Below are 116419 nucleotides of genomic sequence, written 5' to 3'. Positions count from 1 at the left end.
ACAGCATCCACACTGAATAAAGGTGCTGGGACATACATCTGGAAGTGAAATAGAATTGGAGCAGCCAGTAAATTTTTTAAAATTAATTTTATTGGAGTACAGTTGATTTTCAATGTTGTGTCAGTTTCTGGTGTACAGCAAAGTGGATCAGTCATACATATACATATATCCACTCTTTTTTAGATTCTTTTCCCATATAGGTCATTACAGAGTATTGAGTAGAGTTCCCTGGGCTACACAGTAGGTTTTTATTAGTTACCTATTTTATATACAGTAGTGTATATATGTCAATCCCAATCTCCCAATTTATCCCTCCCCCCTCGCCCCGTTGATAACCATAAGTTTGTTGTCTACATCTGTGACTCTATTTCTGTTTTGTAAATAAGTTCTCTTGTACCATTTTTTAGATTCCACATATAAACGATATCATATGATATTTGTCTTTGTCTGACTTACTTCACTCAGTATGACAATCTCCAGGTCAATCCATGTTGCTGCAAATGGCATTATTTCATTCTTTTTTATGGTCAAGTAATATTCCATTGTGTATATGTACCACATCTTCCTTATCCATTCCTCTGTTGATGGACATTTAGGTTGTTTCCATGACCTGGCTATTGTAAATAGTGATGTAATGAACATTGGGGTGCATATATCTTTTTGAATTATGGTTTTCTTCCAGATACATGCCCAGGAGTGGGATTGCTGAGTTATGTGGTAGTTCTTTTTTTATTTTTTTAAGGAACCTCCATACTGTTCTCCATAGTGGCTGTATCAATTTACATTCCCACCAACAGTGTAAGAGGGTTCCCTTTTCTCCACAGGAGCGGCCAATAAATATTAAACCACACAGTGATGGAAGAAATGTTCACATATTGAGATATGGAGAAGTCGTTCTGGCTTACACAGGATTTGACTTGAATTTTATGCAAATTAGAACAGCCTGTCTTATGGCCTGTTAAACCATATGCATTGCACATCTGCTTTCACCATTCAAGAAGAGAATACATTGAAATATCAAAATGGACTAACTATGGTTCAGGCATTCAAAATGGAGCCGGATGGCCTTTGTGGATGTGATTTCAGACACATTCTTGCATCACTGAGAACCTGAATTTTCTGAACTGTTTCAGAATCAAGGACACCACCAGCCATTCTGGAAACAATGTCTGCTAGCAGCTGCCAGCTACAACCTTATGGTCTCAAGGTCTCCCCTTGTAACTACGCAACCATTTTGGACCCCAACCAATCCTTACTTAACGAACATCTTGCCGGTTCCAGTCCTAATTCTTGACAAACAATTTATGTAACTTCGTGGTTTTTGCTTATATACGCCTCCCCTGTTTTGTAGTTCAGCGGAACACAATTCAAGTGCTTCTTGAATCTGTGTCTACTGGGCTATAGTCCTCAGTTTGGCTTGAATAAAATTCTTTTCTATTCCTATTAGAGATTGTTTATTGATTATTTCCCGTCAACCACAGGAACTGAGCTGAAAGGACTAGTCCTTTAAAAAAGAAAGCAGGAAGTGGCTTGAGGTAAATTGATGAATACAATGAAAAGGAAATACTTTGCTCCTGGGAGTAATTCACCATCACAGTCTGTTCCAGCAATCAGACTCTTAGAGTTAGCCAGCTGGCTTATTCTGGGATGGAGAATAACACTGGAAGAGAAAGATAACAAGATCGCCTGCAGATCAAATTTGAGCCTAAAAGCCTATTTAGTGATTAAGATGGGAAACGAAGTTGTTGACTACTTAAATGATGGAATTGAGCAAAGGTGAGGGGTGGGCAAAGAAGAGGGGATGTAAGTGAAAACTGGGAGGGTGAGTTTTAGAACTTTACAAGTAAGATTTTTGTTGTTGTTTTTGGTTTTGGCCACACTGTGCGGCTTGTGGGACTTTAGTTCCCCGACCGGGGATTGAACCTGGTCCACTGCAATGAAAACGTGGAATCCTAACCACTGGACCACCAGGGAATTCCCAGAGGGCTGAGAATTCAAAGCAAGGTACTTTCCCATGTTAAACAATACTGGAACTGAGCATTCTTTCCTGTCCTGATGTGAAATAACTCAGAAAATACACAAAAATAGATTAAGACCTTGCTCTCCAGGAAATATTTATTCCTGGAAGATAAGCCCTGAACCATGTAAAACTGCTTATTATCAAGAGTAACCTCTTGCTCTTCAAGACTTGCTGAAGACTTTGGTCTTGTCCACCTAGCCAAGCCATTAGACTACAAACTCTGCCCACTCTCAACCAGTTCCTAAATTTTTTAAAGACCTAACAACCCTATAAATGTCCTCCCCTGACTTCCTTCTTTTGACACCTATGAAGGCCATCATCAAAGTGGTGTTCTCTTACTATGTATAATGGGTGTAATTGTCTTAGCGCTGCTTGATCAATGGAGTTTTCTGGTGGTCTTCTGAGCAGTTGTCAAAAGTGAAATGTTGCTCTAAGCTATGAAACAAAAGTTTTATTGTAACTTGTCAGAAAGGAGGCCACTATATCATACCAAATTGCCTATGCATTTTGAATCTTGTGTTAATTGTCAAGATTTCTTTGGATCCTTCCAAGAATTTTGGATCTAGTAATACTTGAATTCTATTCACCCTTGAAAATTCAAAAAGCTCAGAAACTTTATTTCCCATATCAGTCCTGTGGCAACTCTTACCCTCCTTCCTTCTTCCCTCTCCTCCCACCCCCAGAAGGTGGAAGAAGGTGACCAGGGACTGATCTGAATTTGAGGCCATGCACCTTCAAGGATGGTTGAAGTACCTATGGCTATTAAATGCATTCAAAACCAAACATTTACTGCGTATTGTTGTTGAAAACAAGCACAGCGCTTGTTTTCCTGGAGAAGGAGGAACAGACAACCTCCAAATCAATGAATATGTAGGTAATTATAAATTGGAAAAAATGAACTGAGAGATACAAACAAGGGGCAATAATTTAAGATGATGGGGTTGGTAGGTAGAAGGATGAAGGGACTTATTTAGAGAGGATGGTCAAAGAAGCCCTCCCTGAAAGGTTTACTGGAGCTAAGACCTCAGAGAGGGCAAGGCTGGACAAAGGTGAAGCAGAAGAGTGGTCTAGGACACAAAATTTAAGGAGACCCTCCCTCTCAGGTTTATGTAAGTGTAGGTTCGACACTTTCATGGCCCTGAGATCCAGGGCCTCCTTAAGATTTGCTCCCAGGTGCCTCTCTTTCCTCACCTTACAGGAGGAGAAATAGCCAGTCTCACAGGGACCGGTGTGTGTGTGTGTGTGTGTGTGTGTGTGTGTGTTGAAGAAGTCAGTGGGGTGAGGGGCTGGGGAGAAAGAGTCACAGAAGAGTGAGCCTAGGCAGAAGAAACAGGATACACAGTGGCCCAGAGGTGGAAAAGAGGTTGGTCTGATTCTGGAGCTGAAAGGATGCCCTTACATCTGGATCAGAGTGGACAGAGGGAGGAGAGACCCACGGTGAGGCTAGAGAGGCAGGCAGGCCCCAGCTGAGCTGGGCCTTGTAGGCCCCTTGAGGTACATAGCCCTCATTCTCAATGCAATGAAACTAGGTTTGAATCTGGGAAATGATACGAATGAACATACGTTTGAGCAGATTTCTGCAAAACTGATTGGAAGGGAGCGAGGGTGAAATCAGGGAGACATTAAGAAAGTGTTTGTATTCCTGCAGGCAAGAGAAGATGACCTGGACCAGATGGAGGTAGAAAGAAATGGACAGAGTTGGGATCTCTTTTGAGGAAGAAGTCATAGGACTTGCTGACATGTGAATGTGGAGCTTAGAAAAGAAACGTGGCTGGAGATCTAAGCTGTGGAACTGGATGAGTTCCTCTTGGGAAAGAGAAAGAGGAAGGGAGGGAGGAGAGGAAGTGAAGCAGAGAGACGAGGAGCTGGCTTGGGAAACTCCACACTCAGAAGTTGCTAGAGAAGAGACCAGAGAGGAAATCAGAAGGTGAGGACACACAGCCCACTGTCCGTTGACAGATGAATGGACAGACATGTGGTAATATAGACACAGTGGAATATTATTCAGCGACAACATGGATGAACCGTGAGGACATTATGCTAAGTGAAATAAGCCAGTCACAAAAAGACAGATATTGTATGATTCCACATATACGAGATATCTAAAGAAGTCAAACTCATAGAAGCAGAAAGTAGAAGGTTGGTTACCAGGGGAGGGGGTGCAAATAATGGGGTGTAATTGTTCAATGGGTATAGAGTTTTGGTTTTGCAAGGTGAAAAAGTTCTAGAGATCTATTGCATAAAAATGTGAATATATTTAACACTACCAATTTTTTTAAATGGTTACAATGGTAAATTTTATGTTATATATTTCTTTATTGCAATTAAAGAAAAGCAATTTTAAAAAAGAATGGTGTTTCTATAAACAGCCTCACAGACATAGAGAACAGACTTGTGGTTACCAAGAGGGAGGGGAGAGGGGGAGGGATGGAGTGGGAGTTTGGGATTAGCAGATGCAAACTATATATAGAATGGATAAACAAAAAGGTCCTACTGTATAGCACAGGGAACTATATTCAATATCCTGTAGTAAACCATAATGGAAAAGAATATGAAAAAGAGTATATATGTGTCTAACTGAATTACTTTTCTGTACAGCAGAAATTAACACAACATTGCAAATCAACTACACTTTAATTTAAAAAATTTGTTTTAAAAAGGGTCAGCTACAAAACAAAACAAAAAGAATGGTGTTTCTATAAAGGGAGAAGTGGTCAACTGAGTTGAGGGCTGCCAAGAGAGCAAGCAAGAAGAGAACACAGAGTTAATACATAGGTTCACGAAGATGGAGAACAAACGCCGGTGACATTTGTACAGATGGCTGCAGTGGCGTGAAAGAGGAAGCAAAATTGAGAGAGAACTGAAGGTTAGGAAGTGGACACAGCCCGTGTGGACAGTTCTCAGGAGAAGGTTAGCTAAGAAGAAAGTCTTGGGGCAGAGTGAGTAGGAGGAGGGGGAGCTAGTCTTTTGGTTTTTTAGGAAAGAAGAGACCTGAGTATATGTGAAGGTTAATGGGATGATCCATTGTAGAGGGAGAGACTGATGAGGCAGGAAATAGGAAATCTAATGGAATGTCACCCTAGAGAAGATCTGAGGAGATGGGGACAGAGCTCCCAGGAAGAGACAAGTGTTGACAGGAAGACAGATGCTTCTTCTAACATGACAGGAGGGAAGGAGGAGAAGGTGGGGCTGCGTGAAGGTGGGTTTGCGGGTTCGGAGGTGAGAAGTGGATAAGAGTTCTCACCTCGTTTCTATTTTCTTTGTAAAACGTGAGATGAGATTGATAATGTGAGGACTGGGGGGAAGTTAACATCAGCGGTTTGAAGAGAGCGAATGTATCTCATCAGTCATCCAGGATCATGGCAGAATGAGCCTGCCAGAGAATCACAGCAAGACTGACCAGCCCCTGAAGGGGCTGTGGAATTCTGCATTCATTATTTTAAAGTGATAAATATAAATATATTTTCTATTTTATCAATTGTAAATCACACCTCTGAAATTGAGATACACTCTGGTATTGTTCCATGGTTTCCTAGCATTGATTCAGAGTTTAATTACCTGCATTGTTGTTTCTGAGAGGTCCACAAAGCATTGGGCATCTTTTAATCAATGGCATCTTAGAGGCAGTGAAATACGGTAATTTTATTCCTGCCAGGTTCAGCTGCTAGTGTGCAGATGTGGAGAAGGCCTTTCTTTCAGGGTTTCAAAGACAAGACAATAGCTGTCAGTCACAAAGAGACCTATTTAAGTCCACTCGAGGAGTAATATAATTGCAATGTGATTGTAAGCACTGACTTCTGAGGAGATCAACTCTTCATTACTGGAAGTGTTTCATCGGAAGTTTGGTCTATGAGGCCAATCTCTAAAATCTTTTGCCAGGTTAAGACTCTCATCAAATTCTCTTGTAAGCTTAACTGCCATGAGATGACAGCTCAAAATCCCTTCACCAAGGTGTCCTATATTGGATGATCAGGAGCTGTGTCCTACATGGAGGTGTGGTTATTGAAGAAAAGGTCCAAAATCACGTCTCCATTCTCAAATATTTATTAATTACCTACTGTATGCCAAGCAGTCTGTTACTTTGGGAGGAAATAAAAATAAATAAAAATCTAGGTCTCCGATCTAAAGGAATTTATAATCTGCTATAAGAGACAGTTAACAAACAAAGAATTGTCACCAGAGGTGTTCATTCATCCAATCACTTGTGTAACACGTATTTACTGAGCTCCTACAAAGCACCAGGCACAGTTCTAGGTGTGGAAATACAGCAGTGATAAAATTCACCAGGTTCCTTCACCCCATGGTCTTTACCTTCTAGTGGAGGAAGACAACTAACCAAAATATTCCAATAAGCATGATCATTTGCACTAGTGATATGTATGAAGAAAATATTGGAATATGATAGAGAATGACTGGGGTGCTACAATCAGAGTATCAGTTTGGCTACAAGTAATAGAAAACCTAATGGTCACAGCAGTCCTAGAAGCATTAATTATTTATCTAAAAAGTCCAGAGGTTATTGATCCCAGAGTGGGTTCAGTAATTTAGTGGTGTCATTAAGGACCAAGGCTTTTTCCATCCTTCTATTCTCCCATCCTCAACATATTGACATTTTCCTCAGGCTTGTTGCCTCATGGCTGCAAGATAGCTGCCATAGCTGCAGTAGCTGCCATAGCCTACATCCTCCTACAGTTTCCAAAGCCAGAAGGGAGAAAGGGGTAGGTGAAGAGGGGCAAGGTAACTATTTTTTTCCTAGTGTAGCTCCCTTATTTTATCAGGAAAAATCCTTCCTAGAAGCTCTCTTTTCTCCCAACAGACTTCCCCTAAGGCTCATTGAACACAAATTGTCATCTGCCTACAGTAACCAGCAAAGAGGACCTGTATTGCCACAGTTGGTTCAAAATAATGATGAGTTATCAAATCTAGATTTTTGGCAAGAAAGAAGACAGAATGACTCTGGGTAAGTAAATAATGACTACCAAATCATGGGATGCTTCTCTGAGGAGATGACATTTGAACCGAAACCTCAATGATGAGGTGGTGTCAGTCTTGTGTACCACGTACTATGGTGGTGTGGAGGCAGGACCTGGGCCAGGCTAGTTGGTCATGGAAGTTTCAACAGCAGAGGAGACACCTGAGGACAAGAATGAGTCACCAGGTGAAGCTCTGGGTGGAGATGAGCGGAGGCCTTTCAGGCTGCTGGAGAGGCTAATGGAAAGGAGAAGGAATGTGACCCAATTTGTAAGCGAGAGAAAGACGAACAAGACGGGTTAGGTCACAACCCTGGTGAAGATGACTTCAGATGGGAACATTCTGATCCCAACATTACAAAAGTAGTGATAAGGTAATGGTATGCAAAAGGAGGATACTCAGCTTCACTTCAGGCTGTGGAGGAGACTTCCTCAAGAAAGAGACAGTTGATTTGGAGTTTCAGAGACTTGAAACAACGCGATGAAAAAGCTTCAACAAGGCATTACCAGCGTGTAATGTGTGAGTCAGGGAGCAACTGGTGATGAGATTGGAGCCACGCTGGGGAGCTCTGCTTTATTTAATTTGGGCCAGTACTTGTCTTTTCAAAAGTTGAGAGTCCCTGGTAAAAATAAATGAGCTGGTTTTCTCCTTTGTGCAGTGTGAAGTTGGGTTTGGATGATCTCCAAGAACACCTCCATCATTTATATTCCGGGTCTCTAGTAGATGCTCAAGAAAAGTTTACCGAGCAAATGAACTATGAACAAACCTCAGTCTTTCCTGTTGGCAAAACTTTGCCCATCAGTGTAAATTGGACGTGTCCTTCCAGGCCTGACCTGGCCCTGCAGTCTCCATGAAATGGCCCTGGGCCAGCCTCCATCAACCCTTCCCTGCTTTGGACTTACTGCTTCCACTCTTAGCTGAGAAGGCCTTGTACATTCCCCACATTTATGTTTCTTTTCTTCCCAACTAGACTGTGAGCTCTGAGAAGTCAGGAGTGATATTTACATAAATCAATATATCCACAAACATATGGGACACTGGGTATATGGTATATACACAACGAAAATATTGAATTTTCCCATCTGATGAATGGACTTGAGTGGATTTCAACCCCAAAGGGGATTCTCAAATCTCTGGTTGTTCCCTAGACGATCCAGAGCAATCCAGGAAGCAAAATGAGGATGAGGGAGCTCAGTGATTGAAAATGAGGAGCGCCTCTCACTGTGTTACAAGAACTCCTTAGTGTGGGTTTTGAAAATTACCACACCTTAGTTAAATGTGAGTGTGGTTTTTGAAACATGGCCTTCAGAGAGCTAGAAAGTCCATGAATGCTAAAAACATTTGGAAAGGATCTGTGAGTGTTTCAAAGTTAGAAAGACACATCACTCTGCATGTTGTCTTCCAAGAACCTCGGTCCTTGCATCTGTCAGTAGAGGCTAGGTTATGCTGAAGTAACAAATAGCCCCCAAATTTCAACAACTAGAAACAATCAAGGGTCACATTTTGCTCATGCCCATCACAGGTCAGCAGGGCCCATGCTTATTCCTCAGGAACCCAGGATGGAGTGGCTACCATTTTGAATTGCTGGTCACCACAGCAGAACAACTTGCCTGACCCCTCCAACCACAAGGAGGTTAGGAATGGCAATACCACCTGGTACCTGAACTAGGGACATCCAGAAACAATTAGAGAACCATGCTACCATAATCCTAGTTACCAGAAAGCCAGCCAAAGACAGAGCTCCAAGCACAGACACTTGAGTTTTCTATATCCCATTTTCAGGCTTAGGCAGATGCATGAGGACGTTAGTAGTTATGGCCAAGTACCACAGATCTTGTGCCACCTCTATAGTCCTGGATCCCTTGCCAGAAAGGGAAGCCTTGGCTATTTGTGAGAGTCTGCGTGTGTCACCCAGTGTGTGACTCATCCATTCTCCAGTACTCTGCCCCTCCCACCTCAGGAGCTACACCCAAGCAGGATTTGCCTGTCAGGCTGCAGGTCCCCTGCATATGGGGCTGGCTGCCTGTGCCAGAGCAGGGCCAGCCTGAATGCCTCAGCCTGGGGAGCCACCATTCAGGGCTAAACTGACAGCTCAGAGACACAGGAGTTCAGCCTGCTAATTTGCTGCAAGGTATGGCAAAGGAAAGCCACTGACACCTGCGTCTCCAGCTGCCAGGGAGTGGGGCAAATTTGCCCGTGACTTTGTCGTTGGCTAGCCACAGTGAGTAGTCTCATGCTCCTCTCCCTCCAAGGACTTCCTTGGGACAATTTCAGAGTTGAGCAGCCAACTATGATTCTACACTTTCGAGGCTTTGTAATTTGGGCTTTCGTTAATAACATAGACAGGGAATAAGTATTCAAAAGGAATTTGGTAACCTGGGGGCACTTGACATAATTCAATAAGAGCACTAGTCTGGTATGAAAATATTTTTGCTTTTACTGATTACTCTCTGCTTCTCTGATCCCATGCAAATATCAGAGTCCAGGAAACTGGAATCTTTAAAGGAATTATTTTCTTCTTCTCATGACCTGAAAGTGATTAAGTACAACTACAGAAGCTAATTCACTTTTCTAACCATTATTTTCCCTCATCACACTTTGTAATGTTTTATCTGTAATTTTGACTTATTATCAAGTCATCACCAGCTTTAAAGTCTCCTTGAATACAGAGGAATATTTTTACACCTTCACATGCACAGATACACACACACACACACACACAAATCCTGCACTTCCAATACTAACCTATGGCATTAAGAATTCCTGATCTTGGACATTACTTTCCTCAGATCAGACTTTCTCAGGAGGAATATAAACTTTGGAGAGATTTTTCTTGGCTCGTAAGCTTGTCTGCCTTGCGTTGTTCTTTGCACGGGGAGGGTGGGGGAGGACACATAGACGTCTCCCTGTCCATTTCCTTTCATGTCCTTCCTTAAAATATTGTTGGAATTGATGCTTATCTCGATTCCTTCCTTTTTCTGAAGGATTCTTTGTCCGTATTTGTTGAGTGTGAATTTTGAAAGTTTAGTTCTGCTTAGAAACTTTTATCCTTTGAATTTTTCCCCTCTAAAGTAAACTTGCAGATTAAAGAGTGAGGCTTGAATGGACCTCACCTTATTTGGGTTTATTAAATTTTCCCTACAAAGTTCATGCATATTCTTACAGTTTGGAAAAATCAGCTTATTTGTAGCTCACAGAAATGATTTCAGGTACGTTTCTGGGCAAATGTTTAGCCTTAAAAATTGCAAAACTTAAAAGACAGCAAAAACTATTTTCTGTCTTTAGGGATTGTACCCTAAGATCATACAGACCCAAATCCCTTTCCAAAAGTATTTGCATGATATAGAGTTACGGCATCATTGTCTTTTTACCCAATAAATGAAATTTTGTAAACAGAAACCAAGACTCTTTTTCAAATATGATGAGATCAGGGGACAGCTCTAAGCCTGCTGACTGCCTGGTGTTTCTAGAATTGGACATGGAACAGAGGCACAGGGGTTGGGAGTGGAAGTGTTTTGCCTGGGTCCAGGCAATAACCAATAACGGGGAGTAGTGTCTATAGACAATCATATTTCCAAATATGTCTAAAAAAATAGAAATAACTTATAGTCAGTCTACCTTTTTTTTAAAGAATTCTATTTCTTTTTTTTTTAATTAATTAATTAATTTATTTATTTTTGGCTGTGTTGGGTCTTCATTTCTGTGCGAGGGCTTTCTCTAGTTGCGGCGAGCGGGGGCCACTCTTCATCGTGGTGCACGGGCCTCTCACTGTCGTGGCCTCTCTTGTTGCGGAGCACAAGCTCCAGACGCGCAGGCTCAGTAGTTGTGGCTCACGGGCCCAGTTGCTCCGCGGCATGTGGGATCCTCCCAGACCAGGGCTCGAACCCGTGTCCCCTGCATTGGCAGGCAGATTCTCAACCACTGCGCCACCAGGGAAGCCCAGTCAGTCTACTTCTATTGTCAGCAGGTTCTGGTGATTCTAAACCACATGAGTAATAAAATACTTCTCCCCACTGGGGCAAACCACTCCCATCCCTCCCCACCCCAATCCCTTGGTATGGCGCCTGCTTTGTGCAAGATTTGACTTAATTCACCAGTGGCAAAACAATCTATGTTAGAACACAGTGGCTACTTCCACAAAGCCACAGTTTAACATACGGTCTAATTTCTTGAATCCCACTCTCTTGGGAATGCACGGCTTCTATTTTTTAAAAAATATATTCCTCTTAATGTAATCTTCATCTCTCAAGTCAATAAACACTTTATTGTTGTTTTTAATTTAGGGATGAGGTTATAGAATTTTATCACCTCTGCATATTATTCCTGAATCTTTTGACTGTAGTAAACAAACTCCTAAGTCACACTACTTTAAGCCCCGAAGGTGATTTTATGATGATGATACTGGGGTATCTCATAGAACCCAGGGCATGAAATACAGGATCTTATAAACACAGGATTATAAAGAGTGTCACCAGGATGGTCTTTATAATCTTTGTTTTTCTTGGTGTATCTACTTCATTTTGCACTATTTTTCCTTCTGTAATTGGGTTGTTCTCAATTCCATTATAGTAATATCACTTGGGAGTTTAAAAAAAAAAACCCACTCATCCCCAAATGTTAACAAATAGTGCAATCTAGGTGAAGGGTATGTAGGGTTCACTGTACTATTCTTTCAACTTTTCAGTAGTAATGAAATTATTCAAAATTAAAAGTTTGGGAAAAATATTAGTGTCTGAGCCTTACTGCCAGAAATTCTGATTCAGTGGCTCTGGACATTGGCAACCAGACATTGGTAATTAAAAAAAAAAAAAGCTCCTCTGGGAATCCTAATGTGTAAAGTTGGAAATTACTGCTGTGGGCTGCTGTCTTTTTCAGCTTCTCTAGAAGAGAGTGAGTCCCATTTCTTTCCTGAAAATTCCTGGGGTGAGGACTGGTCAACCCAGCTTGGGTCAGCTACCTTCCCCTAACCCAGTCAGCTCTGGCCAGGCCCATCGTTCAACATCGCTGCATGCATGGTAAACCCAGAAGATGTAGGCAGTTTCCAGAGAAGCGTGGGCGGGTTAAGGGGTCAGCTAGGCAAAATGATTAATGATAGTAATAGTAATAGTAGTAGTAGTAATAGGTGTCCAGTGTATTCCTCCAATAGAAATGCAGATTGAGTCCTTAACCGCTACATTTGAGAATATCTGACTGTTGATAAGCCAAAGCCATTATTTCCTGTTTTAGCTATTTTTCAAATTATGTCATTGTTTTCAAAGAATGGAATGATGGAGTATTATTCTTTGTTAGTGTGAAGGTTTTGTATAGCAAAATGCAAATTAAATATATTTGATAACAAAACCCAAGACTGTCCATATTGAAGTAGCCCTTACAAGTTGCTATGCATTAAATCATGTATAGGAATAAATACCATTCATGACGGTCACGTCTAGGCATAATGTTCCGGTTGTAGCAGGTATACATTTTCCACCATCATACACATCTGGTCTTTAAAATTTCACATTTCCATAAAGAAATTCTCTAAATCAGCGAGTAGGCTCTGAGTCATACCTCTGCCCACAATTGTCTTGTAGGAAATTCTATCTCAGTCTTCTGTTTGAAGGGACTGCTTCTTGCCAAGGATCTGGCAAGAATTCTGAGAGTCTTACGCAGTCACAAATTGTCTTATAGCTGGAAGAGAGTGGCACCGTCACTGCTGTGCCAGCTCGGGCATGGTCACTTTTTGTGATGGTCCCTCATGCTGTGGACCTCCTATTTCAGCCTTCCTTGCACCCTGAGTCACCCACAGGAGGTCCTGTCCCCTCTACGGGCATTGGGTCACCAATGACCAGACAGTCTGTGCTCCGGGGGGGACGGTATTGGTGAGGGGAAGCAGGGATGCGTGATGCTGATGTAAAACAGCTGAATGATGACATGTTCCCACTGGTTCCAAGAAGAGAGCTGGGCTTCCCCGAGCAAGAACGGGACCTTAAGACAGAGGAAGACTCTGTGATTCCTGAAGGAATCAGAGCAGGAAGAGAGAGGAGGAAGAACACGTGGAGAAGGAGGGGCAGTTTGCCATGCCCCTGGGAAGTTGCAAGCATGGGGCATGATCTGGACAGTCTTTGGTCCTTGAGAAAAGAGTCAGTGTGATCTCTGTGGACCTGGCTACTGGAGACGAGAGTGGGACACAGATGTTTCAGTGTGGGCCAAGCGGGGCTGAGCACAGACGTCCAAAGACGTGGTTGTGCATCTCTGGCGTGGCTGGTGTCACATCCTTGCATGCCTCTCTCCTGATGCCAGGATATCGTCCCTGAGGCGGAAGGAAGAGGAGAAGAAGGAGCAAGTGACGAATTGATTGAAAGAGACCTAGCTTAGACTGAAAGTCAATGAGTTTACCTCGTGGGGGCAAATTTTCCATCACTGGTGTTAATTAAATTCAGCTAGAGTGCAAAAAACAGTTCCATCTTTTCCTGCCTAGTTTGATGACTGCTAGCTGTGTACCTCTACATAGAGGATCATGGTCTCTGTGGACTCGTCCTAAAGGTAGACTTTAAGTACCGATTCTTCCTCCATTGATTCATCCAGAGGGCCTTGCTTCCCTCCAAAATGCTGGTTGTGCCTCTGAGATGCTCCAACTCATTCACCTGAGCCCTCTGTGCCTTAGTTCTCCTTGGTTGCTTCCTCTGTCTAGGATCTCATCCCACAAAAGCCATCTTGAAACTTATTTGGTAGCAAAGTCTCTTCCTGCCCAAGGACCAATTTGTAAACAAATTACCCTTTGAATAGAAACATCGATGCTTTGACTATTTACTCCCTCATTTCATCACCCAGAATGAGAGGAAAATAACAGTATTTTCAGACATTCAAAGATTAAGAGAGTTTACCACTCTGAGATCTTCATTAAAGAAGTTTGAGAAGATACATTCCAGCAAGAAGTAAAGTGAATATAGAGAAAAGGCATGTAGTACAAGAAAGAATGTGAAACAATAGGGACCACAGGAGGAAAGGTGTCTTTTTTCCAGAACTCAGAACTGAAGGGGATGGACATATTCTTTCAGGTTTAAGAGTTAGATGGCTCCCTGTTTCCATATTGATTTTTTTAGTTCCTGAAGGTCAATTTGGAGACATTTTCCTCTTTCTATTTATATTAGAAAATAATTATTCATGACTCTTCCATATGTATGAGTTATGAACAGTTATCTTCATATATATATGATATAAATGGGAGAATACCAAATGTCGAATAAGATGGTGCTAAAGTTCACCAAAATATCATGAAACTATTGCATCTTATTGAATGATGTTCCCATGACTATAATAAAATTGTAATATTATATATATATATATAATATTGCTCCCTCATACTATTATATTATCAAAGCTCTCGAGAAACGTTTTTAATGTTTGTGTAATATTCCTTTATATAGATTTATCAGATCTACTGTGCACTTTATTATTATTTGACATTTATACTGTTTTCATAGTCTTGTTTTTGCTAATATATATCCAAGTGCCCTCAGCAAAATTGCATATCATGCTTTTTTCTGTACTTGAAGTTATTTCTATAGGATAGAGTCCGAGAAGTGCTGCAATGCCACAATAATTTGGGTTTACCTAGTTACTTAACCTTCCTTTCCAAATTTTGTATGTTTGTAATCCCTTGAATTTTTCTTGGCTGCCCCTGTCAGATTAAATTCCCTCTTTGGTTTTGTGGTGACTCACGGGGTAGGCGGTTCTCAGGGTACACCTTTACCAAGTGCTTGACATAGATGCCACCTGCCTATGTTCCTCCCAGTTTACTATTTACCTTTCAGGTGTGAGTAATCATTCATTACTCAGCACTGCTTGAAATCTGCATGCATGAAGAGGAAAACATCCAATTCAAAAGAGGTCGGCTAGCGAAGCTGGCCAAGGCTCAGGGGAACCAATGAGAATGATTTAAAGTTTAAAAAGCTGAGCATCTTATACTCCAATAAAGATGTAAAAATAAATAAATAAATAAATAAATAAATAAATATACAACTGAAAAAATAAAAAGGATAAATGGAAAATTAGATTCCATAAATAAAGCATGAAGACTGGATACCAGAATAACAAAAACAAAACAAAACAAAAAAACTGAGCATCTGGAGAAAACAGAGGGCTTACCTAAACATATGGGTGGGTAGCTCTGTGGGTGGGGCTGGGATCGTGGTGAGCCATTCTTGCTCCCAAGAATTTGGCCCACTGACCTGGGTCAGTGCCTTTACTTCCTACTGTTGGAGAGGTTACCTCTTGGATGTTAGAATGTACACTTACCTGGGGTGGTTAAATCACAAACCATTAGTATCCATTTTCACATGACTGGTAGTCAGCTTATCTGATTAGTTAACTGTTCCTTCTTGGCAGTCAGAGGAATTCCAAAAGGCTAAGACCCAAGAAAGGAGGTCCTTGATGTGGGAAAAGTTGCCTCAGAGTAAAAGGAGCTCTGCCCAAGGAGGGACATTCTAGACTGGAGCCAAAAGTGAGACCCTGAGCATCAGGGTGCAGCATGGAGTTGAGTCAGGGTGAAGACTGGAGGAGTTCTGAAGGCAATTCTACTCAGTTTGTACATTTTTAAAGGTTATTTAAACCTAGATCTACCTCTCTCTCTCTATCATCTATCTACCTCTATCTATCTATATATCTATCTATCTACCTATTTATATCTCTGTCATCACTATATCCATCTGTCTCTGTCTCTATCTCTGTCTATCTCTATTTCTATCTCTATCTCTAAATTTAGTGGGGGATGGAGATGGTGATCAGCCTTTTTACATCTGCAATGAGGACAGGGAGGAAGACAGGGACAGAGTGATGTAATTAAAAGTGCCCTGGATCAGGAGTCAAAAGAGTCTGGTTCTTCCAATGACTTGGGTTGTGACCTTTGAAAAGCCGCTTCCTATCTGGACAATTTCCTCTTTGATAAAAAAAAGGGAAAATGATAACTTCTCTGCCTACCACATAAAATTTTATGATGTCAAGGTGAAAGTTATATGTGAAATGTTCTGAAAGAATTAACCCCGTACAAAGATAAGCTCTTTCTTATAGTAAGAAAGCTACATGACATACTGAAAAAAATCACAGACCTGGGTTCAAATCCCAACTATGCCACTTAGTACCTGTGAGGTTAGCCAGGGTCAGCTTTTAGCCCCTTAATTTTGGAAAATTGTGGAGGTCACTTCACTCACTCAGAACTACCCGATGGTATTAAAAGAGCCAATGTAGATATAGTGCTGGACACAGAGTAAATAGACAGTATCTATTTGTTTTACCCTCCCCTTGCCTTCCATAATGTCTGCATTCAGGCAGGAGGATGGGATTGGTCATTGACTAGAGGTGAGACAGCGGGATGTCTACATGACAGATGCAATGGAATCTTCTGGGATCATCTGAAGTGTATTCCCACAGTCTGGGAACTTCCATAGTGTTTTGTGGATCTCACTGGAAGCCTCAGCAATTCACCACAAAACCTAATTATGCAAGCAGGAGCCGCAGACTGTCAGCTGATGAAGCTGGTGATTGAAATACTCCTGGGTGTCTGGTCAAGTTCTGTCTGGAGTTTTGTTGACTCTTGTTTGTGATTGCCGTGATTGCTATTCCAATACTTTCTTTTTTCCTAATCAAGATTTAAGGGTTTAAGTTGTAGAGTTTTGTTCTTCCCAAAATCACCCTATACAATTGCTCTGGTCTCTATCACTTGTGTGTGCAAGTGTGTTTAAATTAAGCAAATGTTTGTTTCCAATGAGGCCATACTCAGAACACATCTCAGCATGCAGCTCACGTGTTTTCTTTCTGCCTGTTTTGTCTTTGCCAGGCAACCACTTGGCTTTGGGGTGGAGGAATTCGACATAGAGGTAGGAAGAGATATTTCAAAGTTAAATTGCTAACAAAGATGGGAATCATTTTGTGGAATCTGGAACTTGGGGACACTTCCTGTCATGTCTGTTTGTCTAGCTTTGACTCCGAGGGTCCGGACGTCTCTAGGGAGCAAACCCCAGCCAAGTTCCCACCCCCTGGGTTGGTACTTCAGAAGGCCATTAGACCATGACTTCCCTAGATGCCGAGGGCACACGGAAAGAAGTCATCCTTGCTGGCATTGTTTAATTTCTATTTAGGACATCGTTGTTTAATTTTTGTTAGGACATTGCTTAGAAATGAGAAGCTTATTTTACGTCTGTTGAAAAAGACATAAATTAACATTTTAAGCACCTTTTTCAGATTTGGAAAGCAGTCAACAGAGAATGAGAAAATATTTTAGGTTAGAAGTTTGGAAATGTTATCTCTGCAGATCTAGCTTTGTAATCATACACTGTGCTGAGTTTTGTTTTCCTTTCTGTTTTGTTGATTTTTTTTTTAATAGGGTAGAGGGAAACAGTTTCTTAATAAAAACATGCCAACACTTTGTATTTGGCACGTTTTATTGTGTGAAATTTCAGTGCTGAGGTGATTGCTTCATGAGTTTTTTGGTTGTTTGTTTTTGGTGAGAATCACATGAAGTGACTGTATCTTTTCAGGTTGTACGTTCTTGAGAGATAAGCCTTTTCTGAAATAAATGTCTGTAGTGATTTTTTTTTGGCTTGGGCTACACGGAAACAACATTTTCAAGCATCTGTCTGCGAGGGAAGAGTTCCACTCCAGCTTCCCCTGCGTTTCAGAACGAGGTGGGGCTGACCTGGGGAAGGAGGTCTGGACCATTAGAGACCTTCTCAAAAGAAAATCAGGAAGGAGGCCAGGTGGGGGGAGTGGGTGGTCAAAGATTGGATTCCTGGGGCTTCCCTGGTGGCGCAGTGGTTGAGAATCTGCCTGCCAATGCAGGGGACACGGGTTCGAGCCCTGGTCTGGGAAGATCCCACATGCCACGGAGCAACTGGGCCCGTGAGCCACAACTACTGAGCCTGTGCGTCTGGAGCCTGTGCTCCGCAACAAGAGAGGCCGCGACAGTGAGAGGCCCGCGCACCGCGATGAAGAGTGGCCCCCGCTTGCCGCAGCTAGAGGAAGCCCTCGCACAGAAATGAAGACCCAACACAGCCCAAAAAATAAATAAATAAATAAATAAATAATAATTAAAGGTGCTAAAAAATAAAAATTAAAAAAAAAAAAAGATTGGATTCATGTTACTGTGCTGCCGCTGACTCTTTTGCTTCTTCTAAACTTTCTGCTTTCACTAAACTAGAGAAAGAGCTCATGACTATCGCTAAATGTCAACAAATCTGGAAGAAAAATGATTTTCCTGAAGTCCAGATTAAAACACATCACTTTTAGTAAGTCAGACAGGAAAAGACAAATATCGTATGATATCGCTTATATGCGGAATCTTAAACAAATGATGCAAGTGAACTTATTTACAAAACAGAATAGACTCACAGACTTAGAGAACAAACTTATGGCTACCAGCGGGGAAGGGTGGGGGGAAGGGATAGTCAGGGAATTTGGGATTGACATGTACACACTGCTATACTTAAAATGGATAACCAACAAGGACCTACTGGACAGTACAGGGAACTCTGCTCAATATTATGTAACAACCTAAATGGGACAAGCATTTGTAAAAGAATAAATACATGTATATGTATAACTGAGTCACTTTGCTGTACACCTGAAACTAACACAACATTGTTAATCAACTATACTCCAATATAAAATTAAAAAGTTGAAATAAATTAGATAAATATGTCACTTTATTCAGAGAGCAATCTGTCTTATAAGTGAAATACACAAAAACGTCAACTTTAGAAAATGTTCAGTTTGGTGAAAAGAATTGAGAAAAGGCTAAAAATGCACTAAAAATTAATCACTCTGTTGCTGAAACTTGGGGAAAGATAGCATTCCAGAGTTGTGGTCCCCAGTGCTATGATAAGGTAGCGCTGGATAGTAAGGAAGATGTCAGAAAATTCTGGGCCCCAGGTAGCAGCATAACTATCAAAACAGGCCACACTGCAAAGTATAGTAAAGGTCATTACCACATAAAACACAAAGTACTCATTTTGCTGCACAGAGAAACATAATTTTAGTAATAAACAGAAATAAATGTTATTAATTTTGATAAAAATGAAAACAACTATATTTAAAATTTAAAACAAAATGACAGTAAAGAATTTTTTCAATATGGATTAAAAATGTAAAACAAACAGAATACTTTTCATCTTGATTTGTTGACCTTAACTAACCATTCAACTCCTCCCCCTATTCCATTTTTGAGAATCCATTGGAATGCCTGGGCTGGGTCGTGCTAACTCTATGAAAATTTGTTGTATCATCCCTTAAATGTTTTATTTGATTAATTTTAGGTACGAGGAAGAACATGATGAGACTCTTAATAAACATTAATGTGATTCAGAAAAACATGGACTCATGCTCAGATTTTGAGAATTTTGTCAACAAATTTATCAGTAGTTGTAATTTTTTCCAATTTTGATGAATTTACCCAAAGCAGTAACTGCATTGGTGATGATTCTGATAAGTCCCTTTGATGATTTTCATCCTGAAATTTTCATCCATTTGAATGACTTAGGTTGGAATAAAGGGTGCACACATGACTTCAATTTACTTGAAAAAAATAAATAAATTTAAAAAAAAAAGGGCTTCCCTGGTGGCGCAGTGGTTGAGAATCTGCCTGCCAATGCAGGGGACACGGGTTCGAGCCCTTGTCTGGGAGGATCCCACATGCCGCGGAGCAACTAGGCCCGTGAGCCACAACTACTGAGCCTGTGCGTCTGGAGCCTGTGCTCTGCAACAAGAGAGGCTGTGATAGTGAGAGCCCCGCGCACCGCGATGAAGAGTGGCCCCCGCTTGCCGCAACTAGAGAAAGCCCTCGCACAGAAACGAAGACCCAACAGAGACAAAAATAAATTAAATAAATAAATAAAAATTAAAAAATAAAGGAATTCCTAAAAAAAAAAAAAAAAAAAAAAAGGAGCTTAGCATTTGCTCCTTTACATGTTTTTGGTATTTATCCATTCAGCCACCACAGGGAAATTCTGCTCTTCAGGGTTATAGAAAATAGTTATTTTGTCCCCTTCTCTTCGTGTTTTTACAGGCAAGGTAAGTTAGGATTATACCCAGAAGTTCATTATCAGCTGGTTGATTGTCTGCGTCAGTGGTTTTCCACACTGGCTGCACCTCAGAAACACCTAGAGAGCTTGTAAAAAATACCACTGTCCAGGTTCCACCCAAGAAAATTTAAACCAAAAACTCTTGGTGTAGGACAGAGTCTTTTTTTTTTTTTTTTTTTTAAAGCTCCCCAGTGATTCTAATGTGGTGCCAGGGTTAAGAACCACTGTCTGGGTTTTAGGCAAATTTGTCCTAACTTCTTGCAATCCTTCCTTCACTCTGTCCACTAGCTGTAGCCATTGCAAGTCAGTGTTTTTAGCCCTACTCAGAGGAAGTAGGCTATCATCTCTCTTCTCCTCTCCTACTTTGTAGGTCTCTGACTTCTAGGTCACCATCTCCTACAGTCCAGATTTAACTCTTTCTCCTTGGGGTGCCTGCCTGGGAAGTGTCAGTCCCAGCTCCCCAAAACTAGGATAATAAACATACTTGTCTGTGTTCATTTTCTATCCGATACGATGAATGAATCTATGCTCACGTGGTAATAATTCCATCATGAGTTACTATATTTCCAATCCACAACATAGACCTGAAACACAAGGATACTTTAGACCCAGGTGCATCACAAGGGCATGATGGTACTGTTGAGAATTTCGAGGACTAGGGGTCATTTTCCTGTTTCTCTCTCTCTCCACGGTACTCAACTGCCTTCTCCCCACCTCCCTCCCAAACTAGAGGCTCCTTCAGGAGAGGGATCCAGGCTCTTCCAGGGAAGAGGAGGATCTCTCACACCAGCCTGTTCCCATGTGGTCAGTGGTTCTAAAACAAAAAAGGAGAAGGATGGAGTAAAAGCGTGAAATAAACTGCTGTAGGTCACAATTCTCCATATGCTTTTTTTAAAAAATTGAGATATAGTTGATTTACAATATTATGTTAGTTTCAGGTGTATAGCAGAGTGATTCAGTATTTTTATAGATTATACCCCATTTAGAGTTATTACAAAATAATTGCTATATTCCTCTTGCTGTACAATATATTCTTATAGCTTATTTTATACCCAGTAGTTTGTACCTCTTAATCCCCTACCCCTATCTTGCCCCTCTGCCCAACTGGTAACTACTAGTTTCTTCTCTATATCTGTGAGTCTGTTTCATTTTTGTTATATTCACTGACTTGTTTTTTTTTTAGATTCCACATATAAGTGATAACATACAGCATTTGTCTTTCTCTGTCTGACTTTTTTCACTAAGCATATATACTATGCTTAGCGAAATAATTCTCCATGTACTTTCAGTAATTGTGATAATTGAAAACAGACTACTAATGACAAATCCAACTATCCTTTTGTCTTCCACAGACCATTTCTTCTGATTTTTCTCGTCACCCCACCAAAGGGCCAATCTAGCAAACCAGGCTATACTCCTAACTTGGGAGGTGAGTACAAAGCAAAGGGGACCCCATATACATGGCCTGTATGTGATATTTCTTTTAAAAAATCACAATTTGATTAATTCTAATCAGAAATGATTTTTTCTTGGTTGAAAGGATTCTTCTCATACAACCTACTCTCACCTAGCTCTGGTTAGAGATATATTCACACTTCTAATTCTTGGACTTCTGAAATTTTTATTGTCCCTGCAAAATAGTCAGGCCTGTCCGAGGATGCGTGTAACTCAGCCTGAGTGTATTTGCGAGGGGAGTGAGCAGATGCGCTAGTGCTACCCAGCTGCTCCCTCTTTTCCTCCCCTTTAGCTCTCCATCCCCAGGACATCCTCCATGATATCAACAACATCCCCCAATTTCCCACTGTTGCCCCCTCTCTTCCCCAGTGTTAAAAGATCAAGGAATTATGACACACACTATCCATGTGAGACCTCGGAGATAGTGTAGAAGTTAATTTACATTTGCAGGAGGGTCTGAGACAGAGAGAAACAGAGGGAAGGGAACCACAGGGTGAAAGAGACAGGGACACTTAGCGACATGGCATGGCAACTCAGAGTTGGAAGAGAGCCGCCAGATACCCTGACATGTGCAGCCAAGTCTTCCGATCCTCTATCTCCATTTCCCTCTAGATCTAGAGAGAGAAGACCAGACAGGGAGATGGAGACACCCACGCCGGGACCTCCACCTTCACAGTGAGACAGAGAGATGCAGAGAGAGGCTGAGGGTTACAGAGAGAGACCCAGAGAAATACAGAAAGAAACAGAGAGAGCAACACACACAGAGACACATGGAGTGACAGAGGCAGAGAGCTGTAGAGAAAGCCTCCCTCCCCCACCCCAGTATATCCAGCTCCAGCAGCCTCTGTGGCTGAGACCTTCTGCAGCAACCCAGGGCCTTGTACAAAAAAGAGGTCTTTTTCCAAGAGGAAAGGACGTGGTCCAGCTTGCAGAGAGACAAGGTCTGTAACGCAGCATTTGCGGATGAGAGAACAAAGCTGTTCCCTGGATTCCAGAGTGACTTAAAGGGAAGAGACTCACCATTTGCCAAGGGGGTTCTACCCAAAGGGGCTTATTGTTCAAGAAAGAGTGAATCCATGATGCAGTTGTCATGAGGCTTTTGGATCTTGCTGCTTGTACATTAAAGCCGTGATTATCTGTTCTTGACCAGGTCATACATTTCAGGAGCACAGGGCCCCCAGGAGGACTGTGCAGATTCCTGTCTTCTTGCCTCTGGGGAGTATGAAGGAAGCCTCCCTCTCAGTGGTGCTGATGGAGGAGGGCATGAAGTGTGGAGAGGATGGAAGCCCCCTGTCTGAGCTGTTCTGTGCCGCTAATGTTTCCCCCCACCCACTGTCAACATATATATATGCCATGCTGGGTTTCCACAGGGGGACAGCGGAACCTTGGTCTTGTCAGGGTGTCTAGCTCCATGCTGTTGGAATCACGTTTATCCCCAGGAAGAGAGCTCTGGCTCAGTTTGGCAATGGTGGCCTGGGATGTCAGCTGGCTGGATTCTGTGGGTTGCTGAGGGAAGGCCCTCATGAATAGTCACCAACAGTTGGGCCGACTCTAAGTAGGTCATTGCTGGTTCTTCGGACAAAAGGAATCCAAGAGCCAGTATGTTAAACTCCTCCAAATTTAAATTGATTGTATGGTCAGCCTGGCTTGGGCTTAGATGCAACTTCTTTGGCTGTGAGTCAAGCAAAAAGCACAGAGCTTTTGAGCCAGAAATGTGTTTATTTTAAGTTAAGGAGACTGAAGTCTGGAGTGATGGGTAACAGCTCATCAAGGCTTGAGCCAGAGGTAGAAACCCAAGTCTGCTGGCTTCCAGGCCTGGACTTTCACCTCAAGACCAAGGAGCCACCAAGGGCCTCTCTGCCTTACTCTGACTATGTAAGATTAACCCCTACCAACAATATGGTGTTTTGAAACCTGTGATGAGGAAGGAGAAATATTGTATTTCCAGTAGAGAGCTACTCATTTCCTTAACATTGTATGTGAACAAATTCAACATTCAAATCAGGAGCCACCTAATAGGAAAGCAGTATTACAGGTAAAAACCCTTCTAGAAAAAAAAGAGAAGAAGAAGCTCCTTTATAAAGCCAGCACACAGGCAGATGTAGCAGAAGAAAATTAGTGGATAAAGGAAAAGGGGCAATGGGTAGCCCCTAATTATCCTACCAAGAACCCAGTATTAATGATGTAACATTACAAATGGGAAAGGGAGACTCACTTTGTGAATGAGTAGGGTCTCTCTCTCACTTTTTTAACTACAAAAAACTTCCTCTAAGTAAGAAAGTTTGAGAAAGCAAAAGTATAATAATCAGCAGGTAGAAAAATATACAAACCGGGAGAATGAGTCACCTTAAGTGGCATTGCTCATCTTGGGACAACAATTGCACCCTTTTCAAATGAAGTCAGAAAGAAGTTTTAATTTGACATTTCCCAGTATCTCCGTAGGGTCTCTTCAAGGGAAGAGAATGGGATGGGCACAGTCCTGGTTTTCTCAATGCAGAGACTTCAGTATGAAGAAATGTCATTTATCCTGAGTCAACATATTGAAGTGAAGATGGAATCCCATGGAGCTAAATGGTTACAGGATTTTAACTCTGAAAAAACTTTAGAAAAGACTGAGTCCAATTGCCTTGTTTTACAGATGGGACCACTGAACACGAGATAGACAGAGACAGAGAGAGAGAGAGAGAGGTTGGCCTTCCATCTGTATTGTGCACTGAGCAATCACATCTAGTATGAAAGCACACTCTGCCCAGATGTACTCACTCCTTAAGAGAAGATGGCGGGAAAGACACTCTATCTTGGGATTATTATTAATTAAGAAAGGCTCATGGATGCTCACAGAGAAACTCCGGAATCATCTGGGAATCCCTTGAAGAAGCTGAGCCTTCTCTCCTGCTACCCACAGCCCAGTCTGCCCCATCCTGAAAGGTGTCAAGGAATTGCACGGATCAGGCTGACCATGGAAGACCCAGGGTGGAGACAGATGCAATGTCCCATTCACACCTCACCAAGGAAGTGACTTGGTCAGGTGGCTCAAGGAGAAACTGGTGGTAACAGTGTCTAAGGCAGATTCTTGGGTAGAGCACCTAGTACGTGATAATCCTTGGGAGAGTTATTTAAATTCCTGCGACTTTGGTTTTCCCAACTAGAAACTGAGGATAATGGAGCCTACCTCATAGGGTTGTTGTAAAGATTAAATGAATAAATGTAGGTAAAATACTTAGACTAGTACTTGGCAAATAATAATTGGCCATTAAAATGTTAGCTGTTTTTATTAGAGTACCTGTGAATTCATGCACACACCCACAAACACACACACACACACAAGCAAACACACAGCCATGACCTTTGGCCTGTGTTTGGATGAGACACTCTCATGGAGTTGGTTCATTGACAGCTAAATGAAAGTGTCAAGTGTTGGATTCAGTCTCTTTCATCAGGGCCACCAGCCAGCAAAATATGCGGCAGGATCTTTTCATTCACTGTTTCCAGAATTGTGATATATGGTTCCCTGCCCTGGAAACAGTGTACGTCAGAGAGTGTACATATATTCAGGGCACTCTGAGCTCTGCATCACTTTTTGCCTTCTCTGTGAAGTCTTCCCTGACCTGTCCAACCAGAAGTGCTGATTCTCCCCACTGATTTCCTACAATATTTATCATCTGTGCCATTCACTCTATAGTCAGTATTCACTGTGTGATATTGTTTATTTACTTTTAGTTTTTTTGTGTGCATGTATTTTCTTTCCCAGATAAGACTGTAAACCTTTGGGGACAGAATGACTCTTGTTCTTCACTATGTCACTCACGTTTGTATGTCCAAAGAGCAGAGCAAGGTGCTTTGCACATAGAATATGTTTAATCAAGTCCTTTGATGACACAACCAAAGGCTTGATGATACTGGCTTTTTTAAATTCCAAATGACACAGTACTTAACTAGTGACCAAAATGGAATGACCTATTTCCACAGCGTCGCCTCCTTGAGCCTCATGACTACAAAAGACGTAACAAAACTCCTTTCACTTATTTCTCCTTCATGCCAACATCTCCTCTGGTAATATTCAAATGGAGGTTTGCCTTGGATTTGGGGGGCCAGGAAGGTAGGTAGTAAATGGGAGACACTAGAATTGGGATGTGTGGGACTATCTGGGGGTGAGAAGGACAATCCAACTGGCTACCCTGTCCCAAGTCAGATCAAGGGAAGTTTCCCTCAAGTGGAATTCTATATCTGAATTCCCCACGGCTGTGCACCAAGGTAGAGGCTCAGTAAGAACTCCTTGGGCCAGTCATTAAAAAATAAAACAAAAATATCTTTGGTGTTAAGGTAGAGATTGGATCACGATGTACTAAGCAGTGTCCTAGTCAGTGTTTTCCACGTTCAATGTCAGCACAGGCAAAAATGTGGTCGCCTTTTAAAATCAACAACAGTGACACAACCTGGCATTTTACCCCCTGCGTTCTAATTACCCCAGTGCAGTAGGGACAGCAGAGTTTCATGTGATCATCTGAGATAGAGAGGAGGAATGAAAAGACAAACAAGTGACTCATTTTAATGGATTTGCTTCAGACGAGAGAAACCTGTAATTTCTCTTAGACGTGTTTGATGGACCCACTGGGCAGTGAATCACAGACTTACACAAGCCTTGAAACTCAGGGCAGATTTACAGTTCTCCCATCGGCTTCTCACCACGGCGGCTGGTTTACACCGGGGCCTCCTGGACTTCCTTTCAAATATGGAGAAGACAGATCCCAGCCACTGACGGGGACCTTGGGAGGTTCCGGAGCCAGCACAGTGATGGTGGGGCATAGTGGTGGGGAGCCCAGCGTCGACCCTCCTGCTGGGCTGCTGGGTCTCCTGGATGCTGTGAGTACACATGCCATGACAACACCTTTTCCTACTGAAGGCAGGATTGTTGTTAGACATATTCCAGAATGGGGAAAATGTGTGATTTATGATGCTATTTTCTGGAATGCTTGCTTCTGCAGGGACCTTCCCTACCATTATTTAGAGATTGGCTAACTCCAGTTTGGAGTATTTCCTCAGTCTCTTTTACATTTGTTTTTCTTTAAAAAGTCGTTTGTCAGGCTCTAAATTGCTCACTTCTAGGGGTGAAAATGCAAAGCCCTTTGTTAGGCAATTAGATTCTCTGTTCTCCAGTAGTCCCCCTTACTTGATAAACTGCATGAGCAAACTAGTTTTCAATCCCTTCCTTCAGGCTGAGTGTAAAGCTATATTTTGTTTTATGAAGCATGCTTTAATAGTTTCTTCTTTTAGTGGGGTTGACAAAGCTGTCCTTATATCAACTTAAAGGGAAACATTTCCTCCACTTACTGCTGAAACCTATCTCCCCTCATTTTGAGTGGCCAATATTATGCCATTTGATGGTCTATATTCCTTAAACTCTGAGGACAATTGTGGGAGCTCTAAAGTGTGCATCTTAAGATGGTATTTTTTTTTTTTAGTGTTAGCCCTCCAGAGAGCTTTCTTCATGGAGCAGGGCAATTGCCTGTCATATCAATTTCTTTAACATCATATAAGTATCAAGATAGTTGGTGAGATGCTGGAAGCTTTCCAACTCTGAGATGATGTGATTATTCAAACTTATCAGAATTTGAATACAGACTGCAATTCTCAGAGTAGATATTGAGCTACAAAGACACTGGCTGGATGCCATCTAAAATAACCGAGGACGAGATGTTTCTGATTACAGAAGATCTTTCGTATCTTTCTTTTCCCCCAAGGCTCTTTATGAAACAGCTCATGCATGGCAAGGGAGAACCCGTAAGAGAGACTGAATACATTCTATTATCGAGGCCAGAAACACACAAGCAACTTGTTGGGCCATCTGGCTGTATAATCTGTCCTAATTACACTAGTGGGGTAGACAGGAAATTAGGCTGAGGGGAGCAAAAGACACACACACCCCCCTCCTCTAAAATGTGGGTCACCTAACTCTTAAGTTCCTCACCCTCCAGTTAACCTTTCTGGATTGGTCCTTCCCAGCAGTGGGATTGGCCAAGGAGAATGCCATGAGGTGCTGTCTAACAGATTAGCAAATGAGTGAGAATACGTCCTCCCTCTCACCTTGGGGTGAAGTTCAATGGAGCGGAACACTTTGGGAAAGTATCCACTTTGTTTACAAGCATTCCCATCCAGCTCACCTCAGAGGGTTTTGCATGAAGAGGTTTGAGATGTCATACTTTTCCATGCATTCCTTTCTGCTTGACTGTGGTTACGGTTCCCAGGCTGTATTTCCTATTATTTTCTTTGAGAGTCCTGATACGAGCCCTTACCCAGCGTGCTCAGACAGGTGGGGAGGGCCTCAGTCTGCGTGAGTCATCTGCCCCAACTCCACCTAGCATCTAGTATCAGAAATATGTTCCAGGACCCAGGAAGCCTAACTGTATTTTTGAATTCCAACTCAGAAACTCAGCTCCAGGTACAAAGATGGGACAAATAGAAGACGGTGTTTAAGAACAGCCAGCATCTTCTGGCTCTGTCCAGGGAAGCAATGTTTTGTGATTTCCGACTTTGTGGAGACAGCATGGAAAGACACTTGCACCGTCATGCCTGTGGCAGACATCACTAATCTGGCAGGACGCTGTTTCCTGCTGAATCTAGATGAGACCTCACAATCCTTTTTTACATAAGGATGTAGTATAACAAAGAGGAGGTCCATTAGGCTGGGTGCATTTCTACTTAATTTACCAGGTTCCAAAATGATCTAGCGTTACAAATATGCTCATCTGCTCTCCTAAAATAGGAAAGTTGCCTTGTGATTTTAAAACAAAAACTTCAGAAGCTGGCATCATTCACACCTTTATTCATGTATCCAACAAATGTTTACTGAGTGTCTATTATACGTCTTATGCTCTGCTGGATGCTGGGGACAGAGAAATGTCCTTCCGTGTCCACCTCCTAGTTAATGATAAAATGATTTTTCCACTAAGTGCAGCCTACTTTCTCTGGGGCTCTGGGACTAAAAGCCCTAAGCCCAGTGCTCTGCTGACCCCTTGTCATTAGGTCTCAGAGCACAGGCAGTGGTATGGAAGGTACTCATTGCTGTGAATTCTCCACAGAGCTAAATCCTGAGACGCAGCCCCTCTGGGACTTTTGGGTGTAGCTATATTTTCCTTTAAGCCTCTGAAGCCAGCAAACACTATTTTCTCTCTCTCTCTTTGACATAATCACCATGTTAGAGCAGGGAGACTGGCTTCCATTCAGCTACCTAGAATGGCTGCTTATTATTAAATGAAAAACAGAAGTGTACGGTAGGAGGTAATTCACACCTTTGTGAGGATGCACAGAGGCGGGTCGTGGAAATAAGGAGGAGTGATTGGAACTTCTTTAGTTCCTGAGAAGCTGCCATTCCAGATTGCTTGTTGCTTTTTTCTCTGAAATAAGTCTTCTTTCAGATACTTTGGGCATAAGATGCGGCGTGCCTTTATTGGATGACTAGTGTACAAGTTGGAGGGAGTTTCTTTGTAAATGTCAGATAGCTATTTATTTACCTAATTACCATAGAGAGCCTCAGGTGAGAGTTCTTTTGCATCTTGTTTCTTTTCCTCTTTTTTATTCTCCATTTCTGAGTCTGTCTTGCCCTCCCTTGTGGTCATCCTATACTTCTGACTGCCATGCATAGGTGCCTGTCCTCCCTCCAGCTCTACTCTGAGCGTCATGTCAAGTTTCAGGATAATTCTTACGTATTTCACGGATTAAAGACTGCCTGCCCACTGCCCCCTTCTTTCAGGATGCACTAAGGCCAGGACTATTACTCTCTGCTGGGCTACTTTGGATCACGATGTGAGTGAATGAAAGGAGCTCCCAGGAAGGTGTTAGCACAAGACTGGCATGGGGTAGGGTCCAACAAAGGCATGTGAAGCCTGAATCTGGAGAGATTAATATGTTCCAAAATAGCATACTGTCTTTGGATAGCAGCCTTCAACTCTCCCAAAGCACTTTTGATGATCAAGTAAATTTGGTAAAACCTGTGTGACAGTCTTGTCACTTCAAGAACCCTCAGAACTTTGCTATGCAAATGAATGTGTGTGTGTATGGGGGGGGGCAGTTGGTGGTACTGGTACACAATGTTTCCCAAACTGATCTGACCATGGAACCCCTTAGTCTTTTATGAGACCAGTGATCCACAGAAAACCACGTCAGGACACGATGCCTTGGCCAAATCCAATAGACACCAAATTGTTTGCCCACTAAGAGTAAAGCAGGCAGATTTCCTGAATTCATAGAACATTTTATACAAATGTCTTCAGTGTTGTTTTTCTTCCATCCTTTTTTTCTTTACCTTTTGGTGCCTGGGACAAATTGTTGCCAAACAGGTGGTGGATAATGTGGGTATCCCAGGATAAATATGCATTTTTGCAGCGTTATTCTGTCAGGATTACTGCTTACTCTTTTCATTTCCCCCCAGCTGGGTATTAGGATCTTGATTTAAATAGCCAGTGACAGTTCTTCCCAACAAAGTGTTTTTCTGCCACCATCTCCAGGGGGTTTGTAGAATTAGGGATTTTATAAAGACACACGATTTCATTGATAAGCTGAACACTCTGTAGAACCAGAAGTCAGTACATGGTATAAAGGTAATTTAAGCGTCCTGGACAGAGAATAACTCTGGATTCTCCATGTAGGATAGGACCTGGCATGGACTCCGGCCACTCTTCGCGAGGAACTAGTAAACCCCTCGTCCAGGTGAGTGTCCAGGTGAGCTGGCTTTGGTTACGTTCACATCTGAAAGCTTTTCCTTTCAGCACTGCCTGTGTGTTGTTGATGCTCTTCTAGACAATTTAGTTTATGTTTAGATTTTGTGTCTTTGTTCTTCTCTTTTCCTCATTCAAAACCTAGGTTTCTTTTCCTTGTTCATCGGTACTGCCATCTAAATGCCAGTGCCGATGGGACAGTGAGAAGCTGAGAGCAGGGTCTGGGTGAAGGCGAGACCCTGGGGCAGGCATGAGGCCGTGCTGTGCTGGAACTGGCTTGTACTGGCTCAAGAGAGCTGACTGCTATATTTTCAGGGATTAAATTATATAAATATAACGCTTGAAAGAATTTTCCATATTGGTTGTATTTCAACTTGACATTTGGACCATTGAGATGAAACAGTATGAACCCAGAACCATAGATTCATAAAATGCCAGAACTGGGAAATAAGACATGCATTAGAAATGAGATTTTAGTCCAACCTAGTCATTTTCATAAGTAAGGAGACCCAGAGTACATGTGAGATTTGCCCAAAGCCACCCAACTAATCATGAGAATTAGCATTCTCCTTGCTTTGGACTTTTTCAGTGAACCACACTCCCTTGAATTCAAGTATCTGTGTATTTATAGATCTTGAAGATGAATTTTGGCCTAGCTATCTGTCTTTTCAAGCACCAACTGAAATTGCCATCATTGTTATATTAATTAGAAAGAAGTCATTTATTCAACCAACAGTTTCTCAATAAGAGCTACTTTTAAAATAAACAAAAAGCTTTCTGGACACATTGAGAGTCAGAATTTATGGTCAGCTAGTACTGAGTGTGACTTTTAGTGCCACAGTTCATTAGCTCTATGATAGGCATTTTTTATTCACCTCTGAACATTTTTGAAATTGGAATGTATTGTACAGTTAGTGGCATGTCATGGTTTCATTGGCAAGTTCTTTTCTTTTTCTTTCTTAGTGGACATAAAAATAATAATGTTGCTTACAATGTTGGGTTCAGTGAAATACGGCAATTTAATTCTGTGTAATGGTGTCAATTTGGGTACTTTCCTTCATGTTTTCATTTTTACACATTTATCTCTAGTCAGGCATAGACATGAATATAAATCTATGTGCATTTTGGTCGATGTCATTCCTCATTGACTTCACTGTTATTTTTTCCCCATTTAGAATGCATCGTTAAGCCCAGCCAATGGATCTAAATTGATGAATCGTTGAGGATAAGATGTGAGTATTAAAAACTCAAGGAGAATCTTACTGTATGTAGACATTGTGCTACGTCTTGAAGAGGCATTTTGTCTGTACTTGCAGAAATTCTTCTGTTTGGAATTATGCAAAACTCAAAGTTCACTCTATTGTCTTTATCAGTCGTTAATCTAAGAAAGTGTGCTTCCTCCATTCTGTTCTACATAATATCAACTTCTGATTAAGGATTATGCTGGCAATGCTTCTTTTTATTTTTTAAATTCCTCATTCTCCATGCTCTTAAGCTTTCCTCATTCTCTGCTCTGCAGAGCACTCTGGCTTTTGGCCTCAGCCAACATCTGAACTCTGGGATGGGAGGGATCCCATTCAACTCTTTCTGGTGAGAAGAAAAACAACCCAACTGAGGCTAACTTGAAAACATCTATCCATCTGACTAACCCCCGCCAGTCAAACTGGGCAAAAATAAGAATGCTATGACTCCTCTTGGGTTATATCATTAAATAGTCTCTCCCCAGCATTTGTAGTAACTGAAGGAAATTTACCATAAAATTATCATGCCAAGTGGTATGTGGGTTACATACACCAGACTATAATAACATGAATGATCAAGTAGCAAATTAACCCCAAACTAGCCAGTTGTGTTCAGTTCAACGTTTGTGATTCTTATGCTCATGCTTATGATTTCATATTGCATATATATATATTTCTGCTAGTAAAATTTTTCTTAGTTTATATGAATACATGAAATGTGTCATTATTTCTTAATGTTCCACAAAGAACATAATGATCTACAGAAAATGCCATGGCTATTGGATTAAATACGCTCTGAACATTTTTAGGGACTGTGGACTTAGAGGCCCTAGCATTGGTTGCAGAACATTTTTGGACTCCATAAATCACATCACATCACATCACTATGCCAAACGCTTGACTTTCTTCCAGCAAGATTAGCTTTAAGCAAAGTTCCTATAATGAAAACAATGGAGAATAAGAGTGGCCCTTCTCCTGAAGCCTTAGATAGCAGGCGTTATTATTTATAAATGTGATGTTCTCCAGGTGGAGGAGAATTGCACTTACCCATCAGTCCTATTATTTGGTCCTGAATGTAGGCATCTTTTCTCCCTGATACATGTACCTGGGGAAGGGGACTGCAATAGAATTGTGAAGAATAGCAGAGAGAAAGGATCAATATGACCAATTTAGCAGAAGAAGTGAATAATTTTCAACTTGACAATGATAATGAATCATACTCTATATTTCTGTTTTTCAAATTGCAGGTTACCATCCATTAGAGGGTTGCAAATTCAGTTTAGTGGGTGGCAACCAATTTTTGAGAGAATGTCAGATAGAATAAAGTGGAATACAAGATAAAAATCATGGATTTATCAGAGTGTCTTGCTTGCAGGTAGGAAGAATAGTATTTTAACATATAAGTTTTTAAAATATAAAAATTATATGTTTTTTTAGTTTTATACATGGATCGCTATATACATACATATTTTTGTCTGTACACACTGAGTCACAATGTAAGATCTGTTCCTTACTGTGTTAGGGTCAAAAATTATTGAAAGCTACATGTATATGTGAAACATAACAATACTTTTAAGACAGCTCACACTGGTTCTTCTGTTATTTCCCTTTATAAGGATCAGTTAAAAATATATCCTAGGGAACTTCCTTGGTGGTCCAGTGGTTAAGACTCCGAGCTCCCAATGCAGGGGGCCCAGGTTCGATCCCTGGCCAGGAAACTAGATCCCGCGTGCTGCAACTTAGACCTGGCGCAGCCAAATAAATACATAAATAAATATATGTAAATATATATCCTAAACAATAGTAATATTGCAAATTTCCTAGTGTGCCCATCCACCATGTGGTTGCATATGTGAGAACTTCTTTCTACCCACACTGTCAGATCGTGAATTCCGCACGTATATCTCAACACCTATGCAAATCCATTACCACACTTTGCCTGTCATTCTGCCATGTTCCCTTTCCCCTGATCAGATTTGGTTTACAAGATGATGGTGTAAGTCAAAATACTTTCCTCCTGTTTATTGGTTAGGAACTCAAAGAGAATTTTTTTTTTTTAACTTTTTCTTCATGGGTGCTTTGTTTATTTATTAATTTATTTTTTTCTTAACATTTTTATTGGAGTATAATTGCTTTACAATGGTGTGTTAGTTTCTGCTTTATAACAAAGTGAATCAGTTATACATGTACATATATCCCCATATCTCTTCCCTCTTGCGTCTCCCTCCCTCCCACCCTTTTTAGCTGGTCACAAAGCACTGAGCTGATCTCCCTGTGCTATGCGATTGCTTCCCACTAGCTATCTATTTTACGTTTGGTAGTGTATATATGTCCATGCCACTCTCTCACTTTGTCCCAGCTTACCCTTCCCCCTCCCCAATGTCCTCAAGTCCATTCTCTCGTAGGTCTGCGTCTTTATTTCCATCTTGCCCCTAGGTTCTTCATGACCTTTTTTTTTTTTTTTTTTTTTAGATTCCATATATATGTGTTAACATACGGTATTTTTCTCTTTCTGACTTACTGCACTATGACAGACTCTAGGTCCATCCACCTCACTACAAATAACTCAATTTCCTTTCTTTTTATGGCTGAGTAATATTCCATTGTATATATGTCCCACATCTTCTTTATCCATCCATCTGTCAATGGACACTTAGGTTGCTTCCATGTCCTGGCTATTGTAAATAGAGCTGCAATGAACATTGTGGTACATGACTCTTTTTGAATTATGGTTTTCTCAGGGTATATGCCCAGTAGTGGGATTGCTGGGTCATATGGTAGTTCTATTTTTAGTTTTTTAAGGAACCTCCATACTTAGGAACTCAAAGACAATTTTAAACTCAGAGACAATTTGGAAGCCTTCTTGTAAGTGCCCGTGGATTGTCATCTCAGCAGAAGACTCAGTGGAGCTGTGAAAGTCCCTCTTAGTCTTGACTCCAACCAGGAAGGCTTTGAGCCAAGATCAGTGAGTTTTGTCTGCTTCCTGGTCACAGTTTGCCCCGTGAGCCTAAGGGGATCAGAGTGAGTTCGTCTCCATTAGAGCATAAGGAAATTTATGTTTGCTGAGGACTAAGTGGTTGGTTGGTTGGCTAAGTATTGTAGGGTTATGTGCTGTCGTCACCTTCAGCTGGATCCAACTTTGTTGTATGTTGCAGGTGAAGAGCCTCATGTGTGAAAATGAAGTCCCAGGCAATCACGATTTACTGTTTAATGTTATATCTGGCCACAGAATGTTCTCATCCTAGATCCAAGACCCACATAAAAGTAAGTTTGATCCATTCTTAGGTGGTCCCATTAGAAATCAGTCAGTTCTTTGAGATGACTAGAGTTATGATAAATAACGTGTCATTTAAAAGAAATTTTCAGATGACTACGATTTTCCCCTTACTGATGGCAGCTTTCTAAAGAGAGGAATAAAGAAAAGAGAGTACAGTATTGTTGTGACAGGGTGCAACAGTATTACAGAAAAACCTCCTTGCAAGCCACGGGGTATGTAGACAGGCAGCTGATGAGAGGAGGAACCACTAGCCTGGCAGCTGAGCAATTTAGGTTCAAACCTTAACTTTGCTTGTTAGTTGCACAAGTTGCTTCACTTCTCTGAGCCCTTAATTTCCTTACCTATAACATGAAGAGTAGTTTTTTTTTTTCTTTTAAATCTTTGTAGTCCTTCATAGCTACAGAGAGTTTGTGATTCTATTATTGCAACCTAGCACTCATTCCTAGTACCTGCTGACTTCTTCCTCTCTGAGGATACACAGGATCGGGTGGACCATATTAGTTTCATTTCACAGTTTCAGTTAATACAGGCAGAGAACAGCTTAGTGCTATAATTGTCATTACTGTGTTCTCCAAGGATACTTAAACTTTCCAAAAGTTGTATCCAATCCACTGACCTTCAGAGCTCAAGTGACCACTGTCAAGTATCTAACCTTCATCAGGGGGCAGCATGTTCCCAGTCGGTGCTCACATGCCTGTTTCCTTCAGCAAGTTCCTGCCATATCAGCTGCAGTCTTCTTCCTAGTCCTGAACACATTTTCTTTTCATGTCCACATAGAGCCTCTAAGTTGAGATGAGAGAGGAGAGGCTCACAGTAAAGAAGATGTTTGGGGATTTACGTTTTACAGGACGGAGATAAACTTCAAGGTCCTGAAGGAAAACCCAAGACTGAAAGGATGCAAGGTGTGTGGCTATAGAATAGTTTTCTTCCGTTTGAAGACAGGGCAGAATAAAGGAAGGGCATGGATATTGCAAGCCTGTCCCCAGACCACAACCTTTCACATAGAATAACAATCTTTAATAAATTCTTAATGTTTACCGGCATTGATAGATTTTTTAAAAATAATTATACTATTATCCATGGCATAGTCAATGAAGCAAGTTGGCAAATATTCACAGTTGTTCTAGAATAGTAGACAAGGGTCCCTTTTAGAACTCAGAAGGGAAATCTGTGTGAACTAACGAGCTAACAAGAGGCATAAGAGGGAAGAGGACAGGAGTCTTTCATTCCTTCATTCAAAGATATTTTCAGGATGCTTAAATGTATGTAACACTCTGAGGCCGAGAGGTCCATTGAAGTGATATAAGAGGTATTGTGTTGGCAAGACTGGTCACTCTCGAGAAGCGAAAAATAAACTATAGAGGCATCATGAGTAGTAAGATAGTGAAATCATGTGGTTCTCACCCACATAGTAGTGATAACAGGGCTCTGCACAGTCAAGGCCAAGTACATTTCTGGTGGCAAACACATCTCTATACAGATGTGGAGTTAAGAAAGGAAAGAGGAGAGAAAGGTAGCTGATATTCATTGAGCATTTATGACAACACTGATCTAAGTGCTGTACAAGATGCCGCCTCATTCAATGTTTGTAACAAGACTATGGCATTACCTCCAAACTATATTTATGAATGAAGAAATTGAGAAGCACTCAGCTTAAATAAATTGCAAAATTGATACACTTGGGTAGATGTCAAAGAAGGATGCAAAACCACTTGTTTCCTTTCTCCATAAATGGAGTCATCCACAGAGCTGTCCAAACCATAAATATCAGTGCAGCCTCTGACTCACAGCCGATAGGGCACTTCATCGTATTTATTTCAATACCTTAATAGCTCTCAGCATCATCTGCTTCTTTCCATTGCACTGTCACCATCCGAAGGCAATTCTTCCTTGGGAATACTTCAACAGCTTCATCACGTCAATGCACTCTATTCATGGCCCAAACTAGCCACCACCAGTTTTTATAAATAAAGTTTTATTGAAACACAGCCATGCCCAATTATTTACGTATTGTCTTTGAGTGCTTTCATGCTACAAAAGCAGAGCTGAGTAGTTATGACAGACCATATGGCCCACAAAGCTGAAAATATTTACTCTCTGGCTAGCCTTGACATATTTAGCAAATAAAAACATAGGAAGTGCAGTGAAATTTAAATTTCAGGTAAACCACGAATAATCTTTCATGGATCATACGTATACGAAAAAATTATCCATTGTTTTACTGAACATTTTTAGTCAGTCTTCTTTATTTATGGATTCTGTATCTACAACTTCTCCTACTCATAGAAATTTATTTGCAACCCCCAAATCAATACTCACACTGCTTTCTGAATCATTCACAGACATGCACAGAATAGCAGAAAAACTGAGTTGGCCGAGGTGCTTGTTCACAGCTGAACGAGGTGGCCCTTGGCCTTCTTGTTTCAGCTCTCCTACTATAAACAAGTGTTCTTTTTGTGGCCTATGTAGTGCCACATGTTTTGCTTTTTGTGTTTTTTGTTGGTGATTTCACTGCTTAAAATGGTCCCCAGATATAGTTCTGAAGTGCTGTTTAACGTTCCTAAGAAGGTTATGATGTGCCTTGTGGAGAGAATACATATGTTAGATAAGCTTTGCTCATATGCTGTCATGGGCTACGGTGCTATTGGTAGTGAATTCAGTGTCAGTGAATCAACAACATATGTTAAATGGAAACACAAAACAAGCTTATATATTGATATATTGATTGGTTGATGAAAATGTTGTGAGCAGAAGCTTGCAAGAACCTAACCTTGTATTTCTCCTAGGAGCGATGGTTATGTTTTTGCTAATTCAGTGTTTGTGGCAGTGACTATAGAATTTAACTGCTGCAAATCATGGGAATTGGCTGTATCTGAAAATAAAATTAATATTTAACTGGCACTTAACCTGTATTTTATCTGGCAACTCTATTTACCTGGTCCTTTACAGAAAAGTTTACTGACTCCTGCTCCATGCTATGGTTAATTATCTTTCAAACACAAATCCAATCATGTTTTCTGGTAGCCCCCATATTAGCACAGGATCCAAGATCCTTCACTACTTGACATGTTTTCCTCCCCACCCTCATCTCTTGCCACTCTCCCTTCAGACACTCTGAATCAGCCTTTATGAATGACCTGCGATCCCTCCTTTCCACATGCTCTTCACTCTGCCTAGACGTCAGCTTCACAACCTGACTGTCACGTCTTGTTGCTAAGAACCCAGGTCAATGTCACCTCCTCTGGGAAGCAATCCCCAAGGCCCCAGAATGAGTTAGATGCCCCAGTCAGAGTGCGGAAATGCTAATTAGGATTCTCTCTCTCTCTTCTCCTTTTAAGAAAAATGCCATGGACCTTGCACCACTTCTTCCAACTGCAGCCAGCCTTGTGTTCAGCACTTTCGTGGAGAAATAGGATTTATCTGTAATGGAAACAAGTGGCAAAAATCAACTGAAACATGTACAAGCCTTTCTGTGGAAACACTCTTTATGGTGATGCATTTGCATATTTGCATCTTATTTGCATATTCTACAGGAGCCAATCCCCCAGGAGGGGGTAGAGGCGTTTTTAATGTTTTCTGTTCAGCATGACAATAAGTCTCAGATCTGGACTTGAGAAATTCTACAGAGCAGATTCAAGTTTGTCTATTCCTTCCTCACCCAAACTCTCAGCTACTCTCTCCTCTCCCTCCCTACTCTATTTCTCCCTCTCAAAATCTTTTCTCAAAAAAAGATCTGAAATTTATCTATACAATGATAAACACTTAGAGATTAAAATTTTAGCTATAAAGATGGATTTGCATACCTCTTATGCTAATCAATTAAGCAACTAAATGTGTCTAGAATCAAAATAAGTTTGATATCTTTTTCAAATACTTTCAATCACTTGACCAAAAGAAGAGAGAGATGTGTGTCCCAGAAGGAATGGAAATCCAATGAATACAACAATTCTCAATTAAAATATTTTATCTTATATCCTTTCACTTAGTGACTGTTTCCTTCTGCCCCCCCCCCACTCCAACCCTGTAGAAGCACATTGATCTCTGCATCTCCTAAAATGTCAACAGTGTTTCTATAAAGGGAGTATCAATGCAGTGTCACTTAGCATAGGTAATCACATAGATGTCCCTGCAACGACAGTGGCATTCAAAAGTGAGTTAAATGAAGTAAGCTATTGCTTTGGCCTATCCTAAGTCATATTCTGGGAAATTCTAGGTAAAAAGTATGAGGAAATGAGCAAATAACCTCTTCTATTTAGTGAACTCTAAACTTTAAAAAATTACAATGCCTTAGCATTCTGTGTTTAACTGCCAATCTCCAAAAACCACTCCCCTCTGAAGTTCCATGTGGCTCCTCTTGAAAAAAAAAATTAAAATAATTAGACAAATTTTGTTTCTAGAATTTCTCCATATCTCTGGAGAAAACTGTCTTGTTATAATATTTGAGTTAAAATCACTGTCCTGAAAGCAGATTCCAATAAGAAAGGTCGGCATCCTGATCCCTGTGGGAATTCTGATGGAATCTCATGTCCATTTGTGAGTCCACTTACCTTCCCCATACTTTTCAGCATCTAAACCACTTTTCAGGACCACTTACTTCTCTGTTTTTCCCATGTGGATTATTTGTGCCTTTAACTCCTTTAGTCTGACACGTTAGGTACTTAATCATTTTTGAATGAAACTTTTTTTTTTTTTTAAACAGGACTTAAATAACACATCACGCTTTTCTGTGGCAGCACCATTTATACCTCTGCACATTGTTGACTACCAAGCCCCAGAGCCAATTGAGAGTGTAGCTCAAGTCATCCAAATGAACTGCCCACTTGATTATGCCTGCATAATTGATGTTGTGAAATCATCAGAAGCCACATCTGGAAATATTGCATTTATAGTGAAGTTACTAAAAAATATTTCTACACACTTGTCTGATAATGTTACCCAAGAGAAAATGAAGGTATTCTTTGTTAATTTCATTTTAAAAACTGACAATATTTTTTTTTCCAAAATCTTGCATTTTAATAGTTTCAAATGTATTTTCAGGGTAAAAACTACGATAACCACAGCAATCAGTTCAGTTCAGTTTTGCATATTGATTTATCCCAGTTAATGGAAATTTTCAAGAAGTTAGAACATTTTTTATACATGTTTTTGTACAGACTGACTATTTTCAAGAAACTATCACATAGTGATGGCTGTGGGGAAGACTGCTCCTACTCTAGTGTTTCCCAAATTTTATTCTTGTAGAATGTAATTGTCCTGAGAAATCTTAGCAGAGCTTCCATTTTTAAAAGAGAGATCTGTAGCACAGCAGATATAGGAACTCTGGGTTAAACAAAGCCAAGTAGGTCTCCTTATGGCAGGACTTTTTAGAGCTTTTCATGTGTTAATGAACCTTGGCACTCTTTATAAGAGTGAGGGGTATAAGGATATGGTATGCTGTACTTCTCAAACTTGGATTGCCATAGAATCTACTTCCAATCTCCTTCTCAAACAGTCATTAATATCTCATGGGAAACTTGGGTTATACAAGCTGCAGTGTGGAAATGCTGCCCTGGGCATATCATAAAGCAGGTAACTCTGATCTGTGATTCGTTTTATTTTATTTTATTTAATCTTATTTTATTTCATTTCATTTTATTTCATTTCATCTTATTTTATTTCATTTCATTTTATCTTATTTCATTTTATGTTATTTTATTTCATTTCATTTTACCTTATTTTATTTTGTTTTATTTTTAACATTCTTTTACATTGCTCCCCTCTCTGCAGGCCTACTAGTATGAGATTCTAATAAACAGTGCATTTGAAGAGAAATATGTCAAATAATTTCAAATCATTTGATCTTTAGATATTTCAGGTTTTAGAAATCAACTTTGTACAACACTGTGTGAATCCCCAGTATAATACCCACTTTTCTCCACTGCAGAGCTACTTCAAAGTGGCCAACCACATCCTCGACAAAGCAGTCATTCCAAATTGGGCTTTCATTCCTGACAAAAATGCTGGCTCGGATTTGTTGCAGTCAGTGAATTGGTTTGCGAGGCGATTCCGCATCCAGAACGAACTGGAGCACATTACGGATGAACTCTTCATTCAGACGAAAGGGCTTCACATCAACCACAATACCTCAGAGAGAAGTTTCAGCTTCTCCATGAACGTGAGCAATACAACGGAGGGTATCCTAGGAATGATAGAAGTTCCCAGGCAAGAGCTGTGGAAGCTGCCACCAAATGCATCCGAAGCCATCGGCATAGCTTTTCCCACCTTGGGGGCTGTTCTGAAAGAAGCCCACTTGCAAAATGCCAGTCTTCCCAGGCAGGTAAATGGGCTGGTCGTTTCGGTGATTTTACCAGAAAGATTGAAGCAAATCTTATTCACCTTTGAGAAGATCAATAAATCCCGGAATACCAGGGCCCAGTGTGTTGGCTGGCACTCCAGGAAAAGGAGGTGGGATGAGAATGTCTGTGAAACAACATTGGATACCGCCAGCAAAGTGAAATGCTGGTGTAACTACACCAATGTGTTGATGTCTTTTTCCATTCTCATGTCCCCCATGTCTGTAGACAACAAGGTCCTGGACTATATCACCTGCATTGGGCTCAGCGTCTCCATCCTTAGCTTGATTGTTTGCCTGATCATTGAAGCCACAGTTTGGTCCCGAGTGGTTGTGACGGAGATATCATACATGCGACATGTATGCATTGTGAACATAGCTGTGTCGCTCCTGACCGCCAATGTGTGGTTCATCCTAGGCTCTAACTTTAACAAAAAGGCCCAGAACTACAACTGGTGTGTTGTGGTGACATTTTTTAGCCACTTTTTCTACCTCTCTCTGTTTTTCTGGATGCTCTTCCAAGCACTGCTCATCGTCTATGGACTATTGGTCGTTTTCCGGAGGATGATGAAGTCCTGCATGATGGCCATTGGCTTTGCCATTGGCTATGGGTGCCCGTTGGTCATTGCTGTCACCACAGTTGCTATCACAGTGCCAGGGAAAGGCTACATGAGACATGGTGCCTGTTGGCTTAACTGGGACAATACCAAAGCCCTTTTAGCATTTGCCATCCCAGCCTTGCTTATTGTGGCTGTGAATCTTGTTGTGGTTTTGGTTGTTGCTGTCAACACTCAGAGGCCCTCTATTGGCAGTTCCAGGTCTCAGGATGTGGCCATTATTATAAGGATCAGCAAAAATGTCGCCACCCTCACCCCATTGCTGGGACTGACCTGGGGTTTTGGAATAGCTACCCTCATAGAAGGCACCTCCTTGATATTTCATATAATCTTTGCCCTGCTCAATGCTTTCCAGGTAAGTTCCAGAAGGGAGACTTATTTTATTAATTAATATTATTAATTAATATTTTATTTATAAAACATTATTATTATCTTACAATTTGTTATTCTGGCTTTACAATAAAACATGGCTATGGTTTAAAAATATAGAACACCACATATTCCTTCCATTTCCTTCTATATCTTAGAGACATTTATCTGTGGCATCTCTCACTCTATTGATTGTCCAGTTGGATTTAGATGATCAGGCTGGTTGGGTAGGAATCTCCTTTCTTCTCTCCTCACTGGTTTACCTGTATCCCTCCTGAAGTTTCAACGTCAAAAGAAGTTGACCTTCACTTATGGAGGACCAGTCTTTGGTCAGGGATGTGTGAGGCTATACTTAATATGTTATGCCTCAAAACAAGCACAATTTTTATCTTTTCTCAAGTAGTTTGGGTGCTCCATAAAATAACAGTCATTTTTCACAGTCTGAAGGGATGCCCCTTGCCACTCACTTTGGGTGTTAACCAGTCAGGGGTTCTCATACCTCTTCCTTGCTGTTCTCTGTGAAATAAATGTAGGTTGTTATTCACAGAAATGGATCTTGACACATGTTAGTTGATCCCAGGAATGTCACTTTCTCTGGTCCTCAGACTCTCCTCTATAAGATAAGGATGGACCTAAAATGATCTCTATTTTCTTTTCTTGCTTAACATGCTTGGTTTGACAAGATTATCCATCTAAAAGTTGTTTCACTTCATCTTGGCTACTAAGCCATTTTCAGGAAGCTGTCATTAGGCTGCTTTCCATATCCATGAGTAATAGAAAATTTGACAAATTCATATTTTTAAAATGTTTTAAATCAGGGGCTGGCAAACTATGGCCTGCTGCCTGTTTTTGTAAATAGTTTTACTGAAATACAGCCTTACTCATTGGTTTACATTTTGCCTACGGCTGCTTTTGTGTCACAATGGCAAAGATGAGTTAGTTGCTACAGAGGCTGTAGAGCTTGTAAAGCCTAAAATATTTATTATCTGCTTCTTTGCAGAAAAATATTTTCAAAAAAAAATTTTGACCAGTGCTTTAAATAAAATAAATATAACTGTTTAAATAAAGCCACAAAGTATTCCATGTCCCTGTTACTCTATTTCAAAACCTGATACAAAATAACAAAGCCAACTTTAAAGAAATGCCAACTCAGTTCAATTATATATCTTACTCATAATTCTTTAGTAACTATGGAGAATATTTATTTCACTTTTTCCTTTGCATTGCTTTAAAGAGAAACCTTTTACTTAAGGATTTCTTGGGGCGGGGGGCAGGAAATCAAAAGCTCTTGGACTCACATATATCTCCCCAACTCTTGAAGTTACTCTGGTTACTAATGATCCCATCCTATTTTTACTTTGCAACTTAATTAAACCCCAGGAAATTTTGTTCTGCATTTCTTTTTCAGATCATTTCTCTATTTTCTTGATGGAAAGAAAAATTCTAAACCCCCTTTAGTTACACACACTCCATTTTTCTAAGCAAGCTTTTCCTGTGACTCACATTTAAAAATTTCAGTCTTCTGATCAGTGTTTCTTCTTCATGAAACCATCCTTAGAAACCAAGCTTCCCTTCACTCTCATGGCAGGATCCAGATTTTTCTTGGACCTCAACTCCCACCACATAAAAGGGTTGACTGTCAATTATTGTGACTTTATAGGTGACCAGATAATTTAAACTTGAAGAGACCCTGGCCTCACAGGTCTCTGTACCCTTCTTTTTCTTTCATGCAGAAACTTCTTCCACCACCTCAGAGGCTCTAGCTGCCTATTTCTTCCACTGAAAGTAGACTAGAATACGTTTCTTTTTCTCAAGACACCTTCCCTGATTGTGACTTTGAATGACAAGATTTTATGTCACATGTTACTGTCATCATGAGTAAGAACAGCTATCTTAATATTTGGGAAGAAAGTAAAGAGATTTAATAAGGTTGCAAACTCTATCCTACATCTGAAGCCATTCAGTAAATATCAATAACTCTCATGCACAAACATGAAGGTGGTCCTCTCTCTTTGAGATACACTCAAAGAAAATTCTCATCAATGCATTTTTATGGGAATCAGTGGAAATTAAAGTTTCTAATGTCTGATAAGTATCTTCGAAGGAATCTAGAAGAGTGGTATTAAAATAACAGCTGGGATACAGTCTGCAAAACTGTCCCTCATACTTTGTTGAATTTTGCCACAGGGGTTCTTCATCTTGCTGTTTGGAACCATTATTGATCACAAGGTAATTTGAATTTGTTTCACTCATTGTAAATGATCTCCATGTAGTTGACGGGAGCAGGAGGTTGAAGCAGCCTTGATCAGAGAGCACAGTCCGGAAGAGTTGAGTTTGTGGGGTGGTTCAAGGCATCAGCTTTGAGGGGGAAAGGAACGAACTATACTCTTTCATGTCCTGTTCTTTATCAAGTCAACTGGAGGCTATGTTTGAACATAGCTGGTGAAAAAGAATAGAAACCATGACCAGAATTTTAATCTTAATCCTAAATTTTTTTTTTTAATTATTTATTTATTTATTTATTTATGGCTGTGTTGGGTCTTCGTTTCTGTGCGAGGGCTTTCTCCAGTTGCGGCAAGCGGGGTCCACTCTTCATCGCGGTGCGCGGGCCTCTCACTATCGCGGCCTCTCTTGTTGCGGAGCACAGGCTCCAGATGCGCAGGCTCAGTAGTTGTGGCTCACGGGCTTAGTCGCTCCGTGGCATGTGGGATCTTCCCAGACCAGGGCTCGAACCCGTGTCCCCTGCATTGGCAGGCAGATTCTCAACCACTGCGCCACCAGGGAAGCCCTTAATCCTAAATTTAGTTGTAACTAAACCTCAACTTTTATCCAAGTCTCATTATTTTCCAAGCACCGTGCTAAACCAGTTGATGCCGCTTCTACCAGGGTTGCTGGCCTCAGAGTTTCATGACACAGGTCTGGGCCCTGGGGATGTTGTCATTTCTTCACTGTCATTGCTTCCTTAGATTAGAGATGCTTTGAGGATGAGGATGTCTTCACCGAAGGGGCGGTCAAAGGCAGCAGAGGTAAGCCTCTCCTTTTCAGTCTCAATATTGGAGGATCAACGTCCTCAGCAGAGTCATGATGAGACAAATATTATAGCTTAGTGTTCAGGATTTGTTAGCAAACAGAATCATGAGGACACACTTTCCTTCATTCATTTCTTCATTCGACAAATTTGGACTATCCTGCTAGAGCTTAAGGTCAATGGAATACAGACCTCAAGAAAAGTTTCCAGGGAATTCCCTGGCAGTCCAGTGGTTAGGATTCGGTGCTTTCAGTCCCGGGTCCTGGGTTCGATCCCTGGTCAGGGAACTAAGATCCTGCAAGCCCCTCAGAGCAGCCAAAAAAAAAAAAAAGAGAGAAAGAAAGAAAAGTTTCCATACCGGTTGTATTTCAACTAAATACATTTAGACCATTGAGATGAGACAACATGAACCCAGAACCTTAAATTCTAAAAAATGCTAAAGCCGGGAAATACGACAAGAGTTAGAAATGAGATTTTAGTCCAACCTAGTCATTCCATAGGTAAGGAAAGTAAGGCCCAGAGTACTTGTGAGATTTGCCCAAAGCCACCCAACTAATGGTGAGAATTAGCATTCTCCTTGCTTTGGGCTTTTTCAGTGAGCCACACTGCCTTGAATGGAAGTGTTTGTGTATTTATAGATCTTGAAGATGACTTTTGACCTAGCTATCTGTCTTTTCGTGCACCAACTGAAATTGCCATCATTGTTATATTAATTAGAAAGAAGTCATTTATTCAACCAACAGTTTCTCAATAAGAGCTACTTTTAAAGTAAACAAATAAAAAGCTTTCTGGACACATTGAGAGTCAGAATTTATGGTCAGCTAGTACTGAGTGTGACTTTTAGCGCCACAGTTCATCCGTTCTAAGATAGACATTTTTTATTCACCTCTAAACATTTCTGAAATTGAAATGTTTTGTACAGTCAGTGACAAGTCATGATTTAATTGGCAAGTTATTTTTTCCTTTTCTTCCTTAGTGGATGTAAAAATAAGATGTTGCTTACAATGTTAGATTCAGTGAAATATGATAATTTAATTCTGTGTAGCTGTGTCAACTTGGGTACTTCATGTTTTCATTTTTACATGTTTATCTCTAGTCAGGCACAGACATAAATATAAATCTATGTGCATTTTGGTCAATGCCATTCCTCATCGACGTCACTGTTATTTTTTCCCCATTTAGAATGCATCGTTAAGCCCAACGTATGGATCTAAATTAATGAATTGTTGAGGATAAGATGTGAGTATTAAAAACTCAAGGAGAAGCTTGACTTGTAAGCTGTGACAAACCCCTCAATGCCCCCTGGTAGCACGCTATTGCCTACTATGTGATGCTGGAGGGAGGTGGGAAGGAAACGGGGATATCTTTCAGAGAATGGAAACGTCTTTATTGCCCAGCACATAGACGAAAATACGCACATCTTTAAAACCTACGTCATCTCAGTTTACATGACCAAATCTTAAGAATACTTCTTTTTCTGTCCTCAGTGAGAGGATGTTGTCATCATACCTGCTCTGATACAGGATACATCTTGCTGTTTACACACACCTTAATTCCATCTTGCCAGTGAGTGTTGACACTTAGGAGAACCCCATTGTTGAGAAGGAAGACAATTGATTGGAATCACAAAGCAACAAGTCCATCTCTCCCTAATGAAGTTGGGGTTCAGAATCATTCTTAAGGGGGTATGGGTGGAGTTGTGGTAAATTAGCTGTCTACTCACAGCCAACCTCTGAGACATACTTCTACACAGGTGAAATCAGGGGAAAACAAATATTAGGCAGCCATGAAGGGGAGAATAAGTCACAAAGTGGCAGCCAGAAGCCTGAGAGGTAGCAGAGGCATGTGGGCAGGGCAATCAATCTTGGTATGCTTTTGTCTTGGAGAGCTTTTGTGGCCTTTCTGCATGGATATAGATGAGTCTCAGATTTTATGTTTAAACACCACCTGGCAACAGGCATATCCTCTTTTACATTCCTTTCGTTTCTGAGTCATGGCCCATATACTGAGCAATGGGGCAAAGCAAAGGGTTGAAACAATCTCATGGAATCAAAGACGCTTTGAGTTTGAAGAACCTTTAAGGGACCTCCTGGGTTACAGATTATACAAACCTGATGTTGTAGTGCTGTGGACATTGGCTCATGGTCCCAGGAAGAGGGAGGGGAGGGGGGGGGGCTCTGTCCTATACATTGACCAGCATGTATAGGGTGCTGTGAAAACAGAGAAGAAAACACTGGCATATTATTCTTAATTAATCACCTTCACATTTGGATTTTTATATTAGAACATTAAAGCGGAGGAAATAGTAGAACTTTAAAAAATTAACCCTCCCAACTTCTGCCCATTTCCTCCTCCACAGGGATCTTCCATGGTGGAGAATCACTATAGCATTTCTTGAATAGTCACTAAGGAGAGGTAGTTCAGATGATTTAGTAAAGCTGATCTTTCCATTAAGGTTCTCATTTGACCTGTTTTGGGAAGCTTACTAGACTAAGCCGGGTGGAGGAGGCCCTGCATCCTGGGGATACTGTCTAACCATTCTAGAGAAGAGAGGCGTGGCTGAAGTCTTCTTTCTAGCTAGCTGGGCATACCTGGTTGGCTGTACGAAAAGTTGGCGACAACCAGTAGAAGCCAAGATCAGGGACTACACCACTTACTAGAATCAGGGGGGTGCTCAAAGTTCGACCAGTATCAGGAGGAAGTAGAGGAAGGAGGTGGAAACCCACTAACAACTCTCTCCAAAGAAATCCTCACCACCTATTTCTTCAACTTTCAACTTCTACTTTTGAACCTGTGAGGTGGGGGACGGATGAGGATTGCATTCTTTCAGCCTATCCTCCGCGGGTGGCCCTGGCCCTGTTGAATTTTCTCAGTAATTGGGGTCCTCCGCTTTTTACATCTGTACCCAGGAGGAATCAGAAGGTCTCAGAAGCAGCGGCTGGCACCATGCTGGGGGTGCAACAAGCTCAGAGGACAGGACTGGAAATTCATGATCAGTGATCCTCCCAAGTCCAGAATGGAGAGCTGGCGGCACCGGGAAGGTCTTTCAGCAGAAAGCAGGGCTCCAACCACACGGTTGAGAGCAGAATTACAGCTCAAGGACACAGTGTCTGGGAAGCACAAGGCCGGGTCACGGCCCAGGCTGGGGGTCAACCACAGAGCACAGGCAGTATTTCAGACCTTCAACCAGAACACAGAATCTTAGACTGATGGGGTCTGGGGAGGCAGGCCGAATTCCAAGAGCCAGAAAGGGGGCAGGAGGCCAGAATCGGACTTGCCCAGATTTGGGGCCCTTGTGGTTGGAAACTCCACATGTTCCAGTGACCTCAGGTCAGATTCTTCTTAGGAACAAGGTCGGGACAGGTGTACAGGGAGGTCCCGGAACTATGGAAGGACAGCAGAGGTGTGAAAACTGGGCAGTTTTCTCCATGTGTAGATCCTAACTGGGGGTTCCCATCCTGGGAAGCAGGAGAGGGAGGGGAACAGCATTCTTAATACGAGGTCACGGCTGCACAGCGCCCTCTGCTGTTCATATGAAGGGCGGGCCTTTAATATGACCCAGCAGAGCTTGTGTTACCCAGTGTGATTTCAGGGTCACCAGCACAGCTCCTCCATTCCTCTGAAATCTCTTCCACTTATTTGTTCATGCCTAAAATTCACTTAAAAGAACTCCTCATTCCACAATGAGAAATGGGACAGATAGAATAGATACCCGGAGAGAAGCAACACGGTTTTCCCAGTAAAGTTGCAAATTCAGAGCGGCTGAGTCATTCTAGAGACCAAGCTTAGAGGAGGGGGAGAGAGGGCATTGCAAGTTTAGGCTTGAGGGAGCAGCATGGAGAAGGCAAAGTGCACAGAAAAATAAAGCTGGGGGAATAGCCTTCATGCTGTGTGACCTTGAAGAAATTGCTCAATGCCTCTGTGCCTCCATTTCCTCATCTGTAAAATGGGGCTAATAATGGTACATACCTCCCAGGGTGGTCTCAGGATTCAATGAGCCAACACATTCAAAACTCATAGACTAGTGCCTGGTTCAAATTAAGTTATCGGTACATGCCAGCTATTATTCTGACTGTTAACCAGCGCTTCATCCATTTTGCCTATGCTGCCCCATTCCTCGTGGACATCCTGTGTCCTGGCTGGAGAGCTGAGCTCCTGGAGAAGGAGGCTGGAAGGCAGGCTGGAATGTGGAGGGAGAGTCATGCTTCTTTGGAAGACTTTCTCTTCTTGCCAGGAGTGACACCTAAACTCTCAGTGTGAGAAGGTTTGCTGAGGAAAAATTGAGGAGAACATTTGGTGACTGGGCTTGAAGGAGGTAGATCTATGGACTCTTTGATCTACTCATGACCTGCAAAAGCCTGGCTTCTTGGTCAAAGTTGGCAAGAGTAAGACTCAGTCCCCTTTCACCCCCAAGGGCCTGCTCTGTGGCTCCTTGGCTTAGCCACCCATCTCTCTGCATGGGTCCCAGGCCCTTTGGGGGCAAGGGGATGGATCTAGGTTCAGGGGTAGGTTGGGGGGAGGCATGGGAGGTGGGGTGGCAGGGGACATACTGAATCTACTTTGGAGACAGTTAAGTCATGGTAGGTTTCCTAGGGAACAGAAGAAAACTAAGAGGAGTTTTTTGGGCCACGCTGCATGACCTGTGGGATCTTACTTTCCCAACCGGAGATCGAACCCGGGCCCTCAGCAGCGAAAGTGTGGAGTCCTAACAACTGGGTGGCCAGGGAAGTCCCAAGAAGACTTTTCAATGTGCTTGTTATTTTACTCTATTTTAGACCTTGAGTAAAATAATTTATCTCCTAGGACCTTACTTTCCTCGCTTGTGAAACAGAAAAAAAAAATATTCTTGTAGCTATTATTATTTGTGTATGCATGTATATGTGTGTGTCTGTTTAAACCACTATATATGTAAAACAATTCTGGTTGTTATTTTAGAAATAAAAATGAAAATATTTTATTTTCTGACACCAGCATCCAGGCATGAACCTTAAGCAGAAATATCTTAGACCTGAGCAACTCAGCTTGAAGACAAATTTTCTCCTAGGAATTTTTTTCCCTCCTGGTAATTCTCATCTTTGGACACAACTCAGTGACTCCGTTGAGAAATCCATTTTTCACCTGCATTAGGTGGTCAGGTGATACTTTATCATTTTTTTCCACCTTCCCTCATCCCATTCATTCCTTGAAGAGGTGTGGCTAAAAGTTTGCATTGCAAACAGAGGGGGTGGCTTTTACTTGGTATTTGGTTTCCCAACCCAACTCTTCAAGAGGTAACATCTGCTCGGGAGTGGGGAATTGGTTTCCAAAGAGTTAACAGGATCTTCGGGAAACAGTCAGTCAAGAAGTGGCATCACTAAAAGAGGCAACAGATAATGGAACTCATATCCTGCCCCGTTCCCACAACTTCCTCTTAAATCTTCTGCTAAGATTTAGGAGTCCTCAATACAGGATACGATGAGCCAGCAAAGAAAAGCTCTTAGCTGATAAAAACAAATGAAGAATGTTGAAACTCATTTAACAGGGAACGATCAAGTGTATACAGAGGACATTTTAGGACAGTAGATAGAACCTTTGTTTAGACACATGAATGGATGGTGAAACTCAGGGAGAGAAGACATGAACATCTCAGGCTCTGGGCCTGGGGAATTTGGAGTAGGGGAAGCGTGGATTGAGGCTCTGATACCCTTTATACATAAGCCATGTGGGCCAGTGGAAAGAAGACAGGATTTGGAGACGTGTGTGTTTCCGTTCTACCTTTCCACATCCTAATGGGTGACGAGGGGAAGCCATTTGGTCTCTAGGAGTCTCTTACTTTTCTCATCCACAAAATGGTTCTATGAAACATGTCTTATGGTATTGTGGAGAGCAAAGAAGAGGATGTCTATGAAAGGCCCTGCCCCCGTGTCTAACACATGGTAGACATCTGAGAAATGTTCGTTCCCTTCCCCATCCCTCCATCTGTCTGGTGATGGGATGTGAGTGCATTGCTTTTCCTGTGGAGGTGCTTTTGACTCTGCAGCAAGTGGGGCGGTGGTGTGGACTGGAAAAGTGGAATCAAGGACCTAGGGCTTTCACTAGACTGAAGAGGAAGAGTTAGAGGAGGACTTCCAATGTCCTTCTAGGGGTTTGACCTTGTCCCAAGATAGGAAAATGGACAGGGTTTCAGAGCAAGGGATCTGCTGCAGGAATGAAAGTTAAAACTGGATCTGGAAACTGGTGCAAGAGAGCAAAGAACTCTATCTGGATAACAAGAATTTTCACAGTAATGAATTACGGAGAAGATAAATTCTGTTCTTGAACTACTTTAGTCACTTAATTCCATGATCCAACCTAAGGTTCATGGAGGATTAGTGGTTAGGGCCATCTGTATGTTGAATGTAATAAGATTGTACAAAGGGTTCTATGGGGAGAGACATTCCTATACTGATATTACTATTAAAAAGATACAGGCAGGACTTCCCTGGTGGCATAGTGGTTAAGAATCCGCCTGCCAATGCAGGGGACACGGGTTCGAGCCCTGGTCCGGGAAGATCCCACATGCCGCGGAGCAGCTAAGCCCGTGAGCCACAACTACTGAAGCCCGCATGCCTAGAGCCCATGCTCTGCAACAAGAGAAGCCACCGCAATGAGAAGCCCGTGCACCGCAACAAAGAGTAGCCCACGCTCGCTGTAACTAGAGAAAGCCTACGCGCAGCAACAAAGACCCAATGCAGCCAAAAATAAACAAATAAATAAATAAATAAATTTAAAAAGATACAGGCAGGCTCTATAAAGCTGGAAAAGACAAGGAAACGAATTCTCCCTTAGAGCTTCCAGAAGGAATGTAGCCCTGCTGATGCTTTGATTTGAATGTAGTGAGACCCACTTTGGACCTCTGACAGGCAGAACTGTAAGATAATACATTGTATTGTTTTAAGCCAATGAATTTATAGTAATTTGTTACAGCAGTGATAGGAAGCTAATAGAGTAGCTGTAGCTACATAATCATAAATAATTCACAGGCAAATTAGTTTAAAACTTGGCAAACCAACAGTGAAAATGATTGATTTGTATAAATTAAACACTTCAGTGCCACCTGGTGGCTGAAATCTTACAGCGAATGACTTGAAATGACATAAACCTCTAGCTAGTCCCTAAAAAGAGAAGTACTATCCTCCAAGCATGGCATGAGGCTAATTGTGATCAAACGATTAAACAAAGGTTGAAATTGTTCATAGAGATTACCAAATAATACAGTGGAAAAAGAACTCCACGAATAAACATTCAGGAATACAGCATTTTATCACAAGGACCTATGATAGAAAACAGGTAACCAGTAAGACCTGCCTAGGAATCATTAGCCAGGGGTGGTGCAACAGGTAGCTGGGGGAACCTTCACTCCGTTCAAGCCTTACCCCGTCAAATTTATCAGACCTCTACTCTCCTGATGTTAGCTATGGACAATTAACCTTTCCCAACCTCATATTAAGTATAGTAGCATTGCTTTAACCAGATAGCACTGCTAGACCTCTTCTACAGAGAAAATCTGAACCTGTCTGGACAGACATGATCTAGTCAAAAGTGCAAGGTACCTCACACCCATTAGGATGGCCGCTATCAAGAAAAACAGAATGTAACAAATGTTGCTGGGCATGTGGAGAAGCTGGAACCCTGTGCACTGTTGCTGGAATTGTAAAATGGTGCAATGGCTATGGAAAATAGTATGGAGGTTCATCAAAAATTAAAAATAAAAGTTCCATATGAACAGCAATCCCTCTTCTGGGCATATATCCTAAAGAATTGAAAACAGGATCTCAAAGAGATATTCGTACACCCATGTTTATAACAGCATTATTCACAGTAGCCAAGAGATGGAAGCAACCCAGATATCCATTGATGGATAAATGGGTAAGCAAAATGTGATACATACACACAAAGGAATACTATACAGCCTTGAAATGGAAGGAAATCCTGTCACATGTGAAAACATGGATGAATCTTGAGGACATTATGCTAAATGAAGTAAACCAGTTGCAAAAATCGAACACTGTATGATTCCACTTATATGAGGTATTTAAAGTAGTAAAATTCATAGAAATAGAAAGCAGAGAGATGGCTCTCAGGGGCTGGGGGAGGGGAAAAGGGAGTTGTTATTTAATGGGCATAGAGGTTCAGTTGCAAGATGAAAACATTGTCGTTTCACAACACTGTACATATACTTAACCTTACTGAACTTTATACTTTGAAATGTTAAGATGATACATTTTATGCTATGTGGGTTTTACTACAATAAAAAAAATTGGCAAGGTAATGAAGCATGCACAGTATAGAAAAAAGGATGGCAAGTCTACCCTCCACAGTTCATGTAGTTCTCTGGCTGAGGCTCCACAGAAGTCCCTGGACACTGGAGGGGCAGGCTGGTTGCTATGGCATTTGAACAGGGGCCGCATCTCAGATAGTGGGCCCCGTTCAGATGGTCCCAAGAGCTGCCTCCCTCTTGCTGTTGTTATATGACTCATCTACAAAAGCACAGCTTCAACCTTCTCATCCTCTAACCTGATTCTCTGCTGGTCATTGAGGAAGTCCAATTCTCTCATCAGCCACGGGTCTCTTCCTCTTGGCATAAAAATGTGACCACATTGTGCTCAGATTTTTCCATCCATATTTCCATCCATATTATTTGTAACTTTAAAATACCTGAGTCTAGAGGCTCAACTTAATCTCATTACCTATTTCAAGGGAACTTGACAGGGGCCTGAGCTAACTTAATTCTCTTAGGCCTTTCACCAGCCTACAACCTTTCTTATGTTAACTCTCCAGAAACATAGCAAGTAGAGGTAAAGAACACGTGTATAAGATAAGACAACACAGATCTGAATTCTGGTCCCCTGCTGTGTGACCTTGGGCACTAGTTAAAGGACTACCTAATCGGTTCTTCTGATTTGGTTCTTGTCCCATTTCAGTCCAATTGTCAACAAAGTAACCTGAGTAACGAATGTAATGAAATTCATCAATGTTTTGCTTTATGTTTTTGTGTTTGAAGTTTTGTTTAAAGAAATTCTTTTGTACCCCTGGTCACAAAGATATTCCCTTACATTCAGGTATTTATTCAATTTGTAGAAATGATTCTCAACTGGGGAGTAACTTTGCCTCTGAGGGACATTTGCAATGACTTAGAGACAATTTGATTGTCACGACTTGCAGGAATGGGTTTCTTATGGCATCTAGTGAGTAGAGGTACAGGACAGCCCCCAGAACAAAGAATAATCTGGCCCCAAATGTCAAGAGTACTAAGGTTGAGAAACCCTGATCTATAACCCATTCTTGGACACTGTGATATTAGGCAGGCATCCAGTTTTATGAGTTTTTGCCCATAGCAATCTAATTTTTCCAATACTTATTCTTCAATGTCCATGTACCCTCTAGTTAATAAAATTAATGATAACTGCTAACATTTACTTAGAGCTTAATACATACCAGAATCTTGTAAATGCTGATGTAAATATGAATGTCTTCATACATTCTCTCCCAAATCATACAGATCAACAAGGAGACCAAATGCAATCACCCCTAGCTCACAATCATATTTAGAGACAGTACTGCAAACCTCAGTTTACCTATCAGTAAGGAAACATTCATTCAAGACTATCAAAGTGTCCTCCAGAGCCGGCCTTAGGGTGAACAGTGAGGAGGGATTTGCACAGAAGACAGAGGAGGGCAGTGGGATCCCAGTAGCCGAAGGGCACAGATCACGTCAACTAGGACTTAACCCCAAAAGGAAGGGGATCAGCCTGAAGCCCAGTGAAACAGAGAACTGGTCCTTTGGGTATCAGTCAAGGGAAGGGCCTATGAGGTGTGCTGGAGCAGAGGCGACGGTCTTGGGAAAGCCCTGGTTCTGGGGAGAGAGAGATCTGTAGAGGGGGAAGAGTCTCTTGGGGCCTGAAAGTAAAGGAAAATAGGAATCAGTTGAACAAAAGTCCCTACTGAAACAAGCAAGCATAACAGAATCAGAAGAAGATAAAAAGGGCGTGGTTTATTTTTAAAATGGCACTTAACTGAAGCAGTAGAAGATAGCTCTGTTCAAGGCTCCCTTACATGCAAAGAATTTTTAAAAATTAAGAAAAAAAATTTTAAACTATATAAAAATATGGGCGAAAGATATAAAAACGCTCACAGATAAAAACACTTACAGTCCTTAAACATATGAAAAATAGGCTTACTGTCACTCATAGTAAGGGAAATGAAAATTAAAAACCACACTAAGAAACCATTTCCCAACTATTAGATTGGCAAAAATACAAATGTTTGACAACACACGTTTTTGGAGAGGCTGTGAAGAAATAGGTACTAGTGTATATTGCTGGTTGCAGTGAAAAGTAGTGTGACCTCTATGGAGGGGATTTGGCACTATTTAACAAAAGGGCACATGCTTTTACTATTTTCCCTGTAGGGAAATATTTCTAGGAATCTAGTGTGATAAAGCACCTCCCTAAATATTAGACGCCATATTCATAAAGTTACTCATTGAAGCTCTATTCTTATTAGCAAAGTTTGGAATCCACATAAACGTTGACCATTTAAGAACTGGTTGAATGAGTTCTGGAACATCCTCACTGTGGAGTCCTGTGCAGGGGTAACAAGGAACAAGAATGTAAGCTGTTAAGTAAAAAAAAAAAGCCAAGGGTAGAGATTGTATATAGTAAGGAATCTCTTGCATAAACAAGAAAGAAAAATTAGACATATATGTATTTGCTAAAAACATATATACACAAGAAGCAGAAAGTAGGAAATATGCTCACTGATAGCAGCAGGGCAGGGTAGGGATGAAAGATGGGCTGGACTTGATAGGCATGGATGTCAGTTATCTGTGGCTACTATAACAAGTTGCCACAAATTTAGTGGCTTAAAACAACAGAATTTTGGGCTTCCCTGGTGGCACAGTGGTTGAGAATCTGCCTGCCAATGCAGGAGACACAGGTTCGAGCCCTGGTCTGGGAAGATCCCACATGCCGCGGAGCAACTAGGCCCGTGAGCCACAATTACTGAGCCTGCGCGTCTGGAGCCTGTGCTCCGCAACAAGAGAGGCCGCGACAGCGAGAGGCCCGCACACCGCGATGAAGAGTGGCCCCCGCTTGCCGCAACTAGAGAAAGCCCTCGCACAGAAACGAAGACCCAACACAGCCATAAATAAATAAATAAATAAATAAAATTTAAAAACAGCAGAATTTTATATATTGCAGTTCTGGAGGTCAGAGGTCTCGAATGCCATGGAGCTAAAGTCAAATGTCAGCAAGACGGGGTCCCTTTTTGGAAGCCTAGGGAAGAATACATTTCCTTACCTTTTCTAGCTTCCTCAAGATGCCCGCATTCTTAAGCACTCTTCTCTTTGCCTCCGAAGATGGGAATAGGTAGGTAGAAGGCTAAGGGAGGTATGTTCTTAAACCAAGTATGTCAGTTCTTCCTTACTCCACTGGGGGCTAGGCATTACCCCAAGGGTGTGGGTTCCATCTGGACACCTTCCTGATGTCCTGGAAGATTTCTGGAGAAGCAGGTGTGATGTCAATTGCACCTCTCTTCACCCATAATGATGAGGGCTGAAGACATCCCCTTGTTTCTACAACAGTAAAGCATGAAGTTCAAAAAGCAGAGGGCAAACCTAACTGATTGTATTTGCCAAAGTACTAAAGTTTACATTACTGTCATAGGGAAGCATTCAGTGGCACTGAGAAAAATAGAATCCCAAGTTCTTCCTTCTCAGTTGATATTGGGTGTTTACTACGGCCTAGCTCTGTTCAGGAGCTACAGTACATGCAACAAAGGAATGAAACACAGTCTACCCTTGAAGCTGACTCAATGAGAAAACCGTGGAAAATATCATTATACATAAAGCCAGCGCTGTCCTGAGGGATATAGGCTTTGATGGAGATTATTGAAATTTATCTTCTGTTATTCTTCTTGAGTTTGACTTTCATAAAGTATCAGCAAATCAAAAGCCAAAAACAGAGATTGATTTCTGTTGCCTTGTATTGTTTTCCTATAGGCATTTTGGATTTTAAAATTTATTATTACTGTTTTTATGCAGATTATATATACATGGCAGTCAGAAATGCCAATGGCCAATAATGGAAGTTCTTTCCTGCATTCTTAAGGTTAAGATATTGAGAATTTAGTGTCTGTATTTTATATTTCCATTTTTATAGATAATCACAAATAGCTAAAAAGTGATAGATTAGGGATTTATATTAATTGATTTCAAAACCCATATGGCCTATTTGGTTTCTTCTATGATTTTTTTCTTTTTTCGTCTAGGTCTTGCCCTGTACCACCATCTCTCTGGATTCCAATTATACTGCTGAATCACTCTCAAAAATAGGGACTCATATGAGTGGGTCATCTGGAAACGTTTGTCCTATTTTAAGAACAAATTAAAAGTTGCCTCAGTTGGTGGTGTCTTGACTCTTTAACTTCGATGAGAGAAAATATTAATAGGAATCAACTCTGCTTATTTTACAGGTCGGGTTGGTCGTGGTGTCCATGGGGATACTTGAGGAGAAGCCAATTAAGATTGAGATGTGTGGAAACAGGATCAATAGTTTTCAGTAACTGAGGAAGATTACCAGAAGTCAAGGAAGTCTTTATCAGGGGCTGTGCAGCCCTGTGCCCAGGCCTGTCAAGCACTTGGCAGGCGATTGAGAAAGTCTAATTGTGGCTGATGATCGGTCATTTTACACTATTGTCACACCTCCATTCTCCATGTTTCATTTTAGAAACAGCATAACTTGTCCAGCCAGAAATTGCCTAATTTAAACCCTGACTCTTACCTGTATGAATCAAAATGACTCAGAAAGTGCAAATAAAATATTCATTTTATTTCTCTCATACCTTCTCTTCTCAGAACTGAGTCCATGTGTACAGAAGAAACACAAGTACTAGAGAACTGAATTTGGGTGGCCAGGGGAAGAAGAAAAGTCTCACAGGACAATAAATTGGAACCTACATTTTTTCCCTGACAAGAGGATACAGGGTAGGCAGTTTTACAATTTATGATCAAAGTTTTAAGTATACAAAAAATAGGCGCTTCCCTGGTGGCACAGTGGTTGAGAGTCTGCCTGCCAATGCAGGGGACACGGGTTCGAGCCCTGGTCTGGGAGGATCCCACATGCCGCGGAGCAACTGGGCCCGTGAGCCACAGTTGCTGAGCCTGTGCATCTGGAGCCTGTGCTCCGCAACAAGAGAGGCCGCGATAGCGAAGAGGCCTGCGCACCGTGATGAAGAGTGGCCCCCACTTGCCGCAACTAGAGAAAGCCCTCGCACAGAAACGAAGACCCAACACAGCCAATAAATAAATTAATTAATTAAAAAAAAAATAGAGTACTGATTCTTTAAAAGGAGAATTGCTGCCTTTTTAATATAATTAAAACGTTGATAATAACCAAAAAAGAGGGTGTATGTGTGTGTATATATACATATATCTATGTGTGTGCATATATTTTGCTCCTTTTATATTTATTTAATAATCACAGCCTAGATTCTAAAAAGAAGACTCCAGAACTCACAAAAGCCATGGCATAATTGCCCTACAAAGTGAGGAATAAGTAGCACTGAGAAGTCAGACGATTCACAAGATATCACTTATTCCAGCATCCAACAAATATTGATGTTTACAACAATAGCCCTGAATCACCTAGAATATAGTAGCTAACATTTCTTATTTTTGTACAGTACTTTTCAGTTTTGAAGATGCTTTAACGTATATTATCTCATTTGACCCTCACAAATACCTTGTGTGCAGACAGAGTATAAATCTTTATTTCCAGTTTACAGGTAAGGGTCAGAAATACAAAAAGCTCCAGTGATGTGCCTAATGTCAAATTATCCTACAAATCATGCATATTGACTTCTAATCGAATGATGGGTAGAACTATATAATACATGATCCACAAATTTCCACCATAAAAAATGAAGATCTCTGAAATAGCGAGGATATAAAATGAATGGCTTCAATTACTCAGAAACATTACATATGTGAAACATATTATTTCCCCTGACTGATTAGGTATCACTATATTTTGAAAATATGTTGTAATTCCTAATGTGCAGATGATTATTCCTTGATTCCTTTTATTTCATTTTATTTTATTAGTAAAGTTAGGTTGTTTATTTGAGATCTTCCTTTTTTTTTGAGATCTTTTTTCTTAATGTAGGCATTTGTCACTTTAAACTTTTCTCTTAGAACTACTTTTGCTGTATTGCATAAGTTTTGGTATGTTCTGTTTCCATTTTCATTTGTCTCAAGATATTTTTTGATTTTTCTTTTGATTTATTCTTTGGCCCATTGGTTGTTCAGGAGCATGTTATTTAATCTCCACATATTTGGGAATTTTCCAGTTTTCTTCTTGTGATTGACTTCTTTAGCTTTGTACCATTGTGATCAGAAAAGATGCTTCATATGATTCCAACCTTCTTAAACTTACTAATACTTGTTTTGTAGACTAATATTTGACCTATCCTGGAGAATGCTCCACATGTGCTTGAGAAGAATGTATATTCTGCTGCAGCTGATGGAATGTTCTGTGTATATCTATTAAAGCAATCTGATCTAACATGCAGTGTAAGTCCAATTTTTTTTTTAACTAATTTTTCTGTCTGGATGGTCTAACCATTGTTGTAAGTGGGTGCTAAAGTCCTCTACTATTATTGTATTGCTGTCTATTTCTCCCTTCAGATCTGTTAATGTTTGCTTTATATATTGAGGTGCTCCAATGTTGGGTGCATAAAGTTTTACAATTGTTATATCCTGTGGATGAATTGACCCCTTATCATTATATAATGACCTCCTTTGTCTCCTGTTACAGTTTTTGGCGTAAAGTCTATTTTGTCTGATATAAATATAGCTACCTCTGCTTTGTTTTGGTTTCCATTTGCATCCCTTCACTTTGAGCCTACATGTGTCCTTAAAACTGAAGCAAGTCTTTTGTAGCATGTAATTGGGTCTTGTATATTATCCTGGTAGTCATTCTATCTTTTGATTGGGAAATTTTGTCCATTTACCTTTTTCTTTTTTTAATTTATTTATATTTATTTTTGGCTGTGTTGGGTCTTCGTTTCTGTGCGAGGGCTTTCTCCAGCTGTGGCGAGCGGGGGCTACTCCTCATCGCGGTGTGCGGGCCTCTCACTGTCGCGGCCTCTCCCGTTGCGGAGCACAGGCTCCAGACGCACAGGCTCAGTAGTTGTGGCTCACGGGCTTAGTTGCTCCGCGGCATGTGGGATCCTCCCAGACCAGGGCTCGAACCCGTGTCCCCTGCATTGGCAGGCAGATTCTTAACCACTGCACCACCAGGGAAGCCCCTGTCCATTTACCTTTAAAGTAATTATTGATAGATATGAATTCACTATTGCCATTTTGTCAATTGTTTTCTGGCTGTTTTATATTGAATAATTCCTTTGTTCCTTTGCTCCTCTCTTGCTCTCTTCCTTTGTGATTTGATGATTTTCTGTAGTTATGTGCTTAGATTCCTTTCTCTTTCTCTTTTATGTACTTACTACAGGTTTTGCTTTGTGGTCACCATGAGACTTACATAAAACACCTTATAATTATAATAGTTTATTTTAAGCTGATAACAACTTAACACTGAATGCACACAAATGATCTATGCTCTTATACCCTCCCTCCCACATTTTGTTTTTGATGTCACAATTTAAATCTTTTAATATTGCATTGCCATTAACAAATTAGTGCAGTTATAGTTAATTTTAGTACTTCTCTCTTTTAACTTTTATACTAGAGTTATAAGTATAATGTACCACCATTGCAATATTAGATGTTCTAAATTTAACTATATATTTGCCTCTACTAGTGAGTTTTATACTTTCATAGGTTTTCATGTTATTAATAAGCATCCTCTTGTTTCAGTTTGAAGAAGTCCCTTTAACATTTCTTGTATGGCATGTCTAATGGTAATAAACTCATTCAGCTTTTGTTTTTCTGGAAAATTCTTTTTCTCTCCTTCAATTCTGAAGGACATCTTTGGCCAGGTAGATTATTCTTGGTTGGCAGTTTTTTCCTTTTTAGCACTTGTAATATATCATCCCACTCTCTTCTGGTCTGCAAAATTTCTGCTGAAAAATCTGATGATAGTCTCATAGAGGTTCTCTTGTAACAAATTGTTTTTCTCTTGCTGCTTTTAAGATCTCTCTTTGTCTTTAACTTTTGACAAATTAATTATAATGTGTCTTGGTCTTCATATTAATTTTATTTGGTATTCCTTGTGCTTCTGGGAGTTCCTTCCAGGGAGTAACTGGGAGATGGGCATTTCTGCTTGCTCCTTGCTTGCTGGACCCAGGTGTATAGCCACAGGGGGTGCTTCTGCCCCTGTTTAAAAACTGCTTCTTTGTTTGTTATAGTCTTGTGGGACTCATGAATGGAAGCCTTATTGGCTGTTAGAGCTGGGTGATTTGATGATCTGTCCTGGGGCAGCAGCATAAAAGTTGGGGTGCTAGATGTGTAGACAAGCTCCTTCTAGGGAGGTACTGGCAACTTGGGTTTATTGTTGGAGCGAGCAGGAGGGAGATGGTGATGGAAGTGCCCATTGGCTCCCCTGGGCTCCAGGGAGGATCACAGCCAGCCCTTCGATGTATGCTAATTAGAAGTCAGACTCTCAGTCAGCAGCATATAAAGTGTGCAATCAAGCCCCTTTCAGGGAAAAACTGAGAGATCTGTGTTTTTGCCTGTTCCCATTATGCTGAGCCCCAGGGGCATAGCCTCTGCAAGCGCTTGTACCTGCACCAATTAAGAACTGCTTCTATGTTTACTTACTATGTTTGCTTACTATGTTTCAGTCCTGTGGGACTTGTGAATACCAGCCCCATTGGCTATCAGAGCCAGGCAGTCGGAGGCGAGACCCATCCATCAGGCAGCAGCTGCAGAAGCTGGGGTATCAAGCATGTGTACCCTCCTTCCAGAGAGGTGTTGGGGACCTGGTTTTATTGTTGGAGTGAACCCCTTTGATTCCTTTTAGAGTGACTGTTTCCTCTTATATGTTAGAGGGTCCCTTTCTCATTAGTAATCTGTTTCCATATTGAATTGTGGTGTGGGTTAACAACATAGTGTAATTTATTTATTTATTTTTCTTTTACTAATTGTAAAGGTAATACACGCTCATTATGGAAAATTTGGGAAACATACAAAGACATGAGTTTGAAAAGTTAAATTACTCATCTAGAGAGTAATCATTCTCTAAGTTTTATTTTATTTTCTGTTGATTGTCATTTTACTCCAATAGAGACATTTTTAAAACAATGCAGTGAGGATGTACTGCACATGTAAGTTGTGTATTATTATTATTATTATTATTATTATTCCATAATGATTTTCCTATGTCATTAACATTTCTTCGAATATATTTTAAATTGCTGTGTAATGTTTCATAGATAATTCACATGCTACATAATTTATGTAACCACACCCTTATCATTGGACATTTATGCTATTTCAAATTTTGTTTTTGTAATTATGAATAGTACCAGGATGAACATTGTCTAAATTTGTGGTTATTTCTTTGGAATAGAGTCTTAGAAGGGGTACCACTGGATCAAATTATGTGACCATTTTCAGTCTGTTGACATATATTGCCAATTGCTTTCCAAAGAATTTAACTACCAGCTGTGTAGAATGCTGCATCACCCAATGTGAGATTATTTGAGTGGAATTAGTGTTGAAAGATATATTGCTGCTGTAACAATGCCACAAACTTAGTGGTTTAGAAGAACACAAATGTATTATCTTATAGTTTGGATGGCAGAAGTCCTAAAATCAAGATGTTAGCAGGGATGCATTCCTTCTGGATGCTCTACAGGAGGATTGTTTCCTTGCCTTTTCCAGCATCTAGAGGCTGCCTGCATTCCTTAGCTGGTGGTCCTTTCCTCCATCTTCAAAGCCAGGAGTGAAGAATCTTCACATTTTCTTCTCTTTGATCTCTGCTTCTATCAGCATATCTTCTCTGTCTATGATCCTCCTGCCTCCCTCTATGAGAAGCCTTGTGATTACGTTGGTTCTTCCTGGATAATCCAGGATACTCTTTCCAGATCAAGATCCTTAACTTAATGACATCTACAAAATGTCTTTTGCCATGTACGGTAATATATTCACAGGTTCCTGGCATTAGGACATGGGCATCTTTGGGAAGCCATTATTCAGTCTAACACAAAAGATAAAACATAATTTGACTTACTATTCCAACATGCAGTTTGCAGAACTGCTAATTAGTGTACTGGACTTCATGTCCTGATAGTTCAGAAAACTTTTCATCAGGATTTTTGCATGGTTGAAGAAATAAAACATAAAGGAATGTATTTAAGTCCCTAATGAGGAAACTGAGATTCAGTGAGGTCATGAAACATCTCCAGTCTGTTTTTGGTTGTTTATTTCTTTTTGGTTATATTATCTTCAGTTAAAGAAACTGAAGATGTGTGTATCAAATCATCATGTTGTACATCTTAAACTTATACAATGTTATATATAGTTGTATCTCAATAAGGTGAAAAAAAACCTAACAGTATCCATACCAAAGTGTATAGCAAGTTTCTGGCTTTAAAAAGTTAGTTGCCAATTCTATAATATCATTACTGTTATAAAAGTGGCCTATTTTCATGTCAGCAATATTGGCACAGTACAGAAACAATTGTGGGAGGGTGTCCAGGCATGCTGCTTCTCTGTAGAAGGGTGTCAGTGGCACCATCGGTGGCTGCCAGAGTTGATATATATTTTGGCCCATTTATCTTTAGAAATCATATATCTTTCAGGATTTTTATACATTTAAACTTCAAGAAGAAATATGTGTCAGTCAGGGGAAAGCAGATTTTAGTGGACTTCATGTGTCAGCAGCAAGAGAGTGTTTTATAAATCCTTTCCATGGCTTTAGCTACTTCTGGGAAGGTGTAAGTCCATCTAAGAATATCAACCATGGAGCATGCTTTGGAAAACCTTATAGAGGCCTTATAAGGACAATCAATCCACTCCTATTCCTTCAAAGTAGTTTTTTCCTTCAAAGTATTAAAGACAAAAATTAATAGTTGGCCATGACTTTAGTAAGCATGTTTCAGAGAAAAAAAAAACATGAATAATTATCTTTAGCATTTTGGACCAGATGAAATTATTGTTTTATGTCTTCTGGGTCTGTGATTTGGTATAATTATGCATCTTTGCTTTAAGCTGTTCTTGCTAATATTAATTCATACTATTTATATTAATTTTGGTATTTTACTTTGTGTAAGGATTTATATTACACTTTAGAAAAAAATCCAGCTAGTGTTCAGTATATATGTCTGGAGCACCAAAAGGCAACTTCTGATCTCCTCCCAAGTATGACAGTTTTTAGCCAGGTTACTAACTATGAAGATGATAACCAAAGATTTAAGAGAAATGTTGGTGCCTTTTAATGAATGAGCGTATGTTGGAGCATCTTGTCAATTTACTTGACACTGTTATCAATACTTTTATGTGCTTGGCCTTCTTTAGGGAGCAGTCCACTTTGATTTGTTTGCCTTCATAGCAAGTTTTATGGAAATCCAAGAAGGCAAGGATGAGAGTATTGACACTATGATAAAGTGGATCTGGTATCTGCTGATTCAGGAACGCAAGATTACTGTTCTAACTGTAGACTCACAAATGCCTTTGAAGAGAGGTTAAAAGTTGGCTTTTGAATCTTAGTCAATTTTGAGGCCATAAAGAAAGGCACAGCACACTGCAAAAAGATGTCCTTGCTTCTGTACTCTGCCTGGAATCACGAGAAGAGAAGTCTACAAACGTCTTGGCTGCAGAATCGACAGTAATTAGTGAAACTGTGTACGTGTCACTAGCAGAGAGATGTTCAGAATTGCCCTTTAGACCTTTTTATCATGCCAGGCAGCACTAATCTTGCCATCTTATAAATAGAAACACTATTATTATTTATCACTTTCTTGATGGTGTTGTGCAAGTCAGGGATATCTAAAAGTTATTCAGGCACTCATATGACATTCCCCTATTCTTTATTAGAATACTAATTTCCAGGCATTATCTTCTGATTCAAAGTCAACAACGAGTCTTGTCTCCACTTTGATTTTTTTTTCTGTTGTTTCACTGGAAATCTGGTTCAGTTGATCCTGTGATGTGCTGTAAGCATACCTTCGTTCTACTCTTTGTTAACTCTGCTGTATAAGGTGTCCAGTCCCACCAGTCTACATGTGATGACTGCTTATTCAGTGAGCTCCAGCCTGACTCTCCCCTCCTCACCTAATGCTCAGACCCCAAGAGCAGTGAAGAATGAATAAGGGATACATAGAGCCCAGAGGTCATAGCGTTGGTACCCTCCCAGTACAGGAGGCCAGTGGCCAGGACGGTACTCTTTATGGCTTTCAACTAAGCCTCCTACATTTGTGAATAAAAATGAATGAATGAATTCAAGAGGAGGCGTCAACCATTATGGTGAAGATCACCATATTCATTAACTTGTACTGTAAATTACAAGTTAAGAAGAGAGAAAATGAAGAATAGTTTAGTGAGAAGCAGCATTAATAAGTTATGTTACAGGATCTTGACAATCAAGTAGGCAAATTTAATAATTTGACCTATTTATTTTGAATTTTTCCTTCACTACTGATCATGCTATTTCACAAAGGTTTTGAGGTAGCTTAAAGGAAGAAGACAACAAAATAAAAATATAAATTAAAAAATAAGGCTAGGAAAAATATTGATAAAAAAGCAAGGTCAGACAGAGGGGAATTTAGAAAATAGAGCAATCTGTGATTTTCATCATTCTGAAGTTAGAGGGAGAAAAGAAAAGTGTTCTTTGGTTGTTGCTTCAAAGTCTCTTCCAATGCGTCAATGGGAGCCGGGTGATCTGCGGAAGTTTACTGTAATTCACTTTACTCTCCGTAGTAAGCCAATTTAATCTTTGCTCTTTAAATAAATATAGCTTTTTGATGGCTCCTTGCTTATTATCCTTTTTACTTATAATATTGAACTTCCTGATTACTGCAAGGGTTATTTTTTTAGCGTCCAATTAAAAGTCTAGGCTACTAGGGACTTTGTAGAGTACAGCTCTTCTAAATCAGCCAACTGGTGGACAATATTCACACATTCTTGGTCTTTGTGAAACAAGTACTGAACGTGCAAATATAAAGGAAAGTGTCAGTTTCTAAAATGGCTTGTTTCCTATCCTATTTCTGCATGTAATGAACCCAAATGAACCGGAATGGTTCATTTTCTTTTTTTCTAAAAGTAGCTCCTATTTTATTTTCTAAAAAAGAAATAAAGAAATAAAAAAAGAAGAAAAAGAGAAAATTCCTTTCAACTCTCCACCAATTGGCCCAGAAATTAAAGAAAATATATTTTATCAATTTATGAATCATAACAGTTACTTTATTAATGGATTTCTTATAAAGCAAATCCCATTATTAGATTCCAGTGTTAAAAATTCTGGTTTTTTGTGAGTAAATACTGAATGATTATTTCAGAAATCTCACCTGTGTAAATTAGCAATTATGTTGAGCCTTAAAATAATCTAATTGTAAAGTTCAAATTATAGTGCTATTCATCATGGTATAGTGTCTTTCAATTCTTTACTTTTTTTTTTTTTTTTTTACTTCAGAAATACCATTAGGTAAGATCTCACTCTTCCAAGATAATAAAAAACATGTTTAAAAAATGTTAAAATATAGTCTTTAACAATTTTACTGAAAATAGTGTCTAAAATACCCTCTAAGTTCCTTTTGTATACGTTTATTTTTAAAATACATACCTTTTACATGTGTGTGGGTATGTATATTGTTTTGAGTTCTACGTTTTTATGCAACATTTATTTCTCACATGTAGCTTTTGTTCTTCATACTTTCCATTTTAATGACTGCATAATATGTACATCTGGGATATTTTGTTTCTTTGAGTATTATATTAACATTGGATATTTGTATTTCTCCTGTCTGTTTTCATTATTATAAATGTATGGCAAATGTACTCATAAGCTTTAGAACATACTTTTGATAATTTAAATTCTTTGAAAATTATTGATACTAGCTTTAGGGCCCAGCATGTGATCAATTTTGGTAAATATTCCATGTGCACATGAAAATATGTGTGTTCCACAGTTGTTAAATGCAGCATTCTATACATGTTAATTAGAATGTTGATCATTCTTGCTGTTCAAATTATCTTCAATATCAGCATAGCCCAACAGAAATATAATGCTATCCACATATGTAATTCTCATTTTAAGTTTTCTAGCAGCCTCATTACAAAGTAAAAGAGCAGGTGATATTTATTTTAGTCATGTATTATTTCAACGTGTAATTAGCATAAAATTATTAATGAGTTTTTTTTTTTATTAATGAGTTTTTTAAATTTAGCCTTTAACATATGATGTATGTTTTATACTTACAGCACATCTCAACGCAAGTGCTCTATTTGATCCCTACTTAAATTTCATAAAATTTACTACTGAAAAAGTAAACACAGACTCACATATCCAGATTGTTCCAACTAAATTTGAAAGTTTTCAATACTTAGATCAAGTGCCAAAAAATCATTTTCCTTTAATATTTATATTCACATTGACAAAATTGTTTTATCTGTTTTAGAATACTTGATCTAACTTCTGAAGCAAAAGCATATAATTTTCAAAAATATGTCTTTCAAGTTTAATAAATTGACTAACTTTTGTGCCAACTCAGTATTATTAACATCAATTTCAAAGGCATACTGTTGAAGTTGAAAAGCAATTTTAAATTTATCGACGTTAAGAAAGCATCGTTCAAATTTTCCTGTAGTGTTTGCAGCCAATTTATATAATATTGTCAGTTACAATTAAAATCTTTTTTATGTTGATTCATGTTAGAAAAATGTGTAAAAATAAGTATTATAAAACTTGTAAGTTTTGATGTTAACATAAGTTATCTTACCTGTCTAGCTAGGTTACAATAAGCTTTTTCTTTCCTTGGAATTTGAAAATTTAGCTGGTTCATATGCAGTGTGATACCAGTGAGGAAACATAAATCAAACTCCTCAGTTTTTTCTTTGATTATTGGATATTTGAAAGGCATTTCTTTTGTTTCAATAAAGTCTTGAATTGGAGTTAACAATACAATAAATACTTGTAAGAATCGTCCACAATTCAGCCAATGAACATTGGCAAAGAACACAAGATAATTAAACTCACTGTTTATTATTTCTTTCAGGAAGTCCATGAATTGGTCATGAATTCTAGCATTTGCACATATATATATGCAATATATATATTTTATACATATAACAATTTTAATAACTGTATGCATGACACTTTTCATAGAGACTCTTTCTGAAAGGTGAGCAAAAATATTTTCAATATGTATCACACACTGGAATGAAGTAATGAGGAAAGCATGAGTATCTTGTTTAAATTCCAATAAATATAGATTTTGATCTAAAGCAACCAGAGCACCATTTGCTGTGGCAAAAAACTAATTTTTTCATATCTGGTAGAAATTTTTCTTTGACAGATATAAAAGATTTGAGAATATCTATGCCATCAGTTCAAATTTTTAGGCTGTGAATTTCCAATATTTTTTTGGTAATTGGTAACTCTTTTGAGACAATACATACCCAAAATATTAATTGGGCAGAGTCTGTTATACCGTACAACTCATCTAAAGCTAACGAGAAGTATTGCATTTCCATGATGTTGGTGTACCATTGTTTAACAAATAATTCACCTCCTGTTGGATTTATGTTACCCCTTTTTTTGGTAGGGTACTGAGCTTGCAAAACAATGATTTAAAAAAGATCTTTATAGTTTAGAATAACAACTAGAAACAAAGAAAATTTAGTAAGGATATATTATAGTCTTTTAAATAAGTTATATTTTAGTTTCAAAAGAATAAAAAATGCCAGTAAGATACCAGGAGAGCTGACGTTAAAAAAGACTTAGGCACTTAATTTAACTGGACTCTCATTAAAATGATAGTTGTGACCTGTGATATTGTCATTTATACTAAGAAATATGTATTTGGTCTTTTTCCCCATTTCTGGTACAGTACTCCTAAAACCCTTGGAATTTCCTAAGTGGTAAGAGCAATAAAGGTGCCTTTTGTTACGTTGATGAGTGACTTTGGGAAAACACCTAAGGATGGGGGCTGGTTGCCAGTGGAGCCAAGCTGTGATTAGATGGTTGGTCCTTTCAGTCCCACCCCTCAACCTCTGGGTAGGGGAGATGGGCTAGAGGTTGAATCCCTTGCCAGTTGCCAATCATTCAATCAATCATGACTGTGTAATGAAGTCTCCATAAAAATCCCCCAAAAGGACAGGGTTTGGAGAACTTCGGTTTGGTGACCACGTGGAGATTTGGGGAGAGTGGCAAGCTTGCCCTATGCACCTCTTCCATTTGGCTGTTCCTGAGCTACATCCTTTTATAATAAACCCGTGATTTAGTAAGTAAAATGTTCCTCTGAGCTCTGAGTGCTGCCCTAGCAACTTAATCCAACCTGAAAAGGGGGTCATTGGAACCTCAATTTATAGGCAGTTGGTCAGAAGTACAGGTAACAACCTGGGCTTGCAGTTGGCATTCTGAACTGGAGGGCGTCCAGAGCCTGCAGTTTGTAGCTTATTGATCAGAAACAGATAACAACCTGGGCTTGCAGCTGGCTGGTGTTTGAAGTGGTGGGTGGAGGATAAACAGTCTTGTCCTTGACCTGTGCAATCTGATGCTGTCTCCAGATAGATAGTGTCAGAATTGAGTTGAATTGCAGGACACCCTGTTGGTGTCTGGAGAATTGTTGCTGGTGTTGAGGGGAAAGTCCTCCCCCTACACACACACACACCCCACAGGCATGTGCATGCACACTGGAATTTGTCACTAATGTGATCTTAGGTTTTTAATGTAAAGGTCCCTCTAAACCCTGATAAATTTCTTTAGGAAAAAAGAATTATTTGAGAATGAATGAGGACAGTGCAAAGTCAATACTTCCCAAGGTGATTGCCCACATACATAATAACGAGCTTCAGATTTCAACCCTTAAATGCAGATCGGTGATGAGAATGAGTAATATTACTTTCCAGAAATGTTTCCTCCATGACATCATGCTAATAGTTAACTCAGGGGTCTAAGCATTCTAAATTAAAGACGCTGTTGGACAACAAATGCTAACTTCCAGTTTTGCACATTTGATGAATCAGAAAAATGAATCAGAGTAAAACCCTTTAAATGAAATTTAACCAATCCAGGCCTTGAAGTTTTTATTCTGACCATGTATTTCTAATATACATACAATATGTAGATGTCAGTGATGAAGGTTCACAGATTGGGTGAAGTAGAAATAAAGACCCTGGCATTAAACGTTCAGTTCCAATTACTGTTACTATGGTTTTTTTTAAAATTGGGGTATAGTTGCTTTACAATGTTGTGTTAGTTTCTGCTGTACAGCAAAGTGAATCAGCTATATGTATACATATATCCCCCTTTTTTTGGATTTCCTTCCCATTTAGGTCACCACAGAGCACTGAGTAGAGTTCCCTGTGCTGTACAGGAGGTTCTCATTAGTTATCTATTTTATACATAGTAATGTATATATGTCAATCCCAATCTCCCAATTCATCCCACCCTTCCTTTCCCCCGTTGGTGTCTATACATTTGTTCTCTACGTTCTATGTCTCTATTTCTGCTTTGCAAATAGGTTCATCTGTACCATTTTTCTAGATTCCACATATATGCGTTAATATATGATATTTGTTTTTCTCTTTTTGACTTACTTCACTCTGTATGACAGTCTCTAGGTCCATCCATGTCTCTACAAATGACCCAGTTTTGTTCCTTTTTATGGCTGAGTAATATTCCACTGTATGTCTGTACCACATCTTCTTTATCCATTCATCTGTCAATGGACATTCAGGTTGCTTCCATGTCCTGGCTATTATAAATAGTGCTGCAGTGAATATTGGGGTGCATGTGTCTTTTTGAATTATCGTTTTCTCAGGGTACATGCCCAGTAGTGGGATTGCTGGGTCATATGGTAGTTCTATTTTTAGTTTTTTAAGGAACCTCCATACTGTTCTCCACAGTGGCTGTATCAATTTACATTCCCTCCAACAGTGCGAGAGGGTTCCCTTTTCTCCACACCCTCGCCAGCATTTATTGTTTGTAGGTTTTTTCATGATGGCCATTCTGACTGGTGTGAGCTGATACCTCACTGTAGTTTTGATTTGTATTTCTCTAATAATTAGTGATGTTGAGCATATTTTCATGTGCCTCTTGACCATCTGTATGCCTTCTTTGGAGAAATGTCTATTTTGTCGATCCCCTCTGTTTAAACATTCCAAAACAACATGTTGAGGGTGTAGTAAACACTTTGGAATGTTTACAGTGAGGCAGGCTAGGTGAAGGTGTGAGGTGTACAAAGATGATGAGCAAAGCACAGTCTCTGTATTTAAGAATTACACAGAGGGGATCGGCAAGGGCACAAGGGATTAACTAAGGTACGATGAGATGTGTGCTATGATAGTCAGTATAATAGTGGTCAGTATAAGGAACTATGGGAACTGAAGTGACTCAGGAATTAGTGGTTCTCTGTATTGGAGTGTGATGGTGAGAATGGAATGATACGTACAGGTGATATTTAGCTGATCTTGGAGGACAGAGGATAAGTGTTCCAGAAAGCAGGGCAGCATATGAAGAGGCAGAGAAAGACCATCTCTTTGACAAAAGTCATCTTCTAGCTAGACAACAAGCCATGAGGGTTACAAGTCTATGAAGACTTGAAAGCAGATAAATATAGTTCAAAAGTCTTTTTGATAAAGTGGTTGCAATCAAAGAAGTTTTCTTCCTTTAGTTAGCCAGAAAATTCTTAATAATTTTGTCAAGCAGTGTGTGTTACAGGCCATATCTCATTTATTTTTCACAACAATTCTTTAACATAGGCATTATATTTGTATCTCCATTTTGCTTCTGGGAAAATGAGATTTAGAGAGTTTCAGCGTCTTAAGATGGCTCGGCCACACCTGGTGTTTGAACCCATGTGTTTGTCTGTAAGAACGTTCTCTCAACTGCTATTTGGTTTCTAACCATTCAGTTTGTGAGCTTTCCCCTGTACTGTTAGACTTATTTTTAGCTTACTGACATGCACACATACACTGCAGTTGTTTATTATTGCCTGACCACGTGGATCACATTGCTCATTTTGTACACATCTTTTGGACTCATTCCCCTCCTATTTAAGTTCTGACAGCAAACCTTTCTTGCACTGTTCTCAACACTTTGCCTGTTTTCACTCATTTAATCTTTAATAACTTGCCCAAAGGCATACAACTAGTAAGTAGTGGAGCTGGGATTTGAACCCAGGAAGTAGAACTCCAGAAGCTATGCTCATAATTACTATAGTACACTTAATTTCAATCTTAATTACCTTTCAACTTCCCACACTTGAGACAGACTGTCTCTGTCTCAGGCTGAGCTCCCAAGCTCCATATACACCTAACTTATGGCACTGAAATTTTCTACCTTTTTGTGCATGACTGCACCGCACATCTTAATTTTTCTACTCCTACCAGAAGAAAAGCCCAGAGTTACGTAAGCATCTATGACCAACATCATCATAAACCACGTCTCCTCTCCCTTCAATATTTGTCACCTGGAAAAAGCTTAATAAATATTTGTGTATTGACTAAGATCATAATTATGAATATTGATTATTCATTATTACATTGTGATAGAAAACACTGATGCCCCCCAGTGCTGTCACCATATGCAGAGCTGGTTATCTTGACCCTCTAGATTTTAATTTTTTAATGAATTCTTTATTTTCATATATACATATTTATATTTACATATATTTACATATATTTGACTTTCCCTTTCCCTTGCTGGCTGGTGGCCTGCAATCACCTCTTTTTTTAATTCATAAACTTTATTTTTTAGAGAAGTTTTAGGTTCACAGCAAAATTGAGCAGAAATCACAGAGTTAGTTCTTATATACCTTCTGTCCCCACATGTGCCCAACCTCCAGCACTATTCACATCCCTCACCAGAGAGGTCCATTTGTTAAAATCGATGAACCTACCTTAACACATCAGTATCAGCTAAAGCCCATAGTTTACATTAGGGTTCATTCTTGCTGTTGTACATTCTATGGGTTTTGACAAATGTATAATGACACCTATCCACCATTTGAGTATTGTACAGAATAGTTTTTTTTTTTTTTTTTTGATTTATTTATTTATTTTTGGTTGTGTTGGGTCTTCATTTCTGTGCGAGGGCTTTCTCTAGTTGCGGCGAGCGGGGGCCACTCTTCATCGCGGTGCGCGGGCCTCTCACCATCGCGGCCTCTCTTGTTGCGGAGCACAGGCTCCAGACGCGCAGGCTCAGCAATTGTGGCTCACGGGCCCAGTCGCTCCGCGGCATGTGGGATCTTCCCAGACCAGGGCTTGAACCCGTGTCCCCTGCATTAGCAGGCAGATTCTCAACCACTGCGCCACCAGGGAAGCCCAGAATAGTTTTAATCATCTGTGCTCTGCCTACTCACCCCTCCTTCCCCTCTAGGCCCTGACCACCGCTAATCTTTTTCCTGTCTCCATAGCTTTGCCTTTTCCAGAATGCCCTATATTTGGAATCATTCAGTATGTATTTTTCTTTAAGAAGGGCTTATTTCACTCTGTAATATGCATTTAAATGTCCTCCATGTCTTTTCATGGCTCGATAGCTCATTTCTTTTTAGCGCTGAGTAATATTCCATTATCTGGATGTATCCATTCACCTACTGAGGAATATCTTGGCTGCTTCTAAGTTTCAGCATTTGTGAATAAAGCTGCTATAAACATCCGTGTGCAGGCTTTTGTGTGGACATAAGTTTTAACTCATTTGGGTAAATACCAAAAAGCGTGAATGCTGGATCGTATGGTAAGACTATCTTTAGTTTTGTAAGAAACTGCCAAGCTGTCTTCCCAAGTGGCTCTTGCAATCACTTCTTGCTTTTATCCCTGGCATCTCTAGTTTTCTTCCGTACTTTTTTTATTGTGGTAAAAAACACATAACATGAGATTACCCTCTTAACAATATTTTCAGTGTACAGCGCAGTATTGTTAACTATGTGCATTGTTGTACAGAAAATCTCTAGAGCTTTTCATCGCGCATGATTGACAGTCTATATCCATTGAACAGCACTCACTTTCCCCTCCCCCAGCCCCTGGCAACCACCATTGTACTTTCTGCTTTTTTGAGTTTGACTACTTTAGATCCTCATATAAGTGATCATGCCGTATTTGTTCTTAAAACTATATTATCCAGCAATCCCACTTTTGAGTATTTATCCAAAAGAATTTACAGTAGGATCTCAAAGAGGTATTTGCACTCCCATGTTTATTGCAGCATTATTCACAACAAGCAAGAGGTGGAAGCAACCTAAATGCCCATTAGTGGATGAATGAATAAAAAGAACGTGGTATATACCTACATGGGGATATTATTCAACCTTAAAAAAGAAGGAAATTCTGTCTTATTTTACAACATGGATGAACTTTGAGGAAATTATGCTACTTCTGTATTTTTTTTTTTAAACTATGTACACAGGAAACCTGCTGTGGTTGATATCTGTTTTGGGGGGTTTTTTGGGTTTTTTTTTTGGCCACGCCATGTGGCTTGCGGGGATCTTAGTTCCCCAACCTGGGCCACGGCAGTGAAAGTGCCAAGTCCTAACCACTGGACTGCCAGGAAACTCGCACTACCTCTGTACTTTTAATCTCTTCTTTTCAACACCCTGTAGTCAGGGAAGCCAAGTCACTAGGCTTGTTAGAATTGTGTCTAAAGTAAGAGTAAATAGATATGTGAATCTGATCAAATAAATTCTGTGATGTACACACCCACATCTATATGTATGTGCTTAGAGACTTTTCTTGATTATTCCTGTTTTCTATTTTTTTTTTTTTTAAATTTTTTTTTTTTTTTAATCATAGCATATTAGGTAGATGTTATTAGTAGCTTCATTTTATGTGTATTCTTTTTTTTTTTTTTTTTTTGGATGGGCAGTTAATTGAACCCGGTGTTCATATTTTATTTATTTATTTATTTATGACTGTGTTGGGTCTTCGTTTCTGTGCGAGGGCTTTCTCTAGTTGTGGCAAGCGGGGGCCACTCTTCATCGCGGGGCGCGGGTCTCTCACCATCGCGGCCTCTCTTGTTACGGAGCACAGGCTCCAGATGCGCAGGCTCAGTAATTGTGGCTCACGGGCCCAGTTGCTCCGCGGCATGTGGGATCTTCCCAGACCAGGGCTCGATCCCGTGTCCCCTGCATTGGCAGGCAGACTCTCAACCACTGCGCCACCAGGGAAGCCCCTGTTTTCTATTTTTATTATTCATGATATACATTATTACATGATTGCAGTCAATATAAAGGATATAACTAGGAAACAGGAATAAGCAAAAAATGTTTGCATAAACTGCATGGGATTGAAAATGTGTAATGAACAGCAATAACAGTTTATATAAAATTTGTAAATGAAATCTATTGTTCAGATATCATTATGTAGAGGTTCTTGACACCCACCGCTACTAGCTGACAAGCTGTCCTATTTATGCCTCTGATTGACATGAGAGAGATTGGGAGAATTTTGTTTGCTGTTAAAATAAACTTTGAGGGTTAATAAATTTTAAAAATTCTATCGTAGTATTTTTTCATTGCATGAAAGTGTCACCTGAGGGGTTCTCAAATTATGTCTACATGGAAATTTCAGTTGGTGCTAAAATAACTATGTCTTAAAAGATCATTTCCTCTGTCTCTTATACTTTTTTTCTTCTTTGAAACTCTGTGAAGGGAATAAAGTATTTCTCCACTTTGCTCCCTGTAAATCTTCAGAGAGCCAATTTGATGAGAACTTTTATAAATTCCCTTCCAAACATACACCCACACAGCTCCTTTTCAACATGCTTCATGCTTCATTTAATCACAACATTCAGCATTTACTCACTTACCAGGGACTTGCATTAGCACTTAGGAGTGTGCCCAGGAAAACGTCAGCTGGTTTGGCTCTCTGTCTTCCTCACTGCCTCATCTGGGCAAGAAGATTTGCAGAGTGAAGACCGGCAGCTTACTTAAGTGCCAGCAACTTTAACTTCACTTTCTTTGAGTGCTTTTGGAAGCTCCTCTTTGGGATTGCTGGACAGAAGATGTAAACACCACTCCCCACATTTGGGTCTTCAACTGACAAGCCAGGATAGTTCACGAAATTTTAAGGGGTTCAAACAGGGGATAATAACTTTTAATAACTTAAAATATTGTTGTGATTGGCATGATTGATTTGTTGGTCTAGGATCAAAAATTCTTGTAAACTTAGCTTTTGGGACTGTTTACTTACACAGACTTACAAGGTAATCACCACTCTTAGGCAAATTCAGTCTTTCCCTCCTTCTACACACACACACACACACACACACACACACTCACACACACAAATAAGTATAGGTTGGCATATAGAAGCCACTCAATAAATGGTAGGAATTATTATTATTACCGTCATCACCATTATTTTTTAACTATCATCTTAGTCATCAGGTGAACAAAATTTCCTTTAGGTAGAAATAAATTTCCCCATGGAGTACTGTTTAATCTTTCTCTTGATGATAATCTTTCTCTTGATGACAAATTTGTCCTTTTCTCATTATTTTAGAACCTATAGACCCTTGCTGATGTTTTATAATGCAGGTAGCTGCTTTCATGTTTAGTTGTGTTTTATATTCGATCTTGTTTGGAGCAATTACCTGGAGGACATCAGGCTGCCATGTTGAGCTGTCATGGATGGCATCTTGCACTATGGTTGGGGGTATGTTGTGATGTGGAAGGGAATGATCTAGGGCTTTTCCCATTTCCCATTCTCCTGACGTTTTGTCACCGCACACACACATTCACTTCTGAGGAATGCTTTACTTTAGGAGAACTCTGTGTCATCACCTCTTCATATCAATATGAAAATAAATCAAGGACAAACAGAGTCTCATATCATATGTCATAAGTCAAGAGCTCTTAAGCGTGGAGGTATGTCCAGCAGAGTCACCAGCGGGGTTTTAAATATGCATAACAAGACCTGAACCAGTGAGACCCAGACACGTGCATTTTAACAAGCTCGATAAGTAATCCTAATGTCCAGTTAAAATTTCAAATCATTGATCTAAACCCACAGAATTATAAATATACTCCCATTGCTCAATCATTCACTGAGGCAAAAACATGGACTGTTCTTTCAGGAAATATTTTAATGGCCATCAACTGTTCTATTAAGTCATTCTCTATTGTTTTTCTGTTTTCGATTTCATTGGTTCTCATTTTTATCTTTATTATTTCCTTTCTTCTGTTTACATTTGCTCTCTTTTCATTCTTGGTTTTTAAGATGGAATCTTAGGTCATTGATTTGAGACTGGCCTTCTCCTGCCTTTGGGCTTGGACTGGAACTTACATCAATAGAGTTCCCAGCTCTTAGGCATTCAGACTCACACTGGAACTATACCATCTAATCCTCTGGGTTTCTAGCTTGTCTACTGCAGATCTTAGAACTTCTTTTCTTCTTCCAGTTTTATTGAGTTATAATTGGCATACATCACTGTATAAGTGTAAGGTGTACAGCGTAATGATCTGACTTACATACATCATGAAATTATGACCACACTAAGTTTAGTGAACATCCATCATCATATAGATACAAAATAAAAGGAAAACAATTTTTTTTCTTTGTGATGAGAACTCTTAGGATTTACTTTCTTAACAACTTTTATGTTTAACATACAGCAGTATTAATTATATTAATCATGTTGTATGTTGCATCCCTAGTTCTTATTTACCTTATAACTGGATGTTTGTACCTGTTAACTACCTTCATCCAATTCCCTCTTCCCCTACCCCCTGCCTCTGGTAACTTCAAATCTGATCTCTTTTTCTATAAGTTTGTTTGTTTGCTTGTTTTTGAAGTGTAATTGACCTACAACACTATGTGAATTCCTGTTACACACATAGTGATTTGATATTTCTATATATTGATATTTCTAGCATAGTGATTTGATATTTCTATATATTTCATAGTGATTGGATATTTCTATATATTTCTATATATTTATCACCATAAGTCTGGCTGTCATCTATCACCATACTAAGATGTTACATAGTTATTGACTATGTTCCCCACACTGTACATTTCATCCCATGACTCATTTATTTTGTAACTGGAAGTTTGTACCTCTTATTCTCCTTCATCTGTTTCATTCATCTCCCACTCCCTCCCCTCTGACAACTACCCATTTGTTCTCCGTATCTGTGACTCTGGTTACATTTTGTTAGTTTGTCGCATTTTTAGATTCCACATATAAATGAAATCATACAGTATTTGTCTTTCTCTGTCTGACTTATTTCACTTAGCATAATATCCTCTAGGTTCATCCACATTGTTTCAAGTGGCAAGATTTCATTCTTTTTTTATGGCTGAATAACATTTTATAACTATCTATCTATCTATCTATCTATCTATCTATATCACATCTTCTTGACCCATTCATCTATCGATGGACACTGAGGTTACTTCCATATCTTGCCTATTGTAAATAATGCTGCAATGAACATAGGGGTGCATATATCTTTTCAAATTAGTATTTTTGTTTTCTTTGGAAAAATACCCAGAAGTGAAATTGCTGGACTTATTAACCTCCATAGTCATATGAGTCAGTTTCTTCTAATAAATCTCTCTCTCCCTCCACACACACACACACACACACACACACACCCTATTGGTTCTGTTTCTCTGGATAACTCTGACGAAGACACCATCTAGTCTTTGCTCCTCCTTCCCATTTTACTATTATGATACCATCTTATTTCCTTTGTTGGCTTATTAGCTACAACTCTTTGTTTTGTTATTTTAGTGGTTGCCTTAGGAATTATTATACACATCTTTAACTGATCACAATCTACCTTCAAGTGATAGATATGCTGCATATAGCATAAGAACCACATAATATTATACGTTTTTTTCTTCACTCATGATCTTTGTGATGTTTTCATTTGCTTTACTTTTGCATATACTATACATCCCATACTACATTTAAATAATAAGATTTAAATAATAAGAAAAAACTTATATATATAAAATTCCATTTTTTTCTGTATGTTTCATTTTTGAGTTTCTATTGCTTTTTCTTCAAATTCACCAGTCTTTTCTGATCTAACACTACCATCCAGAGTATTTTTTTTTTAATCTCAGACATTGTAGTTTTCATCTTTAGGGACATTTTTATATTTTATATTTTCCATTTCTCTAGTTAACTTTTGAACATACATATAGAAGACAATTATAATAATAACTGTTTTCATGTCCTAGTTTGTTAATTCTAACATCTGTGTCAGGTCTGGGTCAGTTTCGACTGGTTGATTTATCGCTTCATTAGAGATGATATTTTCCTTCTTTTTTTCCTCCCCATTCCATCTCTTTAACTCAGAGAGTCTGGATTCTTCCTCCCTGAGTTACAGCTTGCAACTCTCTCAAGGCAGAAAGCTGGACAATTTTATATTGGGTGGCTAGGGAAGGACACACTGTAAAGATGTCATTGGGGTAGTGTATGAAGGAAGTGAGAGGGAAATCCTTGAAGATACGCATAATATGAACCTTCTAGCCAAAGAAAGGAGAAAGTCCCTGAGGAGGGAATAAGGAAAAAAAAAAAAAAAGTAGTTAAGTTGAATAGAGCTTAAATGTTGCACTAGTTGATTTGTTATGGGGCAGGGATATTCAAAATAATAATTGTACCTCCCTTAAGATGACTTAAATTAGAGTTTGTTCTCAGCTAAGATGGAAGCAGTTCTTCAAAAGCATGGACCCAGGGAGCTGGATAGAGGCTAATACTCTGGGAAAAACGCTGCTAGATACATTATTCGTTATAGCTCAACTGACAAGTTGGATTATTTCAGTTAAGTTGATGCATAGGTTTTTTGCTTCCTGTGTGGAAAAAACATTCACTGAGATGGATTTTTACAGTGATTGCTTCCCTTATATAAAATGAGGAATAAGCCTGCATCTTTCCTAACGCCCAAGTTTATATGTTAAATCCTAGGGAAGCAGCATTAACTTATAACCATCTGCTTGAGTATTATTGGTATTAAGTCAAAATGACAAACAAAGAAGATTAAGGACAAATAAATGGATGAGAAAATCTTCCTTTGTCAAAATGTGGAGCCCAAGAGCTTTTAACTAAAAAGTTGTATTGAAGGATCAGAAAAATAGCACCATGATTAATAATCAGAAGAATTTAGAAGGAAGAAAGAAGGGATAAAACTCAAATTCCTACTCTTTCTTTTTTTCACAAGGAAACAGTCAACACCATCCAAGCTTGCTGTGTAGGACCTCCGCCGTGTCATCCCAACTCCTTGCCTCTTGGCTTCAGTTCTAACACGGAACACCCCCCCTTCACTGATTGATTCATTCAACAAATATTTACTGAGTGCCTACTGAGTGAGCTTCTGATGCTGTGCTTGGCCCTGGGGACACCGTTGGTGACCAAGAGACGTAGTTCCTGTTGTCATGAATTTTTCTGTCAGGCAGAAGATAACACACGTTAGAAAAGGAGCTTTATGAAGGAGAAGTTCAAGATTATTTGGGAATATGTAACAGAGAACACAGTTCAGTGGACCAGATTCTGGGAACTACTATTTTCCTGGTGGTGGTACTGAGATCCTTTTTGCTGAGACCCTGAGATGTGCGTGATGTACACTTCACAGGTTGTTGTCATGGGTTGGATACCAGGGGCCTCAGCAGAGGTTAGGTCCTGGATCTGAAAAAAGACAGCTTGCTTTGGGTTTGATGCTTTTACCTACCTCAATACCCTTATCAAGGCACATCCTCTCTCTTCCCTTGGCCCACCTCTAAAACAGGGATTTCCCACTGCATGAGTCTGAAGACATACGTAATTCCTATTCATGCTTATTGGTTAAGCACTTATCTCAATAGTAACTAAATAAATTTTGTGTCATGACCTTGCACCTCCATTAAAATGGAAACTCTATGAAGGAAGGAACAAACGTTGTCGTTTTACTGTTATTCCCAGAACCCAGTAGATTTGCTGGCTCATGGTGGAAAAACTGATATTCTTTATTTTAAGAAATAAATAATATTACCCATATAGTCCTATGGACACTATTATATTGCATAGATGATGTTGTCCTCTTCCAAACCATTGGTGTCTTCCTTCTTGGAATTCCAGCATTTGAGCCTCTCTTTGGACACTTAACTCTGAATTTCTGTGGCCATTAGTTAGTTATCTTTTCATATCCTGGAACCTGGGTCTATGAATCTGCACTCAGAGATTTCATTTTGTGGCAAGCATGAATCTGTGCACAAGGCATGGTCTGGCATTAGTAGAGAATCCACATGCAAATTTAAAAAGTCAGTGTTCTTTGTACTCTTTCTCCCCTCCCTCCATTTAAGCATCTTTTCATTACTTTTCTCATTTCAACATCTTTCTTTGGAAAGACATAATGATTGTTAAGTTTTAAAAAATAAATCACACACCTCCAGGAAAGACAAATTTGTGCTCCAAATCCAGGCTTTGAAAAACAAGGTATCTGATCTCCAGAGGGAGGGTAAGTGGGTGATGGGAGATGAATTGGGGCATGATTTATGGTGAGAAGATTTTCAAAAATGAGATCATATCAGTAGCCAAGAGACGGAAACAACCTAAGTATCCATCAAAAGATGAATGGATAAAAAACATGTGTATATGTGTACAATACAATGTTATTTGGCCATGAGAAAGAAGGAGGTCCTTTTGTGACAACATGGATGGACCTTGAGGGCATTCTGCTAAGTGAAATAAGCCAGACAAAGACAAATACTGCATGGTATCACTTATATGTGGACTATTAAAGAAAAAAAAAGTCAAACTCATAGAAGCAGAGAGTAGAGAAGAGTTTGCCAGGGCTGGAAGTTGGGGGAAATAGGGAGAGGTTGGTAAAAGGGTACAAACTTTCAGCTATAAGATGAATAAGGTCTGAGGATCTAATGTATAACATGGTGACTGTAATTGAAACTTAATACTGTATTGTATAATTGAAATTTGCTAAGAGAGTAGAACTTAAATGTTCTCACCAAAAAAAAAAAAAGATAAATATGGGAGGTGATGAATGAGTTAATTAACTCAGTGGAGGGGAATCCTTTAACAATGTATATGTTTATCAAATAACCATGATGTACACTTTAAATATCTTAAAATTTTGTACATCAATTATACCTCAATAAATCTGAAATTTACAAAATGGGATTATTTGATTGGAAAAGCACAGTTACAGTGTTGATAGGATAGAATATTTAAAATCGAGATTCTATTGGAAAATCTGGGAATATTTCTTTTTGGGGCTGATCTGAAATAATCTTATCTTTTAGGAGGCTTGTCTGAAATGACTGTGTTTATTGATACATACCTTTTTTTCTTCTCTAAAATAAATGCAATTTCCCCCTTTTGTCCATGAAAACACATTTGAAATAGTGTTATGTGTGGGTTAAGGGCTTGTTCATTGATTTAATCCACAAGCTTTTAATGACATTCTACTAGGAGCTAAGTAGTGTAACATCATGTGAGCTGCTGAATTTCTCTAAATCTCAGTATTCTTATTGACAAAATGGTGATAATAACAACAACCTATTTTGTAGCATTATTGTCATGGGGTTTTAATGTGAAACGTTAAACATAGTGCCAGTTATGGGAAGAGTATCCGACCAATGCTAGATGTTAGATCCTGTGGATGCTTAATGCCAAAGAGCAAGAACCTCACTTTCAATTCTGATAAATCTTTAGAGCTGTAAACCAGGTCAGGACAAAATGTTAACGTTTATGCTTTAAAAATTACGTGTGAGCTTCTCTTTTTCTATTTTTGTGCTCTTTCTCAGGCAGTTATGTTAGGTAACTGAAGAGAGTATATTTTGATTTTAAAAAAAGCCTAAGAAGACAAACAATTAATAAAAAGCTTTAGGATTTAATTCTCGATCATAAAGAGTAATCTGAGACGTAAAAATCTGGGAAAAAAAAAAAAAAGCAAGCATATGGTATCTTAAAGTACCGTATTCTAGTTTCTGATCAATATCAGGGCCCAGTAGGTGCTGCTGGGTTTTTAATCAGCAATAAGTTAAGCTTCCAAAAATTGCATCTCTTCTCAATAATTCAATAAGATGAGGTTATTTTTTCCAAGGATATGATTGGTCCTTTCAGCAGAGGGGTGGAGAGAGCAGGAAAGTCTAGAAAAGGAACACCTTTCACTTGGTACTGTTTAAAATCAGCTGAAGTACAGAGTAACTAGTGTTGCTTTGGGAAGAGCCAATAGGAAGGCATCGAAAGATCTGAGCAAACCCAGCCTGCGAAGCCCAGGGAAAGACATTTCTTTCTGGCAGGTCCTTAAATTGGTGAGTTTTAATAAGGGGACGAAATAACAAAGAAACAACAAATTCTAAGATGATTGTCGGGAAAATAGAACTTTGAGTTGAATGGTCACTTAAAGGGTATGACGACGATTGCCAAGGCATGATTCATGGGGCACAGAGACAGCAGTCCTTAATTCACGTTTAGGGGATTTCCCCCTCTTCTGTGTGATTGTAAGAACTAGGACCAAGTTAGAGCTGAATTTTTCTGAAGATTCTGTCTGAATCTTTATTCTGAATGCCACTGTGTAATTGATGAAGCAAATTGGATTTTTTTTCCTCTTGTTGAGTTTAGGGTGAAATCTATCAACTAATGCTTATCAACTTATGCTTAAAAGGCATGGCAGAAACAGAATTTCAGATCAGGAATAAAACAAGAAGGCATCCAGCAGTAGAACAATGAGAGACTGTAAAATTGCAGTTTCAGATCTGTCTGGGGTACTCTGAGTTTCCTGCCAAAGTAACTGTGTGTCTAGCCGGTTTGTTCCTCCCAGTTTTTTTTAAAACCTCATGTGGTATGGTTTATTCCTTCTCAAAGGAATGAATAGACTCAGTTGTTGAAGATTCTGCACGTGCTTCATGTTGGCCATTATTATAACTGAGGGCGACCTCATAACTAGGAATCACAGCTAACACGATCTGATCTGAAGAGATGGAGGAGCTCAGACCCTGCAGGAAGTGAATTGGGGAAGGAAGTAGGGCATTTCGTACCCTTTTTTCAAAGTTATTTTATTTTGCCCAAGTTTCTTTTTACGCTAGAATTTGAGGGCAGGGGGAGACAATGAAATATCGACCGTGAGGTTGCAGACAAAAATATTTCCAACTTGAGTATGGACACCAAGGGGGGAAAACCGCGGTGGGGTGGGGATGGTGGTGTGCTGAATTGGGCGATTGGGATTGACATGTATACACTGATGTGTATAAAATTGATGACTAATAAGAACCTGCAGTATAAAAAAACAAACAAACAAAACAACTAATACTAAACTTTCTTTGGGTTATTTGTATGGAAATATGTTAATATAAATGTTTCAAACTTTCTGTTTGAATAAAAAAATATATATATTTCCAACTTGAGAAGGGTTTGCAGGTCTGGTGTTCTGTCATGATGCTGGTAGGGATCCTGAGGTTCCAGCATCATCTCTGGGGTTTGCATTTTCCCATATGTTCTTGAGGCAATCTCTAGGCTAGGTGCTACCTTGATGATCTGCAGATGTTTGGGCTATTTGATTGCTTCCTTAGGAAAGGATCCTAAGGTATATGGTACAGGAAGACCCCTGGGAGAGAAAGAGGAAAAGGTGTTCCATGCCAGAGGTGGGCAGTATTGTCTGGTAGGTGAATTGGGGTGGGTGCTCGGGCCCTTGTTCTAGGAGTGAAAAGTACTGAGGGCTGGGAATTAAAATAGTAATTATTATATGAAATTTGTACCTCATCTTTTTTGCCTAGGAAAAGTGGTTTGGAGAGAATGTGGGAAAAATGAATTTGAAACTCATTACTCAGAAGTTCAGAAAAGGAGAGCTGGTTGAAATAGGAGTTACGTGACAGTTGACACTTGAAAAAATTATCATGAACGATTTAAGACAATATTAAAGCAGACCTCTCTTGCTTACAATCCTCCCAACGCCTTAGACTTGTCAATTTGCTTCAAGCAGAATTGCTTAGGAATAAATTGACTCGAAGGTTATTATTCTCAACAGACAGTTCAGCCCCTTTTTACATGGCTTAGAAGCTACTGAGTTGAATTGATTGCTGTCTTGCTGGCTTGGTTCTGCAGCAGAAAATATTCTTTCCTTCCTTTTTCCCTCCTTCATTTCCTCTCTCTTTCCTTCCAGCCCTCTCTTCCTCCCCATGTTTCCTGTCTTGTTAAGTGGGTAAAAAAAAAATGACTTTTATTTTCTTCTCTAGCATCATATTGAACCACAGCGGAAAAACCTGAAGGGTGTTAATGCGCATTTCTGTTTGACAGCCAACCTCAGCTGAGCACTAGTTTTCTTTGTGGCTGTGAACATTTCCCCTGTAGAGAAGGCAAGGATCTCATTAGCACTAACTAACAGATAAAGGTTACCTCTCTGGAGACCTGGATTGTGGGTATTTGGGCTCCCAAATTATTTTTTTTTCTTGATTGCCACTTTGTTGAAACTCTTGCAGGTTCCATTTTTATGTATAAAAGAAAAATACTATATCCTTATATATGCCAAAATCATCCAAATCGCTTCACTAGGATACAGATCTCTTTTACAACATATTAATATGAGTATGATTACCGCTTGATGCACATTAAGCCCCGGCAGCTGCTGACACAGTAAAACACCGTCATGAAGAGCACGGTTTATGCTTATTGAATTTACACACAACACTCAGTGAGCAAGAAGAGACTCAAGAATGGGGGAGAAAATTCCCAAGGTGTCACCTGGGTCCCCGACCTGTGTCTGACACACATCCAAGGCAGTGCCTGGTGCACGATCCGGGGCACAGATGTGACCTGCTCCATGTGTGGTGAGATTTCAGGGCTATGAGTAGAGTCTTTTGCAGAAAAATCTCCTAACTCAGCTCCTGTGAGGCACCCCATTAGTGGCAAAGCCCCAAGGGAAGGAACTCAGGAACTCAGCAGAGGTCTGCCACATAACTTGTAGTCTGTAAATATTTATATGAATGAATGAATGGATGGGTGTAAAATTTTCACTAATGTTATAAATAATCGGTAACAGCTCCTTTATTAAAATACAGATGATAAATATTATAAAAGTAATATACCCTTGCTACATAATTAGAAAATGGATATATCACCGAGTGCCCCCAAATAAAAAGTAAAGAAAAAATAACTCTTAACATCACTATACATAATAACTAGACTATCACGATTTATAATGAAAAATTTTAACCCCTTGACATAAATCTTTCTATATATTTCTCTACAATTTTTTTTTTCTCTTAAAAAATGTTTCCTAACTCTTTGATAGTTTTTTTCCCACCAAATATATTGTGAGCATCTTCCTATGTCAACAAAATGTAGCAAGTCCATTTTTTAGAGAAGAATTTGACATGAAAGGATGGGGTGGGGGTGATGGTGTGAGGCACCATGGTTCTCCAACGGGAAAGGCAGAGCCTGAGGTTGAAGAGGACAGGAGAGAGACCAGAGCAAAGAAGACAAAGAAAACTCCACCCCCTGGTCTTTAGTAATGGTCTTCCTGCTCACGATCATGGGCCCCGGCTGGCTGGTCTTCAGAGTTGAGGTGCAAGGAAGTTTGGTCCTGAGTTGTTGGCCTCTCCCCATAAAACTCCAGCTTAGCAAGGGGCACAAATTTATGGAGTTGACGTCAAAGTGAATCTAACCACAGACCCTTTCTCTTCTAGGCTTATTGTGGGTAACCTTGAAGACAGTAGTAAAAATGGGCCAACTTGACAAAGTTGTCAACCCACTTGACAAAGACCTGGATAAGCCATCCATCAGACTTGTGAAATTTAAAAAATTTCCTTGCTTACCTTGTATCAGGCTTAATGCTGAGAAATTTTACTTCTGGAGGTTGAATGTTTTCAATTCTTGCTGTTCTTCTTTCTTTTGACCACCTTTCCCTAGCTCTTGGGCGCTTCTTTGTTAACTTTGTGGATATTTCATGGCCTTCCAGGTTCTTTCAAGGATCCCCATGGGTTACAATGTTTCCACCCTCCTCCTCCGTGTCGTAATTGATGTTACCTGTATCCCACTATTTTCAGCTCCACTGGCTGCTGCTGGGTACCAAGTAACTCATTTCATAAACTCCTCAATGTTAAAGTTTTCATGGGTGCTGACAGATTCACATCTTATGTTCTCAGATACTATATACTAGAAATAAATTTGGGGGTGATAAAGCCTTCAGGCAAAAAATGGTAAAAGTTTCAGAGGCCAGAGAAGCCCAGTGGGGAAGCTCATTTTGGGCAGAACACTTTCAGACCCTTTGTATAAGAAATTATCTATTTACAATGCCCATGCTTTTTACTAACTCCTGCCCTAAACCAGTGACAACTTAGCAGGCCAGAGGGAAAATTTGTTGCCTACCATTTTTTGAAGATAATTCTAAGACTGGATAAAGTTGAACAGAATTAGATTGTCATCCTTGATACTAACTGATGGTGTTTATTTCATCTTAGGAGGTGATGCTTTACCATTCTCTTTTCCATATCTGCTAAATAGCCAGTTGAAAGTCCATTCAGTTTAGATAGGAGGCCTTGGGTCTGGCTATACCTCAAGTTACCTCTTAATTTTTACGGTGAAATCATAGAAAAAAATTTTTTGGGTGAATCCTCGTAACTCAAAAAATACTTAAAACTTTTATGGGTGATGAGGAGTGGGGATGTTTGTAGATTTTTCTATGGTAAGTTGTTACAAGAACAGTTTTAAGAAGCATTATTCATGGTCAAAAAGATCATTAACTAGCAAATGTGAGGGCACTAGAGTACATTTTATTGCTTGAAGGATTATGCTAACATGAATAACGTGACTAATCACATATAATTTCCTCCAAAAGGTTTATTCTATATGTTTGCGTAGAATCATAGATGCAGGGGGGATCTCGAGCAGTCATTTATTTTATGCTCCACTTTTAGATGGGATGCTTCTCTTGCAACCCTCTGGCACCTTCCCTGAAATATTAGACTCTTCAAAGAAGCATTTGTACTGTTACGCAGTATTTCTACAGCAAACAATAGATTTAGACAATGGATTTGAAGGGGGGTGGTGGGAAATAATGGAGTTGCTTTCTGCTTTAAGAAACTTGAAACCCAAATCGGCCCGTGGATGAGCCTTGTGAGTTACATCCAAGATGGAACTCATTTCTTTTTTGTTTGTTTGTTTTTAAATTTATTTATTTATTTATTTTTGGCTGTGTTGGGTCTTCGTTTCTGTGCGAGGGCGTTCTCTAGTTGCGGCGAGCGGGGGCCACTCTTCATCGCGGTGCGCGGGCCTCTCACTATCGCGGCCTCTCTTGTTGCGGAGCACAGGCTCCAGACGCGCAGGCTCAGTAGTTGTGGCGCACGGGCCTAGTTGCTCTGCGGCATGTGGGATCTTCCCAGACCAGGGCTCGAACCCGTGTCCCCTGCACTGGCAGGCAGATTCTCAACCACTGCGCCACCAGGGAAGCCCGGAGCTCATTTCCAAATGGCCCAACATTTCAAGATATTCTTAACAATCTCCTAGTTCTTAACTTCATTTAGTGAAGATTATATGTTCCTTTGTACTCAATGCTCTAATAACTAATGACTATTTTTTCTTTTAGAAAAACTCTGACGCTCACTGGACATATAACTGACAGAAATGCTCTTCTGGGCAATTTGGATAATTGAAAAAAGCACCATATTCTGGCAAATTAAAAATATTTTATACATTTGTAATATTTTAAAATATTGATGAAATCTCTCATCAATGTATTTATCTCCATACATCTTCTCTCAGCTCAGACCTTTACAAAAATTGCGAGGAGCAGGAAAATGGGTGGGGTTTGGCTTTCAACCTGTTATTCGCCCAAGGGAGGTGTGAGGTGGCACGAAGGGGGTGCCATGATAAAAAAAATGAGATAAAGGACATCCTTGACTGTCCAATGGTTAAGACTAGATGCTTCCGCTGCAGGGGGCACAGGTTCGATCGGTCAGGGAGCTAAGATCCAGCGTGGCCAAAAACAAAAACCAAAAAAAAGAAATGAGATATCATAGGCTTGGCTAATCTACACACTGAAGAATTGAATATTGACATATTTGGATCATGGAAGAAAAACGTTCAAGTGTTCACCAGTTATTAATTAGAGACTCAAGCATGACTCCGGAAACGTGCTTTTCATTTTAAAGCAGGGGGCGTGGTTATGAGATGGGTCAGGCTGGCTTCTTCAGTTCTGCTGTGACCTCCACGTATCTGCCTTTCAGACCCTGGCGCTGGAGGAGGGCATGGCTTTGAACCACACGGCTCCGGCCCTGGATGAGCGCCTGCCGTACTACCTTCGGGAGGGGGATCCCTTTGCTTCCAAACTTTCCTGGGAAGCGGATTTAGTGGCTGGCTTTTACTTAACAATCATTGGTAAGTTTCCTTGCCTTTTCAGTGCAAAGGCTGCATCTAGAAAATTCATGGGCTGCTACGTTAATTTTGCACAAAGATTCCAACACTTAAGTGGATATTTTGAGACGGAGAGTGGGAGGAAGCAGGAAGAAGGGGTGGCACCACAGAGTTCATACATGTTTCTTAGAAACGACTCTATTATCTTTATTGTTAGGGATAAATATTCCCTCGACAATCCAAAGAAGTTTTACAGCAAAATAATTTATCTTGAGACTATATTTCATTTTGGTTGCTTTGATAGTAGGCTTGTCTACCGAATGACAAAATTAATGATAATGAGCTCTTATTTAAATAGAATGCTTTTACTTTTTGAAACATACTTTTGATATAAGGATAAGAGTATAGTCTCAGAATGGACCTTAGAACTCATCTAGTTTAGCCTCTGCTTTTCACAATGGAGAGAACTCTGTCCCAATGCTGTAGTCAGGATGGATACACTGCGTTTACTTCACCTAAAGTCAAGTCCCACCATGATAGCATCACTAAGTGATTTTGATGAGAGTTGAAAAAAATGTATGAATAATAAATGGAAGTCAGTTCAGGGTCAAAAGTTTTCGTGCCTGATTCACAACATGGGACATCTGCTTCCAGACTCTGGTATCCAATGTGGTGGCCACGTGTGGCTCCTGAGTCCTTGAACTGTGACTTTTCCAAATTGAGATGTGCTGTAGTATAAATAGACACCAGATACTGAAAACATAAGACCAGAAAAAATAATGTAAACTAGCTCATTAATAATTTTAAACTATCGACTACATGTCTAACCTATAACATTTTGGGCCTATTAGGTTAAATAAATATATTCTCAAAATTAATTTAGTAATTTTTTACTTTGTTTAATATGACGACCAGAAAAAATTTAAATACATATGTGGCTCACATTTCTGGTTGCCATTACATTTCTATTGGACAGCACTACTCTAGGTAATTGGATTCAACCATAATACTTTTCTTACATTTAAAATCGTTGTTTTAAATTTGGGTAACCAGTGTGCAGGTGGGTTATGTCTTTAGGTGTGTCTGCCTTTAATCTTTTCAGTTGTTGGGTCAAGCTTTCTCTCTCTCCTTCTCTCTTTCTCTCCCCCTCCTTCTCTCTCTCTCTTTCTCATCTACTTATTACTGGCTAAGACTTTCATTTAACCTCCTGAAATTAGCCAAACTCATTAGAAAAGTCTGGAGACCCCTCTATGGTCAGTGCTTGAGGCAAAAGGAATTGATGAAATTGAATCAGAAATTCCACTGCAAAGGGATTCCCTGGGTCCTTGGCTTTGTTATTCGTTATTATGGTACTGATTTAAATTCTGTTTCTTATCAATGGACCTCCCTGTCCTTTCAAACACAAATATATATTGAGTGCCTATTTGCCACTGTTTAAGTTGCTGGGAATACAGAAATGAACAAAATGGGCAAACTACTCTCTCCCCACACAGGGACTACCTGGTAGTAAAATCCACATTGCATTTTTATTAAACATAAGTACTTTCAATGATCAGAAAAGACAGAAAAATAGACATCTTATAAATTGAATTTGTTGCAATCAATTGCAAGGAATGAATTACAAAGTAGCATCTGTAACCTGACAGATTTCTCCAGATGACACAAAATAGGGAGGACGATTAAGGGGTGGAAGGAAAATCTACAATCATAGTCAAATGGGAGTGCTGAAGAGGCACCAGATAAAGGGGTCCGAAAAGAGTCCCGGAACAAAGGGAGCCTCAGATCCCTCAGGGAGTTGGGGGTGGAGCCAAACGTATGTTCCAGAGCAGTCGTTCGTTCAGGAGGAGGCCAGGGTCAGCTGGTGGGGGCTGGACTCATCCTCGACCCAGTCTTGGGCTTGGTGCTGTGTCTGGTTCCCTCCCTCCTGGGGATGTGCCCAGATTCCTTTTAAGGAACCAGAGTGGAATGACATTCTTGGTGAGCTTTGTTAAATACTAGAAGTCTTAGGGAAAACTGGAAGGTGAAAAGATAATCTGAGTTTGAAATAGAGGAGAAATAAACTAGAGACCCATTTCCATCCTCTACTCTTTACTAGAAATACGTAGTTCATTAACGGTCTATATACGAGATTTAAATTTTTTGTATTCATAGAAAGAGTCAGGATTTTGGTCATCAAAAAATGTCCCCCTCACTTTAGCTTTTACCTTCTTAATCTTCTTTTCCTTTAACTCTCATTAAAAATAAGTTTGCATTCTCCTGATACTCCCCTACGGGAGATTGCCTGTGGGAATAATCAACATGCAGCTCGCAGAGAGTTGACTATTTTTTGATAAGCTTTGGGCACTGGGTGAAGCCTTATGAATCATTAGTAAAGATAATTTGAGAAAGGAAAAACAAGAAAATCAATATTCTCAAAAGAGAAGTAAAAAGACAAAGGATGTTTAAATGAGCTTTTGTGTATCAAATGCATATGCATAATTACTGTTTTTTTCATCTTTTTGGATACGAAGTAGAAGGCATGTGTTTATAATTTTTCTAGCCATGTTTTCACATTTTAGTTTCCCAGTGTGCCTTGTTAGCTGGTTTCCTTTAATGCGACATGGGTTTCATTTTAGTTGCTTTAGAACCTCCACCACCTCTTCTATTTTTTTCCTCCTCTGTCTTAAGAAAGCTAAAGAGGTTTTAATAGACCACGAGGCAGCACTGACTCCTGGGATTCAGAAATTCCTAAGAGCACAATGCAGTTAGTGCCTGGTGGTTTCATACCATCAGCTGAAACACACATTTTTTTCCCCCTTGCCCCCCCAAATGAATTGTGGTGGAGAAGTAGAAGTTAAGATAGAAAAATCTGGGTTTCTCCTGTTAATACTCTCCTTATTCCTTACTACTAAAGGCAGCTGTACCAGATTCTCATTTATACACAGCTACACTATGAAGCAAGAATTCCTGAAGAAATCTACTCTACATGTTAAGCTATGGAAGTAGGTGTATTCTTTTCTTAACTAAAGTCAGTAGGGATTGGGTCTTTTTGGATTTAAACTGGGTTTGTAAGAACTTTTGAACAGTATCATTGTAATGTCAAAGCCAGTCATTAATAAAAGGATATAAAAAAGTGGGAACACATTTATATCATTGTTGGTAGGTTGGTGGGTTGACGGCCACTTTCTCTCCCTTTGGTGGGAGTGGGAGAGTCCACGTTATCAATTGTCACCCACTTCCCCTTCATACCGAGTCCAGTAGCAGTGGCAGATATCCAGCGTCCATGTCCTCAGGATGCAAAAAGTCCTGGATGCGTCTCCAGGAGATGACCTTGTCCTTGCAGGGGGTCACGCCAGCCTAATCTGGTCTCTGCTTCTCCTGAGTGCTGGTCCCCCCTCAGGAGTCCACAAGAAGAGTGAAAGCGCCTCATTTGGTTTGGGTCACTTCGTCTTCAGAATTTAGCGATAGCCAAGGGGTTAACCCTTCTCATCAGAGGGGAGGAGTTCTATAAAGCCAATACTCTAAAAATGGCTGAGGAGATGCTCCATCCTGGGGATTAGTCCAAGAACTGACCATGGGGATTCCCACACCCTACTGAGCTTCACTGGGAAATTAGTGGTTCTTTTTCTGGGTAAGTGCCGTTTGACAATCCCTGACTCCTATCCCTTTGGAGGTAAACCATCCCTCGCCTGTCACTCACAACTCATGCTTTTTATTTCATCTTCTTAACTTAGATTTTTATTTAGAATCCTGTCGCTACCCTCTAAATCTATGGTGTCCATTTTTTGAAATTGAGAAGTGTTTCATATCTGAGTGAACTCTAAATCCTAGTTTTAACGATGGAAATTTATATTTTTCCTTGTAGGGATTCTGTCCACATTTGGAAATGGGTATGTCCTTTATATGTCTTCTAGACGAAAAAAGAAGCTGAAACCTGCGGAAATAATGACTATCAATTTAGCAATCTGTGATCTGGGGATTTCAGGTAACGCAGCCATGCCATTTCTTCTTTGGGGGTTTGAATGCCCCGTTACAAAGTCCTCACTGGCTCACAGGTCACCCTACCCCCAGCTTCTTTTGCTCCTCCTTTCACAAATCATCTTTACAGTGTTTTGTGGTAAGTCAGCAGAGTGCTGTTTGGCTAAAGAGATCATCCATTTAACATAGATGGAGTCCATTCCATGTGCCGGGCATGTTAGATGCTGAGGATACAATTTGAAATGATACATGAGACTTTGGATACCTCACAGTATAGTGGGCTAAATGATTCAGAAAACAGAAACTTACAGACAGGATTTAGATCACTGTTTTGAGCTCTGTTACATCCCTCACTCCCTTAGGGAAATCTGTTAAAGTAAACATCAAGGGGGTAAGGTCTTAAGGGTAAATGATGGGTCAGAAAGGTGAGCCAAGGAAGGGGGAAGGGTTGCCCTTGTAATGACATATTTAAGTGTGGCTTAGGGACTGACTGCAAGTATAGGAAGCTTCTAGTTCAGTGGTTCTTGACCTTGGCTGCACAAAAAAGTCACTTGGGGAACTTAAAAACAAAAACAAAAACAACTCACAGCTGGGTTTCATACCCAGAAATTTTGCTTTTAATTAGTTGAGAATGTTACCTGGGCATCAGGTTATTTAAAATTAGAATTTCCAGGTAAATTTATTGTGCAGCCAAAATTTTGAACCACTGGTTTATTTCTTGCTTCTTTGGCCCCTCTGGTAACCCAGCAAGGAGGAATTGGAATAAAATTTCTCTTTAACTGTAATTCATTTTTACAAATATGAACAATTTTGGGTCAGTCACTTCCCTTACATTCATCTATAAAATTCCAGGGTTGCCTAGATACACTCAAATATGCCTCTGGATCCCCACTTTCTGCTACATAGCGTATGATTTTAAGTTACTAGAATTAGGGAAATTGAGTTTGAATAGCACACATCAACTCGTCTTTCCACTGGAAATCTTTTAGCAGGCTCTCATCCAAAGCATCCCTTCTAAAATGTTTCCCGGTATTTGTTCCTCTCTTCATAAGCGGATTTTTCTGCCACTGCCAATCTCTGAAAACAAGGCTTGGTGATGTGTCTACTTACTGAGTCACTGTTTATTACACAGCAATGGATGTGCTGCCCTCTCACTGAGTTTGGATGATCTTGGTTATTTGGGAAGACTTTACTCAGTATGGACAGACTGAAATATCATGACCTCTTTTGGGAAATACACATGCACATTAAGAGGAAAGTGACATATCCGGCCCCTTTCTGTGAAAATAGTCGAGATACGCCTCAGAGAATTTGCGAGGCTGCAAAGTGACTGCCATTTTCGTTTTGGCCACACGATGGCGGTGTCGCAACATGAATGATGGCTCTCCGGTCAGCTCACCATGCTGCCCCCTAGTGGTTCTCTCACTGGTACTGAACGTAAAATGCTTGAATGAAACCTGCCATTTCAGTCACGTCCTTCGCTTATAGCCGACTGATGCTTAAGGCTGAATTAGACTAGGCTTGAATAAAAATGTCCACAATTGGTCAGATACATTGAAAATGCTTTCAACCAAGCAAGTCTGCTGTAGAATTGCATAAACCACCTCATTACTCTGTATATATCTTTAGAGTAATTCACCAGAAAACATTTTCTGCCATGGGTTAGTTTTCTCTGATCAACTCAAATCATTTTTTGCAACCTCTGGTTATCTCTTAAATACATTTTTTCCTTCCAGTAAACCTTAAAAATTTTTATGTCTTTTTAATTTTTTTCTTGCTTCACTATATTCCATTATAAGCACCTTGAAGAAACACATCCTAGAGACCAGATGTATTTCATCTATACAACTAATATTTATTGTATAAATATCAATGGCTCTCAATCATGTATATGTATTAGAATCACCTGGGGAGCTAAAAACAATATATTGTAATGGCCCAGCCAGATAAATGAAGTCAGATAAATTAAATCCAGATAAATTAAATCAGATTATCTGGGGGTTGGAGCTCTGGACACTGGTATTTAAAATTAAGCAAAGCAAAGCAAAACAAAACAAAACTCCTCCAGTGATTTTAATGTGCAGCTGGGTTTAGAACCATTCTACCTAGTGGAGGAGGGAGAGACCTTTCCAAGAGGTTCATCAAAACCCTTTGGCATCCCGAAGGTTCTAGATGACATCCCATAGGTTCATCAAAAGCTCCACTCCAGAAAGAAGCCTAAAATACCTTTTGCTGGTGGATCCCAGGCACAACAGACACAAATTTCGCTCCATCGGAGTCACATTCAATTGTCTTTTTTGCTGTCTTATAGCACCCACCCAGCAGACACTCAATTCAAGCTCTGAGTTTGCTCTCTCCCCTGCCTAGAATATTTTCCCTCTAGATGTTTGCTCGAGTTCTCAACCACTGATTCAGCATCTACCTAAACATCACGTGCGCAGAGAGGTCTTCCCTGATCTCCTGACATAAAGCAACCATTTCTGTCTATTTCCTTCCTCTGGTTCATTTTTCTTCCCAGAACTCATCATGACCCATCATTCCATCATATTGTATCTTATATTACAAATTATTTGTTTCATTTGCCCCCTCTATCTATTAAAAATGAATCTGTTAATCTTAATCTCCACTTTGTCCTCTGGCACCTTGTTGCATAATGGGCACTGAATAGTTCATTTGTTAAACAAAAAAGTAATTCTTTTACACTGGGTTTCCTCACAGACAGTGGGGTGTAGACCCAATAGGACTGGGAAGTTCTGATATGAGGGTGCCCAGTCTAGCCAGGTGGAGTATGAGACCAGCTGTGTAGACCACTAGAGGCGATGTGTGTCTAACTTAGAAAAGCACCCAATAAATATGTGTTAATTGACTGAACTAACAGTGTACCAGGTACGGGGCACACCTGGGAGGGGTGGGGCAGGCTGGCACCTGCAGGCTGCCAATGTCAGTTACTTGGTTCTTCTAATGCATTAAGGTTGGGGAACCCTCTTTTGATAGATGGATCAGATACAGAGTTTGGAAAGCTTCCTCAGCCATTTCCTTCAAAGAGGGGGAAGATTGAATGCACAGCTGGATAAGGCGGGTGCAGGGCATGAATTAAAGTAGAAGATTACTTTCTAGAAAAGTAAAAAACAAACAAACAAAGCAAACTGATGAAGCCTGAAGGAATAAATAGTTTAAATCCCAGAAATCTGGGTCTGGCTATAAACAAACTGGACCTAACATTTCCGAAAATAGCTCTCTGTTGTCTGCTTGGGATAAAACTCAACAGCGAGTTGAGGTAGGCGAGGTAAATTTTAACTGAAGGGAACTTCCCTTGACAAGTTGCTTGGCACTCTAGTTGTAGGCAAACCGTTCACCATCATCTCTTGCTTCTGTCACCGCTGGGTGTTTGGCTGGATTGGCTGCCGCTGGTACGGATGGGCTGGATTTTTCTTTGGCTGTGGAAGTCTTATCACTATGACTGCTGTCAGCCTGGACCGATACTTGAAAATCTGCTATTTATCGTATGGTAAGTAGGAAGGTTTCTATTCCCTGATAGTCAAATCTAGGTGGACTGTCAAAGCGGTACATGTTTTACCCAGAGGTAATAAGGATTATGAATAACCTCAGAGACCAGGAGTATTTCTACTTATAGCTTATCTTGTTCTAACCTATGTTTAAAGATTTGAACCTGTGTCAATGTAGGTTTCTTTAAATACTACTTTTATAGGAATGTCTGGTGTTTGGCTATGATGCTTTTAAAAGTGTCATTTTTCTGTATAAAGTGTGTAAGCTTTTACCGTGTTATGCCATACAAGCAAAAGAATGCATTTTATACATTGAAAGGATGTTGGGTCCAAGATGTTTAGCTGGTTCCCCAAGTAGTAAATATAATTATATGGAAAGATGTTTCCGGTTCTCCTTTAGCACTCAGGATCCCTATGACTGCAGAGAAGAGGAATTCTCCTCCAGGTTAGAGAGCCGTGCCTGCAGGAAAGGACACACATACAGAAATACCGCCCAACATTCTTTTTGTGGTCTTGGTAGGTAGAAAGATGAGTAGCTGAGAGAACTGGTCAGCGGTGAGCCAGCAATAAACAAATTTTCAGAGGCTAAAGATTTTTCTTTAATGATAGGACGATTCTACATGTGAAAAATAAACTTTTCGTACTCTGGCTTCTTGGGGCTCTGGAAATCTATTGAACCCAAAAGAGAAGGATTTGGGCCCTTTTAATTTAATACTGAGAACCAGGTGCAACCAGGGAATAATATTGGTTCCCACCGGCTACTTTGTTTGTTAATCTCAATCAGCTTGATTGTTGTGACCATGGGGACAGACTATGGCCTGGAGCCTGAAATGGGAAGGATCAAGTTGATGTGACACTCTCAATGGGGAGGAATTTCTCTTTATATTTTAAAAGTTTACGGTACTAAATTAAAAAAAAAACATGCAGGGGGTCAGGGCAGGGGTAGGGTCATGGCCCAACGTCTGCACCATCCAGGCTCACCTTTAAAAAAAATTAGCATCTCTTTTTCTAAACAGCTTAAAACTTGCAATAGAAATAGCTTGAATCAAAAATTCCAATAAAATACAAAAAAATACAATTATAAGTATTCTGGATGATTTCAGAGTCAATATTTTTCTATAAACTTATTTTTGGTCATATCAAAATAGATTTTAAATATAGATTTTACAGACAAAAAAGCCAAAAGTTCAATTTCCTGGGAATATTTGAGGAATACTAAACCTCGATGTCTCTGCTTTTTAAATATTCTCTTGACTTTAGGCTTTGGGTCAATTAAAGAGATGATGCTGTCCATCGCCAGAATCATTGCAGGGCATAATTCCTATGGAAACTATGTATTTTTTCCAGCTTCTTCTAAGGTTGATTCTCGATAGTCTAGTTTCATCATTTGATTTGTCGCACAATTAAACACTCCACACAGTGTCTTGGAATGCTGGAATTAGAAGGTCGCTTGGGGACATGTAGACCTTTCTCCCATGTAATGTGATAAACTGTTTTAAGGCATCCCTGACAGACAGCCACTTGGCCTCTTCTTGGATAGTTCCAGTGACCAGTGACGGGGAGCTTACTACTGCACAAGGCAGCCCATTCTCTGATTGGTCTGCTCTCATTGTTACAATGTTATTCCTTATATTAAGACAAAACTGCCTCCCAGTAACCTCCACCCATTGGTCCTAGTTCTGACTGCTGGAGCATCACAGAACCAATCTACTAATCTACTCCCTCCTGTACTTGACAGCCTTTCACCATAACCGAATGTAAGTATAAAACACCTCACTAAGTAACCCTAACCATAAATGCTTCTACGTATGCCTATGCACATTCCTATAAATATATATAATTATTTGTGCCAGTGTTTTCTCCATTATAATGGATAACTGAGAGCTGACAGGTATTGTGGCTACGTATTTGTTACCCCTATCTGGTGGGTCCGTGAAATTTGCATTTTATGGTACCGTGTATTTGAAAAAATAGAGACGAAGGAAACAATCTGTTATATTTCTTGTTAGCGCCAAATAAGACAAACACAGGAGTAAATATTTGTGTTAGTGTAGTTCTTCGTAGTTTGCAAAGGAGGCCTGGCATTGTTCATTTCACCCGTATCAAAATCTGTAAGCAGTATATCTTTGTTTTCTCCATTTTACTGATAAGAACACTGACGTCTGGAAAGGTTACATGAAGAGGGTCAAATACTAGAAATGAGAAGGATTAGGCCCTTCTGATTTCCCAGACCTCACGTGACACTAAACAGAGGCAGGCCTTGAGTCTGTGCTGAAGAAATCGTTTGGCTTTTATTAAGCATGTTTTGATATTTCTTCTCTGCTACCAAAAAACAAGGCAGTTAGGGGTTATATCTCTGGCCCTTTGGGTTTCAGGCAATAACCGGTATGGAGGTAATTTCCCCTGCAGGCTGAAGCCCTAGATCAGGCTGACCTGTCTTAGGTGGTTGTATTGAACTTTTGCAAATGATCACTAGCGCTTTACAGCTTTCCTTAAATGACTGCACTGTTTCTGCCTCTTGGAATTCTCTTTCGGCGAATGGAAACTAGTGCTGAAACACAGAACTCATTTTTTTTGTTGTTGTTTTACTGGAAATATTTTCACAGAATTTCTTTTGCAGAACATGTTATGATCTACCTAGATTCCCCACTTCTCCATCTATGGCTGTGTGAATGTGACTGTCGTATTAATAACATTGGAAGATTCAAAATCTGCTCTCACCCAGTGGGGTCACCCCATAACGTCACCCCACACAGTCATGACCGTGGCATCAACACCCACTCCACGAGTGCTTAGGTGAGAGGCACATGAGCTTTTAGGAAGAAGCGTATTTTAAAGATACAGGCAGTGTCTTATCATTTCTCCCACAAAGGACTCTACCTTAGATAAACCCTTAACACGTGCTTTTTTGGGCTCCATCTTTATATTCTACCAGTTGGCCTCTTGTCCTAGATAGGATCTCAAAGGTCATTCCGGATGTTCTCCCAAGATCCTCCACTGTCTTCAGCATCCTCTCATCTTTTTTACTGCCACCTCTCCCCAGCTTTTGTCACTTCCCCCTCCCAAGGCTCCCAGATGCCTAGAGAAAACCTTCCCTGTGAAATCACTTCCAGTTTTATTCTCTTGGAAAAAGCACCCAAGCTCTGGAACTCTCTTCCCTCCACCCTACTCTCCCTCCGGCTTTGGTTACTGACCACTTCTCCCAGAATCCAATGGATTAACTCTTTGGATGTGGAATTTGACCTATCGAAGGGAGGTATCTGGGTGGAGGGTAGATTACATCCTGGTAATGCTCTTCTTCCACCTCCAGGGGTTTGGCTGAAAAGAAAGCACGCCTACATCTGCCTGGCCGTCATCTGGGCCTATGCTTCCTTCTGGACCACCATGCCCTTGGTAGGTCTGGGGGACTACGCACCTGAGCCCTTCGGAACCTCGTGCACTCTGGACTGGTGGCTGGCCCAGGCCTCAGTAGGGGGCCAGATTTTCATCCTGAACATCCTCTTCTTCTGCCTCTTGCTCCCAACGGCTGTGATCGTGTTCTCCTATGTGAAGATCATTGCTAAGGTTAAGTCCTCCTCCAAAGAAGTAGCTCATTTTGACAGTCGGATCCATAGCAGCCATGTGCTGGAAATGAAACTGACCAAGGTAACTGCAGTCATAATTTACCAACATGTTTTCTAATCAATTAAAACTTCGTAGGGCAAAGAGGATAGAGAATGTTGGAGACTGGGAGAACTTCGAATGTCCACTGTTTATGTCCTTACAATCTTTGTTATTATTTATTTAAACCTTTGTAGTATCTCTTCCCTCTGTCTCTATCTCACTCTCATTTACACACACACACACACACACACACACACACACACACACACACACACACACACACGTCTAAATATCCACCAAATGTATACAATGGATCTACTGGGGGCTTTTTCTTTCTATTGAATAGGATATTGTTGCTTCTTAAAATTATTTCACTAATAAGAATAATAACTTTTATGATTCATAGAATGGCTCACAGTATTTACTGTCCTGTATGGACTTTGATGGGCACGATTAGGGACATTCCTTATTAACAGAGTAAGAGCTTACCGTGTCTGCTTTCCTATGGGAAACCCATCTTCACACAAGAGCAATTTCTGCAGCATTGAGTCGCTTGGCAAATGCTAGTCTCAGAGTTGGCAGCTCTTCAGATATTGTGGTGTAAGGAAAAGAGCAGACAGTTCGAAAACGGATGAGAGTTTGGATTCTATCACCGACACTTGCCAGGTTTGTGACCCAGAGATAGATACTTAACTTCTTTGAATCTCTACTTCCTCACTTGTGTAACAGGAATAGTAACATCTATCTCTCTGGGGTGTGGTGGGGATTCAATGAGATAAACATGTTATCCTGTCATCAGCTGCATGGATGATGTTAAAGAAATCATAATTCCTCATGTGTCTTCTAACTTTTAGGATTTCTGGTAAGGGCTAAGGCAGTGGTCTTTACACTTCCATCACGTTTCACCCTTATATTGAGGAAATATTTTTCAGCACATACTCTCAATAGGAATGACATGTCTTACCATCAAACTGTGTTTTAAATATTAGCACACCCTAGTTTCCATCTTATATTTGAAAGAAAAAAATAAATGTAGACTGAAGTTCTAATCATTCTTCTGGTGTCCCAATCCATCATGTTGACTGATATCCACCTTCAAGTGTCCTCACAGCCTACCCTGGAGACCACTGGCCTTAGGGACCAGGAGTAACACAGTTCCCTCCAGACCACAGGCAGCTACCTACTAAGTCAGGACTTTTGTCCTAGTAATAGTTTTCTCTCCAAATTTCAGAGTTTTAGATGTTGTGCAAGGACCTCTTGGTTGCACAGTGAGAGCTAGAGGTTCTGGATGGTACCAGTTGACCTTTACTCCCTAAACTCCACATTTGAGTAGAAGAAAGTTTGAGTGACGTTTTCATCACTCTAAATCTATACTGATAACCTAAAAATAGAGCCGTTCTACCTGGACAAATATGCAGCATCAGGAATCATGATCTACTTCTAGCTTATGATTGGCTGTTAGGTAGGAAAAATATTTCCATAAATTTAGGATCATGAATTAAGTTCTTCATTTCTAGCTCTTCCTTTAGCTCCTGTCTGTGCTGTAAAAAACAAACTAATGCCAATAAATTAATCCAAGTTAAATGTGGATTCCATTTCATCCAAATCCTATTGGGTACCAAGTACTGTTCTAGGAACTAGGTGAATGCAACCGAGCTAAAAGTGTTTTTGTTCAGTAGTTCGTGGAAGTATGCCCAGGGAACCACATGATGTCTGTCACATGGGTATGTGACCTCAGTTGCAGTCCTGTAGTGTGGCATGCCATGAAGCTGCCGAGATGTCATATGATGTCCTCTCCTCTTCCCATCCCCCAAGGTTACTGGCCTTGAGACGCTTGGCTGGTCTTAAGCAGTGAGTCTGGGTCCTCCTACCCATGAGGCCCTTCTCCCGTTTCTCTGAGGCAATCACTCATCATTCTCTCTCCTGTTAGTTGAATTCCTCAACTCAGCCCACTCACAGCCAGCTTTTACCAATACCCTAGCATCTGGTTCTTCGTGTATTCTTGAGGGTGGCCAGCTCGTTAGTCACAGTTTCTAAAGCTCATTATACATACACGGGGAAGCTCAGCATATACCATTTAATTTGGTGTGTAGTTTTTTTGTTTTGTTTTTAATTTTTATTAAAAAATTTTATTTTATATTGGGGTATAGTTGATTAACAACGTTGTGTTAGTTTCAGGTATAGAGCAAAGTGATTCAGTGATACATATAAATGTATCTATTCTTTTTCAAATTCTTTTCCCATTTAGATTATAGAGTTTTGAGCAGAGTCCCCTGTGCTATATAGTAAGTCCTTGTTGGTTGTCTGTTTTAATTATAGTAGTGTGCATATGTCAATCCCAAACTTGATGTGTTATCATTCTCCTTTCCCTGCACTGTGTAGACCAAATAGTCAGGCTTACCCAGACCAGATTAACCAAAGTGATGTTAAAGGAAAAGTGTAGGCATATATGTGTATGATTTTACTTTATGTATGTCTTCTAACATGTATTCTCATTATATTATATATGATATCTATATTATATGTTACATCTTAACTTCATTTGTATATATAAAACCTATATTAAAATAACCTCAACATACAATGCTTCCAATTATTCACATTTGTGCAAAATATTTAAGTCAAAATTCAACCTACATTGAGGAATAAACAGAACTTTCTATTGTGGCACTTTCTGTTCTAAATTTAAACTATTTTCAATTACTAGTTAATTTTGATTTTTTTTGTACTGAGTAAAAATAAGTAGAAAAACCTTCACGGGTCCTTTTCATAGTCTTAGAAGCCTTGTCCTCCATTCAACTACCTCTCAGGATTGGCACTTTGCTTGTTCATTTGATGCTTCTTATCTTCAGAATGTCCTGGTCTAAAAGCTTATTAAAGGCTACCTCATTGGATTATGGGACCAAATAATTCATTTCTTTGTGTACTCCAATTATTTCTAGGTAGGTTATTATCTGGGCCTGCATTTTGCCAGTCTGACCTCGTCAACTTAAAAATTGATGTTCCAGCTATAAACCTTTCTCCACATTGTAATTTCCTTCTAATTAATTAAAAAATGGTTTTGCTAGACTTTTATAGCAGGCTGAAATTTCACAGACTACAGAAATTGCAGAGGTGTGCAAAAGCAAAAAAACCCTACAGAAACCAAAAAAAAAAAGGAAAGAAAAAACCCTTTCTCTTTGTATTCTTATGACTCAGTATAATCTCATTTTTATGCCGGCATTTGACCTTGTAAAACAAGCAACATTACACAATCAAGGTAAATTCAGTTGAATTGGGTTTTCCTCCTCTTCCTAGGCTCTGTGTAAGTTCAGGGAGGTCTTTATAACTCCATGGGACCAGTGGGTGGGGGCATCTGGTTTGGTTGTTGTCATTTATTGACCCTGGTATTACTGAGATAGTTAAGGTTTCCTCTGGCCTCAGGCATCCATTGTCATGGGTCACTTTGCATCTTTCTTGTTTCAGCTGTAAGGCCTCTTTAGGCTCACTGGAAATTCCAGGTACTTCCCCATCCTTTTTTGGCAACCCATTGGGTGGATGTCAAGACCTTGGCTGGCACCCTGGGAAGTGAGGCACTAGCTGTCTGCTTGTGCAAATGCATTGAGAGTCTATTGCTCCCCCAACCCCTTCACTGGCCTCCTGTGCTCGGTTCAGTGGAGTATTTTCAGGACAGCTTCTCAAGGTCAGTTACCAGCTCCTCTGATGTCCTCCCTTGCCTTTGGGCTGTAGGCCCTTGACGCACTGTGGGCCCTTGTATCCACGTACATCCCTTTAACTTGTCCACACTGTACACTTAATGTCTCTAGTCTTGCACATCTCTGGCTACAAATACTCAAAAATCATTTTTGTCACACTCGAAACCCTCTATTTCAACTATTTCCTCTCGTGTAAGTTTCGAATTTCTATTTTGAAACTCAGAAGCTGAGAAACGAATGTTTTACTTCTTCGGCATTTCTGCTTGTGAAAACCTTCATACCAATGCAGTGGACACTCTTGCTGCTGCTATGATGAGGGGGAAGGTGGAGTAACAGGAAGGAAATACCAGAAGTTTCAATTAATTTTTCCGTGTACTACTATGCTGTGCATATTGGTACTTCATATTTATTCATTCAGCACACATAACTCACCTATAATGTCCCAGGCCTATAGTTAGTATCCAGATCCTGTGGACACCTGGGTTTCTCTTAACTTCTCTTATTTCTACCAGGAAACCTTCCCAATCCCTCCTGCTTTGTTGAAGTCCCTCTGCTATGGGCCACCAGAGCACTTGGCATATCCACTTTTCTGAATGACACATCTTTGTGGCTCTTTTTTGCAAGATAGTAGCTGCATGAGGGCAAGTGCTGTTTGCTCTGGCTCCCCAGGGCCCGACACCTGCTAGATGCTTGCTTAATCAGGATTGCTGGGATGACACATTATTGAATATACTATGTTAACCTAATCACCTTGATCAGTGTTAACTGGTCCCTTGACCCCCAGCTTGAGGGCCTCTGTCCCTTTAATACCTGCAGAGGCATTTTGTTTTGCTTTGTTCTTTCACGTTGATTGTGAAGTCTTTTTAAAACTCGTAAACGTAAACCTCTGCTTCCTTCAAAAGACTCCCCTCCAGCATTGCTCACTGAATGTTATTTATCATTGGGGGTCCAGATTCAGAGAACCCCCATGTGGCCTCTGAGGGCAGTTAGTGGGAAAGCAGAACTGTATTCCTTTTTTTTGAACCAATTTATTAATTGCTTTCCTCTGGTTCTTCTTACTTGTTCTTAGCTTCAATGTTACTTTGCAGAGAAGCATTCTCCAAATTGAATTCAAGTCCTCCTATTAAAATGTTTCATTGCCGCTTTTACATTTGCCTTGTAGAACTTGTCACAATGTTTAGTTAATTTACAATTACCTACTTACTTCCGTGATTATTTGTTCCATGTCTGTCTTTACCACTAGTCAATAAGGCCCACAGGGGTAACAACCATATCTTTCTGTTCACTTTGTGTCCCCAGAACCCAATACAATGCCTCAAACATATACAGATGTATTTGTTGAAGGAAAGAATTTCAAACTAAGGGTCAGTGCCAGTTTTGCCACTTGCCCACTGAGAAATCTCACAAAGCTGACATTTGTTATTTGTTTTGGCTGACAGAGGCTGAAACCCTTTCCGGGTCTGAAATTTCCATGTTGAGAAATTGTCAACATTTTGTGTCTTGCTGGGGAGCAGCAGGGGAGAAACAATGTTTCTGTGCAAAGATGACCTCTTGATTTAAAAGATACACAAAGACAAGTTATTGATTTTCCAAGATTCCCTTGCGGCTAGAGTGCAGCTCTGACCCTAGGCTCCAGCTATGGTGGCCTGTCTCAGGAACTAGTGACACCTGGTGAAGGGCAGGGAGATTGCTCCCAAGGACACAGCTACAGCAGCAGGAGTTTGTGTATCAGAACCAGTTCAGGTCATAGTTTTGGGTATCACTTCTGTCTGCTTGGCCCCAATTCTCAGTTGAGCATTCCCAATGATGCTCTGTCCTAACCAGTGCATTCCTTTTCTGTCTCACTTAGCTAAAGTCCATTTCTGTTGGTTACAACTCAAAACAGAGATGCATAGAGTGACATGACCTAATTTGCAGCCTCTCCTTCCAATCACAGCTTTCGCTTGTTTATGGAGTAGTGGTATTTTAAGATCTGAGAAAATTGCAACTGGGAAGTGCAGAATTCTTCTCTTTCTTCCACTCCTTTAAAAATTTTTTTTTAATTTATTTTTTGGCTGCGTTGGGTCTTCGTTGCAGTGCGCAGGCTTCTCATTGTGGTGGCTTCTCTTGTTGTGGGGCATGGGCTCTAGGCGCGTGGGCTTCAGTAGTTGTGGCACTCGGGCTCAGTAGTTGCGGCATGCGGGCTCTAGAGCACAGGCTCAGTGGTTGGGGCACACGGGCTTAGTTGCTCCGTGGCATGTGGGATCTTCCCCGACCAGGGCTCAAACCCGTGTCATTGGCAGGCAGGTTCTTAACCACTGTGCCACCAGGGAGGTCCCTACTCCTTTTTTTAAAAAAAAATAAATTAATATTTCCTAGTCGGATCACAACCAGGGCACCGAAGCCCTCAGAAATTTTTTCATCAGTGTATGAAGATGGGTCTGAGACAGTTGGCCTTTGCTGTCATTCTGCTGGTAAAATAGAAGGAGGAAACTCAAACTAGACGTGTTTGGAGTTGTTTCATTACTTAATTCTTAATTTCTTAAACGCGGTGTGAAAGCGAAATATCGCTACCCCTGTTTCCATATAGATGAGGAAACAGAGGGCCGAGGAAGGCAGGTCACAGTTGTCCAGCTCGCCACCTTCCTCCTTGTCATTGGTAACATCACTCAATGACAGGCTGCCCACACGTGGAGGGTCGTAGTCTTACAGTTGGCATTTATCATTGCATTGCCATCTTTTATTACCATTTTCCCCTCTAGTTGGGAACACATCCGTATACTTGCTGGCTAGAGCCAAGAGAGAAAAACCAAATCTGATCCTGCCTGTGTTCCTGCCAACTGTACGCTCTCGGTAGGCAGGCGGGACCCACTCCTGCCCTGTCTCTCAATGCACAGATGTGGTGATCTCTCTCCTTGTGACCTTATCTCATCCCAGCCACTGAAATATCTTTGTTATCAGTAGTCCAGCTGGTTCTGGAGTGTGATTCAGCCTCGTCATTGGTGGGGAATTTATTCCATCTCTTTGGCTCTGATTTTAAGCCTTCACTTCCACATCCAGTCCTCTCCTCATCTATTTCATTATCCAAGGTAGCAGGCAGCTTCAAATGTTGGCTGAAGTCTTACTTATATCTGGGCAAAGGAGCCTGGTGGAAGGAACTGAAGGGGCAGATCTTAGAGAGTCAGAGATTCTGTCTCCCTTACAGTGGTCAGTGGAACTGAACCAAGATTGGAATCCAAACCTGAATATCTCCATGTCAGACTTCCCCACTATTCCACGCTGTCTCTGGACACAGACGAGATAGGACTTCTCTTCTTGGAAAACTTCTCTGCTGTAATGGTTCAGATGTATTGGGCCCAGAGGCAGTGCCTTATAGAACTTCTTCATCCCTATTCTATTCTTGCTTTAATTGGTTAATTCACTGGAATTGATCCATTGTGGGCAGTATTGCTTACGTGATACTTGATGCCAGCTTAAACCGTGTAGCTGAAACGTACCAGTATTTCTTGGTCCTCTGCAGCAAGATATTTTAAAAATCAACAGGGTTGCAGGTGTGTGATTCTTTTGTAGAAGCTAAACACGTATTCTGTGAATTTCCTCCCACAAAAACTGTCTAGTTTAAGAATTTGAAGTTTTACTCCTTTTCCAGTGAACCAAAAGGCAGTGATAAAGATGAAGCAATTAAAAAAATAAACAACTTAGAAGAAATTGATGAGTACAGGTGCCTGTATTAGAATTGGTTTAAAGATGTCTGGGAGAGAAATTTTGGAAAATAGAAATGAGGACACACTTAGAAATGTGGAAAGTGAAGGACAGAGCGATGGGAAGATTAAACGTGCTCCAACTTGAGTAGAAAGTTCTGGGAAAACTGAATGTCACGTGAAAGTTTTGCAAAGTTTTGTAGTCTCTCTTAAAAATAGCTTTAATATTTCAAAGTTTAATATTTTGTGGAGTTTATTTAACATGAGAAGCTCGTAGAAAATGACTGTGCCTCATATTAACTTTGTATTCACTTCAAAAACATAAGTAACATTATGCAGTACTTTGAGATCTAAGCTTTTATCCCTCTTTCTGCTTTAAACTTGATTTCTAGTCATTCAATTTGAAGTAATTAGCTTTATTCTAATCTCAGAAAAACCCCTCGGATTCATTTGCTATGTATTTAAAAACCTTGGTATATTTTAATTCTCTTCTGTCCTTTTAAAAAGGATAACAAAATGCAAATGTTTTAAGTCCTTACTGTTCCCCATTATACACTCCCATAAAAAGAGAAAATATGTAAAACGTAGAAAATATTATGGACTAAGTGCTAATCTATTTTTTGTTAATGACTTTGGCAGCAACAAAGAAAACAGCTTTTGAGATACTGTGAAATCATTTATGACTCACCAAAGAAGAAAGGATGGAGCTATGTTAAGTTCCCAGACATCTGCTAGAGCAAGCTTTATTTATATCGTTATTGTTTATCTGAGGATTTAGAAAAAAAAAACGACCCTCACTGTGAGCTTTCAGGCATCCACTGCATTTACAAACAAAAGTCACACAGACCAAACCAAATGCTGTTTCTCCTGGGTAAGCTTCTGCAGAAAGGTGGAAAGGCAAGTAAGCAGGAGAGCTGCATGTGTGCATCAGGCCTCCTCTATAACTGCTGAGCACAGGTGAGAATTTTAGCTCAGGACCCTAACTTGGGACGTCAGGACATGCAGGAGATCTGGGCTCATTCGATTCACCTCTTTGGGATTTAGATTCTCTATTTGCAAAATGGAGCAAAATGGTTACGGTTGAGGTTTTTCTCTGCTACCGTTAATATTTAAAGATGATCCTTGAACTTTTTGGGTGGAACTTTAGAATCTGAGACTTTCAGGTAGATTTCTCATGCTTCCTTCTTGACACAGCCCACACATATGGGGTTCCCAGGGCAAGCACACCCTACTGGCAGGCTGTTCCACAGATCAAGTAGACTGAGGGGTACGGACCATTTCCTGCGTACAATAGCTCTGCTCCCACAAAAGCATATTGAAATGCACATGCACACAAATGACTTTGTTATGGGAAAAACTCTTCCAATTGAATTTCAAAAACAATAAGGTACGTGCAAATATTGTTGCTTTAACTACTATTAATAAAATATTTGGTGTCTCATTCCTCATCCTTGATCCTCCACACCAGCTTGACCTTGCTGACCTTGATGCTGGGAGCTGTTATTTTACATTTTACTTCTTAAATTAGGGGATGGGGGCTGTGAAAGGAAGTGGCTCCTGGCTTCAGATAGCTCCAGCCTCTCATCCTCCCAGGCCTTTAGGTAACTCAAAAATAAAAGGAAGGCTGACTTTTCCTAAAACTGCCTGATAAAATCCCAAGGTGAGTCTGATAATGCTCGTTCTAGTCATGTGTCCATCCCTGCTCCTAGGATTGTAGCCAGGGGCATGCAGTCCTCTGGTCAGACTTGACTCTTGTCATTCCTGAGATGCCAACTCCATAAAAGAGTATACAGGGCAGAAGGGTTGCTGGCAATGCTAAGGCAGAAGGTATACTGGGAAGAGGAAAATAAATACAAACAAACAACACCAGATCTTCATCACACAGAGGGCAAATTTGAATACAGTTTCATTATTTATCTTACTGAAAGAATAATCTAGTAGATAATGGTATTAAGGATGCTTTGAAGTTAGTTCACTCTCTCTCAACCAGGGCTTAAAATAGCTCGCGTTTAAAATAAAACCGAAAGCTTGGACTTCCTTTGCAAATCTCAGTACTCTAATTAAGACCCCTCTTGTTTCTTGTTCAGACAGTCGCCTAAACAAACCTGCTCAGAATGGAAAGTCTAGGTGTGCCGGCATTGTGTCTGCTTTGTTCATTCTCTTATCCTCAACACAAACACGTAGGAGATGCTCAATCATGCTTGCTGGTTGAATGAATAAACAATGACTTTTCTGCCTCCGATTTTTCCCAGATGCATTTTATTTTACAGGTTAATCTTCCTAAACGCGGCTCTCATATGTCTCCTGCTCAAAAACCTACTCGTGCTTTCAGGCATATGGAATTAAGGACAAGCTCAGTAATATGTTATACAGAACCCTGAATACGTGGATGTTATCTTTCTTTCCAGGGTCGTCTCCCTTGGTTGCTTTCTCATACGTCAAAGTGAATTGTTTACTAGTTCCTATACAAACCTCACACGTACCTGTCTTTACCTTTGCTTGTGCTGGTCTCACTTGCCTTTATTTCCATTTGCCAGCGTGTAGGTTATATGCCACATTCCTCATGAGACTGTTCTTACTTTGCTCCATAGCATGTAATTTTGTCTTCCTCTGAGCTGGCACTTAAACCATATTCAGCTTTGTCACGTAGTTGTTTGTGCTCTAGAGGGATACAACGCAGGCACGAAGGTGTGCGGGTGTCTCCAGAGCACTTACACAGTGTCTCACGCAAAGCACTTGCAAAAAAAGATTTGTTGAATTCAAGTGGGATAATCTATACGGTCAGACCACATTCTTTTTTAAAAAATAAATTTATTTATTTATTTATTTTTGGCTGCGTTGGGTCTTCGTTGCTGTACGCGGGCTTTCTCTAGTTGCGGCGAGCGGGGGCTACTCTTTGTTGCGGTGTGCGGGCTTCTCATTGCGGTGGCTTCTCTTGTTGCGGAGCACGGGCTCTAGGCGCGCGGGCTTCAGTAGTTGTGGCACGCGGGCTTCAGTAGCTGTGGCATGCAGGCTCAGTAGTTGTGGCACACGGGCTCAGTAGTTGTGGCGCACGGGTTTAGTTGCTCCGTGGCATGTGGGATCTTCCCGGACCAGGGCTCAAGCCCGTGTCCCCTGCCTTGGCAGGTGGATTCTTAACCACTGTGCCACCAGGGAAGTCCCAGACTACATTCTTAAAGAGACTGAATGGCAGATGGTGAGAAACTAGTCAGGGTGCTTTAAACCCTATCTCTAACTATTCTTTGGTCTGAAAGTTAAGAGGCTTCTAAAGGTAAATATAATTTGGTGAGAGAGAAAAGCACTTTCTGGAAAAGTCTCGTTTTATACAACTGTGTCACTTTGGTTCAAGCTCGATGACTCTCTTTTGCTTTGTAGCTAGTGAATTTCCACCATCTGAGCCTCAAACTTGAGAAAAACTTGAGCCAAAGGAAATTACATTTCACAGAAATCTCTGAAGAAGCTTCCTATTAGAATTTCAAACAAAGGCAGAGTTTCTAAGTTTCCTGAGGCAAAGGAGGGTGATTTAAAATTTCATCAAGGTGTACCTGTTCTCCATCTATTTTTTAAGTGAATGTGGGTTGAGAAGTCTGGAAATTTCAGGCTCACAGATGTCCTTTTAGCATGATTTTCCTGCTCCATGTAGGCACAATCTGACACCTTTTATAGGGTTAAACTTCAGGTCTTTGGGTACATTCAAATTCTGGAGTGGAGAATGGATAAGATGTGGTGAATGGGATAAGAATTGTCATAACTTCTTCTGGCTGAACATCTCAGAGATCCATATGAAATGATTCCTACTGGCAAGATAAATGAAAAGATGACAGACAGACTTTCTTGGGTTTAAATAGGCTGCCTGCTCCTCCCCCGACACCCATCGCTTCCACCAAGTGCCTCGATTTTGTTCTCTGTCGCTTTCCCTTACCAGGTAGCGATGTTGATTTGTGCTGGCTTCCTGATCGCCTGGATTCCTTACGCAGTGGTCTCCGTGTGGTCGGCATTTGGAAGGCCAGACGCCATCCCCATACAACTCTCTGTGGTGCCCACCCTCCTGGCAAAATCAGCAGCAGTGTACAACCCCATCATTTACCAGGTCATCGATTACAAATTTGCCTGTTGCCAAACGGGTGGTTTGAAAGCCACCAAGAAGAAATCTTTGGAAGACTTCAGGTAAGATTTCTGAAGCTGCAAATGAATGATAACCCTCTTTGTTTCAAAATCCCATGGGGTTCAAGCCGCTGGGAATGCTGCTTTCTTAGGGTTAGAGCTCATCACTGAGGATTAGTGCTAGGAGGACTTTACGTTCTGTTCACCAGGATTCCTGAAATCAAGTAATCCGATATATAGGAGTTGGACAACAGGAGTAGAGGGTGGGAAAAGTGATTCTGCTTTTTACTGTAGAGCAGCCAAGATACGGAGCCGTGCCCATTTGACCATCCACCCTGTGTCACTCTTCCTTATGTGGAACCAAATCCACTTCACTCCAAGAGTTACTGTGCCACATGCCATTGATCCAAAATTAAGTTTTCACAACAGAAACGATTCTCTTGTTTGGGACATTTCTACCATTAGCTAAGATATAGGATTTGGACAGGCAAAGGAAGGGGAGAAGGGGAGATGGGGTTTTTACTCGCTGCCAGTTTCTTTATTTTCACAGCAAGACCCATATTATTCCTTCTCTTTGTCAGATGAGGAAATGGAGGTTCAAGCAAGGTGAAGGTCTGTTGGGTTTCAAAACTCAAGCATGTTGACCCATAACTATATCTACTTGCTTTAAACTGATATTCATTCAAGTTCAAACACATTCTAAAAGATCTACATTTTTAATGTTAGCTCTTATTACCATTTTATGCTATGACTACTGTGTTGTTTTTAATTATCCCATTTTCTGAAAAGATCCCTGTCATAGGATAATAAAAAATTAAACAGAATAAAAAAATCTACATTTTTATACTTCCTTCCCCCACATTTTGTGATTTTGATGTCCTGTTTTACAACTTCTGCTACACAATGAACAAGTGAGTTTGGGGATCCAGCGCCATTTTTCCTAAAGACCCGAAAGGCTCAGGGTGAGTCAAGAGTGGAGGGTGATTGGTCGTGTTCTGTATCCACTCAGGGACAGTCTTAGTAGAATGTGGAACAAGCACCAAATTCCTGGTCTGAGGTGAGGGGTATTGAACGGCCCCTTAATTCTTACTCACTTGAGGTCTAGATATTTTTCAATGTTATTTTCCTTGAGTAAGTAAGGAACAGAGGAAAAGGTAGAACTAACTATGAGAAGTTTTGGGGTTTTTTTTTTTTTAAGCATCTTTATTGGAGTATAATTGCTTTACAATGGTGTGTTAGTTTCTGCTTTATAAGAAAGTGAATCATCTATACATATATATATATCCCCATATCTCCTCCCTCTTGCGTCTCCCTCCCACCCTCCCTATCCCACCCCTCTAGGTGGTCACAAAGCACGGAGCTGATCTCCCTGTGCTATGTGCTGCTTCCCACTAGCTATCTATTTTACATTTGGTAGTGTATATAAGTCCATGCCACTCCAAAGTGAGAGAAGATGTGGGTTTTGACCTTGTTCTTTCACCGTGCTCAGGCAAGTGAAAATCTTTTGACCTTGAGTTTCCTCAGCATGTCGGTACAGCAGCAAAAAAAAAAGATAAAACAGGCACAAAACGAAAGGTAGTGCTGTCACTGTTGCTGTGGTCCAGGGGAAGAAACACACAACTTGGAGGTAGGAGACCAGAGTTTAAGGTCGATTTTGCTGTTTACAGTAGCTCTATATCTTTGGGAAAATGAACCACTCAGAGCCTAGGATTGGGATGAGCTGAGGGCAAAGCCCATCTTCCAAGTTGTAATAATTACACAAAATGCCCAGGTGAAAAGGGCTAGGTGACAACTCTTAGTGTTCTTTTTTCTACATTGTGGGTGGTTATTACCATCTCTGTTGAATTGACTAGTTAAATTCAAATGCTAAAATGCATCTATTTTGGATGTAATAACACTTTGCCCTTATCAGCTATTAATACTCTATTATGAATGCAGGTAGGGAGAACACTTGTAATGGAACAGCTGCAGGAGAAAAATAGTGAGGCACTTTTTCATCTGAAGGAGATGGGAATTTGACAGGAATGACGGAAGGCAAATTTCACTCACCTCATAATTTCCCTTCAGACTGACTCTGTGTTCTGTATATTTGCTCACAACTGTGAGTAGCACATAAATATTCAACACTCCACAATAAAAAGAGAAAAAATAATTATGTGGAAGAAAATGACTTAGGGCCACAAAGCTTTGGAAAAATCAGCCAGGCAAGGGACAATTCGGTTCACCTGCTCCAATTAGCCATTTATATGAAGTAGAGCAATCGCTTTGCTGAAGGAAAGCAAGGGCTGCTTCCTTACTCCAGAGTTTCAGCTTTTGGTGGAAAAAGCAGGCGGTGGTGATGAAGCAGGGTGGAGGCCTTGGATTCTAGAGGTTGAAGCATCTTCAGGGAAGAAATGTTGAAAAGGTGTGATGAGTTGCAGATTCTAGAAGGATCTATTTTGGGGGAGAGCCAGAAGGCTGAGAAGTGGCCACCAGAGTTTTCTTTTTAGCTTTCCAAAGAAGACAGACAAACAAGAAGAACCGTGTTTATCTTTGTTGCTATCAAAAAGCTAAGAAAATAGGTAATGTGGAGGTCCATAGAGTGAGGTGTAGTCATAGGAAGCCAATCCAGAGTGGTTAATGTACTACCAGAACAATTCAATTGAATTAAACTGGAGTCATTTTATCCTTGGTCTCTCATTTTCTGAGCTCTGAAATGTATTACTCATAATGGGAGATTCTCTTGGGAAATAGTTTGAATTAAAATAAAAAAGCTAATGTGTTGAATATGAGATTGTTGAAATAAATTTTGAGCAACTGTAACGGTTCATTAAAAGTTAACTCATTTTTCCCCCCTTGAATTGAGTCCCCTGAGATTTTGGTAGGAGATGATGAACTGAAGGAAAAAAATGTGGCCAAGAGCCCTTTTTGAAGTTTTATTATTCACTACACTATATTATCCAGAAGTAGTCTCCCATATTTGGTAAAGAGTGTTTCTGCACCCTGGCTGTGTATTAGACACACTCAGGGAAATTTGAAAAAATACCGCTCTCTGGACCCCATCTGCAGAAATTTGGATTTAATTGGTCTGGATTAGGCCTGAGCATCAGTTGTTTGGTTGGTTATCTCTCCCAGATGATTCACATACACAGCCATGGTTGAAAGCCAGTGAACCAGAGTCTGGGAAAGGAAGACATTGACACTGCAGCACGTGGAGTCATAGGCCTTTTACCCCACCTACCTAGAGACCAATGAGGCCACCCATCACCAGTGACAGGTGACCCAGACTTCAGATGCAAGGCCAATCTTAGGTGGAATAGAAATGTTCAAAAGAGCTGGTGGTGCATAGTGAAGGCCTGAGGCATTCCACATTCCTAGTATTTTAGTAAAGATAAAGAACAAAGAAGAACAAAGCCCCAGACTCTGGCATTGCTTGTAATCAAGCCTCCTCTGACCACATTAGTTGGGTGAGTCACAGGGCCCAACTGAGTGGTAGGTTGGTGTGCAGAGAATTTTGTCCTAGAGGACAGAAAACTCACTAGGGCACAGGAAATGTGCTCTAAACCAGTGGCTTGTTTTTGGAAAGCTCTGCCCAAGGAATTTCTTGACTTTGAATATTCTAAATTGAATTATTATTTTCCATCTCTTTCTAGTTCAAGTTTTGTGCATATAATCTTCATGGTACTCAAGTTTGACATGCTATACATATATATCTTTGTGTATGTATCTGTGTGTGTATGTACGTATATAGTGTATTATATATATATTAAATTGCATCTTTCTTCTCCTATATCCAGGCTGCACACCGTGACCACCGTCAGGAAGTCTTCTGCTGTGCTGGAAATCCATCAAGAGGTATGAAGTTGGACACGGCATTACTCATGGACACAATGATTCACTTATTTGCTTCTTCACTGCTGTAAATGTTTGATTGTGACCACACTTTTATCTTGATATTATATTTTTATATTTTGTACCCTCTCCCTCTTTTTCTTTAGGCCAAGATTTGCTAGGAAATTCCAGTGGCCAAATGGAAACTAGATGATAGGTTACTACTTCAAGGAATATTACTAGAATGAGCCTCCCTGGATTTTTTTTTTTTAATTCTATTTTAAAACCTACTGTCTTGGTACATAGTGTGAAGTCTGAGGTATTAAGAAAAATGTTTAAAAGTTTTATTTATTAGGGCATATTTAATTTCATTACATCATCCTTATTATTTCTTTTTTTTTTTTAAAGATTTATTTATTGATTGATTGATTGCTATGTTGGGTCTTTGTTTCTGTGCGAGGGCTTTCTCTAGTTGCGGCAAGCGGGGGCCACTCTTCATCGCGGTGTGCGGGCCTCTCGCTATCGTGGCCTCTCTTGTTGCGGAGCACAGGCTCCAGACG

General features: G+C 40.1%; 2 protein-coding genes across 24 annotated transcripts; both read left to right on the top strand.

The window, feature by feature from the left end:
• The first annotated feature begins 26171 nt into the window (after positions 1–26171).
• On the top strand, positions 26172–58097 carry LOC118904406 (adhesion G protein-coupled receptor F4-like). Of its 23 annotated transcripts, none has more exons than XM_036870473.1 (12): positions 26172–26364; positions 30147–30207; positions 31391–31447; positions 34612–34720; positions 35581–35635; positions 38072–38223; positions 39433–39684; positions 40657–42036; positions 44238–44279; positions 45017–45076; positions 46261–46317; positions 57953–58097. In XM_036870473.1, exons 4-11 carry the CDS (start codon positions 34634–34636, stop codon positions 46306–46308), a joined length of 2076 nt encoding a protein of 691 aa, XP_036726368.1. In that variant the 5' UTR covers positions 26172–26364; positions 30147–30207; positions 31391–31447; positions 34612–34633; the 3' UTR covers positions 46309–46317; positions 57953–58097. The 23 variants fall into 23 exon arrangements, with proteins under 23 accessions (XP_036726368.1, XP_036726367.1, XP_036726362.1 ...); XM_036870472.1 differs by lacking the exon at positions 57953–58097 and adding an exon at positions 47988–49987; XM_036870467.1 differs by lacking the exons at positions 46261–46317; positions 57953–58097 and adding an exon at positions 47988–49987 and having other exon boundaries at positions 30152–30207.
• A 34300-nt stretch (positions 58098–92397) lies between these two features.
• OPN5 (opsin 5) lies at positions 92398–115941 on the top strand. Its single transcript, XM_036869598.1, has 6 exons — positions 92398–92485; positions 93349–93468; positions 96799–96969; positions 100278–100612; positions 111871–112112; positions 115826–115941. The coding sequence occupies exons 1-6, from the start codon at positions 92470–92472 to the stop codon at positions 115887–115889; spliced, it is 948 nt and encodes a 315-aa protein (XP_036725493.1). The 5' UTR covers positions 92398–92469; the 3' UTR covers positions 115890–115941.
• Positions 115942–116419: the final 478 nt, after the last annotated feature.

Source organism: Balaenoptera musculus, chromosome 11 (assembly GCF_009873245.2).
Source record: "Balaenoptera musculus isolate JJ_BM4_2016_0621 chromosome 11, mBalMus1.pri.v3, whole genome shotgun sequence".
NCBI classification, from domain to species: domain Eukaryota; kingdom Metazoa; phylum Chordata; class Mammalia; order Artiodactyla; family Balaenopteridae; genus Balaenoptera; species Balaenoptera musculus.
This window is presented reverse-complemented; position numbering and strand designations above follow the sequence as displayed.

What these genes read in the sequence shown, in the direction of transcription:
- LOC118904406 (XM_036870469.1), top strand. Translation starts at nt 34,634, where the DNA reads ATGAAGTCCCAGGCAATCACGATTTACTGTTTAATGTTATATCTGGCC. An exon ending in CAAGACTGAAAGGATGCAAG is followed by an intron (nt 35,636 to 38,071) that starts GTGTGTGGCTAT and finishes TCTCCTTTTAAG; the next exon opens with AAAAATGCCATGGACCTTGC. An exon ending in CTGTGGAAACACTCTTTATG is followed by an intron (nt 38,224 to 39,432) that starts GTGATGCATTTG and finishes TTTTTTAAACAG; the next exon opens with GACTTAAATAACACATCACG.
- OPN5 (XM_036869598.1), top strand. An exon ending in AATCTGCTATTTATCGTATG is followed by an intron (nt 96,970 to 100,277) that starts GTAAGTAGGAAG and finishes TTCCACCTCCAG; the next exon opens with GGGTTTGGCTGAAAAGAAAG. An exon ending in AAATCTTTGGAAGACTTCAG is followed by an intron (nt 112,113 to 115,825) that starts GTAAGATTTCTG and finishes TCCTATATCCAG; the next exon opens with GCTGCACACCGTGACCACCG.